This window comes from Panulirus ornatus, chromosome 29, assembly GCF_036320965.1.
Source record: "Panulirus ornatus isolate Po-2019 chromosome 29, ASM3632096v1, whole genome shotgun sequence".
NCBI classification, from domain to species: domain Eukaryota; kingdom Metazoa; phylum Arthropoda; class Malacostraca; order Decapoda; family Palinuridae; genus Panulirus; species Panulirus ornatus.
In genome coordinates this window covers 15323127-15444022 of record NC_092252.1, presented here as the reverse complement: position 1 = coordinate 15444022, position 120896 = coordinate 15323127, and the positions used below count along the sequence as shown (strand labels likewise).

At 39.5% G+C, this 120896-nt stretch overlaps 1 protein-coding gene and 1 long non-coding RNA gene across 4 annotated transcripts; one reads left to right on the top strand and one right to left on the bottom strand.

Moving 5' to 3' along the window:
* Positions 1-13568: 13568 nt before the first annotated feature.
* Positions 13569-55743, top strand: LOC139758143 (uncharacterized). The gene is made up of 3 exons (XR_011714771.1): positions 13569-13785; positions 14252-14452; positions 55343-55743. It is a non-coding gene; the product is annotated as an uncharacterized lncRNA (long non-coding RNA).
* LOC139758142 (putative helicase mov-10-B.1) lies at positions 26547-120287 on the bottom strand. Of its 3 annotated transcripts, XR_011714770.1 has the most exons (24): positions 120144-120287; positions 113154-113210; positions 111807-111862; positions 111474-111565; positions 103930-104039; positions 102801-102953; positions 97659-97780; positions 96064-96188; positions 95723-95860; positions 91089-91263; positions 87862-88004; positions 85417-85587; positions 83766-83913; positions 78632-78768; positions 71726-71848; positions 65779-65993; positions 64639-64796; positions 60162-60302; positions 57182-57289; positions 53506-53676; positions 49389-49465; positions 41255-41376; positions 34762-34975; positions 26547-34297 (listed from the first exon to the last, which is right to left on the bottom strand). XR_011714770.1 is itself a non-coding variant. In XM_071679292.1 (23 exons), exons 2-23 carry the CDS (start codon positions 113155-113157, stop codon positions 34905-34907), a joined length of 2760 nt encoding a protein of 919 aa, XP_071535393.1. In that variant the 5' UTR covers positions 113158-113210; positions 120144-120287; the 3' UTR covers positions 26547-34904. The 3 variants fall into 3 exon arrangements, 2 of the variants coding, with proteins under 2 accessions (XP_071535393.1, XP_071535394.1); XM_071679292.1 differs by having other exon boundaries at positions 26547-34975; XM_071679293.1 differs by lacking the exon at positions 120144-120287 and adding an exon at positions 113570-113726 and having other exon boundaries at positions 26547-34975.
* Positions 120288-120896: the final 609 nt, after the last annotated feature.

The window sequence follows — 120896 nt, the reverse complement described above, 5'->3', positions numbered from 1 at the left end:
CCGTCCTGCTGTGATGGGAGGGGTCTCCGTCCTGCTGTGATGAGAGGGGTCTCCGTCCTGCTGTGATGGGAGAGGTTCCCGTCCTGCTGTGATGGAAGAGGTTGAGTGTAAGTCAACTTTATATATGTCACCATCATATACAGGAACTCTGGCCACCCGGGCCTCACTGTGGGAACCTGGGCTGGCCACCCGGGCCTCACTGTGGCTCCACAACATTACAGGGGAATAAAGTTTCAAGCTCCTGCTCCTGATGTGTCCCCTATTCAGGACTCTCTCTCTCTCTCTCTCTCTCTCTCTCTCTCTCTCTCTCTCTCTCTCTCTCTCTCTCTCTCTGTATATATATATATATATATATATATATATATATATATATATATATATATATATATATATATATATTTATATATATATATATATGTATATATATATATATATATATATATATATATATATATATATATATATATATATATATATATATATATATATATATATATATATATATATATATATATATATATATATTCCAATTAAATGGCCTAATCAAACAGTACTTGGCCTTTGAGTGCTCAACACCTGAATTTCAAATTCACTTGTAACTCTAAAATTCAGAACAAGTCTTCAATTTCATGACACTGAGTGTCGGTGGGGAGAATCATAGTCTGACAACATCTGTGTCCACAAACCCAACAGTTAAATATGATTTAATCCCACCACCTGCACGTAAGGGACATTCCTACCACCTATACGTAAGTGACAACTGATTCCAACTGTCATCTGAAAGTGTTTAGCATAATTTAGCATGCTACTTTTTGTTGGATCAAGAGATTACAACTTTTTTTTTCAAGATTCAAAACTTAGAATTTTCAAAGTGAAATTTGTATCGCAGAGATGGTAACATATTTCACAAATTTGTGAATCAAAATCTTCATTGAGCAAGAAAAATGGGGTAGGAAGTGAATAATGAATGAGGAAGCTGACCATACTGCGATGAAATGGTTTGGACATATGAAGAGGATGAGTGAAGAGAGACGACAAAGAGAATATAGATGTCAGGAGTAGAGGGAACTTAGGGCTGGAGGAAGAAACCTGGAATGAGTGAAACTTTGAGGTACTGACGCTTGGGCATTAAGGATGGTGTGAGACATGCATGGGAAAGAAGACATTACAGCGATATGGTATACTGGGGACGACATGCTATACTGGGTTGAACCAGAGCATATGAGGCAGAGAAGAAAAACCACAGAAAGTCTTGGGGCCTGGTTGTACATGAGGGGACCTGAGGTGGATGTGACCTATGGCCCCACATATGAACTGTGATCTATGGCCCAATATGAACTGTGACCTATGGCTCCATGCATGAAGTGTGACCTATGACCCAACATATGAGCTATGACCCTTATTGGCCCAACATATAAACTGTCACCTATGGCCCCATGTATGAACTGTGACCTATGGCCCCCATATATGAACTATAAGCCATGGCCCCTCATACATTTCTCTTCACTTGCCTCCTCTAATGTCCATTTCCCCAACTTTGATTTATTTCCCCGATACTTAAACGATCCAGGTTCTCATTAATCACCCTTAATGGGCTCCAGGCCCTGTTCAATCACGTACATCACTCAGTTACGATCCACAGATTACTGTAGCAAATATTGGATGGAAAACGTGAGTGATATACGTCTCATGATCTCACCTTTGACCTAAGTATTGGATGATTAGCTCAGGTAGGGCCATCGGAGTGGAGTTAGGAATACCATTGAACTGACTTGTGAGGCTTGAGGCATCGAGTCTGTCGTTTAGCCTCATCTTCACCTGTCACCTACCCTCACCTTTTACGTGAATGGGATGGTTATAGAAGAAGGGGAAGATGAGTTGTGAGATGAGAGAGGGCGTTTAAGAGTAAGGTACAAATGCGAAGGCGTTGTTACACACACATATATATATATATATATATATATATATATATATATATATATATATATATATATATATATATATATATATATATATATATATATATATATATATATATATATATATATATATATATATATATATATATATAGTACAGGTGTTGTGGAGTGTGTAGCAAGGTTTTCTGGACACGAATACTCTCTCATTCCTTACTGATATCCAGCCACGCCTCCACCGCCCATCCCTCCGTCCCCAGCAGACTTGGGTGGTGTGTATGTGTCGATGTTTGTTCCTCACAAGTTGAGGGCAGTGACAAGTGGCCGAGCCGCCTGTAAGGTAATCACTGTTCACTGTGGGCACATCGATGATTGGCTGGGGGTTCCCTTGAGCCTCGGTGGGAAATGAGGATCTGTACTCAGCGTCCCATTACGTCACTCCCTTCCCAAATCATCCTACCCTTCCATCACGTTCGCCTCCCATCATCCTCCCATTCCATCACCTTCCCCTCCCATCATCCTCCCATTCCATCACCTTCCCCCTCCCATCATCCTCCCATTCCATCGTCCTCCTTATCCATCTCCTTTCCTTCCCATCACTTCCCCCACCTATCACCACCTACCCTTCCCGTTACTCCTCCCCTTCCATCACCCCTCCCTCTCTCTTCCCCTCCCATCCACTAGCCAGCGTTACCAGGTCATAATCAAGAGAGACAGCATCGGAGTTTTCTCTTGGAATGAACCCCAAACCCGCCAGGAAATCATGGCTCTTTTAGGGAGAAAAATTTTGATGTCATGTGTCGCTAATGACAGAAAATGACAGAGGGAAAAAAAGAAAAGAACTGACGTTCATTTGTGGCGAAGGAAGGGACTGTTTTCTTGTCTTACTTCCGCAAACATAATTGGGGAAACTTTCTTCAGATGATTCGGGTTCAAAGGGTAAAAATGTGGAGACACTCGATTCTTTCCCTCTTGCCTTCGCTATTACCTGATGACTTCTACTGAAGCAGCTGTTTTGTGGAGTCGACAGGATATTTGATGATGGGCCGTCGACTACAGTGCTGCTCATGGTTCATGGTTGCTTCATGGTTCATCGTTGGTTCATTTGTCATAGTTCGTGGTTTTTATGATTCATGGTTCGTAGCTGGTTCATTTTTCATGGTTCGTGGTTTTTATGATTCATGGTTCGTAGTTGGTTCACTTTTCATAGTTCGTGGTTTTTATGATTCATGGTGCGTGGCTGGTTCATTTTCCATGGTTCGTGGTTTTTATGATTCATAGTTCATAGCTGGTCCATTTTTCATGGTTCGTGGATTCTATGATTCATGGTTCGTAGCTGGTTCGTGGTTTGGTCATGGTTCATAGTTCGTTCATCGTTCTTGGTTCATTGTGTGTTTAGTCCAGCAGCTGAGGCAGGTGCAGGTCCTGTGAAAGGGAGGAAGGGAGAGAGAGAGAAAGAGGAAGAAAGAAAAAAAATGATTTGAGAGAGAGAGAGAGAGAGAGAGAGAGAGAGAGAGAGAGAGAGAGAGAGAGAGAGAGAGAGAGAGAGAGAGAGAGAGAGAGAAGGAGAGAGGGAGAATATAGACTAAGAGATACAAACAGACGGTCAGACAAAGACAGACCGAAACAGACAGAACAGGCGTCTAACTAGGGAGAGAAGAGGGAGAGAAGGAAAGAAATACAGGAACAGAATGGGGACAAAGACATCGGAAGACAATAGATATCGGATTTATGAGACGCTGATATAAACCAGACTGGGATATCCCTTCGTGCAGACATGGCCTCCCATACACAGATGGTTCACGATAACACTTCAACTTGCCTCCTGTGGGTCGTCCCATCGTCTCCAAGGGTCGTATCGTCGTGTTCGAGCATCGTGCCACCATGCCCCAAGGGTCGTAGAGCCGTGTTCAAGTGATCTGTCATCAGGGATCATCTATCTACCCACATCCCTGACGTCTTTCCCTGCTGAACACAAGGCTGACTGCATGATATGCTGACCCCACATCCTCAGGGAACTTCCTCCTTCCCACCTTTCGAAAAGTCAACTCATCCTTCTTGGGCCGCAGCATTCCAGCACTCCATCTTCATACCCCCCTCCAGCAATTGCATAGAAGACAATCTTTTTTTTTTTTTTTTGAGATGGGCCACGATATTTACTGACCTACAAAACTATGAATATGTCTGTGTTTAACAGTGGCCCGCCACACACTCTCCACCAAGCTCCTCCAGGAGGGAACTGAGTAAATATTCTAACATGGGTGAGTAAGGTATTCAGGGAGGGAGAGGTTCCCTTTGGTCTTCCCGACTCCAATAAATGCTTGGAGAAGTCCCGCCACCTCTGTTGATGTAAGGTAATTGCTTCCTTGTTTCCCATTACCTCACAAAATTACATAATTCCATTTCTAATGTCTGTGGGGGGGCTGGAGGGATCTTCTTTATTCCCTCTTCACTCGATTTTAGTTTTGTTTTTATTTTCCCCGAGAGTGGAACCATCGCAGCTGCGGAAACAATACACGAATTCGTGTGTCCCGCTGCTTGGAAATGGCACCAGATTGGTCGAAGAGCCGTGCTTTATGACGTGTCGAATCATAGTTGGATGACCGCATTATGACGAAGTGTATGGTAATTGGCTGATGGACACAGGATCAGTATGGACACACTATGACGAAGTTACTAGTGATTGGCTGGTGGACAGAGCTCGCACTAGACGCGTCATGATTCACATAACCCACGCTGCAAGACGTATCAGGATCAAGTTGAGAGTAAGTGAAGGAAGCGGACGATGTCTGGAGTAAAGGTAATGGAGTGTACCAAGTTATAGCCTTGATGGCAGAGGGGGAGGCAAGGGAGGGTGTTATCTTGACCTCCTGTGGATCAAGGAGGACGTAACCATCATAATAAATGTGTTTTGGCCCGAGCACACCCCCACTGACCCTCACCACCACCACCACCACCTCTCTCTCTCTCTCTCTCTCTCTCTCTCTCTCTCTCTCTCTCTCTCTCTCTCTCTCTCTCTCTCTCTCTCTGATGTAGAATCACAACCTAACTACCAGCAGAGGCACACAAGACAACAGGCCAGAGGCCACCATCCCACTGTGTTACCAACTTCAAAGTGTATTTCATCATCGTCTGTGTTAACCTCTCTCAGCCCAGTAGAGCTGCTGGTCTTGCGTCTGGCGAGCGGGTCTGGCCCCAACACATCACCCCGGAGCAACTGGAAATCGCGTGGCTTTTGAGCTTTATCCTTCTGAAATATACCCAGCTGTTGGAGTGGTTAGAAACCTTTGAGGCAACCCCAAAGATGATCTACCAGAAGAAGGACTTCTCATACTCAGTACAGCGAGAGGAGGGAGGCACATTTCCAAGTGTCCAAGACTTCACTGCATTGTGTCGGATTCGATATGCAAAACCCTACTTATTAATGCTAACCAAAACACACACACACACACACACACACACACACACACACACACACACACACACACACAACGAAAGAAGTGACTGACTGAAGCAAAGCATATCAAGGAATTCAGACACTGAATGAGTCAACACGAAAGAAAAGAAAGAAACAAATTCAAGTGTGTGGTGACGCGACCCGTGGGTTAGGACTCTGGTGTCTGTGGCTCCCGGGCGAGACGAGAACCATTACTGAAAGATGGGAAACGAGAGCACGAACCATTTGGCTCTGACATGCCCTTTACTCTCTCATGGTTGTGGTGGTGTTCCCGTAGCCATCGTACACCACCCGAAGAATTCTCGTGTATGTGTGTGTGTGTGTGTGTGTGTGTGTGTGTGTGTGTGTGTGTGTGTGTGTGTAGACTTGCAAGGACCAAGGCCTCTTGTCGGTGACAGCAGCCCGTTCTCAGGTCGGCCATTATTGGCACAGGTGTAGTGCGTGTGTCACGGTGTAGAGATAGCATTACCCCGGATATGTGTGTCGCATGTATCTAAGTGAGCTGCTGAACACTTAAGGCTGGTGTGTGTGGGTACTTGGGAGAGGATGAAGTGCAGGTTATTATAGCAATAGCATAAATATTGGTAGCGCCTCAGGAGTCGATTTCTCCTCGAGAAATTGCCCCAAGAAGAGAGCTGGATACAGGGAAGAGATCCGAAGACATTCCGTCTAATTTCTTTTCTTTGAAGAAATGTATATTAAGATCTTTCAACATACTGAACATATTTTTGCCTTGTATTTCACTAAATACACTCTGCATGATCATACTAACAGGTATATGTTTTACACAGTACTATATGTTCTTGTAGCAATTTTTTACCAGTGTAATCGTAGAATAAGATAGTTATACTAAACAATTTTCTTTAGTTCTAATGATTAGTACACGTTCTCTTTGATGTATGAATTTTCATTTCTTTGATAATTAATTTAAGCATATCTCTTCTGAAACTTCTGTGGTATGAGAAAAGTCCTCATGTACGACCTACACTCAAAGCACTTCTATTTTCAGTATGTAGACATTACATTATCAATAACAAGCGTTAGGTGGGAGATATATTTGAGTACATTCCGTGAATATCAATTCAAAAACTAAAGTACCATCACAACTCTGGCGACGTAGGTAAACAAATGGACCCTCGGAGGCTTGTCATATACCTCGGATCTCAAGAAATTCATATGAAGATGGAATTACTTAACTTCAAGTCCCGACGTGCTTCCTTCTGAACCAGAGAACAAGATTAAACAAAAGTAAGCTTAAATGATTTAAGTACTCGAGACATGTCGAGAAGTTTATCGTACTGGACGAGTCGACATCTGTCTTAATCCCTCCAGCAGAATGGTACGACCATTGAACACGACGGTATGACCGTTGAAAACGACGACACGACTCCTGGATATGATGACCTGGCCTTTGAACCTGACCTTCAAGGAATCAGGTCTAAAGTTAAAACATCGTACCGTCGTACACAAGGAATGGACCGTCGTATTCAAGGATCGTACCGTCGTCCTCAAGGGATTCTTGTGCGTCTTTGCACATAGATAACTTCCTTGTCAGACCGTAGATGTACTTGTGGTGTCTTTGCAACGCAACAAAAGCATTCATGAATCACCATAAGTAATGCTGCATTTCCATTACCGAACAGAGGACCAATTTACGAAAGTATTTCGACATTCATCCGAACTAGAAGCTTTAGTTGTGTTAAACGCATTTTTTAGGACTAACCAAACTGTTACTGATGGTGTGTAAAAAAAAAGTAAATATATACATGAGGGTTAATGTGGATATTCATGAGTACGATTCCTTGTGAGTATGTAGGTAAATGTGGTTCCTTGTGAGCGAATATTTACATGCGTAAAGTGCATTTACTTATGTCTGTTTCCAAGTGTAGGAACTTTGTGATATTTACATCCATAAACATATCAAGAACGTATGTCTTTAAACATGATTTATGACTCTACATCTTTATATGTATATGTTTATAAGCGAGATTTATGTTTGTATGCATCTTAAGTGTGAGCGTTATATAAGAAAGAGCTGAGGAGCGTAAGAGAGGACATGGGTGTCGTGGACTTGTGAAGCACCTCTCTCCTCCTCACAAGTCCCTCGCCAAGTTGTGTAAGTCTCGCCACAAGTACCTCGTAATCACCCAAACTCCACAAGAACTAAAACTTGGCCCACTTGTCAATATAATTCTCTTGTTTCCCACGCCTAGCTTGCCTCCTACCAGCTTACAATGGAAATCTGAAGGGATATATATATATATATATATATATATATATATATATATATATATATATATATATATATATATATATGTAAACAGACGAAGGAAGGCCGCAACCGCTTGCTGATAGAACACGGCTGTGGTAGCAGACTCATGTGACCAACTCTAGAAGGTGGTTGATGAGTATGGGAGAACGTGTAAAATGAGGAAGTTGAGAAGTGATGTGAAAAGATAAGGTTATTTAGGATAGCAGTGGAGAGAGAGAGACAGGATGACTGGAGTGTGAGTTTAAACGGAGAAAAACGTTCAAACTCTGGCTTTTGAGAATATTGCAAAATTTTAAAGTAAAACTGGGATTATATTTTGCATGATGATCTGTTGGCCCTAATCAAATTCAACAGCGAATCATCAGTCTAAATTGATGCAGCAAAAAAGACTGCAGGACTAGTATGCAAATATGTATTTAAAGTCAAATGAATTCATTGCTGTAATGACTTGGTTGCCAACGAGCTTTTGAACAGAAGAAAATGTAGAGGATACGTGGCCAATGTCACTCTGTATCCTCGGAATATGATCATAGGTGTTCTGCCATGTATCCCCAGGTCTTTCTCAAGGCTAGTTTGACGTCCACCCTACAGGGGTATGTGTCCAAGGTCTCCTTAACTGTGCCTTCAGATCCCCTACAGCATGATCCCATGTCTCTTATAATGCGTCCCCAGGTTCCATACAGTATGACCCCGTGTTTCCTACAGTGTGTCCCCAGGTCCCATACAGATCCCCATAATGTCTTTACACTCTCCCCACAATGTCTCCCCAGACCCCTATAGCGTCAGACCCGAACCTGTGCGTCGCAAGACTTCCACAGCGTCCCCCCGCCCCCAGAGCCCCACAGTGTGTCTCTAGACCCCACAGTACCTCACATCTCCCACAGCATGATGGGATGTCTGAACATGCTGTTTCGAGGGACGTTATCGAGCACCTTGTTTATGTCAGTCCTCTCCCCACCTGAGGGACCATTGCTCTCCAAGGCCCTCCCACTCCCACGCACCGTTCTCTCTCTCTCTCTCTCTCTCTCTCTCTCTCTCTCTCTCTCTCTCTCTCTCTCTCTCTCTCTCTCTCTCTCTCTCTCTCTCTCTCTCTCTCTCTCCTGGATTCCTCTGGGGACCCTAGAGAGTACAGTTGTTTTTTTCTTGGGGTATGTAGAGTGGTATAGCATTCACTGCCACACCCTCTCATGTTGAGTGGTGTGTGTACAGGTTCTGGGCTGTGCTGAATTCCCTGGTCTGGTTGACGACTTGAGTTGTCTATGGTGACTGCTGATTTGAGTTCCCTGTTGTTGTACCCCCGTCCATCAACAGGGGAACTCCTCGCCCCGCTCCACTTGTTACCGTTCTTCGTCCAGCTGAAGAAGATAACATCTAGAGTCTGTTATCATCATCATCATCACTTATATCTCACGCCTCAATTTCAGTTTTACAACGCGCTCTCTCAAAACTGTCCGCCAGCCCTACGTAACACGGGAAACCAAAATAACATTCCATCTACTATGAAGATATCCCGTTGAGACAAACCTTACAATCTTGTTATCACATTCTTAGGAAGACGCAACACAAGAAACAGAAGTTGAGGAAGAGGTTGTGTTCTAGCAACACACACGACCTTCCCCCGTCCTGCTCTGAAAATCAATTTTTCACCGAGAATATTAAGAATACATGGCCACCAGCTCTTCTGGCAATCTGGCCAGGCTCGACTGTGAGCGACAGGCTCACAATATCTTCCCTCTCATAACTTTACCGGAATTAATTATAAAGTTGTCGGTTCTGGCAGTGTACACGGAGTGGTTGGATACAGGTGAGGGAGGATACAGGTGATGGGGGATACAGGTGAAGAGAGATGACATGGCATAGGAGGTACAAGTAAGGTAGTGGTGGGGTCAGTAATGGACCTAGAACAGATAGTGCGAGACACGCCAGGAAGCAGGGGGAGGCCCTCACCAGTTATCACTGATCATATGGTAATTTGGACCTCCTGCATCATTTAAGGAAACTCATCAGTTATGAGGAAACTATGATAACTTCTTAACTGTTTCTACCACCAACACCACCACACTAGAACCTATGGGGATAACCCTCTCTTGCCTGCTATATCATTCCTTGTTCCTTCATCATCTCCTCCTTCCTTGTTACAATCGTACTGTGACGTCGCATACGCTCCATCATTTCATTCAAAAGAGATCTGTCATGAAGCGTTAGATAAAAAAAAAAAAAAAGGAGGCATAAACAAAGCTACATTGAGGGATGGTTCACTTCTGTCAGTAGAAGTACACACAATCCTTTGAGATAACTGTACTTCAGGACATGTAAAGCATGGGATTGTTTCACTGTTTTTTTGACGATTTCAATCGTGTGTACAGCCATGGGAAAGGTGTTGGTCTCTGTAATGTATGACAACTGCTAGCATAGACAGCTGTTATTGTCTCTCCGATTGCCAGGTACTTTCAGAACACAGAAAAAAGTTTGCTGACGATTTAAACTCGTGTTCCAGGAGAGGTTATATCATTTTCTGATGATTCCTCCATTGTGTGTATGAACTCGACCTCAGCAGGTGCCAGGAAAGATAATGTTATGTTCTCTGTACAGTGTACAGGCTACAGTACACTGTCCGGGATACAGTACACTGTACCGGATACATTATACTGGACGGGATACAGTGCTCCTCCTCAACACGGACTTCGAAGCCCGAGTTCGTCGCCCTTGCCTGGGAGGGTCCTGAGGCAGGTACTCAAAAGGAAGATAAATGGGTCCTGAAGAAGATGGTTGTGTGATATCCGTTGTGGACGGGGAAAGAAGGATCCTCATCTCAGGGGTTTCATGAGACAGAAAGTGTTATCATTGCGATGAGGATTGTGTGGCATTGTATGACGGGCTCTTATACGGCATCCTAAGTCCCGCAACACACGTCATCCCGACGAGACATCTGCTTCACGACGTGTGCATGAGTGATGCAGGTGCTTCCAGCCATGGAGTACATGGTGAAACCTCCGTGGACGTCACCGTGAAACACGTACACACACAATTATGTATATATATATATATATATATATATATATATATATATATATATATATATATATATATACTGTACACAAGGAATAATTACTACAGTTAGAGAAATGCCATCATGACGTGTTTTTTGATAAGGTATACATGAATGTGTTTGTACCCTACGTGTGTAGTAATTATTTTCATTTACAGTGCGTATGCGTAATTGAAGTTATTGATTAATAATACCGCGGCAGCTAAAAGTCATGGACGCAGCTAAATCAATAGATAATGAAAGGAATTGCAACTGTACCTCGAAATAGTGACAAATTCACGGCAACATTGACTCCATGAATGATGAAAAGACCCGACCGGACCAGCTCCCAGAGTTGCCAACTGAGCGAAGTTTTTTTTCTTTGCTAGATTTATTAGCGAGTTTTCGTATTCAGCGCCTTAGCGCGTTTTTCGGCGCTTTTCTTTTTTTTACGCCAAACTTGGTGTTATTTCTATATATGAGGGAATTCAAACATTAGTTAAAATTTGTTAATATGATTTAGGAAGTTTAATCGAAACCTATTAGAATAACAAGTAAAACAATACAAATATTGCACGTAATTCATTTTCACCGAAATGAACATGTTCGAAATAGATTTGAACAGGTTCAGTCGGGTGTATTCCGCGTTCTCTCCCTCCTCAAGTCCCCTGTTCAGTTCAGGTTCAGTGGGACTCTCGGTGGTGCCATGAACATTGCTAGTTTTGTGTGTGTGTGTGTGTGTGTGTGTGTGTGTGCAGGTCATTACATTTAACGAACACAACAATGAATAAGAAATATACTCAACATCACAAAGCAGAGTGGCTGAAAGATCCCAAATATGAAAAATGGCTCAGAAAAGTAGAGAGGAATGACACTAACTGTTTTTGCAAGTACTGCCAGTGCCATTGTCAAACTTAGTGACATTGAGAGACACAGCAAAACAGCTAAACACAAGAAAGCTGAAGAGCCCATTCAGTGCTCGAACACAAATCACAACTCCGTTCGAAAAAAGTGAGTGGTGACGCACGGGAGACTGAAGGAAATCTGTCACTATTCATTGCAGAACACTGTTCATTACGTGCTGTTGATCATCTCATTGAGTTGTGCAAAGCACGACTTGCAGACAGTAAAGGATGCGAGAATTTCAAGTTAAAAAGGTCGAAGTGCGGTGTAGTTATGTGCAACAGTGATTTGAAAAGTGATATAGACAATCAGAAGTGTAGCATCATAATTGATGAGAGTAATGGCATTACGGTGACGAAACTATTGGGTATGGCTATCCGGTTCTATTCTGAAAGTACGAAGAAGATTGTAGTGACTTTCTTGGACCTTATTGAGCTGACTGACTGTAATGCTAATGGGATATGTGATGCCATCAAGAAGTCCTTGAAAAATGATGGGTTGGAGCTACAAGACCTTGTTGCAATTGGCACCGACAATGCTTCTGTGATGACAGGTGTTGATAGTGGAGTGTTTGCTATACTCAGTAGAGAAGTTCCTCATTTGATCCTGATCAGTGTGTGTGTGTGTGTGTGTCATTCTGTACAGACAGCTATGTCTCATGCTGCAGCTGTCTCCTTAGGAATCTGGATTGAATAATCAGACAGATCTATAATCATATTTGGTTCTTTCACTGACATTCGCCTTTTCTTTGATCAATGATGGTCATGCTCCATTGAAATTAATACAGCTAAGCCAAACTCGATGGTTGTCTATGGAATCGGCAATTGTCAGAATACTGCAGCAATGGGTCGAACTTATGACTCACTTTGAAATGGCTAGGAATGTTGAAAGGTGTTACACAGCTCAGATCCTCTATGACATATTTGTTACAAGAAAAACTACGCTTTCCTGATATTCCTGAATCATATTCATGGAGAGTTTCAGCACGTAAATGAGAAACTTGAAGCGGAGGTACAGGATCCAACCAAACTGCAAAGTGACCATATTCAACTTATTGATTCCACAAGTTCTAAGGTCCTCATCCCAGGCAGAAAATTTAAAGGAGTTTCAATAGAGAACTACTTAGACCGACATGCGTACTTGAGGTACGAGTTTGAAAAAGAGATGGCACAATGCAAGCTTCCTGATGAAAAGGATATTCGAGGAAGATGCAAACAGTTTGTCGTAGAGTGGGTGAAACAGCTTCGTTAACGTTTGCCAGACAATGTCCAAGTGTTACAGTTAATGTCATCACTGAGTTCAAGTATATTCCTGCATTCCATAAAGCCTGGAATACTAAAATTAGCAAAGATGTTTACTGATAACGAAGAAATTTTTCACACGCATTGAGTTCCCGTGGAGGTAGCTTTATCGTGTATTGTGGAAATGGGACACTGGCGGCACCATAGCACTCTGGGCTGAAATAGCCTCGCACAAGGATGCAACAGGAGAACATCCCCTGCAGTGATCTCTCTGAGTTGGCTTTGACTGTGGTGACATTGCCTCCCTCCAACGCTGATGTACAGCTTATCTTTAGTCATACAAACATCGTGAAGTAAAAGCTTAAATGCAATACTATCAAGTATGGACTAAGAAGAAATGGAAACCGCTGTTATGAATATATACTTCTTCCTAACACTGGGTCATTGAAACCATACGAGTTATCGTAACTGCAACCCGGACCCTCACGTAGACCACCACAACCCTAGGACACCGACGACGAAAAGATTGCTGATTGGGAATTAGCAGATCTGGAATAATGGTGAGTGTTTTAGTGTTAAAGCAGTCAGTCGTATCTGTTATCAATAATATGGCACGTCAAAGAGCAGAAATAATTCGAAGAGCATTTTTTTTATCTCTGTCATTTTAGTAAGTTTAGCGCTTTTCGGGAATGAGTCTAGCGCCGTCTGAAATTTTGAGTTGGCAACTCTGCTTGCTAGCAGCTGCTCCAGTCCTGCCACGCAAGACACATTACCTCGGGTTACCATCGGATGGCCATCGTTAAACGAATCAATGTGGGTTTGTTTACAAGTAGTGCAGCTAGCGCGCGAGCCTCACCTGGGCTCCAGGCCCATTTAACCGCCGTTATTGCTCTTCAGGAAGGCATGGGAGGAGGGTGCAGGTGTCTGTCCGTAATTTTTTGCCTCCCAACAACGTTTTCAAAATATAGGTGAGCATTCTACTGTCATATATTGATGCTTTTAGTGACACCCATGAAGTATTGGTGACTGTTGAGGGTGTATTAGATATGATTATTGATTGCTAGACAGTTATTAAAGCTAGAATTTTTACCATACGTCATCAACCCCTTTGACGTCATAGACGATTATTGCAACCATCGGAGTGCACTTGTTAGGCCAGCAGGTAGGCTGAATTTCAAGGGCTTAAACTTCTTTTAGTTATAGGTTCTTTGATACACACGTAAGATATAATGTATCAGGATCATCAGAATATTCGACCTCCCCTTCCCCACAACCTTTTTCTTAGGATATGATAGGTTAGGTTAACTTAGTTTTATGTAGATTAGGTAAGGATGCTAACAGTTCTAACCAAATATATGCCAGCCATGTAATCAATATGTATGTAACGAGTAGACGCAAAGAATATTTTAATTGATCCCTCTTTTACCTCCACAGGTTTCTGTGTAATGAAAGTGGCAACTCGATCGTTTCTTCAGATAGTAAACGTAGCTCTGGATGTGGTTGGGCGTTCAAGTTTACTATTACGCTTTAACTCCTATGATAGACTGGAGTTTGTGCAGGCTGTGTTGTCTGGACAAACAGTTTGGCCCTACAAATACGCGAGCTTGCTAACGTGCGGAAACGTAGAACACACAGGTGAGTGTACGATTGTTACGCTATCAGCATAGTCTATTGTCCGGGTATGCAGGATACAGTCAGTCCCACTTGAAAGCCATCATGTAAGTTCCACCATCTAGCATAATGTTTCTTGCTGGATACCGTTACAATCATATGTACCGACTGTTAATGTAGGTTTCAACCGGAAATAGAGCGTTGCTGCGAGTGCGTACGACATCGTTCGGCTGGTCTCGTTCAGTTGAGAATGCATTTGATTAGGCAGTTAAGTTTCGCAGGACACTTGAGCTGTCCTACAGCAGAGTCATTATTATCATAGACGATAGACAGACTGTTGCATCTCCAGACTCCTGAGGAGCCCTACTGAATTTCTATTTTTTTTACTTTTTTTTTCACGCGAGATGGACTTGACTTGGGCGTTTTCACGTGTTATATCGGTCATTGTTAAAAGAAAGCAAAATTATTCATGGGATTCAATCATTTTACGAACATGAGAGAGCTAGCCAGATTTGCGGATCTCAGGACAGCCTAAATAGCATCCTGTTGTAATAGTTCGTACTGTTGTACATACGTAGTTGTACCTACAGCCTCCAGTCTCTCTATATAGGAATTAATAACGTCAATATGTGTAAGGGATTTGCCATTGATGACGAATCTACAGCCTGGTTAAAGTGTTGTATTTCAGAGTGAATCGAGCTTCGAATGCTCATATCTCAACTGGAACACGTTTCAGAGACAATACACGGTTTCTTTACCCTCTGAACATTTATGTAATTGCCTGTGTTATAGGCGCACGTTTGATTGATCATTGTTCTGGTTTAACGGCAGTGAATTGTACTTTGGGCTGAGGTTAAATCAAGAACTAGATTTAACTGATATTTGCGTTTCCTGGGATTTTATGTTTAGCCGGAACTCGCGTCTTTAAAGAGACTCTGGCTTAACTAGAACTCGGATGGTAATGGGTTTGTCATTGATGTTTTGTCATTGTGATGTTTTGGATATATTTTTCCCCCTCGAATTTCTCCAACTGTATGCAGGTCTTGCTCTCCACTAAGCTAGGGAACTGTCCTTTAACTTTACCCTTGATTAAGAATCAGCTTAAAGGCCAAACCATCATACCAAAGCTTGTATATATGTTCAAGAACAGTATGGTCATGCTTAGAGAAATAAGGTGTTGTCCATCAGTAGGTGTGTGTGCGTGTGTTCACAAGTGGTGGGTAGAAACACGCACCATTCCTTGTTATGTGAGCCTTATTATGTAACATTAGACATGTTCTGAGCCTTGTTATGCAACGTTAGGTATGTTCGAATCCGTGTTCTGTAACAGTGGACGTTTTCTGAGCCATCTGTGCAACACTGCAAGTGTTCTGAGCTTTGTTATGTAACATTAGACATGCTCTTGGTTTCGTTATGTGACATCGGAAATGTTTAAGCCTTTTTATAAAACGCTAGACATGTTCTAATCCGCGTCACATTATTAGACGTGTTCTGAGCTTTACTGTGGAACATTATACATGTTCTGAGCTTTGATAAGTAATATGAGACTAGTTCTGCACCACGTTATGTAACGTTAGACATTTAACTAGCCTTGTTATGAAACGCTAGACGTGATGTGAGCCTCGTGTAACGACGTGTTCTGAGCCTTGTTATGCAGCTTAAGACATGTTCTTGGCCTTGCTGTGTAGCATTAGACAAGTCTTGATCCTTGTTATATTGCAGTAGATGTATTCTCAGCCTTCTGTGTAAAGTACTTGTTCTGTTAACGTCATTATGTAAACTCTGGGTTGTTCTGTCACTGTGGATTGGTCGTGTTAATTTCTGTCGTCCTGTCATTAGGGAGATGAAATTATCCATACAAATCATTTGTACAGATTTTTTTTTCTATCGTCCTTGAGTTGATGTGCATGATATAGATTCTTCCATTGTCCTCGAGTCCATGATTCACCCATATATTGTATTACTGACAAGTTCCACTATTTACCTGTTACGGTTTCGTACCCAATGGGCCTCGTTCACCCCCACATGTTCGACCATCGACCTACGTAAGACGCCACTGGGGGAAATGCCCCGGTAAAATTCCTTGGGCTGACACTTGTTCATTATGCGGGATTGGTCTGGGGGTGGAGGAGCCTGGTTCTCTGATGGATTATGATAACGATGAGTTAGGAGCCTTCCATAATGTGAGCTCCCTTTGGCAGGCGCTCAGTCAATGTCGTCTTGTTCTCAAAGTCTTTAATAACAATCTTATTACTTTCCTCGGAGCCCTAACCTCCACAAAAAAGGTATACAAGGATTTATTGGAGTTTTTGGAGTTTGATGAGAGGGATATCTCGCACTCCACATGGGCCACGCACACCATGAGTGTATGTGGTCTTAGAATTATGTTTTAACATCTGAAGAAAATGTTAGATTGTTAATTTATCTATTTATTTATTTTTTTTTTATTTTTTTTTTTTTTTGGGGGGGTGGGTTGGTAGTAGGGGGTTGACGATGACGGCCCGTAATGACCCTTGTTGTTGATAGGCTTAAAGCTCGAACAGCCTTGCTATCTCGAGCGTCAGTAACATTTTGAGGTTATGTGATTGACCCCTAAAAGCACGACCCTTGACCACGACGCACGGTCTTTAGGCAAGACGTGTAACCCTTGAGCAGAACAGTACGACCCTTGACCACGACAGGACGACCTTGAAGCGTTAATGTACGACCGCTGTGTAAGATAAGCTGACATTTAACTGAAGGGTTGTATCATCGTCTTCAAACTTTAAGCAGATATGCAAATGATATGCAGGATACAGGTGTACTGGGTCATTGTAACTGCCTCGTTACTCAGAAACTAATACTTGGTTACGTTGCCCAAGAACAGAAAGTAATACAATACTTTCCTAGATTTGAATTTTTTTTTCTTTTTGGCTAATTTCGTACCAAAATGATACCTAGACGCAATCCTGATACCAATGTTCATTTGTCTGAGATCGACCGAGGTTTGTTCGTACTTATAACCGAAGTGCATTTAATAATAGAAGATTCAACGATATTGGTAATAGGTAGTTTATAACTGAGATGGCATTACTCCAGTCAATACAATGATCATAGCTTTTAACGTGATTAAACAAGGCATTTGATTCTTGTCCCGTTCTTATACTATATTTATGTTGCTTAAGTCTAACAGAAAGATCCTTATCAGTCTGACCAACATAAAATTTATCACAATTTCCACAAGGCACTTTACAGATGCATCCAAGAGAATTTTCTGGTGAATTCCTGATTAAGATGTGTGTGTGTGTGTGTGTGTGTGTGTGTGTGTGTGTGTCCGAAACTTGGGGATTGTGAAAGTAATGATTTCGAGAGTGTATCGCAGGTTTAGTGAAGAATGGCTTGTCTTGTAAAGTGAAATATTAAGTAGGATAATCAGTATTCAGCATTCATATCCATAATAGGGAAAATGAGGCGGTTTAAGAATAATGCCAGCTGTCGTTATCATAGCGTTAATATTACGCAGGTTGGTTATGGCGTTATGTATGTTATCTTTCATACTCCTAGATCTTATGGGTTGACAAACAGTTCGTGTCATACAGTAAGACGGTTTTAGTTCATTCAACACCACGAAGATAGAATAAGGAGGGGTAACACTTGCTCTTTTTTTTTTTTTTTTCTATATATCGTCGAGAGCTTCAGCGGCATCGTACGGAAGGTGATCCAACTAATTTAACAATCATAGAAAACGTTAATATTTCTCGTTAAAGAAAATAGGCTTCTTGATAGGGATAACTTGCGCATAATGTACTTTATCGACGTGGGAGTTCGGAGGATTTATGATTAAACGAGTTGGAGTTTTCAGCATATATTTTCCAGCCAGCGTATGTAGTTTACAGCAGTTTCGTTTACAATTATTTCAGTAGATTTATTGTATTGATTTACCTAAGAATTTTGAAAATAATGTACACGCCTTTTAAGTGGTGTTTTTGCTTATTCCAACATCAGCTCACCAGTTGCATGCCTTAAGGACCTTGAGTCTCCAAACCTTGACGTTATGTGGCTAAGGTCTGTCTTTGTACTTCCACACTTTTCCTCTTTTTCGCCTATTGCTCATTTATATCTACAAACTCTATAACCTCTCACCCACAAGCCGAAATCCTCTTATCTCCGGGACTTCAACGTTCACCGTAGAGAATGGTTGAATTACTCCCATACGGATGGTGGAGGGATTGAAGCACTCACGTTCTTCATTCCGCTATCCGTAAGGCGAAGCGTTCTTTTACTGAAAGGAAGTGTGATAACCTCCCTTCGTCATCCACTGATGGTTCTTTCTGGTCTTTAGCTAAGAGCATCTCTAACAACTTCTGTCGCTCCACCTTCTCTTCACTTTTCCACTCTGACGGTGCTATAGCTGCCTCTCCTGTAGACAAAGCAACTCTCTTTGGTTCCCGTTGCTCCTCTAACTCTACCTTGGATGACTCTTAACATTCCTTCGCCCCTTGATGCTCCTCTTACTAATCATATGCCTCTCCTCAATCTCTTTTTGTACTGTATTAAAAGCGCTTCTTTCTCTGGACACTAGCAAGGCTTGTGATTCTGATGGCATCCATCCCCGTGTACTAAGATTGTGCCTCTGAACTTGCGCCTGTGCTTGCTTGCCTGTTCCGTATCTGTTTAAAAAACAAAACTTTTCCTTCTCATTAGAAGCATACATTGATCAATCCCATCCCTTAAGAATGGTCACCGTTCTGACCCCCTTTAACTATCGTCCTATTGCTTTGACATCTACCATTTCCAAAGTCTTTGAATCCCTCCTCGACTCCTATATCCTTAAACACCTCGAAAATCACAAGTCTTCCCTCTGATCACCAGTATGGCTTCCGTAAAGTGAGATGCACTGGTGATATTCTTTCCTCTTACTAATGTCTGGTCATCATCCCTGAAAGATCTGGGGAAGTCAAGTGTAGTTACCCTTGACATATCTTAGGCTTTTGACAGGGTGTGGCATCGGGGTCTCATCTCTTAAGTTCCCCTCTTTTGGCTTCCCTCCCTCACTTTGCACCTTCATATCATTCCTCTCCGGTGGATCAGCCTCCCCGCTTTTCTCCATCACCAGCGGTGTCCCTCAAGGTTGTGTCTTATCCCCTACACTTTTTCTCCTTTTCAACGATTTCCTCACCTCTACAAATAATCCAGTGCACTCATACGGTGAAGACTCAACATTGCATTCATCCACATCCCTCAGTTCTGCTCCCTCTTCTCTTACTTTATCTGTGTACACAAAATCTTAAGTTTAATTCCTTCAAGACCCAGTCTCCACCTATCTCTTTGTCGGAAACTCCTCACAACCCTCTTCTCTCCTTTTACGTATCTGTAATTCCACCTCTTTACTCAACGAACATTACTGTAACATCCACTCTTTCTTGGAAACCCCACTTTACAGGAATAGCTAAGTCTGCAGGGAATCCAATTAGCTGGAGTCGTAGAAAACGTTAAGAATTTTCGTCAAAGAAAACAGTGATGATGATAGGGATAACTACATTAATTACTCAACTTTATCCTTGCTTAGGAGCTCGTTGGATTTATAACTTAACAAGTTGGAGATTTACTCTTATCTTTTCTGCCCAGAGTATATAGTTAATATTAGTTTGGTATACTATAATTTTTAGTTTATTTATTCTATTAAAGTCAAAAATTTAAAGAATAATCCACACGCTTTATATTTGGTACTTTTTAAAAAGTGTTTCATCACCTTTCATTTTTATATTCCTTGCCATATTCATTGTTCTCAATTTTCATTTACATACTCAGTCTTTTGAGTCTGGAGGAAAAGTGAAAAATTTGCATGTGCACCGTTTTATTTGAATAACCAGTACAACATATCTAGTAATAAATTTACGCATTACAGGTCTGTACGTGCACAGTTTGTCACTGACAGCAAATTATATGTAGTTTTATAATTAGTTATTGATGTACACGGTTTTCTGTACCATTTAGCGGGTTGTTACATATATCATTTACTTTGCACACACATGAAGAAGACGGTTATCCATAGGCAAACATACAGACATGGAATTTTATTTTCCTGACACATTGTATTTAGTCATCTGTTTCATCCCCTGTTGTTTCCAGTATGTTGATGCGAGTGAAACAGTATTACAGGACTTGCCTACTGCGATTGTGTTCTGGGAACCGATGGCATGTCAGGTGTTTAATGAGTTTTCCTTTTAACATGATACATCGTCTTGAATACTTTATGCGTTGTACTTACCCTTCACAGCGCCTTACAGCTGCTAGTTGCTTGCGCCACTTACACTTTGGGCACTGTATGCCTCCAAGCGGCACGTGCACAGTAGAGTGGCTGATGAGACCAAGGTGTAACGTCTTATTCCTGAATCTACACTGTTCTTGCCCATGCTGATGCTCCGAGCGCGTCACTACCCTCTGTTGAATCACACCGCTATCTCGTACACCCTGCCCAGGTACACTCGACAAATATGTACCTCTGCAAGTTGAACATTCCGTTTTGTCCCACTTTCACTTTATGCAGTGGAACTAAACAGGCTCCCCGCCAGTCCTCGGACGCCTCACCATAACGTATACATGCATCAAACATCCTAACTAACCAACAACGCAATCAGTACCTAAGAGATTCATCTGCAATCTCGTCCTCCCTAGCGACTTTCGTCACACTTCATCTAACACAAAATCTCACCACCTTTTTCTTTTCATCAAAACACTTGCCAAGACTCTCTCTCTCTCTCTCTCTCTCTCTCTCTCTCTCTCTCTCTCTCTCTCTCTCTCTCTCTCTCTCTCTCCATGCTTAACATGCAACATCTGCCACCTTTTTATCGTCAAAAACATTCAACAGTCCTTCAAAATATTCAGCTACATATCTGCCTGTTATCACTTCATCTTCCACCTTCACTGATGCTACCCTTTTGTTCTCCCCGTAATATTAAAGACCTTTCAAAACATTTTCTGAATTTCCCTTAAGTTATGCTAACAATTGCTTATCCCAACTTTCATTTGCCCTTTCTCATTCCCTGCATGCTCCTCTTGATCTCCTGCTGCTTCCTCTTGCAAAACTCCGGTAATACAAATTTCCCAATCATTCAATCTCCTTCACAAGTAACTACCATAACTTTCTCATTGCACTACTCGCTACTCTTTCTGACATACCCACCTTCCACATGCCGTACACTTCTCCCTAAATACCTCCTTTTTCTTGCCTATTCCCTAATTCTACTCACTTTAACCATTTGACATTCATCACACAATCTCCTGGTGTCTTTTCACATAAGCCTTCTTTTCCAAGCTCATTCACTTTTACTTCCTTTTTTCCATCTGTGTTATTTCCTCTTTTACTGGAGTCTCTACAAATTCTCATCCTCGCCTACACCAGGTAGCGACCTCCAGATTCTACCCTAAGCTAGTGGATCCTGACCTTTAAAAGCAATAGGTGTTCTCTTTGGCTTCAATGTAAGGCATTACATGCTCTCAGCTGTGATTCATTTTTCTATTAGAAGAGTTATGTTAATTCTAATTCTATTGATGAATCTTGCTAAGATAATATAGCTTTGAGCTCGCCTTATGTGCTGAAGTGAAACGGGCCAATGATCGTATCTCTTTGCATTTTAAAATGTTACTCGCAGACCCCCTGATGACGCTTCTCATACCCTTTAGTATGGTTGGGAACCACTGCTGTAAGCATACTCTCACCCAGTAAAATATCTCTCGCATGGCCATCAATTGGTTCATCATCCAGTAATGCCTGTTCACCATCTTTCCCACGCACCTACTGTACTTATGCGTGTTCCTCCTTTTAAATCGGGTATTCCCTCCCAATTACCAGTCCTTTTTCAGCACAAAATTTCACATGTTCACCATTTTCATTCCAACCACTGTGTATCCCCAGTTCACTCTAGTTATACCCTCAACCACCACATCACCCACTGTCGCACTCAAAACACCCTTCAACTCATACTTGATCGCTCGCATCAAAATTGCAGACTTGCTCACTCAGTTCCTCCCACAACACTCACGTATATCTCTCTCCACCCCTTTCTCTTCCAATTGCACAAGTACTAAAAGTCTCCCACCTCACAGAATCCAATTTCACTTTTTGCCATCACCAGGCTGGGGCCCACTTCCTTTCACGTTACCCCTTCCTTGGCTATCGCCCTCATGGTAACCCTTTGACTTTTCCCTAGGACATACCTAAACTATTCTTACCCTTCCTCTAGACCTTAGTTTCACTTCTGACATACATCCTATGCCTCCCTTCCCTTAACATACAACCTATGTCTCTTCTCATTCTGCTTACATCCATGCACATGCAAACAACCAAGCCCGAGCCTTGAAGTAGCATTTATGGATCTGGAGAAGGCATATGATAGGGTTGATAGAGATGCTTTGTGGATGGTATTAAGAGTATATGGTGTGGGAGGTAAGTTGCTAGGAGCAGTGAAAAGTTTTTACCAAAGATGTAAGGCATGTGTACGCGTAGGGAGAGAGGAAAGAGATTGGTTCCCAGTGAATGTCTGTTTGCGGCAGGGGTGCGTAATGTCTCCATGGTTGTTTGTTTATGGATGGGGTGGTTAGGGAGGTGAATGCAAGAGTTTTGGAGAGAGGGGCAAGTATGCAGTCTATTGTGGATGAGAGGGCTTGGGAAATGAGTCAGTTGTTTGCTGATGATACACTGCTGGTGGCTGATCCGGGTGAGAAACTGCAGAGGTTGGCGAGTTTGGTAAAGTGTGTGAAAGAAGAAAGCTGAGAGTAAATGCGAATAAGAGCAAGGTTATTAGGTACAGTAGGGTTGAGGGACAACTCAACTGGGAGGTAAGTTTGAATTGCGAAAATCTGGAGGAAGTGAAGTGTTTTAGATATCTGGGAGTGGATTTGGCAGCAGATGGAACCATGGAAGCGGAAGTGAATCATAGTGTGAGGGAGGGGGCAAAAGTTCTGGGAGCGTTGAAGAATGTGTGGAAGTCTAGAACATTATCTCGGAAAGCAAAAATGGGTGTTTTAAGGAATAGTGGTTCCAACAATGTTATATGGTTGCGAGGCGTGGGCTATGGATAGAGTTGTGCAGAGGAGGGTGGATGTGCTGGAAATGAGATGTTTGAGGACAATATGTGGTGTGAGATGGTTTGATCGAGTAAGTAATAATAGGGTATGAGAGATGTGTGGTAATAAAAAGAGTGTGGTTGAGAGAGCAGAAGAGGGTGTTTTGAAATGGTTTGGTCACATGGAGAGAATGAGTGAGGAAAGATTGACCAAGAGGATATATGTGTCAGAGGTGGAGGGAACGAGGAGAAGTGGGAGCCCCAATTGGAGGTGGAAAGATGGAGTGAAAAAGATTTCAAGTGATTGGGGCCTGAACATGCAGGAGGGTGAAAGGAGTGCAAGGAATAGAGTGAATTGGAACGATGTGGTATACTGGGGTCGACGTGCTGTCAATGGATTGAACCAGGGCATGTGAAGCATCTGGGGTAAACCATGGAAAGTTCTGTAGGGCCTGGATGTGGAAAGGGAGCTGTGGTTTTGGTGCACTATTACATGACAGCTAGAGACTGAGTGTGAACGAATGTGGCCTTTGTTGTCTTTTCCTAGCGCTACCTCGTGCACATGAGGGGGGAGGGGGTTGTTATTTCATGTGTGGCGGGGTGGCGATGGGAATGAATAAAGGCAGACAGTATGAATTATGTACACATGTATATATGTATATGTCTGTGTGGGTATATATATGTATACGTTGAGATGTATAGGTATGTATATTTTTGTGTGTGGACATGTATGTGTATACATGTGTATGTGGGTGGGTTAGTCCATTTTCTTTCGTCTGTTTCCTTGCGCTACCTTGCTAACGCGGGAGACAGCGACAAAGCAAAATAAAATAAATAATAAAATATATATAAATATACTAAAAGGGAACATATGTAACATGCAGGAGGAACAAGGAGGGAAACTGAGGAGATGGAAGGATGGAGTGAAAGAAGCTTCATCTGGGGAATGAACTTGACAGGAGGGTGTGAGGCATGCATGGAACTGAGAAATTTGGAGCAGTGTGGAATACAGGGAACAACATAACAAAGCAGAGTATATGAAGCACTTGGTGTAAACCACAGAAAGGAGTGTTGGGCCTGGTTGTAGGTAAATGGCTTGGGATTTCATGCATTATACATGACGGCTGGATTGAATATAAGCAACTGAGGCTGTATTTTCATTGTTCCGGGTGTTACATCACTTGTGTGGGAATTAGCAAATGGCAAACAAGTAGGAATGAAAAAGATCTTACTTTAATTTTTTTCATAGATATTCAACATTTTCCATATTAGAGAAGTAGCATCAACAGGGAAAAATCCTCACGTGGCCCCCATCTCCGTTCCTTCTCTTTGTAGAGCAAATCAGGAAAAGATGATTCCCAGCCTTCTGCTCCCACCCCTTTTATTCACCTTCTAAGACATGCGGGGAATATGTGGTCAGAATTCTTTTCCCCATATCCCCACGAGTACCATAATATCATGTATAATTTTCTGTTCATTCATTCGCTTATCTATGCACACATTTTCACCAAATCGTGTGAAGCTCTGTAGCATCAATTATACCTCTGTTGAGGCCATGCCAATGGCTAATGTAAAAAATTCTGAATAGTCACAGCATTACCTGTCATTGATGCTAGAAAATATGTTAAGTGGTGAAGAGTAGGGCTGTTCACAGTATTCTGTATGTCCATGGCAAGTGTCTCTATAACTGTTGGACTCGTGTTCCTTCATAGCCTGTAGTGCTTTACCCTTAACAGGCCATTGGCAGAAGGCAACTTTATAGCATATTGTTTGCAGAGGCTCCTACCGACTACTTTTACCTAATGTGTCTGCCTAATGTTCCTGCCTGATGTTCCAACCTAATAATTTATGCTCCCACCTAGTATTCCTACTACTACTACAACCTATTATCCTATCATTTTGCCAAAGGGCAGGGCTAGCACAAAGTGTTAACTACAGGAAAATATAGTTATGAAGAATGACCAGTCTGAGTTAAGTATTGTCAAGTGTTTTGTGTGACAAATGGAGAGTGTATGTTTGTGACCGGAATGCCAATAGTTCATTTATGGGTGAGGATGAAAGAAAAGGCAGCTACTAGGGTCAGGAGTGCATCTTGACAACCACTTCAGTGCTGGCTCACTAAGCAGTTGTTGCTAACCCTCCTGATAAGCACTGGTAATGCCTGGCAGTTTACAATAGTGGTCTGACTGTTTACCTTGGTGATGTTTAGTACTATTTACATTAGGGATGATGTCTGGCATTGTTTACCTGTGGGAATATCTGAAATATAGTGATATCTAGAATTACAGTGATGTTTGACAGTCATCTGGAGACTTGCTGTACATTCTGGTAAAGTGGTTACATAGAACTGTATGCTGTAGTGGCATCTGCTTACAGTAGTGGATGCTGTGCTAGTGGCATACAACATTAAACTTGGGGGCAGCCTTGAGTGACATTTTTCTTTTTCATTAAACCAAAACTGCTAAAACAACATACCCACACAGAACTAATCACATGATCTTCACAACCATGACACTCGGCTCAATTGTCCACTCTTCACAACCGCACATATGACCATCTAACCTTAACAAACATCAAGGCAGTACAACCAATACACACCCAGCCTTCTAACCTGTACTTCCACTTAATACAAAGCTTCATACCAGCATATCTCTTATACCATAACAGGCACCAAACATTCAGAAGAGAGTTCTACCATTCCAGTCAAAGGACCACACTAACACTGGCATCTTACAACTCCACATCACAGCTGCCAAACTAACAAACCCATGACAGGCAGCATGCCAGTACAACCACCACAGGGACAGCACACCAACACAACCATTAAATAACATGAGACCAGACAAGATATCACACAAGCACATTACCTTTCCTATAAAATGAATAAACCAGCCAAGTCACACCAACACAAACAACATATGCTTCATATGCCCTGGTTCACATACCTGTGCAAGCATAACTTTTTTCATATCATACATGTGACACTTCATTTAATGGTGAAAGAGGGTACATTTACATCTCAGATCATGCCTGTTAGGTTGTATGGCTAAAATTATATTAAAAAACTTACACTGAATAAGATCGCCTTTATTAGAAATGAAGTTCCAAGAACACTTTCAAGAAATGGGATTTTAAAAAGAAAACATTAAGATCATACATTTGCACCAAATACAGTAATTTAAATTAATACTATTTCATGCCCAGGATATTTATTTAAAAAACAGCTGTTCACAGCTAAAGATCTTGTGCTTTAAAAATAAAGGGAGCTTTTTAAACATACATTGCATTTCTGAGCTGTATTCATACAAAAAATAGACTATCAAAGAAAATACAAGCCCACTTTGGAATCAATTCAACAGCATTTTAAGTCTTGCAAATGGCAAGAAAAATGCTGTTAATGCAAATCACAGTATACACCAAATACGAAAAGTACACCTTGAAACCAAAACGTTTCTAAAGTGTAAGGCACAGTGGCATGAATTACAATCTCTCCTGCCACAAATTGCTATACATACAAGAGTAACTTGCATTGTCTATCACTGCCTTTTACATAGGATATTGGCAAACCTTTCTGTTCATTCCTTTTTACTGCTATACTGGCATTATTTTGTAATTATAATACTAGTCAAGGCAGTGACTGATAATGCTGTTTCACAGGTACATGATAAATATTATTTTATGCAAGCCCGAGATCCAAAACCAGGTACATCATAGTGTATTGTTCTTATTAATTTTTAAGTTATTCACTTGTATGATTCATATATACTTATCTCAAAAGTGAGGTGATGAGATGCATTGTAGTCCAGGACCATAACAGCTATGATGAGATTAGCCCACATCCTGGCAAACCATGTGCGCATTAAACAACAAAGTCCACCACAACGGCCAAAAGTTGTCTCAGATATAAGATACAGGAGCACAGGTGGATTTCTTGTTTATTCTCAAAGCATATGACAGGCACAGCTTATCAAATTGCTTCACACATGTAATTAAGACTTCATACTATATTTTGCACAATCTTAAAAAAAAATCTATCTTGCCATTTTTTTTTTTTTTTTCAAATTAAAGTCTCCTGTACAGTAAACTTACAGGAGAGAAGAATTTGAAGTGAATTTTGAACTATCCACTACTGTCTTGAGTTTTGGCACAGCTTTGTTTTTTCTGAGTGCCAAACCATCACACTTTAGTAAACAGATTTTGAGGGATTAAATCTGAACAAGTATGATATACATGCAATACTCTGGCCACCAAGATGATGGTTAGTAGGATCAGCTTGCATAAGAAATAGACAGTATTGGCAAAAAATATAAAAACATTTAGTTTACTATTTCTCCATTTCATGCTCCACCTATAAACTGGCAAAGACTGTGACTTAATATGTGATTAAAAAGTTTAAAAAAAATTGGTATAGTTCCTCAAAGACCTAAAACATCTTAAAACAAGATAAAATTTCAATGAAAATATTGACATATAACAAGAAAATTCCCAATATGGAAAAAGAAAACTAGTCTCTGACATCAAGAAAATATGGACTCGAGAGCAAACACAAATTTATTACATATATGTTAATTCATAATACAGAAGACATTAACATATGTAAGAAAAAAAAAATTAAATTAAACCTATTCATATTCTGAATAGGAGTCTCATACAAGAAAAATTAATATACTCATAAAATTTAATTCTAGGTCCCCCCCCAAAAAAATCAAAAATACAATATTACGAATATATGTGTAACTAAAAGGCATATAAATATTTAATTACAGATAACGTCATTAATAGTGATAATACCTCTCAGGTCCTCTTAAGATATGGTTTAGTAGACCCTGTGATTTAATTTCATTTATAAAAACACCTGTTCATAAAATACAATTCAACTACATCTCCCAAATCCCTCCACGTGTGCTGCATATACTAAAAGATCCATACATTACAGTATGTGCATTATGTAAATATTAAAATTATATGTTCACTAAATGTTTTAAAGTGAAGTAAACTATAATTTACACGTGCCACCCTGCAATAACTATAGGAAGAGGAATGCTTGAGAACTTCTGGTTGGTATCAATGACCCTAAAATTTCTTTTACAAAAAAATGTTCATGTGAAATATGGGGCCGATTCATGCCTACAAGGAATGTAAAGAAAACAAAAAGCCTCTTACCTCTACCAAGAATGAAAATGAAAGTTCATTATATTGTGACAGTCCACTATTAACCCTGCAGTGAGGTAACCAATAATTTTTCTTGCAAATTGGTGGCAAATTCTAAAAAAGTTACTTATGACCAACAATGAAATTTTTTTTATTCATTTATGATTATCACAAGGTTCCTCTCAAGTAAGGGTTCTGGTATTACCTAAAACCCCTTTCCATAAACTTCTGCAGCTCCAAGGGAGCACTATATCCAGTAGCACGGAAATGATGGATTCTTTTGAAATGAGAAGTTCTATGACAAGACTGTACTCCCAATGATAAAGCCTCACCAATATAATTCTTGACACTCGGTACAACTTTGTGCAAACAAAATCTGACAACACCTAATTTTCTGATTGAACTGATGTAGAGCTATAACCTATTAAATCACTGTTTACAAGTGCCATATGCTTTTAACTAAGACTATCAGAATGAAGAACTCCAAGAATATTTCCACAGCATATCAAGCAAACTATTTTTTTTTCAAATAAAAATAATAATGGTTTATTTCTGCGGTTTCTCACTCGAATCAGCCACCAGTGCTATATCATCAGCGAAAAAACAACTGACTCTCTTCCCAGGCCCCCTCATCCCCAACAGACTACATATTCACCCCTTTCCAAGACTTAAATTTACTATATATGTATACTTTTTTTCCATACTTATTTGCCATTTCCCACATTAGCGAGGTAGTGTTACATATAGATGACTGAGCCTTGGAGGGAATATCCACATTTGGCTCCTTTCTCTGTTCCTTTGGAAAAGTAAAAACTGGAGTGGAGTATTTCCAGCCCACTGCTCCCTTCCTATTAGTTACCTTCTAAGATATGTAGGGAATACATGGGAAGTATTCATTCTCCCTCATCCCCAGGATAAGTGGTGATTGTTGCACATATATATATTCTTTTTATATTCGCCATTTCCTGCATTTGCGGGGTAGCGTTAAGAACAAAGGACTGAGCCTTAGAGGGAATATCCTCACTTGGTCCTGCTCTCTGTTCCTTGTTTTTTTTTGGGGGGGGAGTAAAAAAAAAAAAACAGGAAGGAAGGATTTCCAGCTCCCCTGCTTCCTCCCCTTTAAAGTCGCCTTTTACAACACGCAGGAATACGTGGGAAGTATTCTTTCTCCCCTATCCCAGGGATAATATATATACATATTATATATGAATAATAATTTTACTTTACTTCCCATGTTGCTTAAATCCTTTAATGTAAATGTTGCCTTCAGCAACAATAATACTATAAGGAATATCTTAATCAGGAACTCGCCAGAAAATTCTCCTGGGTGCATCCATAAAATGCCATGTAGAAATTGTGATAATTTTCATGTTGGGCAGACTGGTAAGGACCTTTCTGTTAGACTTGAGCAACATAAATATAGTATAAGAACAGGACAAGAATCAAATGCCTTGTTTAATCACGTAAAAACTATGATCATTGTATTGACTGGAGCAATGCCATCTTGGTTATTAACTCTAACTCCAATACCACGAGAAATATCACTGAATCTTCTATTATTAAATACACAAAGAATTATATCCTTAATATTAGTGAAGGTCTATACAAATTGAATAGCTTTATTGTATAAAAAAATTGTAAATAGTTCCCATTCTTGTCCACATAAGTTTATGATACGCCTGTTGTCTGTCTAGGACAATCATGTTTTTACCAAATGGCGTCCTAGCTACATCTCTTCATTGTATATCAGCTGACTTGTATTTCTTTCTTGTATCACCCCTGATGATGTGATTATTACATGAAAGTGCACTTGGGAACTTATCGTGTATAATTTTCTCCATGGACTCATAAGATAGGAATATATATATATATATATATATATATATATATACAGATATTGATTCATTATTTATTTATTGTCGCTGTCTCCCACGTTAGCGAGGTAGTGCAAGGAAACAGAATATATATACATATATTGATTCATTATTTATTTATTGCCGCTGTCTCCCGCGTTAGCGAGGTAGTGCAAGGAAACAGACGAAAGAATGGCCCAACCCACCCACATACACACGTATATACATACACTTCCACACATGCACATATACATAACTATACATCTCAACATATTCATATATATACACGCACAGACATATACATATATACACATGTACATAATTCATAGTCTCCCTTTATTCATTCCCGTCGCCACCCCGCCACACATGAAACGACAACAATCTCCCCCACATGTGCATGAGGTAGCACAACGAAAAGACAACAAAGGCCACATTCGTTCACACTCAATCTCTAGCTATCATGTATAATGCACTGGAACCACAGCTCCCTTTCCACATCCAGGCCCCACAAAACTTTCCATGGTTTACTTCAGACGCTTCACATGCCCTGGTTCAATCCATTGACAGCACGTCGACCCCCGGTATATTTTTTTTTTTTCATTAAAAAAAATATTATATATATATATTTTTTTATACTATTCACCATCTCCCACATTAGTAAGGTAGGGTTAAGAACAGGACTGAGCCTTTGAGGAAAATCCTCACTTGGCCCCCTTCTCTGTTCCTTCTTTTGGAAAATTAAAAATGAGGGGAAGATTTCCAGCCTCCTCCACATATACATACCTACACACTTCAAAATATAAATACATATACATACACAAACATATACACATGTACATATTCATAAATACTGCCTTCATCCATTCCTGCCACATATTAAATGGCACCCTCCTCCCCCTGTATGCATGCAAGGTAGCACTAGGAAAAGACAACAAAGCCCACATTCGTTCACACTCAGTCTTTAGCTGTCATGTGTAATGCACCCAAACCACAGCTCCCTTTCCACATCCAGGCCCCATAAAACTTTCCATGGTTTACTCCAGATGCTTCACATGCCATGATTCAATCCATGATGCTCTGTACATACCTTTACCCTCTCAATCAATACCCTCCCATATAATTTACCAGGAATACTAAACAAACTTGTACCTCTGTAATTTGAACACTCACCTTTATCCCCTTTACCTTTGTACAATGGCACTATGCATGCATTCCACCTATCCTCAGGCACTTCACCATGAGCCATACATACACTGAATATCCTCACCAACCAGTCGGCAACACAGTCACCCCCTTTTTTAATAAACCCCCCTGTAATACCATCCAAACCTGCCGTCTTGCTGCCACTTTCATCTTCTGCAAAGCTTTCACTACCTCTTCTCTTTACCAAACCATTCTCCCTGACCCCTCTCACTTCGTACAACACCTCGAGTAACACACCCTATATCTGTCACTCTTATCATGAAACACATTCAACAAACCTTCAAAATTCTCGCTCCATCTCCTCGTGAGAACTTCACCACTACTTATTAGCTTCCCAGTAGTCCCCTTCACTGATTTGTTCTCTTATGTTATGCACTTTATTTACCTCCTTCCAGTATCTTTTTTATTCTCCCTAAATTTGATGATTCTTTCTCGCCCCAACTCTCATTTGCCCTCTTTTTCCCCTCTTGCACCTTTCTCTTGACCTCCTGCCTCTTTCTTTTATACATCTCCTAGTCATCTGCACTATTTCCCTGCAAAAATCATCCAAATGCCTCTCTCTTCTTTCACTAACAATATATTTACAATATATTGTCTGGGGTAAACCATGGAAAGGTCTGTGGGGCCTAGATGTGGCTGGCGCTGCCTCACTGAAGCAAGGGATAGCGATGCTGTTTTACTGTGGGGTGGGTTAGCAAGTATAAATATGTACATGTGTACATATGTAATATCTGCATATGTGTATATATATGTTGATATGTATATGTGCGTATGTATGTGCTTAAGTATATATATGTTTATATGAGTGGATGGGCCATTCTTCGTCTGTTTCCTGGCGCTATCTCCTTGATGAAGGAAACGGCAATTATGTATAATAATGATAATATAATAACAAATACATTTTTCATACATGTTCCCCATGTCCCACTTTAGCAAGGCGACGTCAAAAACAGAGGACTGTCGGAGTCTTAAAGGGGAAAATTCTCACTTGGACCCTTTCTCTGTTCCCTCTTTTGGAAAAGTAAAAACTGGATGGGAGGATTTCCAGCTTCCCACTCCCTCCCCTTTTATTTATCTTCTACAACAAAGAGAATACGCGAGTATTCATTCTCTCCTATCCCAGGGATACATAATAAACATATATTTATTTATTATACTTAATTGCAGTTTCTTGCATCAGCGAGGCAGCGCCAGGAAGCAGACAAAGAATGGCCCATCCACTCATTTTCACACATATACATATCAGCATATACATAGCATATATATACACAGACATGTATACACATGTATGTATTCATATTTACCTACCTTCATCCATTCTTGTAGCTAAGAGAGGTATCATTAAAACAGTGTGGTTTAGAGAGATGAAGAGGGTGTGCTGAAATAGTTTGGACATAAGGAGAAAATGAGATTGGAAAGGTTGATAAAGAGGATACAAGTGTCAGAAGAGGAAAAAAACGAATGGGAAGACCAAGCTGGAGATGGAGGGATCAAGTGAAAAAGATTATGAACAAAAGGGGCCTGAACATGCAGGAGGGTGAAAGAATTGCAAGGGATATAGACTAAACTGGAACAATGTAGAATACTGGGGTCAACATGCTGTCACTGTACTGAACCTGGGTACGTGAAGCACCCTGGGTAAACCATGGATAGGTTTATGGGGTCTGGTTGTGGATAGAGAATTGTGATTTCAGTGCAATGCACATGAGATACAGAAAGGATGAGAGGATACAGCTTTTCTTTATCTGTTCCTGGCGCTACCTCACTAATGCGGGAAACAACAATTAAGTATTAAAAATATATATTTTCATACATATTCGCCATTTCCCACATTTGCTAGATAGTGTTAAGAACAGGGGACTGAGCCTAGGAGGGAATATCCTCACATGGCCCTGCTTTCTGTTCCTGTCTTTAAAAAAGTAGAAAATGGGAGGGGAGGATTTCCAGCCCCCCACTCCCTCCCCTTTTAGTTGCTTTCTATGACATGCAGGGAATAAGTGGGAAGTATTCTTTCTCCCCTATCCCTTACACATATATGCATGGAAGGTAGCAGCCGAGAGGCAGCCACCAACAAGGGAGGTATATTACTGGTGCTACCCTCTGGGTATTGAGAGGGTTAGTGACAAATGTGTAGTAAGTTAACACTTCAGAAGTTAAGTTACACTCCTCTGACCTATATAGCTGTCTTTTCTTTCTGCTTCACCTACAAATGTATCTGGCATTCTGTCCACAAACAGATAATTCTTCCTTGTCACACAAAAACACTGGACAACACTTAACTCGCACAACTCATTCTTTGTAACAAGATTTTTCTGCAGCTAACACTATGCACTAACCCTAGACCTACCTTTTTGACAAAATGGCAGGAATATATATAATTGACAGATGTAGGTGGAAACATTATACAGGAGCATTACATAGAAAAAAATATATATAAGTAGTTGGTAGAAGTACTAGGTTGGAACATTAGGCATACACAGTTGGTAGGAACACAGCACTACAGTTGCCCTCTCCCAGTAGCCTTTTAAGGGTGAGGCACAAAGCCTATGACACAGCACTGGCTTTTCACCAGTTACGGATACTCTCTTGCCGAGGTCATCCCCTTAAGGGTGTTCCTGGAAGGAACGGGCATCAGGGATAGACTGGTATACACAAAAGTTTTACAAGATAATAAAGAAACAATTTCCCCTCCTGAAGTCTTATCAACCGACAATTAATATGCAGAAGTAAGGAGTGAATTTGATATTAATCCATGCACTGTAAAAAAACAATGTAACTTCAAGCCTGGTTAACAAACTATCCTGAACCGGTTCATATTCATAACTCAGCTGAATGGGGCATGTCTGATATAACACAAGTTATATCAGACATGTATATGGAGACACTGCTGCTGCAGGATCCATGAACCAAGGACTTTTGATATCCAGGCTAGTGTTTTAAGCCCTTGGTGTTTGTCTTTAAGCATCACTTTATGAAAAAGCAATCAAAGAAATTTCATTACAAAAACTAAAGCTCAATAATCAATTTATCAAAGTCAAATATTCAGATCTGATGATGCTTGTGGATGAGCACAACTTACTGTTTATGTAGTCTATTCAGCACACACTGGGTAAGCCTAATATAACTGTCCATACAATTCAACATTATGATTGTCATGTTGGTTGGATCATGACTTGTGCAAGGCCTCTAGCATGAACCAAAGTAGGATATCTGCATCAATACCTAGTACTCGACACGCCATTCTGGGGCTTCTGCTAATTCCCGAGCACTCACATCTTCTCCAAGTACAGGACCTTAAAAAAATAAAACATGAGAAGAGAATGAAAGTAAATCCACTTAACAGTATGTCAGGACAACTAGAACAAATGTAACAGCTTATTCCTACAAGAACACCTCTTAGTAATTATGAACCTATACACGCACAAACCAAAATCCCCACGATATTTCATTATTACGTGTATAAAAAGTCCGCAAAAAATTATGATAATTTCGGTTTGCGGCAGGGGTGTGTGATGTCTCCATGGCTGTTTAATTTGTTTATGGATGGGGTTGTTAGGGAGGTGAATGCAAGAGTTTTAGAGGGGCAAGTATATAGTCAGTTGTGGACGAGAGTGCTTGGGAAGTGACTCGGTTGTTGTTCGCTTTTGATACAACTCTGGTGGCTGATTTGGGTGAGAAACTGCAAAAGTTGGTGACTGAGTTTGGTAAAGTGTGAGAAAGAAGAAAGCTGAGAGTAAATGTGAATAAGACCAAGGTTATTAGGTTCAGTATGGTTGAAGGACAAGTAAATTGGGAGGTAAGTTTGAATAGAAAAAAACTGGAGGAAGCGAGGTGTTTTAGATATCTGGGAGTGGATTTGGCAGCGGATGGAACCATAGAAGTGGAAGCGAGTCACACGGTGGAGGAGTGGGCAAAGGTTCTGGTAGCGTTGAAGAATGTTTGGAAGGCGAGAACATTATCTCGGAGAGCAAAAATGGGTATGTTTGAAGGAATAGTGGGAGTGGATTTGGCAGCGGATGGAACCATAAAAGTGGAAGTGAGTCACACGGTGGAGGAGTGGGCAAAGGTTCTGGTAGCGTTGAAGAATGTTTGGAAGGCGAGAACATTATCTCAGAGAGCAAAAATGGGTATGTTTGAAGGAATAGTGGTTCCAACAATTTTATATGGTTGTGAGGCATGGGCTATAGATTGGGTTGTGCAAAGGAGGGTGGATATGTTGGAAATGAGATGTTTGAGGACAATATGTGGTGTGAGGTGGTTTGATTGAGTAGGTAATGAAGGGTAAGAGAGATTATTTATTTATATTTATAATACTTTGTCGCTGTCTCCCGCATTAGCGAGGTAGCGCAAGGAAACAGATGAAAGAATGGACCAACCCAACCTGCCGCAAACCAACATTCACTGAGAACCAATCACTTTCCTCTCTTCCTACTCGTACACATGCCTTACATCCTCGATAAAAACTTTTCACTGCTTCTAACAACTTGCCTCCCATACCATATATTCTTAATACCTTCCATAGAGCATTTCTATCAACTCTTATCATATGCCTTCTCCAGATCCATAAATGCTACATACAAATCCATTTGCTTTTCTAAGTATTTCTCGCATACATTCTTCAAAGCAAACACCTGATCCATACATCCTCTACCACTTCTGAAACAACACTGCTCTTCCCCAATCTGATGCTCTGTACATGCCTTCACCCTCTCAATCAATACCCTCCCATATAATTTCCCAGGAATACTCAACAAACTTATACCCTGTAATTTGAGCACTCGCTTTTATCCCCTTTGCCTCTGTACAATGGCACTATGCACACATTCTGCCAATCCTCAGGCACCTTACCATGAGTCATACATACATTAAATAACCTTACCAACCAGTCAACAATACAGTCACCCCCTTTTTTAAGGGGTAATAAAAAGTGTGTGGTTGAGAGAGAAGAAGAGGGTGTACTGAAATGGTTTGGTCACATGGAGAGAATGAGCGAGGAAAGAAGATATATGTGTCAGAGGTGGAGGGAATGAGGAGAAGTGGGAGACCTCAGAGACCAAACTGGAGGTGGAAGGATGAAGTGAATAAGATTTTAAGTGATTGGGGCCTGAACATACAGGAGAGTGAAAGGCGTGCAAGGAATAGAGTGAACTGGACTGATGTGGTATACCGGGGTTGACATGCTGTCGATGGATTGAACCAGGGCATGTGAAGCATCTGGGGTAATCCATGGAAAGTTTTGTGGGGCCTGGATGTAGAAAGGGAGCTGTGATGTGGGTGAATTACACATGACAGCTAGAGAATAAGTGTGAACCAATGTGGCCTTTGTTGTCTTTTCCTAACGCTACCTCGTGTGCACGCAGGGGGAAGGGATGCCATTTCATGTGTGGCGGGGTGGCGGCAGGAATGGATGAAGGCAGCATGTATGAATATGCACTTGTATATATGTATATGTCTGTGTATGTATATGTATGTATACATTGAAATGTATAGGTATGTATATGTGTGTGTGTGTGGACATTTATGTATATACATGTGTATGTGGGTGGGTTGGACATTCTTTCATCTGTTTCCTTGCACTACCTCGCTAATGTGGGAGACAGCAACAAAGTACAATAGAATAGATAGAATAATGATTGGTCTGTAAAGAGACGAGTGATTGGTTCACAAAGAAGGATGGTCTGCAACAGGGGCGTGTGATGCCACAATGAATTACAGGTTGAGCCTCTTTCACTTGGCAACCTTGGGACCTGGCCATTGCCAGACCACAGAAAACACAGGAAAACAGAACTTGACCACTAAGGGAACCCCCTAAGTAAACACATGATGCCATACAATTTTCAAGGAATACTCAACAAACTTATGCCTCTGTAGTTTGAACATTCACCTTTATCCCCTTTGCCTTTGCACAATGGCACTATACATGCATTCCGCCATCCTCAGGCACTTCAACATGATCCATACATACATTGAATATCCTTACCAACCAATCAACAACATAGTCATCCCCTTAATAAATTCAACTGCAATACCATCCAAACCTGCCGCCTTGCTGGATTTCATCTGCAAGGCTTTCACCACCTCTTTTCTCTTAACCAAACCATTCTCCCTGACCCTCTCACTTCACACACCACCCCAACCCAAACACTTTACATCTGCCACTCTATCATCAAACACATTAAACAAACCTTCAAAATACTCGCTCCACTTCTTCCTCACTACCTGTCATCACTTCCCACATTTCCTCCACATGTCGTAGAAGGCAACTAAAGGGGGCAGAAATGGGAGGCTCAAAACTCTCCCCTTCTTATGCTTCAATTTCTAAAAGAGGAAACTGAGTCAAGTAGGGAGTGCTCATCCTCCTTGAAGGCTCAGATGAGGGTGTTTGTGTGTGGATGTAACCAAGATGAGAAGAAAGAAGAGATAGGTATATGTTTGAGGAAAGAAACCTGGATGTTCTGGCTCTGAGTGAAATTAAGCTCGTTCATGGGTTAAGGGGAAAAGTGGTCTGGAAAAGTCTTCGGAGTAAAGTCAGGGGTTGGTAAGAGGACAAGAGCAAAGGTAGGAGTAGCACTACTCCTAAAGCAGTTGTGGGAGTGAGTGATAGAGTGTAAGGAAGTAAATACTAGACAGATGTGGGTTAAACTGAAAATGGATGAGGAGAGATGGGTGATTATTATTATTGATGCTTATGCACCTGATCACGTGAAGAATCATCTTGAAGGTAAGTGTTTTGGGAGCAGCAGTGAGTGTGTCAGCAGTTTTGGTGCACAAGACCAGGCATTAATGATGGGTTATTTAAATGCAAAGGTGAGTAATGAGGCAGTTGAGGGTATAATTGGTGTACATGGGGTATTCAGTGTTGTGAATGGAAATAGTGAAGAGATTGTGGATTTGTGCTGAAAAAAGACTGGTGATAGGGAATACCTGGTTTAAAAAGAAAGATGGACACAAGTATATGTATGTGAATAGAAGAGGTCAAAGGGCATTATTAGATTACATGTTAACTGATAGGCATGTAAAAGAAAGACTTTTGGATGTAATGTGCTGAGAGGGGCAACTGATCACTATCCTGTGGACGCAAAGAAGTGAGTGTGAGAGTAAGTGAGCTTGGAAAAAAGACTTGTGTGAGGAAGTACCAGGAGGGTTTGAGATTAGAATGGCAGAACGTGAGAGCAAATGAAATGAGGGGAGTGGGTGAGGAATAGGATATAACTAAGGAAGCAGTGAAGGCATGTCCAAGAGATGCAGGTGGCATGAGAAAGGTGGGAGGTGGGTAGATTAGAAAGGGTAGCGAGTGGTGGGATGAAGAAGTAAAGTTAAGCAAAAGAGAAAAGTTTTGACGATACTTGCATGGAAGGAGTGCAAATGACTGATAGATGTATAAGACAAAGCAACAGGAGGTCAAGGAAAGTGCAGGAGTTGAAAAAGAGGGCAAATGAGAGTTGGGATGAGAGTATCATTAAACTTTAGGGAGAATAAAAAGTGTTTTGGAAAGAGGTCAGGAACGTGCATAAGATGAGAAAAAATGGGAAAGTGTATTTTTTTCATACATAATATCCATTTCCCGCCTTAATGAGGAAGAGTTAAGAACAGAGGACTGAGCCAAAGAGGGAAAATCCTCACTTGGCCCCCTTCCCTGTTCCCTCTTTTGGAAAAGTAAAAACTGGAGTGGAGGATTTCCAGCCCCATGCTCCATCCCCTTTTAGTCACCTTCTACGACACACGAATACAGATGCTCCTTGACTTACGACGGTTACATTCCAATAAACCCATTGCAAGTTGAAAATACATTTAATATTACGCATCTAACTTACCAAGCATCATAGCTTAGCCTAGCCTATGTTAAACATTTTCATAACACTTACATTAGCCTACAAATGGACAAAATCATCCAACACAAAGCCTATTTTAAAAATCCAAAATTCAAAGTTCAGTTTCTACTGAATGCGTATCACTATCACACCATCGTGAAGTCTAAAAATCTGAAGTTGAACCATACCAGGGTCGATATGCTGCCAATGGACTGAACCAGGGCATGTGAAACATCTGAGGTAAACCATGGAAAGGTTTGTGGGGCCTGTATGTGAATAGGGAGCTGTGGTTTCAGTGCATTACACATGACAGCTAGAGACTGTGAACAAATGTGGCCTTTTCTGCCTGTTCTGCTCACACTACCTCTGGCTCAGGGTGGTGATGCTGTTTCCTGTGAGGTGGGGTGGTGCCAGGAATGGATGAAGGTAAGTATGAAAATGTGCATGTATATATATGTATATTATTTATTTGCTTTGTCGCTGTCTCCCGCATTTGCGAGGTAACGCAAGGAAACAGACGAAAGAAATGGCCCAACCCACCCCCATACACATGTATATACATACACGTCCACACACGCAAATATACATACCCATACATCTCAATGTACACATATATATACACATGTACATAATTCACACTGTCTGCCTTTATTCATTCCCATCGCCACCTCGCCACACATGGAATAACATCCCCCTCCCCCCTCATGTGTGCGAGGTAGCACTAGGAAAAGACAACAAAGGCCCCATTCGTTCACACTCAGTCTCCAGCTGTCATGCAATAAATGCCCGAAACCACAGCCTCCATTTCCACATCCAGGCCCCACAGAACTTTCCATGGTTTACCCCAGACACTTCACATGCCGATTCAATCCATAGACAGCACGTCGAACCCGGTATACCACATTGATCCAATTCACTCTATTCCTTGCCCGCCTTTCACCCTCCTGCATGTTCAGGCCCCGATCACTCAAAATCTTTTTCACTCCATCTTTCCACCTCCGATTTGGTCTCCCACTTCTCCTCGTTCCCTCCACCTCCGACACATATATCCTCTTGGTCAATCTTTCCTCACTCATTCTCTCCATGTGCCCAAACCATTTCAAAACACCCTCTTCTGCTCTCTCAACCACGCTCTTTTTATTTCCACACATCTCTCTTACCCTTACATTACTTACTCGATCAAACCACCTCACACCACATATTGTCCTCAAACATCTCATTTCCAGCACATCCACCCTCCTGCGCACAACTCTATATGTCTGTGTATTTATATGTATAAGTATGTATGTGATGAAATGTATATGTCCATGTATGTGCGTCTGAGTGGATGGATCGTTCTTCATCTGTTTCCTGCGCTACCTCATTTACATGGGAAACGGTGACCATGTATGATAACTGAAAAAAAATGAAAAGAATATAGTGTCATCTTTCTCCCCTAATCTAGCATTCCTTGAAAGACAATATAATACAGATAAATACAATATAGTGAAAAATTTATGAAATTGAAGAATATGATAATGAAGTTTAAAAGGGTGAGTTAGGGAAAAAATCAACTTTAATCTTTTCAAAACATATTCTGGAGGGAAAACAATTACAACTAAATTTGCATCTATAAACTATGGTAAATGTTTAATACTAGCTCATAACCATGTTTTATAATATGTTACTTATTGTATGAAGAGCAAATAAGGATAAAGAAAAAGATGTTTAATACTGCAGATCACCTAGTAAATCCATAAAACCACTCTGAAAAATACTTACGTAGGCCAAGATTATCAAATCGTGTCAGAATATCCTCCAAGTCATCCAAACTACCACGTGTAAATGGACGACCACAGTAGCCACCATTCTGCTGTATGAAATCAAGTAACTTGCCCCAGTGCCTGTAAAAAAAAAAAAATTCTAAGTGAAGATTGTTTCAATTTATTCATATTTTCTAATTCCTAAACCCCTACTTTTAAATTCTCTTACTAATAATCTCGCATGCCAGCTTCATTTTGTCTTATTTTTGTCTTAAGCATTCTGCCCAAAAAGCTCGTTACAGACACAGGTCCACACTGATGCAAGCCTTGTGTGAAAATGAAAAAGCATGAAAAAAAGAAAACTTTTCAAAGAGCAAAACTTGACTTTTAAAAGAAGTAAGGTTGTAAACATGAGAAGGTACAAGTTACCAAGCCTGGTAGTGTAGGGTAAAAAACACATCATGACAGCATATCCTGAGCTATCGATGGTCATATTGTAATTATAAAATGCAGTGACTTGTCCAGTTCTATGCAGTCTGGAAACAGGGCTTTGGGATAAAAGTTCCACAATAACACAGTGCTGTTTTCCATCAGGTAGAGCCTAATCAAAGATGGCTTCTCTCTAGTGGTACTACCCATTGCAGGCAGAGTCAGTGAATACCAGTCTAGTTGATGGCTGTGGTATACAGGCAACCAATTCTCATGAGCAAAATCTGAAGTACAGTAACACTTACAAAATGCAAAGTTAGATAAAAACATAGGAAAGCTGCTCAAGAACTGAGGTCAACATGGGAAAGCTGATAAGGCTGCTTTAAACTCGACTCTGCCATGTAAAATGTTATAATAGAGACGCATCATATATAGGAGTACTGCTCAGTACCAGGATGAATCGATCTTTCACAAAATCCTAGCTACTGCTTGAGAGAATCATCTGCATCTGTACAAGACTCCCAAGTTTTACAGGGGTAGACTACACCATTTGTGTAACAGGGAGCTTCTAAGATATATTAATTGTTAATGAAACTAAGCGTTCATTCTTTAAGTGGTGCAAATACATATCCATTTGATACAAGATCATGAGAAGTCACAATAGAGAAACTGGATTAAATCTGGTTTTAATGGTAACCCACATCATTTAATTTGTCTATCACTTGCACATCTCACATCCTTCATTGTATGTTCAGGCCCTAAACCTTTCTCCCCATCCTTCCACCTCATCCTTAGTTTTCCCCCATTTCTTTGTTCCTTACACTTCTGATACATATACCCTTTTAGTCATCTTACTGATCCTTTCTACATGTCCAAACCTTTTCAGCAGACCCTCTTCAGTTCTCTTATACATACTACTACTCTTATTACCACATCCATTCCATATCCCATCATATATTATTCAATCAATACTCCTCTTACAACCACATCCATTCCTTATTCAATCAACCCTCCACACACCAAGTATTATCCTCACATTTAATTTCCAACACAGTTACCCTCTTGTATACCTTTTTGTCAAAGGCCCATGCCTTGCATCCATACAACAATGAGAGGACTACTGTACCATCAAACATGCCTATCTTTGCCTTAGGAGACAATGACCTTTTTACACATTCATCAATGCACCCAGGACCTTTGCACCCTCACCCACCCCATAACTCGCTTCAACTCCCATGGTTTATTTACTGCTACATCCACTTTCAAGTATCTAAAAGGTTCCAATTCCTCCAAATTCTTTCCATTCAAACACATTCCAAATAACATCTCTCCACAGCAAATCAAATAATATTACTCTTATTCACATATACTTTCAACATTCTAATTTCACACACACTTCCAAACTCTCAGACTCCAGCTTGTGCAATTTTTCACTTGAATCTACCAACAGCACTGTCATCATTGCACTACAGCTAACTCACCTCCTAGGACCCTAAATTCCCAAGAGAATGCATACCCTTGCATTCATCTCCACCTCCCTATTGTAATGTAGCCTCCAACTCCTTGCTTTAAAGGGTATATAATCATCCCATAGGCCCATTAAAACAGAACTCTGAAATAATGGCTCCTGTAAACAAGATTTGGGCTTGGAATGGATCCCCTTGCCATCTGGCTAACATTTCCTGACAGCTGATGCACCTGGGCATGAGAAGAAAGATCATAAGAGGCAAGTGTTTTGGGAGCAGCTGAGTGAGTGTGTTAGTAGTTTTGATGCACGAGACCAAGTTATAGTGATGGATGATTTGAATGCAAAGGTGAGTAATGTGGCAGTTGAGGGAATAAGTGGTTTACATGGGGTGCTCAGTGTTGTATATGGAAATGGTGATGAGCTTGTAGATATATGTGCTGAAAAAGGACTGGTGATTGGGAATACCTGGTTTAAAAAGAGATATACACAAGTATACATATGTAAGTAGGAGAGATGGCCAGAGAGTGTTATTGGATTACATGTTAATTGACAGGTGCGCGAGAGAGACTTTTGGACGTTAATGTGCTGAGAGGTGCAACTGGAGGGATGTCTAATCATTATCTTATTGATTTGTAGAGGTTTTCAGAAAAGGAGAGAGAATGTTGGGGTGAAAAGAGTAGTGAGAGTGAGCGAGCTTGGGAAGGAGGCTTGTGTAAGGAAGTACCAGGAGAGACTGAGTACAGAATAGAAAAAGATGGGAACAGAAGAGGTAAGGGGAGTGAGGGAGGAATGGGATGTATTGAGGGAAGCAGTGATGGCTTGCGCACAAGATGCTTGTGGAATGAGAAGCGGGGGAGGTGGGCAGATTAGAAAGGGTAGTGTGTTGGGATGAAGAAGTAAGATCATTAGTGAAAGAGAAGAGAGAGGCATTTGGATGATTTTTGCAGGGAAATAATACAAATGAGTGGGAGATGTATAAAAGAAAGAGGCAGGAGGTCAAGAGAAAGGTGCAAGAGGTGAAAAAGAGGGCAAATGAGAGTTGGGGTGTGAGAGTATCATTAAATTTTAGGGAGAATAAAAAGATGTTTTGGAAGGAGGTAAATAAAGTGCATAAGACACTGGAACAAATAGGAACTTCAGTGAAGGGGGCTAATGGGGAGGTGATAACAAGTAGTGGTGATGTGAGAAGATGGAGTGAGTATTTTGAAGATGTGTTGAATGTGTTTGATGATAGAGTGGCAGATATAGGGTGTTTTGGTCGAGGTGGTGTGCAAAGTGAGAGGGCTAGGGAGAATGATTTGGTAAACAGAGAAGAGGTAGTAAAAGCTTTGCGGAGGATGAAAGCTGGCAAGGCGGCAGGTTTGGATGGTACTGCAGTGACTGTGTTGCTGACTGGTTGGTAAGGTTATTCAATGTATGTATGACTCATGGTGAAGTGCCTGAGGATTGGCGAGAATGCCTGCATAGTGCCATTGTGCAAAGGCAAAAGGGATGAAAGCGAGTGCTCAAATTACAGAGGTATAAGTTTGTTGAGTATTTCTGGGAAATTATATGGGAGGGTATTGATTGAGAGGGTGAAGGCATGTACAGAGCATCAGATTGGGGAAGAGCAGTGTGGTAGTGGATGTGTGGATCAGGTGTTTGCTTTGAAGAATGTATGTGAGAAATACTTAGAAAAGCAAATGGATTTGTATGTAGCATTTATGGATCTGGAGAAGGCATATGATAGAGTTGATAGAGATGCTCTGTGGAAGTTAAGAATATATGGTGTGGGAGGCAAGTTGTTGGAAGCGGTGAAAAGTGATTGGTTCTCAGTGAATGCAGGTTTGTGGCAGGGGTGTGTAATGTCTCCATCGTTGTTTAATTTGTTTATGGATGGGGTTGTTAGGGAGGTAAATGCAAGAGTTTTGGAAAAAGAGGCAAGTATGCAGTCTGTTGTGGATGAGAGAGCTTGGGAAGCGAGTCAGTTGTTGTTCGCTGGTGATACAGCACTGGTGGCTGATTCGGGTGAGAAACTGCAGAAGCTGGTGACTGAGTTTGGTAAAGTGTGTGAAAGAAGAAAGCTGAGAGTTATTGTGAATAACAGCAAGGTTATTAGGTACAGTAGGGTTGAGGGACAAGTCAATTGGGAGGTAAGTTTGAATGGAGAAAAACTGGAGGCAGTGAAGTGTTTTGGATATCTGGGAGTGGATTTGGCAGCAGATGGAACCATGGAAGCAGAAGTGAATCAAAGGGTGGGGGAGGGGGCAAAAGTTCTGGGAGCATTGAAAAATGTATGGAAGTCGAGAACATTATCTTGGAAAGTAAAACTGGGTATGTTTGAAGGAATAGTGGTTCCAACAATGTTATATGGTCGCGAGGCGTGGGCTATAGATAGAGCTGTATGGAGGAGGGTGGATGTGCTGGAAATGAGATGTTTGAGGACAATATGTGGTGTGAGGTGGTTTGATCAAGTAAGTAATGAAAGGGTAAGATATATGTGTGGTAATAAAAAGAATGTGGTTGAGAGAGGAGAAGAGGGTGTTTTGAAATGGTTTGGTCACATGGAGAGAATGAGTGAGGAAAGCTTGACCAAGAGGATATACGTGTCAGAGGTGGAGGGAACAAGGAGAAGTGGGAGACCAAATTGGAGGTGGAAAGATGGAGTGAAAAAGATTTTGAGTGACTCGGGCCTGAACACGCACGAGGGTGAAAGGCGTGCAAGGAATAGAGTGAATTGGAACGATGTGGTATACCGGGGTCGACGTGCGTCAATGGATTGAACCAGGGCATGTGAAGTGTCTTGGGTAAACCATGGAAAGTTTTGTGGGGCCTGGATGTGGAAAGGGAGCTATGGTTTTGGTGCATTATACATGACACCTTGAGACTTGAGTGTGAATGAATGTGGCCTTTGTTGTCTTTTCCTAGCACTACCTCGTGCACATGCGGGGGGAGGGGTTTTCATTTCATGTGTGGCAACAATAATGAATAAGGGCAGACAGTATGAATTATGTACATGTGTATATATGTATATGTCTGTGTGTGTATATATATGTATACGTTGAGATGTATAGGTATGTGTATATGTGCATGTGTGGACGTGTGTGTATATACATGTGTATGTGGGTGGGTTGGGCCATTCTTTCGTCTGTTTCCTTGTGCTACCTCCCTAATGCAGGAGACAGTGACAAAGTATAATAAAATAATTTTTTTTTTTTTTTCTCCCGCGTTTGCGAGGTAGCGCAAGGAAACAGACGAAAGAAATGGCCCAACCCACCCCCATACACATGTATATACATACATCCACACACGCAAATATACATACCTACACAGATTTCCATGGTTTACCCCAGACGCTTCACATGCCCTGATTCAATCCACTGACAGCACGTCAACCACGGTATACCACATCGATCCAATTCACTCTATTCCTTGCCCTCCTTTCACCCTCCTGCATGTTCAGGCCCCGATCACACAAAATCTTTTTCACTCCATCTTTCCACCTCCAATTTGGTCTCCCACTTCTCGTTCCCTCCACCTCCAACACATATATCCTCTTGGTCAATCTTTCCTCACTCATTCTCTCCATGTGCCCAAATCATTTCAAAACACCCTCTTCTGCTCTCTCAACCACGCTCTTTTTATTTCCACACATCTCTCTTACCCTTATGTTACTTACTCGATCCAACCACCTCACACCACACATTGTCCTCAAACATCTCATTTCCAGCACATCCATCCTCCTGCGCACAACTCTATCCATAGCCCACGCCTCGTAACCATACAACATTGTTGGAACCACTATTCCTTCAAACATACCCATTTTTGCTTTCCGAGATAATGTCCTTGACTTCCACACATTCTTCAAGGCTCCCAGGATTTTTGCCCCCTCCCCCACCCTATGATCCACTTCCGCTTCCATGGTTCCATCCGCTACCAGATCCACTCCCAGATATCTAAAACACTTTACTTCCTCCAGTTTTTCTCCATTCAAACTTACCTCCCAATTGACTTGACCCTCAACCCTACTGTACCTAATTACCTTGCTTTTATTCACATTTACTCTTAACTTCCTTCTTTCACACACTTTACCACACTGTCACCAGCTTCTGCAGGTTCTCACATGAATCGGCCACCAGCGCTGTATCATCAGCGAACAACAACTGACTCACTTCCCAAGATCTCCTCTCTCATCCCCAACAGACTTCATACATGCCCCTCTTTCCAAAACTCTTGCATTCACCTCCCCAACAACCCCATCCATAAACAAATTAAACAACCATGGAGACATCACACACCCCTGCCGCAAACCTATATTCACTGAGAACCAATCACTTTCCTCTCTTCCTACACGTACACATGCCTTACATCCTCAATAAAAACTTTTCACTGCTTCTAACAACTTGCCTCCCACACCATATAGTCTTAATACCTTCCAAAGAGCATCTCTATCAACTCTATCATATGCCTTCTCCAGATCCATAAATGCTACATACAAATCCATTTGCTTTTCTAAGTATTTCTCACATACATTCTTCAAAGCAAACACCTGATCCACACATCCTCTACCACTTCTGAAACCACACTGCTCTTCCCCAATCTGATGCTCTGTACATGCCTTCACCCTCTCAATCAATACCCTCCAATTTAATTTACCAGGAATACTCAACAAACTTATACCTCTGTAATTTGAGCACTCACTCTTATCCCCTTTGCCTTTGTACAATGGCACTATGCACGCATTCCGCCAATCCTCAGGCACTTCACTATGAGTCATACATACATTAAATAACCTTACCAACCAGTCAATAATACAGTCACCCCCTTTTTTAATTAATTCCACTGCAATACCATCCAAACCTGCTGCCTTGCCGGCTTTCATCTTCCGCAAAGCTTTTACTACCTCTTCTCTGTTTACCAAATCATTTTCCCTAACCCTCTCACTCTGCATACCACCTCGACCAAAACACCCTATATCTGCCACTCTATCATCAAACACATTCAACAAACCTTCAAAATACTCACTCCATCTCCTTCTCACATCACCACTACTTGTTATCACCTCCCCATTTGCGCCCTTCACTAAAGTTCCCATTTGCTCCCTTGTCTTACGCACTTTATTTACCTCCTTCCAGAACATCTTTTTATTCTCCCTAAAATTTAATGATACTCTCTCACCCCAACTCTCATTTGCCCTCTTTTTCACCTCTTGCACCTTTCTCTTGACCTCCTGTCTCGTTCTTTTATACATCTCCCACTCAATTGCATTTTTTCCCTGCAAAAATTGTCCAAATGCCTCTCTTCTCTTTCACTAATAATCTTACTTCTTCATCCCACCACTCACTACCCTTTCTAATCAACCCACTCTTCTCATGCCACAAGCATATATAATAATAACTGAATTATTAATAAAGAAGGGAGATAACTGTACCACTATCCATACATTAATTTAACAGCAATGGTGACATTGCACACCCCTGCTGCAGAAATCTTCACCTGAAACCACTCAGCACCTCCTCTCTTCTAACTCGTACTAAAGCCTCGCTATGTATCTCTAATGCCTGTTCCCAACTCGAACTCCCTCAAGGGGGTGGCCACAGCAATAAAGTCTTCATAACTAGTGAACTCCAGTGACACTTAACCTTTAGTGCCACAACCTTAACAGGCCCTGGCAGAGGGTAACTCTAGGGCAGCAGTTGCAGAGGCTCCTACCTAAATGTTCCTACTGATTACTTCTACCAAATGCTCTGACCTAATGTTACTAACTACTACCTTACTCTCTTGATAAAAACTCTGCTACTTCAAGCAGCTGTTCTCCTAAGCCATATATTTACAACGCTTTCTAAAAAGCATTTCTATCACCCCTATCATACACTTTCTCCACATCCATGAAAGCCATATGCAAGTCCTTGTTTCTATGTATTTATACATTCTTCAAGCCAAACTCCTGACCCACACATCCACAACCATTTCATAAGCCACACTGTCCCTCCCTAGTCTGAAACTCTGAGCATGCCATGGGGAAAACAGCACTAAGAGGATACAATCCTCTTTCATACTCTGTGAAACTAGGAACGTGTCAAAGGATCCCCATGTACCTCGAGAGAAAGAAATATAACGAAACAAATAAGCACATAGAAACCCATATGCCACTTACTATATATATATATATATATTAATGGAGGTACTAAAAATACTTACCAGAATGTAATCACTCAAAATAGTACACTTTTACTGTGAGGCTAAAAAGTTCTGTGCAGATTAAAAATAAACTTACTCATCCAGACATAGGATCTCGGGACAGCCCACTAAAATCAAGAGAGCCTTGGATCTTGTTACTGCTACATTGAATCTCTGAAAAATAAACAAAACAACAATCATGTTATCGCCTTTTTTCATGACGCTGTCTCACTAAAGATGGCAAAGGTGACTAGGTATATATATATATATATATATATTAAAAAAATAGGGCCTGAACATGCAGGAGGGTGAAAGGAGGGCAAGGAATAGAGTGAATTGGAGCGATGTGGTATACCGGGGTTGACGTGCTGTCAGTGGATTGAATCAAGGCATGTGAAGCGTCTGGGGTAAACCATGGAAAGCTGTGTAGGTATGTATATTTGCGTGTGTGGACGTATGTATATACATGTGTATGGGGGGGGGGGGTTGGGCCATTTCTTTCGTCTGTTTCCTTGCGCTACCTCGCAAACGCGGGAGACAGCGACAAAGTATAATAAAAAAAAAAAAAAATAGGCAAAAAAAAAAAGAGATGAAATGAGTATTTTGAGGGACATGAATGTGTTGGATGATAAAGTGATGAACAAAGTGAAGTTTAAGACATGGTGACCTACAGAGTGAATCATGACAACATGTAAGGTGAAAATACTGAATGCCTTCTGTAAGATAAGGCAATATAAGTGGATCAGATTACAGTTGACATCCTTAAACAAGGTAGTAAATATATTGGTTGGTTAATCAGCTTAATAAGCTTTTATATAGCCTAAGGTAAGGTGCATGAGAACTGGTAAAATGCATGTGCAGTGCCCTTCTATAAAGACATTTAGGATAAAAGTGAAAACTCAAATTTCAAACTGTCAAATATCTGGTAAGGTGTGTGGAAGAGAGCTAATTCAGAGGGTGGTGGCATCCACAAAACATGATGAATGATGAGAACTGCAGCTTCAGGAGAGGTGGAAAATGTGTAGCCATGGAAATTAAGCTGAGAATTGGTACAAGAAATACTTGAAGAGACTGTATTTATTCCCTAAAGAAGGAACAGAGGAAAGGGTCAATAGAGGATTTTTCTTCTAAGGCTCGGTCAGTCATCTTGACGCTACCTCACCTCACGGAAATACTAAAATCGCATATAAAGAAAAAGGTATATGTATCAGAAGATGTATGATAAGGTTGACAGAGAAGCACTATAGAATGTATGACATATATATGGGGTAAACAAAGTTAAAAAAAAAAAAAGGCAACAAGGAATTTTTTACAAGAAAAGTCAAATATGCGAGTAGGAAGGGAGAACAGTCAAAGATGGTGGGTTTACAACATGGATGGGTGATGTCACTGTGGTTATTTCATCTGCTTAAAGATGAAGTGGTGAGAAGGGTAACTAGAATGTTCTTAATGCAAGAGGCAAGTGTATTGTCTGGTGGGAATGGAGATAAATGAATGATGAAACAGTTGCTGTTTCTATATGAAACAACTCGGGAGAGAAACTCCAGAAGCTGATAGCAGAGTTTACGATGGAATATGAAAGGACAAACCTGATAGCTCATGGCAATACAGTAAGTGAGCACTGTGCCATCTATCCATCCAAGGCTGCCAGAAAAGCCATATCTTCACAAGGAGAGTAAGGCATGTTTGCAAACAGAAAGGGAGGTGAGTCAACAGTGAAGGATGGTCCAAGTCAAAGATGAGCAATGTCACCATGGTTGTTTAATCTGTTTACAGACTAGTTGATGAGAAAGTTAATGCATGGCTCTTTGAATAAGGAGTCAGTCTAAGGTGTGGCAGGGGCAGAGATTCATGAAAAGTGATTCGATGCTGTTTCTAAATGACACAGCTCTGATGCCAGACTCAAAAGCTGGTGACAGAGTTTGGGAAAAGTGTAATTGGAAAAACCTGAGAGTAAATGGTAACACAGTAAGCAAACACTGTGTCATCCGTCCATCCAATTGCCATGTCCATCAGTCTGCCATCCTATCATTTAACACATTCAATGGTCCTTAAAACCATTTACTTCATGTCTTCAACCCTTCTCTGCCTGTTACCACTTCCTATCTGCTTTCTTTATTGATGATCCAATTTATTCTTATTCTCCTTAAATTGTTCACCTTTCAAAACACATTTTCATTCTACCTAAAAATTGCCAATTCTCTCTCAATCCAACTTTCATTTGCCCTACACCATCCCCTTGAAATCTTGCCATTTTCTATTTTACATCTCTCAATCACTTGCAGTTCCTTACTACTGATAATGCCCATACACCTCTTTTCTCTTTCACTAAAAGTAAACTTCTCATCCCACAATCAACCCTTTCTCACTTACCTACATCCCACACTTCTCAAGTGAGAAACTGCAAAAACTGGTGTCTCAGTGGAAGTGTGTAAATGGAGATGTCAAGAGTTAATGTAAACAAAAGTAAGGTTATAAACTTAGGCATGGGAGAAAGACAGGTTGGATGAAGCATGAGTCTGAAAGAAGAGAACCTAGAGAAAGTAAGAACCTAGAGAACATAAAGACAATTTTAGATACTTGAGTGGACAGGGCAGCGGATGGGTGATGGGACTAAGGTCCTGGGTGCACAGAGGAGTGCGTGGAGAGAGATGGCTACGTTTTATGTTACAGTATCCCTGACAGTATTGTATGGATGTTAGGTATGGGCCACAGACGCAAAGAAAAAAATGTATGGAATAGGGTGGATATCCTGGTAAAGAAATGGTGTAAGGAGGGCTAATCATGAAGGAAAAGTTAGGATAATAAAAAAATGGTTCGGACACATGGAGAGGTTGACTATGAGGGTAAGTGCGTCAGAAGTGGAGGGGAAAGAAGAGGGAGACTGAAATCGACGTGGCAAAAAGGAGTAACAGCTGCTTTCAGTGACAGTCCTAAACATGCAGCAGGATGAGAGGCATGCAGGGTACACCTTGAATTGGAGCAATGCGGTACACGGGGTGACATATAGAGTAGCAGTCGGAGAAAATACAAAAATGTATTTGTGTCTTGGCTAAAGATAGGTTGCTCAGGTTTTGATACATTATAAATGACAGCTAAAGAGTGGCTGTGAGCCAATTAGACATTAGGCCACTCTTCATCTGTTTCTTGCCTTGCTACATGGAAAATGGCAATATACATGAAAAAATATTCATATAAGGTACTGTACAACAGCCTGGGAGGCATGGCTGTGGATAGGTATGAAAAGTAGTTGTGTATGAGAAAAAAAATTATGACCCCATGACCATTTTATAGGGCTCCTGCAGGTTCAAGGCTGCACACAAAACAGAAGCAAGGATATGACATGCTCTTCTGGAACTGGAGGGTCCTCAACAACGGTATACTGCTCTTCATCTAATGTCAGTGATATAGCCTTGTCATAGGTGGCTTCTTGCCCAGGAATACAAAATCAAATTAACACAGCACAAACTGTGTACCATCCAATTAAAAAATACAGATAAAACCATAATCTAAAGAACAGGTCCTGTCTTCTGCATGCTGACATGCCAAAAAAGTTACCAAACGCACTACTAACCCCAACACAGCTGCCAAAAATTCACCCATTTCCTTAACAGTTTAGAAACTGCCATCTGCTGGGGTGTTATGGCTATTATGTATTAGGAAAAAATTACATATTCAATACTATAGAAAGCCAGTCCTTTCTACCTTCAGTGTGTTGGAAGCCAAGGAAGCTGCTCCATGCACGACTAATACCCATACACAGTTGCCAATAATTCATCCACTTCCTAAGCAAGAATGATTTTACGGACTGTTTGGGTGACAGTCTTCACAAAAATATGTTGGAGCTGAATTGGATGGTTGAGCTGACAATATGGGAGGTATGAAAAAGGCAGAAGTGATCTATTATACCAATGAACAATGCCATGCTGCCTTTCTCCAATGAAACAACAGGGGTTTCTTATTGTTGGAACTCACTGCAAGTCCAAGTACAAAGGCCAGTGGTCAGTAGCACCTTAACCCTCTACATAACAAGCAAACAATGGTTTAGAGGGCCTGAATCAGCTGATATTCATGACAAGGTAAATATACAAATTTTTGGGTGTTGTATGTTAAGCTGTAGCAAGCCAACTTATTTCAACATGAAAAATAACTAGAACACTAGAAAACCAACATGCAAAAGTAAGCCAAATGAACTCCAAACTCTTTTGTAATACCTTTGGATTACGCAAGAATCCAAGCTTGAAGACTTGATCGTCAGCCAAACGATCAGCAGAGGCACGAACAGTGGAAATTATGATGACACGGCGTTCATCTCCCTGGAACTCCTCTGGTGATCCAACCTTCACATTTCCAGTGCCATTTACCTTTCTCAATTGTTTCCTGATCTATAAAACACATAAACATAAGGAAATCTGTATATGACATTGGTAGACTGCTTAATCAACAATTTCTATTATCCTGCTCACAATCAACAATTCTAAAAAATTTTACTCGCAACCAATTCTTCAATATGTCCTGCTTGCTTTAACCTTTTAATGTCTGTTTTCCTTTCCAATCCTTGAAATTTGCTTTTTCAAGTTAAGACATATATTGAAATTTACAATTTCAAACATAATCACATAATGAAAAACTCAGTATATTTCATCCACTACTGTCACTCTTATAATGTGTATAAGTTTCAGCAAAATGCACTGAAAAGCACAGGAGTAAATCCTGTGTGTCAAACAAGTTTCCACCATGCATGTTTAATCATTTACTTTAACCACACTGATGATTATCATTATTGTGTTTTATCTTATCTAATAATCTTTTTTTGTCATACAAGCTGAGTATCCCTTATCCGAAATGCCTGGAACCAGAAGTGTTTCGGATTTTTCATTTTTTCAGATTATGGAATATTTGCATATACATAATGAGGAATCTTAGGGCTGGGACCCAAGTCTAAACACAAAATCCACTTCTGTTTCATATACACGTTACACACATAAGTCTGAAGGTAATTCATACAATATCTTTAATAATTTTGGGCATGAAACAAAGTTTGTGTAAAAATGAACCATCAGAAAGCTTAGGTCACAACCTCAGCTGCCCCTGTGGACAATCTCTGATTGTTTGGCATCACCATTCCTGTCTGAATTTGTATGCTACTGATGTTACCATTTTCTTAAACTTATTCACACATCAGTACTTAACATTAAAAAAATATGAAATACCGTTAATACAATGTAAAAATAGTGTGTTTAGGTTAACTAAGCAGCATAAGCATCAGCAGAATACCAGTATTAGCTGTTAAACAATACCAACAAACAACTGCGGGTCTTGTTTCCACCTACGATGCTGTCTTTTGATTAAAAGGTTACAGTACACTACATTTTATTTTCTAGTTTTCCTTTGAGATATAAAAAAATATAAGCATTTAATTCACAGGAATGAAAACTGAGAAAAACTGGAACACAATTTTGCCTGTCATGTTATGCTCAAACATGGCATTCTAAGTGAAGATGAAATTCAGATTTCACATAAAAATAATGTTTTGCACTTACCAAAAAAAAAAACTTGATCTCTGCCTACAAAAGAAGATAAATGAAGCGACAAATACTAGAATTACATATAGCCTGAGAAACTTGAGGGGGAGGGTACATCACTGTTAACATAATGAAAAGGAATATCAAGTTGAGGGATCAGGAAGTGGGTCCCCTAGGGATGAGGAGCCTTTCTACTGGATGGTTTTTTTTTAAATGTTTCCTCCAGAGTCATCTGCCTCATTAACAATGGCTTTGTCTTTGAAGTCTCTCTATGATTTTATAAACTGACAAGATTTCTTGTTCTGAATGCACACTGCTCTAGTCCTTCAATACAATAAGTCCATCACAAATTTTCACCATGTCATCTATAGGCACTTTTTCTGCACTTTTAAAGTCAACTTTATCATCTCTATTATCATGATCACCTTGATTCAGAACCATTTCAGCTATTTCACAATCAGTTGATGAATGACAGATGAACTTTCATTGTCAACATTAAAACTTCTTCGATTTCCCCTTCTTCCAGCTTAATGATGGACTCTGGAGGCTTTTCTGACATTTTCAACAGTATCTTTGTACCAAAGAAGAGAGAATAAGCAAAAAGCAGAGTAATACATGTAGGTCTGGTGGAGAAAATGGTTTGTAACAAACCGGCACCAACAGAGCATCAGAGCCCAGCATGGACAAGTGAGGTCGTGTGTGGAATTTTCCACTTGTAATGTCATGTTGCTGCTCAAAAAGTTTCGGATTTGGAAACATTTCGGATTTTCAGATAGGGATGTTCAACCTGTGTATGTGATTCGTTGATAATTTTCAAAAAGGCAAAACTGTAAATGTTTGTAAAATTACCTGCCACATTACCTCACTTTTGTTTGGAAACCTTCTGCTTCATAAAATTACTTTCCAACTATCCAAAGACAGATCTAACATATTATTTGGGATCATCATCTATCTAATCCTCTAAATCTAGCTAAAAGCTGCTCAATTTCCTTCCCAGCAAACTTAGGGTATTATGCTCTCACTGGCATGGCAGGAGGATGAGTGACAGTGGGGAGAAATCATCTTGTGCTTTAACCTCAGCCACCACTAAGCAGCCTCAATATTAAGGTGCAAAACTCAGGGTAAACATCCATCCAGATGCTTCACTCAGCTCACGTAAATATCCACACTGAACCAGTGAAGGGATAAATAAACAAAAGCTTCCACACTAAAACAAGTTTTATCTATTCTTTGTGCACCAAAATGATAATCAAGTGAAACTAATATCTCCATTCATACCCCGACCCTTAAACAAAAAATGCCTCAAATGAACAGTCATTCCCATGGTAGCCTCATCTGAAAAACTTCTACCTCACAGCAATTTACTCTAAACTGCTTCATCTCTCATGGACAAGCACTTTCCCCATCACCTTTAACCATTATACTACAAAATTACTTCAATAAACTGACACGCCCAACATGGTCTTATTTTCTTTTCTTTCATACTCATCTGCTAATTCCCATGTTAATGAAATAGTGCTAGGAATATGGAAAGAAAAGACCTTATTTGCTCACAACCATTCTCTAGCTATCATGTGTAGTGCAACACATCAGCCCCCTATCCACAACAAGGCCTCCAAGACCATTCTGTGGTTTCCCCTGGCTGCTTCAGATGCCCTGGCTCAGTCCATGGACAGCACATCACACCCTGCATACCAAATTGCTCCAATTCACTCTATCCCATGATTGCCTTTCACCCTCCTGCATGCTCAAGCCTCAAGCACTTAAAATATTATTCACTTCCTTCCATTTCTGACACATGTATTCTCTGTATCAATCTATCCTTACTAATTCTCCCCATTGGGGCTAAACCACTTTAGCAAACCCTTTTCACTTTACCATCTCAAAAAGCTTTCAATCATGTGTCTTTCAAATGATTTTTTGACAAATCTTTCTTGCAAGAATTTAAAGAAAAGATAATCAAAGGTGACCAGAAATAAATAAACTAGAGCTGTCATATGTGAAACCTTTCTGTAAAACACAGGCAACTTGCACCACAATTAGATGCAAGTCAATCATGGGTCTTTAAAATTCAAACTAAAGAGCAACTTTATCCCAGATTATTTCAAATTTCTGGCATGGAGCTTGCCTACAATCACTCTGAAATCAATTTATTCTATTCACTCTGTACATAAAAGATCTTCATACAGTTACCATATCTCTCTTTAACTTTTCTCAAAAACACTTTTGTTGCATTTCTTTAGCATGGATATAAAGCCAGGACTGTTTGTTTACCAATGCTCATACCAACTACTTATCTTGTTCTAATTTACTTTCCCTTCACCAACTCCATTATCTTTCCATATGTATTACGCGAAAAACATACCTTCTCTACTTGTCGTCTGTAGGGAGTTATTATTCCAATCTCTTTAGCACGGATCTTTGGACTACGTGAGTTAAGGAGCTTCCTCACATAGTCAACAACTGTAGATACCTAGTAACAGAAAAATGCAATTAACACTGGAAAACTGCTGTGACTGTTAAAATAAAAATGAAATCAAATGAAATGTCTGCACAGAGAAAAAAAATCAAAACATTTGGTACCAAAATCAACAATGGAGTATTAGGGCAAAAGTATTCACATACTGTAAGGGTTGTAATTATCTATTCTAAGGCTAATGCAAAGAACACACGAGCATAAATAATAAAAAACATTCATACTGTCTACACTTTTGTGAACTGGCATCTTCCGAATCACACAAGGCTAACCAGTCCAAGTAAATGACACAGAATAATGCCTATACTAATGCACTCCAATACAATAGTGACGCATCAAAACAGCCTCATCCAAAATCTCTATGCACAAACCCCAGGTGCCTAAAACACTCCACTTACTCCCTATTCACTCATGCTCAAAGCATCCTGTTCTATACCCAGCAGCACCTAATTACCTTACCCTTATTCACATTCACTCCTAATTTCCTTTTTGTTGTTTGTATCCAGTCTGCCACCAGAATCGAGTCATCTGGCAACAGAAATGATTCACCTCCAATGCCCCCACCCTAATTATACCACAGACCTGATTCCCACTCTAAAACCCTTGCATACCTCCCCTATCATACCATCTACAAAAATATTGAATAACCATTGACATCACATGTCCTTGATGCAAACACAGTTTTACCAAGAACACCTGTTCTAGTTCCATTAAATGACTGTGGTGCTAATTTTCATCACTGACTTACCTGCTAATCTATTCAAAAGAGACATTTCCACCCCCAGATCACAAAAGAATACCCACAATCATTACAAAGATATATCATCCCTTGTACTGCATATTCTTTCTGAGAAGGTAATTTCCCTCTACCACTTCTGAAACCACACTGCTATTCCCATGTCTGATGCTCTGTACATGCCTTCACCCTCTCAATCACTACCTCCCCATATAATTTCCCAGGAATACTCCAGGTTTATGCCTCTGTAGTTTGAATACTTACCTTTAACCCCTTTGCCTTTGTACAATGGCACTATGCACGCATTCCGCCAATTCTCAGGTACTTCACCATGATCCATACATACAATGAATATCTTTACCAACCAATCAACAACACAGTCACCCCCCTCTCTTAATAAATTCAACTGTAATACCATCCAAACCCGCCACCTTTCCAGATTTCATCTTCCGCAAAGCTTTCGCTACCTCTTCTCTCTTAACCAAACCATCTCCCTGATCCTCCACTTCACACACCACCCTAACCAAAACATCCTACATCTGCCACTCTATCAATAAAAACATTCAACAAACCTTCAAAATACTCACTCCATCGCTACCTGTTACTACTTCCCTCTTTGCCCCTTCACCAGTGTCTTGTGTGCATTATCTACCTCCTTCCAAAACATCTTTTTATTCTCCCTAAAGTTTAATGATACTCTCTTAACCCACCTCTCATTTACCCTCTTTTTCAGCCCTTGCACCTTCCTCTTGACCTCAAACCACCTTCTTTTATACATCTCCCAGTCATTTGCACTCCTTCCTTGTAAGTATCGTCCAAATGCCTCTCTTTTCTCTTTCACAAACAAATTCACTTCTCCATCCCACCACTCACTACCATTTCTAATCTGCCCACCTCCCACCCTTCTCATGCCACATGCATCTTTTGCACATCATCACTGCCTCCCTAAATACATCCATTCCTCACCCACTCCCCTCACGTCATTTGCTCTCACCTTTTGCCATTCTGAACTCAATCTCTCCTGGTACTTCCTCATACAAGTCTCCTTTCCAAGCTCACTTACTCTCACCACTCTCTTCTCCCCAGCATTTTCCCTTCTTTTTTGAAAACCTCTACAAATCTTCACCTTCCCCTCTAAGCACATTAACATCCAAAAGTCTCTCTTTTACACACCTATCAATTAACACATAGCCCAATAATGCCCTTTGACCATCTCTCCTACTCACATACGTATACTTATGTATTTTTTTTTTTTTTTTTTTTTTTTTTTTTTTTTGTCTCCCGCGTTTGCGAGGTAGCGCAAGGAAACAGACGAAAGAAATGGCCCAACCCACCCCCGTACACATGTACATACATACACGTCTACAAGATCTTCATCACTTCCATTCACAACATTGAATATAAACAATATTATTTGATATATCGTTTCTCTTACTGGGAAGTTGTATATCATAGTTGCTCTATACATCAAACTTCTCAAGTGAGGAAGTGATGTAAGTTATGTTTTTCAGCTGTATGCTTGGGTTGTTAGTAACATTACCAACTACATTCACAAACATGCAGTTTGTCTGTTTACCTTTGTCTTTGTAATGACTTTGTCCAACATGAGGACAAGCTAGACACTTAATTATTCAAGAGTCAGGTCTACATACACTTGCACAGCTCCAATTAACTTCTTCATTCTTTTCCTCATACCCTATTTCCTTTTCATCCAAGATGGCCATGATTGGGGTATATTTTGGTTATGCCAATGTAAAAACTATAAAAAATATTGAAGAAAATAACACACAGAATAAACTGACAAAGTATTCCATGTTATTTTTCTTTTTTAAAATCTACTTACCTTTATCAGTAACAAAAAGGCAAAAACAGAAACCAAAGACATAACTAGCTACTTTTTCCATTCCAATCTTTGAAAAGTTATGATATAAAAGAGAAGGATTTCCAGACTCCAGCTAAATTCTGCCCCTTAATCACATTTTAAAAAGTGCAGGAGATACATGGGTAGTTAGTTTCTCCCCTATTACAAAGGATATAATTAAAAAAACTAAGAAAAATATATAAATACATCCAAGTATAACAATAATTATACAAAAGACAACACAAAACCTCTGAAGAAAGTTTATTACACACCTCAAGAGCATTGAAGAAACTAGGTGAGTTTCCTTCTCGTTCATCTTTCCCTTGCACCGCATGGAAGATAAGGGGGAAATTTTTCTTTGGTAAATATTCCCAGTTACATAGAGATGTCACTAAGGCACGGTCTGCACAAACCTGCAAACATGAGAAGTAAACCATTTCAACAACTGCTGACACTTCAACTTATGTACCAGTGCTTTGTAAGAACTCACATTATTTTACACAACCATATTAAAATGAGTTTTGAGCTTTTTGTTGTTCTTCTTTTGATGTGTGTGTCACATGTGGCAGGAACAACAAGAATGTTGTTGTTATTATTATCACTATTATACAAAACTGCTGTTTCCTGCATCAGCAAGGTAGTGCCAGGAAACAGACAAAGAATGGCCCATCCACTAATGTATCCACATCCAAGCCCCACAGACCTTTCCATGGTTTACCCCAGATGCTTCACATGCCCTGGTTCAGTTCACTGACAGCACATTGACCCCAGTATACCACATCATTCCAATTCACTCTTATTCCTTGCAAGCCTCTCCCCCTCTTGTATGTTTAGGCCTCAATCACTCAAAATCTTTTTCACTCTATCCTTCCAACTCCAATTTGGTCTCCCTTGTTCCCTCCATCTCTGACACATATATCCTCTTTGTCAATCTTTCCTCATTCATTCTCTCCATATGTCCAAACCATTCCAACACACCCTCTTTTGCTTTCTCAACCACACTCTTTTATTTTCACACATCTCTCTCCCCCTTTAATTACTTGCTCAATCAAACTACCTCACACCAAATACTGTTCTCAAACATTCATTTCCATCACATCCACCCATCTCTGCACAACCCTTTCTATAGCCCATGCCTTGCAACAACATAATATTGCTGGAACTACTAATCCTTCGCATATACCCCTCACTGCGCTCCAATATAACGTTCTCTCTTTCCACACATTCTTCATCACTCCCAGAACCTTCATCCCCTCCTCTACCCCATGACTCGCTTCCACTTTCATGGTTTCATTTGCTGCCAAGTCCCCACCCAAATATCTTAAACACCTGACTTCCTCCAATTTTATTCCATTCAAACTTACATTACAAATGATTACTGTGTGGCCATCAGCAACTCATGGGTGAGCCATTTTGATACCTGCTTCTATCACTACACATCAAAACTTGGGAACTCTCTACCCTCTCATGTCTTTCCCAGTAACTATAACCTGACACATTTCAAAAAACAGGTTTTATATTTTCTAAAAAATGAATAAATACTTTCCTTTATCTTTTCGACGTGCTGTCAATGGATTGAACCAGGGCATGTGAAGCGTCTGGGGTAAACCATGGAAAGTTCTGTGGGGCCTGAATGTGGAAAGGGAGCTGTGGTTTCAGTGCATTATACATAACAGCTAGAAACTGTGTGAACAAATGTGGCCTTTGTTGTCTTTTTCTAGCGCTACCTCGTGCACATGCGGGGGGAGGGGGTTGTTATTTCATGTGAAGCGGGCTGGCGATGGGAGTGAATAAAGGCAGACTATGAATTATGTACATATGAATAAGACAAGGGAGCAAATGGGAACTTCAGTGAAGGGCGCAAATGGGGAGGTGATAACAAGTAGTGGTGATATGAGAAGGAGATGGAGTGAGTATTTTGAAGGTTTGCTGAATGTGTTTGATGATAGAGTGGCAGGTATAGGGTGTTTTGGTCGAGGTGGTGTAGAAATGAGAGGGTTAGGGAGAATGATTTGGTAAACAGACAAGAGGTAGTAAAAGCTTTACGGAAGATGAAAGCCGGCAAGCAGCAGGTTTGGATGGTATTGCAGTGGAATTTATTAAAAAAGGGGGTGACTGTATTATTGACTGGTTGGTAAGGTTATTTAATGTATGTATGACTCATGGTGAGGTGCCTGAGGATTGGCGGAATGCGTGCATAGTGCCATTGTACAAAGGCAAAGGGGATAAGAGTGAGTGCTCAAATTACAGAGGTATAAGTTTGTTGAGTATTCCTGGTAAATTATATGGGAGGGTATTGATTGAGAGGGTGAAGGCATGTACAGAGCATCAGATTGGGGAAGAGCAGTGTGGTTTCAGAAGTGGTAGAGGATGTGTGGATCAGGTGTTTGCTTTGAAGAATGTATGTGAGAAATACTTAGAAAAGCAAATGGATTTGTATGTAGCATTTATGGATCTGGAGAAGGCATATGATAGAGTTGATAGAGATGCTCTGTGGAAGGTATTAAGAATATATGGTGTGGGAGGCAAGTTGTTAGAAGCAGTGAAAAGTTTTTACCGAGGATGTAAGGCATGTGTACGTGTAGGAAGAAAGGAAAGTGATTGGTTCTCAGTGAATGTAGGTTTGCAGCAGGGGTGTGTGATGTCTCCATGGTTGTTTAATTTGTTTATGGTTGGGGTTGTTAGGGAGGTGAATGCAAGAGTTTTGGAAAGAGGGGCAAGTATGAAGTCTGTTGGGAATGAGAGAGCTTGGGAAGTGAGTCAGTTGTTGTTCGCTGATGATACAGCGCTGGTGGCTGATTCATGTAAGAAACTGCAGAAGCTGGTGACTGAGTTTGGTAAAGTGTGTGAAAGAAGAAAGCTAAGAGTAAATGTGAATAAGAGCAAGGTTATTAGGTACAGTAGGGTTGAGGGTCAAGTCAATTGGGAGGTAAGTTTGAATGGAGAAAAACTGGAGGAAGTAAAGTGTTTTAGATATCTGGGAGTGGATCTGGCAGCGGATGGAACCATGGAAGCGGAAGTGGATCATAGGGTGGGGGAGGGGGCGAAAATCCTGGGAGCCTTGAAGAATGTGTGGAAGTCGAGAACATTATCTCGGAAAGCAAAAATGGGTATGTTTGAAGGAATAGTGGTTCCAACAATGTTGTATGGTTGCGAGGCGTGGGCTATGGATAGAGTTGTGCGCAGGAGGATGGATGTGCTGGAAATGAGATGTTTGAGGACAATGTGTGGTGTGAGGTGGTTGGATCGAGTAAGTAACGTAAGGGTAAGAGAGATGTGTGGAAATAAAAAGAGCATGGTTGAGAGAGCAGAAGAGGGTGTTTTGAAATGGTTTGGGCACATGGAGAGAATGAGTGAGGAAATATGTGTCGGAGGTGGAGGGAACGAGGAGAAGTGGGAGACCAAATTGGAGGTGGAAAGATGGAGTGAAAAAGATTTTGTGTGATTGGGGCCTGAACATGCAGGAGGGTGAAAGGAGGGCAAGGAATAGAGTGAATTGGATCAATGTGGTATACCGGGGTTGACGTGCTGTCAGTGGATTGAATCAGGGCATGTGAAGCGTCTGGGGTAAACCATGGAAAGCTGTGTAGGTATGTATATTTGCGTGTGTGGACGTATGTATATACATGTGTATGGGGGTGGGTTGGGCCATTTCTTTCGTCTGTTTCCTTGCGCTACCTCGCAAACGCGGGAGACAGCGACTAAGCAAAAAAAAAAAAAAAAAAAGAATATATTCATATGTGTGTGTGTGTATATATATGTATACATTGAGATGTATAGGTATGTATATTTGCGTGTGTGGGCATGTATGTACATACATGTGTATGTGGGTGGGTTGGGCCATTCTTTCGTCTGTTCCCTTGCGCTACCTCGCTAACGCAGGAGACAGCGACAAAGTAAATAATATATAAATATCAAAAACATGATCTGAAACAGTTCTTTAATCATAAAGCCAAAGTTCTGATGAAGTTCAACCTTCTTGAGAGCAGTGCTGATTGGAGGGCAAAGAGTATGGAATATAATCTTAAAAAAATAAGTTGGTGAATATGAGGAATTAAAAAAAATGGATTGAAACTGTACACCCAAAAACTGTTTTGGAAGGATACTGACAAATGAATACATAGACACGATTACAAGTGAAAGTAACACAAAATACAAGTAATAATACATAATAAGCAAAGGGGCAGGAGACAAGATGGGATAGTATTTTCATGGAAGACAGAAAGTAAAAAAAATACACTGAAAGTGTGTGACTATGATGTATAAAGGTAGCACCTGCTTTCTCCATCCTATTTCTCATGTATCTATCATTTAGTAGAAAGCTAAAAGCAATGAATGGTTTTCAATCAAAAATCTTAATACTGCATTTGGGTCTTGGACACTTCTGTCAGGCTTTCTCTATCCACTTGGTATTTGCATAATATTTAGGATGGGTCACATTGCTCTGAATGCATCAAAAATTACACTCAAAACACATGCATTGACTTTAAAAGTCAATTCTAACACTGATCTTCCAATTCAGAATTACTTACATTTTAACAATATATAAAAATAATTGCTGAAAATATTTTCAATATCTGGTCATCTACTGGTGATTGAAAATAATGAAACCAAAATTTTACTGAGCGGATTGAAAATAATGAAACCAAAATTTTACTGAGTGGAAGATGTAACAAGTGATCTCATTTTACAAATTTAAAAACTCTAGTCCCAAAAACTGACACTGATTTACAAACACACTACATTTACCTTTAACTCAGATTTGTAGAACATTTCGTTTGGCTCCTTAAGAATATCCTTATGTGATCGATAGTTATTCAGCAACTTTGTCACTACTCGATTATTGAAGCGTCCATTGATGGGCTGGTACATTTCCATTTCCATCAGCCTCTCCAAGTATGACTTGTCTGTCATGTATAGATACAAGAACATTTAAAAATATTCCCTCTTTCCTTTAAAATGCAATTTTACTATTCATTCAGCTAATACAATAATATGATTAGAAGTAAAAGTCTTACTCAACCATTCTACTTATGACAAGAGCACCTTTCCCGCAATAACAGTTGGATGGCACACACATTTTCATAAAATACTTTAGAAAACAGGGAAAACACTCTAGAGCAACAATTAAAGCACCTTGATAATTCTACATGACAATTTAGCTACCACACTAATGAGGTTGGCAAAATTCATCCACCCAGAGAAATAAGAACCTGTTATAACAAGTGACATCTAACTCGGCCAGAATGAAAAAAGTACAAAACATAAATACAGACATGGTACGGGGAAAAGACGAGTAAGGGGAAAATGAGAAGATATAACAGTTTGAAAAACAGAAATAGAAGCTAACTATCTATCTATCTTTTCTCTGATGCCTGTTCCCTTCTGGAACTCCCTTCAGGGGGTGGCCATGGCAATAGAGTCACCATAACTAGTGAACTCTACTACCACTTTTTAGCCTTTAGTGCCTCACCCTTAACAGGCCACTGGCAAAGGACAAATCTAGTAGAGTTTGTACTGGCTTCTACCTAATATTCCTTCTGACTACTTCTCCCTAACAATCCTGCCCATTATTCTTACCAACTACTTCTACCTTATGTTTCTACCTAATGCTCAGACCTAAATGTTCCTACCTACCTCTACCATTGCTCCTATGATTTTGCCAAAAGGCTGGGCTAGCACATAGGGCTCACCACAAGAAAATCAAGAATTACAAAGAATGAGCCGAGCGAATTAAGTGCTGTCAAATACTGGTTATATACCTCCCTGGTCGTTGGATTCTTCCATTGAAGTGATTTCTTTGTTAACCACAGTCAATCAGCCTGTTGCACTAGTACCAAAAATAAGATCATACCTAAGGCATACCACATAAAATGTGACAATACTAACCTAAACCATTATCAGAGAAGAGGTTGCCCGAGGAGAAACACTGAGAGTTTCTGATAACAGGCCCCAGCTGATGAGGATCTCCTGTCAGTACCACCTGGCAGGCTTTTGTCACTATGCCCGCTAAGGGAACTATGGCTTCAGGTTCCATAGCATGTCCACACTCGTCCAGGAAAATATGAGTTATGTGACCAGATGGAATGGAAGCTGTAACAATCCTAAAAATTAAAAAGAAAACAATTTTCAGAACTTGATATAGTTTTCAAGATAATTCATCCTAATAAAACATAAAGGTCACATTCATCTAGGCATCCATATCAACTGCCTTATTTGAGATGTATCAAGTTAAACTCTCAAACACTCCACCCTAGACTCTCAGGAATTCGGTTCAAATCTACGTAATAAATACAGTGAATATTTTGATATTTCCTGCTATCAAAACAGGCTTTTCAGTCATAATCCAAATACACTAAGGAAAAAAAACAGCAGTACAATCATTCAAAACACTAAATAGTACACAATATAAGCACAGTTTAGTTACTTCTCATAATGGTGTTTACAATTTTCATATCAATTTCTACCTTCAACTTACCTTTTTCTAACCTATCAATCTACAAACAGCTGACCTTCTGCTTCTCTATATGCAGCAATATAGGACCTATGTAAAACCTCCAAAACTTTATGTCCATGATGAATCTTCACTAATTCCTTCATACTTACTCTCCTTTGATACAAATCAACCCCACTTTTGTTCTACTATCTTGCATCCTACTTAAATAGACTTAAAAGATGTCTTCATAAATCCAAGCTGCAATCCTTCCTGAGAGGATTGTTCCTTACTTCATCTCATCTACTGACTTTATATAAAACTCTATAATACCAATGTATTTCAGTTCCAAAAATGATCAATCACCTCTTGGATTACACTTTCATGTTATCCATTTTTCTGCTTAAGGATAAGTTACATAAAAGACCAAACAAAGCATCCTGGTTTCCTCAGTTTCAAATCCATCATTAATTATCCTCTCTCACCTCCCTACTGAATGTGGCCAGCTTCCTGTGCAAAGCAAAATCCCCACAGGAGATCCAGAGACAAGTGGGCAAAGGTAAAAGTTCAAGTGTACCCTTTACATGACTCTGATATAGAAAGATAAAAAAGTTCTGGTAATTCCAAAGAATTATGTCATACACAATAGCTGTACCTATGAGATCAAAATTAAAAAAATCTGAATCATGAGTATATCAACTTCAATAAGACAAGATCTAACATGGGTACACAATATCTTCAAATTCATATACATGATTTACTCATTTATCATACTTAATCGCTGTCTTTAGCGTTAGCGAGGTAGCTAAGGAAACAGACGAAAGAATGACTCAACCCACCCAAATACACATGTATATGCATAAAAGCCCACACACGCATATACATATACCTATACATTTCAACATATACATAGATATACATTTTTTAAATTTATATTTTCACTATACTTTGTCACTGTCTCCTGTGTTAGTGAGAGAGCGTAAGGAAACAGATGAAAGAACGGCCAAACCCACCCACATACACATGTTTATCCATACATGCCCATGCACGCACATATACATGCCTATACATTTCAACATATACATATATATACATGTGAGAAACTGCAGAAGCTGGTGACTGAGTTTGGTAAAGTGTGTGAAAGAAGAAAGTTAAGAGTAAATGTGAATAAGAGCAAGGTAATTAGGTACAGTAGGGTTGAGGGTCAAGTCAACTGGGAGGTAAGTTTGAATGGAGAAAAACTGGAGGAAGTAAAGTGTTTTAGATATCTGGGAGTGGATCTGGCAGCGGACGGAACCATGGAAGTGGATCATGGGGGGGGGGATCCTGGGAGCCTTGAAGAATGTATGGAAGTCAAGAACATTATCTCGGAAAGCAAAAATGGGTATGTTTGAAGGAATAGTGGTTCCAACAATGTTGTATGGTTGCGAGGCGTGGGCTATGGATAGAGTTGTGCGCAGGAGGATGGATGTGCTGGAAATGAGATGTTTGAGGACAATGTGTGGTGTGAGGTGGTTGGATCGAGTAAGTAACGTAAGGGTAAGAGAGATGTGTGGAAATAAAAAGAGCGTGGTTGAGAGAGTAGAAGAAGGTGTTTTGAAATGGTTTGGGCACATGGAGAGAATGAGTGAGGAAAGATTGACCAAGAGGATATATGTGTCGGAGGTGGAGGGAACGAGGAGAAGTGGGAGACCAAATTGGAGGTGGAAAGATGGAGTGAAAAAGATTTTGTGTGATCGGGGCCTGAACATATAGGAGGGTGAAAGGAGGGCAAGGAAGAGAGTGAATTGGATCGATGTGGTATACCGGGGTTGACGTGCTGTCAGTGGATTGAATCAGGGCATGTGAAGCGTCTGGGGTAAACCATGGAAAGCTGTGTAGGTATGTAAATTTGCGTGTGTGGACGTATGTATATACATGTGTATGGGGGTGGGTTGGGCCATTTCTTTCGTCTGTTTCCTTTGCGCTACCTCGCAAACGCGGGAGACAGCGAAAAAAAAAAAAAAAAAAAAAACATATACAAGCATATACATATATACACATGAACATATTCATACTTGCTGCCTTTAATCATTCCCGACACCACCCCGCCACACATGAAATAGCATCCCCCCCTCCCCCCGCAAGGTAGCGCTAGGAAAAGACAAAAGGCCACATTCGTTCACACTCAGTCTCTAGCTGTCATGTGTAATGCACTGAAACTACAGCTCCCTTTCCACATCCAGGCCCCACAAAACTTTCCATGGTTTACCCTAAATGCTTCACATGCCCTGGTTTAATCCACTGACAGCAAGTTGACCCCAGTATACAATATCGTTCCAATTCCCTCTCTGTTCATTGCACGCCTTTCATCCTCCTGTATGTTCAGGCCCGATCACTCAAAATCTTTTTCACTCCATCCTTCTACCTCCAATTTGGTCTCCTGCTTCTCCTCATTCCCTCCACCTCTGACACACATATCCTCTCTGTCAATTTTTCCTCAATCATTCTCTCCATGTGACCAAACCATTTCAATACACCCTCTTCTGCTCTCTTAACCACACTCTTTTTATTACCACACACCTCTCTTACTCTTTCATTACTTACTCGATCATACACCTCACACCACATATTGCCCTCAAACATTTCATTTCCAAAACATCCACCCTCTTCCATATAACCCTAGATTTCATTTCCAAAACATCCACCCTCCTCCGCATAACCCTATCTACAGCCCATGCCTCGTGACCAAAGAACATTGCTGGAACCACTATTCCTTCAAACATACCCATTTTTGCTCTCTGAGATAAAGTTCTCGCCTTCCACACATTCTTCAACGCTCCCAGAACCTTCGCCCTCCACCCACCCTGTGACTCACTTCCGCTTCCATGGTTCCATCCACTAATAAATCCACTCTCAGATATCTAAAACACTTCACTTCCTCTAGTTTTTCTCCACTCAAACTTACCTCCCAATTAACTTGTCCCTCAACCCTACTGAACCTAATTACCTTGCTCATATTCACATTCACTCTTAGCTTTCTTCTTTCACACACTTTACCAAACTCAGTCACCAACTTCGGCAGCTTCTCACACGAATCAGCCACCAGCACTGTATCATCAGCGAAACAACGATAACAATGGGAATGGCATGATAAAAATCTATGAAAACATTCCAAAGATTGTGGAAACAATACGATCTCTGTTCTTGACAAAAAATTCAGTTCACAGCTCACTTGAGAATGCAAATACGAAAACAAACTAAATTCAATTAAGTATATTACACCAAACAGTGTTTAACACCCTGGCCCGCTTATAAATAAAAACTGACTCATTTCTTCACCATGACTGTCTCTGGATTTATTCAGAGGTCTTTAAGTCAATCTAAAATCCTTATATATACAAGGAAGTCAAGTAAGCTTTATATCTATTACTTAAACTATGACACCTCAGAATCCAACAAAGATCATGCAAAAGTTAGAGCCAACAATGAATGACTTTTTGAAGTCTCTGAGATTACCACAGTCTGGTTTAACTCATTTGGTGTTTCATTAAATTTTTCATCTTATCTTCTGGGTGCAAAAAATATAAATATCCCCTTCTCCAATTCAAGAACAGGTGCAATGAAAAATAAATACTTTTTCTTAAGAATTAACAAAACCAATCCTTGTTTAGGAATTACACATTGACTGGACTGGCTCATCCTATGTATGAAAGTTTACATTCACGTACTCTTAATAATTTTTTTATTTCTATTATAAGGCAGAGAAAAATATCAAAATCAATTATTTCTTTCCTTATCAATTAAGAGTTAATCAACTGTAGTTTAGGAAAACACTTTAGTTTCCAAACAAGCCAATCTTTTAAGTACCAGTTGCAAGGACACAGTTGAGGTGAGGCATAGTCTAGTGGGAAAAAGATGAATTGTTTTTATAAAATGTTGAAGAATTGTTTCTCTTGTCCAAACTTGATATCAAGTAGTATTCTACAGGCATTAGTTTATGCAATGCCTTTGTGTTCATGTGCTAAGTAACTATGGTTTTAGAAATCCAAACAATGTTAGAAAACAAATTCTAATAATCGTTTTTGTGCTGTCATAAACAATTTAAATATTGTGGCCTTTAGGTTACTGGGAGGAAAAACTCTTATAATATTAAGGTTGCAGGCACAGAGAGTTGTGGACACCAAGACAAGTCCCCATAGAAGTGTGCAACTGCTCACCATAGTCACTCAAAGGTTAGTGAGCCTCTAAATGGTTTCAATTACTAATCCTTTGTTAAGGGTGCCATCTATGGCAGTAAATAGTCTAAAATGCATGCAGAATTCAACCTGAGATGGGAAATTACTTGTGCTCATTGATGCTATTAGCACCCTACTACATGGGCAATCATTAACCCCAATAGCAACAAAATGGTTAAAATCTCTTTTAAGACCAGAGTTTTCAAGAGCACCATGAGAAACAGTCTTTGAAACAAAAAGCATATTTTCTGCCCTAAATGCTCTGAAAAAAAGACAGCATTAGTAATCCAGTGTTTGGCATTCAATAACTGTAGAATTACCACCACCTACATAAATATAAAGCCTTTTTGAGCCTATCTTACAAAAACATTTACAGGAGACAAAGATCACTGCATCAACAGCTAATATATTACATGAAGCTATTCATTCAAAGTGAGTGTTACAATCAGTTCCATTAATGATATCCAGCAAACTCTCTTTTCCCTTTGGGAAGTATATTTTTTCTTCTATACTTGCTCACTTCTACCATCTTAATAAGACAGTGTCAGGAATAAAAACTGAGCTGTCAAAGAAAAAAAAATTCTTGCTTGGCTCGTACTTCTGCTCCTTCTTTTAAGTAGTAGTAACTCTGCAAATACTGCACCTCAGTTGCCCTATGCCTGTACTGCATTAAAGGGTGAGGCACTACAAGCTAAGAAGCAGTATAGGTGTTCATTAGTTATGGAGACTCTACTGCCATGGCCAATCCCTTGAGGAAGTTCTAGCTAGGAACAGATATCAGAGATATAGACAGATATATGTATATATCGATACAGGTAAGGGTAACTTCCAGCACCCTAACTCACAACCCTCTCAATTTCTGTCTACCACATACAGAGTTATGTGCATAGGATTCTTTCTCCCCTATTCCTAAGGAAAATTTTGATATCACAATAACTATCAAAATGGATAAATGCATAGCTATTAATGGAATATTAATTCAGCAAAAAACTTCCAACAAATTTCAATTACCTTCTACCAATGATCCATTGTGATGTGCCTTTTTTCCATGGCAGAAAGGGTAAAAGACCAAAGTACACTGTCTGTTGAAAAAAAAAATTCTATAAACATTTATAAAGGAATGAAAAGCACTCAAACAACTTTCCAGTACTATCACTGTAAATGTAAGATTCTGAGTTACACGTACTTGCTAGCAGCTGCCATTGTGCAAACAATGATCTTGAACTCCATCAGTTTGCCCATTGTAGGGAAATACACATCGTTGCCACTCAAATTGGATACCTCACGAAGGTGGTCAGGAATACTTGAGCTGTAAAGAAGGGAAAATTCATTTTCGTACAATTTACACTAAAAAACAAAAAAGGTGGAGTAAAAATGTGTGAGGAAACCCCATGTTTAATTATATCAAATCTGGATGTACAGGCAGATGAACTCTACAAATATTAAATGCGTTTGCTTTATCCTTCTTTTTTATACGTTTGCCATATCCCACTTCAGCAAGGTAGTGTCAGAAACAAAGAAATGGCCTCATTCATTCTCATACACTCTCAAGTTGTAATGTATAAAGCACCAAAACCAGAGAACTCTATTCACATCCACTTCATATGCCCTGTTCCAGCCCAATGGCAACATATCATCCCCAATATATCATTTTGCTCTAATTCGTTCTATCCCTCGTCATACTTCACACCCCCTTGAATGTTCAGAACCCGAACCTTCAAGCATCTTTCACTCCATCCTTCCATCTCCTCCTTCATATACTCCTTTTCCTTGTTAACTCCACTCCAGATGTGTTTTCCCTCTTAGTTAACCTTTATTCACTCCTCCTCTCCAAATCCTTTCATAACACTTCCTTCAGTTCCCTCATACATACTCTCCTTACTAGCACACCTCTCTCTTATCCTATCATTTCTTATCCAATCAACCTTCTCCTAAAATTTCATTTCTAACACATCTACCCTCTTCTTTACATTTCTGTCTTAGGCCCACACACCCTCTTCTTTTCATTTTTGTCAAAGACACACAATACGCATCCATACAGTACCAATGGGACTACTATACCATCAAATATCCCTATCTTTGACCTTAAAAGACATCACTCTCTCTTTCTGCGCAGTTTTTAGTGAGTCCAACATCTATGCCCACTCACCTGCCCTATGGATACCTTCAGCTCCCTGGTTCAATCTGCTGCCATATTCACTTCCAGACATCTAAATAACTACACTTCTTCCAAGTTGTTCTCATTCAAACACTCTTCTCACTGCTAAACCTAATAACTTTGCTTTTATTCACATTTCTATCTATCTACATCTCTGATGCCTGTTCCAACTGGAACTCCCTAAAGGGGGTGACCATGGCAATCTATATCTCTGATGCCTGTACCAACTGGAACTACCTCAATGGGGTGGCTATGGAAATAGAGTTCAAATTACTAGTGAACTCCAGAGCCACTTCTTAGACTTCAGTGCCTCACTCTTAATAGACCATTGGCAGAGGGCAACTCTAGCAGAGTGTTTGCTGAGGCTCCTACCTAATGTTCTCACTGACTACTACCTAATGCTCCTGCCTAAATGTTCCTACCTACTACTTCTATCTATTGTTCCAACCATTTTGCCTAAAGGCTGGGTTAGTGCACAGTGCTCACCGCAGGAAAATCTAGAACTGAAGAATGAGCTGTGTGAGTTAAGTTTTGTCAAGTGTTATGTGTAACAAGGAAAGACTATGTTTGTGGACAGAATGCCAGTAGTCCATATGTCGGTAAGGCAGAAAGGAAAGACAACTACCTGGGTTGGAGGAGACCAACTTGGCAACCAGTGAAGTGCTGGCTCACTGCGCAACTGTCATTAACCCTCCCGATACCCAGGCGGGTAGTACTGGTAATATACCTCCCTGGTCATTGGCTCCCTCAGGTTTTATGATAGGGGTGAAAGAATACTTCCCACGCATTCCTCGCGTGTCGTAGAAGGCGACTAGAGGGGACGGGAGCGGGGGGCCAGAAATCCTCCCCTCCTTGTATTTTTTAACTTTCTAAAATGGGAAACAGAGGAAGGAGTCACGCGGGGAGTGCTCATCCTCCTCGAATATATATATATATATATATATATATATATATATATATATATATATATATATATTTTTCTTATTTAGCTTTGTCGCTGTACATGCACATATACATACATGTACATACCAACATACATGCACATACAAACATATACATATATACACATGTACATATTCATGCTTGCCTTCATCCATTCCTGGTGCTACCCTGCCCCACAGGAAACAGCACTGCTACCCCGTTTCAGCAAGGCAGTGCCAGAAAAACAGACAAAAAAGGCTACATTCATTCACACTACATCTCTAGCTGTCATGCGTAATGCACCAAACCCAGAGCTCCCTATCCGCATCCAGGCCCAACAGCACTTTCGATGGTGTACCCCAGATGTTCCCACCCCAGTATACCACTGGGGTGGATCTATACTACATCATTCCAATCCAATCCTTGCATGCCTCTCACCCTCATGTATGTTCAGGCCCCAATCACTCACAATATCTTATATTCCATCCTTCCCCTTCCAATTTGGTCTCCTGCTTCTTGTTCCCTTTACCTCTGACACATATATCCTCCTTGTCAATCTTTCCTCACTCATGCTCTCCAGATGTCCACTCCATTTCAACACACCCTCTTCTGCTCTCTCCACCACACTCTATATTTCCACACATTTCTCTTACACTTTCATTACTTACTTGATCAAACCACCTCACACCACCTATTGTCCTCAAACATTTCATTTCCAACACATCCACCCCTCTCCGTACAACTCTATCTGTAGCCCATGCCTCGCAACCATATAATATAGCTGGAACTCCTATTCCTTCAAATATAACCATTTTGCTCTCCAATATAACAATCTCTCTTTCCACACATTCTTCTTCATTCCCAGAACCTTCGTTCCCTACCCCACCCTGTGACTCACCTCTGCTTCAATGGTTCCATTCGCTGCTAAGTCCACTCCCAGATATCTAAAACTCTTCACTTCCCCCAATTTTCCTCCATTCAAACTTCCATCACAATTAATTTGTCCCTCAACCCTAATGAACCTAATAACCTTGCTCTTATTCACATTTACTCTCAACTTTCTCCTTTCACAAACTTTTCCAAGCTCAGTCACTAACTTCTGCAATTTCTCACTCGAATCAGCCACCAGAGCTGTATCACTGGCGAATAAGAACTGACACTTTCCAGGCCCTCTCATCCCTAACAGATTGTATACTCACCCTTCTCTCCAAAACTCTTTCATTCACCTTCGAAACCACCCCATCCATACACAAATTAAACAACCATGGTGACATCACACACCCCTGCTGCAGACCAACCTTCACTGGGAAACAATCACTCTCCTCTCTCCCTACTTGCACACATGCCTTACATCCTTGGTAAAAACATTTCACTGCTTCCAGAAACTTACCTCCCACACCATATTCTCTTACGACCCTCAACAAGGAATCCCTATCAACCCTGTCATATGCCGTCTCCAGATCCATAAACACTACATACAAGTCCATCTGTTTTTCTAAGTATTTCTCACACACATTCTTCAAAGCAAACACCTGATCCACATCCTCTACCACCTCTGAAATCACTCTGCTCTTACACAATCTGATGCTCTGTATATACCTTCACCCTCTCAATCAATACCTTCCCATATAATTTCCCAGGAATACTCATTAAACTTATGCCTCTGTAGTTTGAATACTCACCTTCATCCCCTTTGCCTTTGTACAATGGCACTATGCATGCATTCTGCCAATCCTAAGGCACTTCACCATGATCCACACATACACTGAATATCCTTACCAACCAATCAACAACCATCACCCCCTTTCTTAACAATTTCTACTTTAATAAATACAATCCAAATCCACAGCCTTGCCAGATTCCATCTTCTGCAAAACTTTCACTACCTCTTCTCTCTTAACGAAACCATTCTCCCTGACCCTCTCACTTGGCACACCACCCCGACCAAAACACCCTACATCTGCCACTCTTTCATCAAACACATTCAAGAAACCTTCAAAATACTCACTACATCTCACTTCATCACTACCTTCTATTACTTCCCCCCTTGCCCCATTCACCAATGTTCCCATTTCTTCTTTCGTCTTTTTTTTTTTTTTTTTATACTTGGTCGCTGTCTCCCGCGTTTGCGAGGTAGCGCAAGGAAACAGACGAAAGAAATGGCCCAACCCCCCCCCCATACACATGTATATACATATGTCCACACACGCAAATATATATACCTACACAGCTTTCCATGGTTTACCCCAGACGCTTCACATGCCTTGATTCAATCCACTGACAGCACGTCAACCCCGGTATACCACATCGCTCCAATTCACTCTATTCCTTGCCCTCCTTTCACCCTCCTGCATGTTCAGGCCCCGATCACACAAAATCTTTTTCACTCCATCTTTCCACCTCCAATTTGGTCTCCCTCTTCTCCTTGCTCCCTCCACCTCCAACACATATATCCTCTTGGTCAATCTTTCCTCACTCATCCTCTCCATGTGCCCAAACCACTTCAAAACACCCTCTTCTGCTCTCTCAACCACGCTCTTTTTATTTCCACACATCTCTCTTACCCTTACGTTACTCACTCGATCAAACCACCTCACACCACACATTGTCCTCAAACATCTCATTTCCAGCACATCCATCCTCCTGCGCACAACTCTATCCATAGCCCACGCCTCGCAACCATACAACATTGTTGGAACCACTATTCCTTCAAACATACCCATTTTTGCTTTCCGAGATAATGTTCTCGACTTCCACACATTCTTCAAGGCCCCCAGAATTTTCGCCCCCTCCCCCACCCTATGATCCACTTCCGCTTCCATGGTTCCATCCGCTGCCAGATCCACTCCCAGATATCTAAAACACTTCACTTCCTCCAGTTTTTCTCCATTCAAACTCACCTCCCAATTGACTTGACCCTCAACCCTACTGTACCTAATAACCTTGCTCTTATTCACATTTACTCTTAACTTTCTTCTTCCACACTCTTTACCAAACTCAGTCACCAGCTTCTGCAGTTTCTCACATTATTACGCACATTATTTATCTCCTTCCAAAACATGTTTTTATTCTCCTTGAAGTTTAAAGATACTCTCCCACCCCAACTCTCATTTGCCCTCTTTTTCAACCCTTGCACCTTTCTCTTGACCTCCTGCCACTTTCTTTTATACATCTCGCAAGTCACTGGCACTCTTTCCTTTTAAGTATTGTCCAAACTTCTCTCTTTTCTCTTTCACTAACAACTTTACTCCATCCCACCACTCACTATCCTTTCTAATCTGCCCATCTACCTCCTTACTCATGCCACAAGCATCTTTTGCACATGCCATCAGTGTTCCTCTAAATACATCCCATTCTTCACCCACTCCCCTCCTGTCATATGCTCTCACCTTTCGCTATTCTACAATCAATTTCTTCAGGCACTTCCTCACACAAGTGTCCTTTCCAAGCTCACTTACTCTCACCACTCTCTTCTCCCCAACAGTCTCTCTTCTTTTTTGAAGAGCTTCTGCTATTCTACACTCAATTTCTCACGGTAATTCCTCACACGAACTGTCCTTTCCAAGCACACTTACTCTCACTACTCTCTTCTTTTTGGAAAACCTCTATAAATCTTCACCTCTACAAGATAGTGATCAGACATCCCTCCAACTGCCCCTTTCAGTACATTAACATCCACAAGTCTCTCTTTTACATGCCTATCAATTAACATGTAATCCAATAATGCCCTTTGACCATCTCTCCTACTCACATATGTACAGTTATGTATATCTGTCTTTTTAAACCAGGTATTCCCAATCACCAGTCTTTTTTCAGAACACAAATCAACAAGCTCTTCACCATTTCCATTCACAACACTGAATACCCCATCTACACCAAATATACCCTCAACTGCCGAATTATTTGCATTCGCATCTAAATCACCCATCACTAATGCCCAGTCTAGTGCATCAAAGCCGCTGATACACTCACTTAGCTGCTCCCAAAACACTTGCCTCACATGATCTTTTTTCTCATGACCAAGTGCATAAGCACCAATAATCACCCGTCTCTCTCCATCCACTTTCAGTTTTACTCACATCAATCTAGAATTTACATTCTTACACTCAATCACACACTCCTACAACTCCTGCTTCAAGAGTAGTGCTACTCTTTCATTAGCTCTTGACCTCTCACCAACCCCTGACTTTATTCTCAAGACTTTTCCAAACCACTCTTCCCCTTTTCCCTTGAGCTTTGTTTTACTCATAAGCCAATACATCCAGGTTTCTTTCCTCAACATACTACCCATCTCTCCTTTCTTCTCATCTTGGTTACATCCATACACATTCAGACACCCCAAGTTGAGCCTTCAAGGAGGATAAGCACTCCCTGCTTGACTCCTCCTCCTGTTTCCCCTTTTAGAAATTGAAATTGAAAAGGTTATGGATACAATTATAAAATAATGCTGCATTATCATAATATGGAAAGAAAGAAAATTTGGCCACTCTGTGTGTGTGTGTGTGTGTGTGTGTGTGTGTGTGTGTGTGTGTATGAGAGTGTGTGTAGGTGGGTGGGTGGGTGCTTACCATTCTGGAAAAACTTAAAACTGGCATATCATGAAAACAAAGAATGCAATTAATGAATATGGAAAATCAATGTAAAACAAATACAACAGAAAATGTCAGGAAATATCACATAAAAAAGCCATGACTGATATAAACAAGCCAAAAGAATATAAAGATGTAAAATATAACAAATTCAAACAAGCCAAAAGAAGGAAGACATACGTCAACTAGGGGGAGATGAAGAATATGCTCCAGAAACAATTAGAGAACAGGTAAGATAACACATCAGAAGCTGATTTTAAGATCAGTAAATACAAGTGAGATCATATAACTTTTTTCCAATAATAATAAAAAAATCACATTTCTTTCTATTTATTAAGGTTTTAGGACTAAAAGTGACAAAGCCAGTGTTTCCTAAATTTCAAAATAATTAAGTGTAAATTAACTGGCATTCCAAAATACATACCTCTGTCTTGACACAGCATGCATCCTTAGCATATGGTTCTTGGAAACATGCTCTAACAGCCGCTGAGTAATGAGATCTGCAGCAGCATTGGATGGGGCACAGGCTAACACTCGACTGTGTGGCTGCAACTTGTACACCTGAAACAGAATTACGCATAAAAGAAAAAACTGCAGTTATAAAATGCCTCATACTCTGTATCATCAACACAAAACAATATATAATAATGCATAAGGCCTCAAGAAATCAGATGAAATTTTGTGATACCTTCTGATAAATAGCAGTGACACTACAGATGTAAATATATAAAGATAATTAACGATACTCACCAACTATTCAGTTCGATAGAGACATGCAGCACACGAAATATGAAGATAAGTAAATATAATGACATTAATATTTCTTAGCAATAATGTGCATTAAATTCATAAAGTTAATCAGGAATACATTAATCCACTACAGCAGCTCAATAATTTCAGTAATGGTATAGTTAAAGATGCTATGTGTGATGGAACAAATAAAGCAGCTCATGAATAAACAAAAAGGATGCAAGAAAAGACAAAGCTGAATACAGAAGAAATGAAAACAAGAGATATGTGTGAAACTGATGTTGTGCTTATACTGTGCTTTTACTAGGAGGTGGAAAAGAATTATTGTGAAGACAATAGTAAAAAGTTTTGGAAACTTCACCAACAAATAACAGACAAATACCCTTTCCAAGTAATATCCACCACTTCCATGTCTCATATCATCATTATCAAGGAAATTGTGGTTAACACAACTCCTTGGGGTGCCCTAAACAAAGCCTCTTCTTTCTCAGATATGGTTCTGTTTGCTTCTAATCTGAACTTTCTGATCATTAGAAACTCTTCAATCAATCTTCCTATCTTGCACTTGATGTCTTGTCTGGCTTCTTTCTCAAACAAAATTCTGTGGTTTACTTTGTCAGATGCTTTTGCAAAATCAAGAAAAAGAATGTCATTCTCTTTCCTTGCATTATACTTTCACATATTGTAATGAGACAATAAGTGGGTTAGAAAACTTTCTCCCACTAAAAATCAATGTAAGCCTTCATTAATACAGCTGTTCTTGATTAAATGCTCTACTATATGTTCTTTAATCACTCTCTGAAAAATTTTCATTACACACAAAGTCAGGACTACTGGTTTGTACTGATCACGTATTAGCTTAGATCCTCTTTTATGTATTGGTGATACATATGCCATTTAGTGAATGTCTACAATTTTGTTTCCATCCAGACTTTGCCTCAACAATAACATTACTGGTTCTGACATTGAAGTATGTGTCTTCTTAAGGTGCTGAGATGAGACAACCAACTGCTCTGATTATAATACCATAGGATATCTAACTATCTATGGGTGCATTTTAATCGTGTTGGTTAAACAGTTCATGTAATTTCTCACGACATTCTGAGCTGACTATTTATTTGCATTGTTCAATTAATGTCCCACATGCCTCCTCAGGGTCAGTTTTGTACTTTTCTCCTATTTTAAATGACCCTATCTCTGATTTGTTTGCTGCTTTGTTCATGTATGTGAATACTGACTTTGGGTTCCTTGGAGTAGCTGTCTTTTTTTTTCTGCCTCACTAACATGTGGACTACTGGCAATCAGTCCACAAACATACAATCTCTCCCTGTCATTGTAACAGTTGACAACACTTAACTCACAGCTCATTCTTTGTAACTAGGTTTTCCTGTGGTGAACACTATGAGCTAGCCCTGCCTTTTAGCAAAATGGTAGGAACAGTAGGTAGTAGAGTATAGGAACATTCATGTCAGAGCGTTACAGAAGAAACATTAGGTAGAAGTAGTTGATAGGAGCATTGGATAGAATTAGTCATGAGGAATATTAAGTAGAAGCCTCTACAAACACTGCGCTAAACTTGCCTTCTGCCAGTGGCCTGTTAAGGGTGAGGCACTAAAGACTAAGAAGTGGCACTGAGTTCTTTAGTTATGGAGACTGTTGCTGTGGCGACCCCTTTGAGGGAGTTCTAATTGGAACAGGCATTAGAGATATAGATAGATAGACAGAAAGATAGTTCTACATAACTCTTGCTTCATTCATCTTCTGTTCACATCTATGGGATTTCATGATTTCTACATTTTTCATCAAATTGTTATTCTTGCCTCTTTCATCGCAATCCAAAGTTTATTCTTTTATTCTTATATTCATCCTGTTTTCTAACTCTTGATACCTTCATTTTGCATTCTTTTTCTTTTTCACCAATCACCTGTCACATCATCTCAAAGTCATTTTTGTTTTTGTTACTAGCTTCTGATAATCTCATTCAATGTTTATAAAGCTTTAAATGAATCAGTCTATGTTGTCCTCTGTTTCTGTATCACATTCACTTTCATTCATTTCCACATCAAATGCTGTTGTGATTTCTGTCATGTCATTAATAAAAACAAGATCAGTCATATTGTTCCCCTTCTCATTGGTCCATGGTTTACCTGCAAAAAAAAAAAATGATTCATATCAATCAATTAGTCTATGGAACTCTTATCTTTCACCTGCTGATTCATTTTCTTTTTCTTAAAAGATGTATCTACATCTGTAATCTATTACTTTTCCCGCCACTAAATAAAATGCTCCACATCTGGTTTCTCTTATCTCTTCAATATTTCTTCTATTTCCATTAAAAATCTTTAATTTAATCATCTTTGATTCTAGTGGTCTTCACGATACAAGGTTTACTGTGTTTATGACTGGGATAATCATTACAATTAATTTACACTTATTGTGACTCATTATTATCTGCCTTCCTTCTAGTTCAATATAAACATATAATGTTACATCCCCTTATGATTTACGTTTTAATAGCTCAGAATGTTCCAAATTGTTCTATGATTGCTTCATTTTTCCATCTTTTGTTATGCCAAGTTTCTGACAAGATGATTAGGACTGCATTGTTATCCCTCAGGCACTCATTGATGTACTTCGATTTTTAGATTTCAAAAGGTTATTTGAACGAGAAATGGGATCTCAACCACAATACAGTGAGGTTGCCTGCATTATGGTATTACCAACTACAACTGGTTAGGAGGAATATGTAGTTAGCCTAATTGAGCTTTAACAGGTAATTCACTTTGATTCTTGACTTCTCAGTTATCATACTTTATATTCATATATATGATCTAATGATTCTAACTTTCTTTACTCACCTTCAGCTAGTTATTGGTTGTGTACACTTACTGTTAATTTCTATTCTATGGCCATTCTTTGTCTGTCATGTTTGATTACACTGCTGTTCTATTCCCATTTCTATTTGGGTTTTTCTGTTTTGGTTCTCTAATAAAAGACTTCCACTGGTCTAGTCTAGGGTTTCTGTAGCAGTCATAACCCAGTCAACAGGAGTTCATTTTCTTTCCATTTCATTTGCCTATTTGATTTGTCCTTTATTATTCATATTCTTACCAACACCGATTCATGCTGTCATTCCCTTCTGCATCTCTGTTCAATGCTGATGTAAAATTTCTATCTTATTTTTTACTTTCTTGGTTCTGATTTTTTAATACATCTCCACTGATTTTCATTCTTATGTACCCATTTTCTAGACTATGTTTGCTTCGATATTTCCTCCTTAGACTTTCACTAACAAGTCTCCATCTCTATTCATATCTTCTTGTATGTCTATTTCCAGATATTTCCTCCTTAGGCTTTCACTAAAAGGTCTCCATCTCTATTCACATCTTCCAATATGTCTATTTCCATTATTGTAATGTTCATCTTTTCCTTTCTGTATTTTCATCAATCACTATTCTAACTCTTGTATTTTCCTCATACTCTTTTGTCACTGGCTTAAATCCACATTTCTTTTACTTACATTCTTAATCAGAGAAAGAGAGAAAAAGTATTTAGCTACAAGCACTTATGACATGATTTTGCTAAAAGGTGGGGCTTGTAAGTACTTGTGCTCACTGAAGGAAAATGTGAGTTATGAAGAACACATCATGTGAAGTATGTGTTGCAAAGTTTTATTGATAAGGGGAAATATTATGTTTGTATACTGAAAGTCAGCAGACTCTGTGTGGATGAGGTAGAAAGAAAAGACAGCTACCTGGACCAAACAAGTGACGTTTGACAGCTACTGAAGTGATGGCTCACCACACAGCTGTCACAAACCCTCCCAGATACTCAGGAAGGTGGTACCCATAACATATCTCCCAGGTTGATGACTGCCTACTATGTACTACCTATGCACAAACACACACACAAACAAAAAGACAGAATAGTTTTCAAGTTTACAGGAAATATTTAGCAAGCTGTTCACATCTTACATAAGGCTAGAGCTAGGATATGCTTCTCGAGTTTGATCCCTGCACTTTAAGCATATAATAGCTAATACAGAAGATCTAGAGGAGGGCAACAAAGAAAGTACCAGAATTAAGAGTGCTAACTGGAGATGGACAAACAGAGAGCTCAGGGCCTCTAGATGCAGGAGGGCAAAAGGAGTGCATGACATAAGAGTAAATTTGGGGATGAAGGACATGTCAAATGACTGAAGGAGATATGAAGCAACCTGAAGAAGACATAGAAAGGTCTGTGGTGTCTGGTTGTGGATTGGGGGCTGTGGTTTCAGAGCATTACATATGACAACCAGAGAATGGATGCAAGCAAATGAGGCCTTTCTTTGTCAAAGTATAAAAGAAAAAGTTACAAAGAAAGGCTAAAGGTTTTTAAATCTGCCTACCTTGGAAGGAAGGAGTGAGGGAGGGATGACCTGATCAAAACTTTTGTAATTTATCAAAACTGATGAAGCTGACAGTGAACAGTTCTTTGAGAACACAGGGATAGAGCAACTGAATGACAAGCAACATAAAGAAGTACTTTTACAATATAAGACAAGAGGATGAATGGAAAAGAATGACTTAAGTCATGGTTGATGGAGACAGCATACAAAAATTTATATATTTGTATGAGACTAAAGAATGTTCAAGTATAAAACTCCCTCCCCATACAAAGAAGTAATCACACACACACACACACACACAAAAAAAAAAAAAAAATCAGTGCAAAAATTCAGTGACAAACAAATTAGGAATATTTTGCTAGTCAACTTGCTGTGAATGCAATGATTTTATATTTCTACTATATATACATACAATATTTACCTGTTTAATGGCCTCAACAACAGTAACTGTTTTTCCTGTACCAGGAGGGCCAAAGATTATGTAGGGTGCAGGTTTTGATGATCCAGATACTATATTACACACTGCCTGCATCTGCTCTCTATTGTTCCGTAACTTGTAATTGTAGGGCCTGGAAAATAAAAAATTCAGATTATAAAAGACCAATTCATAACTGCCACACTGTGGTAGCAGATATGCTATTGTGGATCAGACTACAGTATGTGAGCCAAAGAACAAACATTACTTAGAACATAAGATATCTAAATAAATGGGTCCTTGAAGTGACATATGTTCAGAACTAAATCACATCATGCCAATGCCCATATTCATGGTGTTCCCACACAATGCATTTTAATTCTAAACATTTGCTATGAAGATCTTCACCACACAATCAACATTTGCTGTTGAACATCTTCACAATAAATCTTCAGCCTGAACATGGGAATGGAGAGGATCATGTGGATACCAAATACCCAGAAAACTTTACGTGCAGTCAGTCAGGCCCTAAACCAAATCTAAAACAAGACAATGTTGACAATCACTAGGTGATGAAATCAAGCAGGTTCCGCATGATTTAGAGTAAGGTGAACAAGATTATCCAAGAGTTACGAGGGATGGCTTGTATTCAAATATAGGGAAATTTACATTGAGGACAGAGACTCTTCAAGCATTAACTAAATATGCATGTGATGGCAATATGAGAGTATACCAGTAACCATTGATGTCACTAAGATTATAGAATGTCTTTTATAAATGGAGCACTGCAAGAGATGAAAGTGAGGTGCAGTGACTCTGATGTGATACTTTATTCAGAAAGTAAAGCAAATGAAAGTACGATAACTTTCAAAATGAAGGAAAAGTCATACTGCAAGATCAATTTACATGGTGAGAAAGTACCAGGTGTGGATGGGTTTAAACAAAAGGATAAAATTTAGTTATGATGGTGGTGGGATACCTGCAGCTGTAAAAGAAGAAAAATGGAGGATGCATTGAAACTTCTGGTAAATGGTCAATCCTAAGATATAGAATGTGAAAGAAGCTTGTACAAAGACTTATCCAAACACAGTTATATAACTGTGAAACCCAAGTCAGGATAGATATAGCAAAATAACCACACAGAAGGATACCTCGTATAAGATAGTTGGAATTAGGAGACAAAATAAGTCTTTTAAGAATGTATGATTATGCAGAATACAAAGCACATGATACAGTGGTCAAGAAGATATACAATACTACTAATACAATACTAAAGAAGAAGAGAGGGAGACTTCAGATGAAAAGGGCAGATGTAGTGATAGAACAAAAAGGGGTAAGGATACTGCAGATGAAGATAACAAAGGTATGACATGGGACAGAGTGCGAAAGAGACAATGCTATCACTAGATTTGCAATGAAAAAGTCAGAAGCACTTTTATTAGAAGAGTGGAAGTTCAATTTTCCTTTTAACAGAACATGGGAAGAGTATGTCTGTGAATATTAACCAAAACATTTTATTGTAAAGGGAGTACTGGTACATATAGGTAGATGAAATTACAAAAACACATAAATACACCTTCTGCAAAACTGTTAGTCCAAATCATAAGAAAACAGAAATAACAAGAAATTCCCAAGTACTCAACTTCTTTATACTCACACAATATTCTGGATTAGAGCTACATTCCCAGATGGAGGAGATGGAAACAAAAGGTGATTCAATTTTCTTTGACGGCTCAGAATCAAAGCTCGGTGACTCACTCTAAGTGTGTGGCGGTTAAATTCAAACTCTACATTTACTTTCATTTTGTCGATGAAAGTATCAGTGAACCTGTAAAATTAAATAAAGTATGATTCAAAGGACTGGTGTGAGAGGGACACCACCTATGACATGAGGAAAAAAGAGTGGAAAGTACTAGAGGGAGAAATGTGGTGGAATATGTGAAATTGTCTACAAGTGAGGAGGCATGTAAGGATGGGGATAAGGGGAGACTCTTTTGCAGTGACTACTCTCTTGATAGGAGTTCCAGGAGGGAAAAGGCATCGAAGATATATATAGACAGACAGATAAATGGAAAGATACATAGAAGGACAAACAGACAGATATTTAGAGATAACAGAAAATATCTTTTGAAAGAGTACTCAAACTCAAGAGCCTACATCTAAAATGGGCATGAGTGTTAAAAACATCATTGGTGCTTCTCTTGCACTTAATATACATCCCATCATCCAGGCCTAAGCACAGGCTGGCAGTACTGCTGGTATCAGTAAGTCAGAACAGTAAAAATATACACTAATTTTGGTGACAAAAGGAAGAATTTTCAAGCAGGGTGATATGTATCCCAAGACTTCAATTCTAACGAATAATGCATAGGTCTATTACAATGCCTATAATTCACTAAAAACCTTATAAACAAAAAAATCACTATCTGCAATACACCACAATTAATTGCAGAATCCTTGCATTATAATTCTTTGCTTTTCACAGACTATCCATTTAATATGTTCCAGTATTATTACACTAATTTGGCATACTACTCCATCACAACTCTTTGCACTATTTTGCCTCATCATACACCAGGGCGGACGGCTGCTGCCCACATGTGGATGTGCCACCATTCTACTCTACCCACACCAAGGGTAGACGGCTGCTGCCTGACTTCGTGTGAATGTGGCACCATGTACTCTACCTACATCAGGCTACAATTCATGTGGACACCATAAATAAACAATGAAAAAGATGGAGCAGAATGTGATGCACCCACCCTCAGGTGAATCTGAATACATACTGAAGCTACCAAAGTGGAAAAATTCTAGACAGGCAGGAACCATACACACAGTTCATTATGCCACATGCCCAGGTGAAATTTACACAGTGACACCTACCCATGGTTAATGGCATACCTACAACAAAAAAACTGAATAACTGCATGTCAAGGGGCTGTTCATTATAATCATGACATATTGAAATGGAATATCAAACTTCCACGCCTTTTCATTCACAGCTTTATATACTGACCTTTTAACCAATAAAGACTGTTTAAACTTAATGCAAGTATGCAAGGGTTCCCCTTCTCCCCATTAGAACCAATAAGCTTAACAAGAAATAATCTGAAAAATGAGTTTCAAAGAATGAAAAATATTATCTCTATGGAGAAGTGGTCTGCAAGCTGAGAGATCTCTTAATCCCCAGGGAACAGAATCATCTTACTCAAAGTCTTTGCTAACTAACCATTCAATGGATGTGACCTAGCCATAACAGGTCTGCCCCCTAGCAATCAGCAAACACTACAGGATAATGATGACATCTTCTTGCTGGCCATAAGCTGGATAGAAAGTGAGTCAGTTACTGTTACTTATAACTCAGAGATAGAAGTTAATTCATGAAAGAAACTGCATTTATCATGTGAGCATAATCATCATTCGTGCTATTACCAGAATGAAAAAAATACATAAATAAAAAATAAAAAAACAAAATTCTATATCACTTAGAGCCATGTTATATGTGCACTGTTCAGCACTCTCTGACCTGGAATCCTTCCTGAGTGCTAGTAAAATTCTGTTTGTCTGTATAAATACAGTCCCCACAGAAAAAGAATCTGATTTCCATTTAAAATAAGGCTTTCACGCCTCACACTTCATCTATGGAACAAATCTTATTACTTGTTTATGGTGGCAATGGTAAAGTCTTTAAGGTCAGCTGAACATAATTCGTTCCCTCAGTTACAACACTATCAAGCATACAGATGCAACTTTTGCACACTGCCTTTGTGTTTAGTTATATCTTCACTATTTCTGCTCCAGGTGACATTCCTCCTCTATCAGTAACTAAAATTGGGTCTTTAAGTTGTTCCATGAGGAAAAAGTCCACATACTTGCTCTGAAGCAAAAAATGGGTCTGCAAGAAAACTTTCATGACACTTTTCCCATCCAGGATTTGAACCCATGCACATCTGAGCCAAGGAGGCCCTATGCAAGCATCATAGTTGGTAATGCTAAACAATACACAATGAAGGCCTATATATCTAAGAGGTTTAGAGATGGGACCCTGTGTGTGTAAAATACCCGAATAATAAAGATAATTTCACATACACATAACTCTTACCTTTCATCAAAAGCTAGATAAACTGATTTATCATTGACCTTATGGACACAGCCAGCATAAACAGGTTTCCTTTTTCCTGCAAGCGTGATATACACATTATCACCATGCAAGATCGAGGGACGGTTTTCAGCCAATCCAACAACCTACAAGAGAAAATACACTGGAAGTCTTTCCTAATTAAGATATATTAAAATATGGAATCACTTTAATCATGTATATACAGGAAGATTAATTACAAAGTAAATTAACTTTTAACACGCAACACAGAAGTACAACATGTGTCAAAGAATTTATCAGGTGGCTGAGGGACATGGGGAAAAAAAGAGGAATCAAATATATATGTGCTTTCATACCTGTTTAAAATGAAAATATACCAAATCCCTTGGTGAAATAAATGTACTCGTAAACTAGGGAGCCTACAGAGAAAATATTCAATTCCTTTTAGAACTAAGTATTCTTCTACAATCAAGATGCATTTTCTACAAGTAACCAACTCTATAGAAAAGAACTAAATTTTTTTCTTTTTCACATTGAAGATTCCAGTCACAGACAAAAGTCCACATCGAGGCCAGGCCTAAACTGAAATACTGAAAGAACAATGAAAGGGAAAAAGAAAAAAGGGAAAGTACTTACAAATTCTGGAGGAAGTGAAAAACCTCTCAAAATGAGCCAGGTCATAGTTATTGGGAAAGACATGAAAAGGTAAAGAGCTCCAAAGCTTTAACATGTAGGGAAAGAAGCAGTTATCAAAACAGCCCACCCTTGTGATGCTAATTGTTACACAGTAATCATGTGACAAAGAAGCTTGCCAAGTATTGCGTGGTCTCCCCAGTGGTGGGGGGCACACAAGCAGCCAGTTGTCAGGAGTAAATACCCCAAGTAATACCTAATGAAGAGGGAAAGTGAACCAACACTGCACAGTAGGACAAGAGCGTCAAGTTTGGAAGTTAGCTTGGGACAGTTTGCAAATCTTACTGCTTGTCTCACCCCTGTCAAGTAAGGATGCTGAGCTAGAACGCCCCAGCTGCAAAAGCAGTACTCCATACATGGACAGATCAATCCTTTGTATAAACAGAAAAACTGTTCAGAAGAAAAGGAGTTTCGACATCTAAACATGACACCCAGGTTTTTAGAGGCAGACTTAGCTATTCCCATGATATGGGGTTTCCAAAAAAAAAAAAAAAAAAAAAAGTGGATGTTACAGTGTTACCAAGCATGTACTGAGTCAAGGGGTGGAATTATACAGTTGTCAATGGAGAGACAAGAGTTGTGAAGAGTTTTCAATTAAGACATGGATAGAAACTGGGTCTTGGAGGCATTAAACTTAACTAGATTTCATCTACCCCACTGAGATATCCTGACCAAATCTGAGTTTACAGAGGAAGTTGTGTAAAGACGTGACACAGATTGAGTGAGAGAAGGAGCAGAATTGAAGGAAGTCTATGAATAAAATGCTGAGTCATCAGTGTATGAGTCCATTTGATTATTTGTGGAGGAGAGGAAATTGTTGCAAAAAGGAGAAAAAGCACAGGGAACCAGACAGAGCCTTGAAAGACACAATTGTTGGAGAAAAGGGGAGGCTGATCCATCAACAACCACAGAGACAGACTGGCCAGCAAGGAAGCTAGATATGAAGAAGCAAATTGAAGAAAGGAAGCCTAAAGGGAGCTTAGTGATAAGACCCTAATTCCACACCCTGTCAAAAGCTTTGGGTATGCCAAGGGCAACTACAGATGTCTCCCCAAAACCTTTCAGGGACGATGACCAGACATTAATAAGATAGGAAACAATATCATCAGTGTATCTCGCCTTACTTAAGCCAAGCTGGAGATCAGAAAGAAGACTGATTTTCGAGATGTCTAAGGAGGGAGGATTCACAAAGTTTGGTCATTGTAGATGTCAAAGGAATAGGACAATAGTTAGAGGGGTCTGAACAGTCACCCTTCATAGGAATGGAATGTGTCAATGCATGTTTCCAAGGAGAAGGAAAAATTTTGGTTTTTATACTTCACAGGTGCAAGTTCAGTGGAACAATCTTTCAGTACACAGGGATGGATGGCATCAGGACAGTCCAAAAAGAGATTACGGGGATGGACATACAATTAGTGTGAGGAGCATCAGGGGGTGATGGAATGTTAGAGTCATCCAAGGTGGAGTTAGCGGAGATATGGGAACCAAAGAGAGTTGCTCTGTTTATTGGAAACACCGTGATAATACCATCAGAATGGAAAAGTGAGGGAAAGGCAGAGTGACGGAAGCTGATAGAGATGCCCTTAGCTAAAGACCAAAAAGACCTGTCAGTGGATGACGAGATGAGGTTATAATACTTCCTTTGCCTCACATATAACGTGCTTGCAGTGACTACTGGCAGTGATAAAAGCTGAATGGGAGCCAGAGATACGAGAGTTTTTCCTAGCCTGATATGCCTGATCCCTTGCCAGAATGGCCTCAGAACAGGAACAGTTGAACCGAAGGTTAAATGATGAAGCTGTCTTGGAGGAAGAGGGGATAAGTGCTTTTACATTCACAAGAATAACCTCTGCTATGCATTCAGCGAGGACAGAAGCATCACCACATAAGAGAGTAATTTACCCAAGGAAAGTTAGACAGAAGTAATTCCAGTCAGCTTTATTGAGGTGCCAGTATCTATGCATAGAGAGGGGTTGCTGGAGGGAAAGGTGCCCTTAGAAAAGTTGCATTTATGAAGGTGTGATCAGATGAATCAATCTGAGGCAAGATTGTGTAATTACTGCAGGATGGACTAGAGGTGAAAAACAAATCCATAATGTTAATAAGAGTGGTCACGGCAGTCAGGAATATGGGTAGGGTGGGAGATAATTTGCTCTAAATCATTGAGAATGGAGAACATGAGGGCTTCAATCCCTCCACCATATACTTTTCTCAACAAAGGGATGAAAAACAATGTTAAAAAAATCTATCTGATAATATCATCATTAAACTTAATCGCCATCTCCCATGTTAGCGAGGTAGCACAAGGAAACAGACAAGGAATGGCCCAACCCATCCATATACACATGTATATACGTAACACCAACAAAAGCACATATACATACATATACATTTCAATGTATACGTACATAGACATATACATATATACACATGTACATATTCATACTTGCTGCCTTCATCCAGTCCCGTCGCCACCCTGCCACACATGCTATTTCATGATAATATCAATTCATCATATTACCCCAAATATTATGTACCTCAAGTTCCACACAGCTTGCCCCTGAGTACTCTGAAGGGAGAACCTGCTTTAGCTGGACCTCAGACATGCTGTAGTATCTTATGTCTATCTCCATCTGCATTTCTTCAACCCAAAGCATAGTTTGAAACCATTCAACGTAATTTAATGCTCCCAAACCATCTTCCATTACTTCCCTGAAAAATAAGCATACATTTATACTCCATACAATGCAAAGGAGTTCGAGTTGCTGTGAGGGTTAGCAATAGATGGTAGGTGCTTGTTTCAAAGAAACTTTAAGGAACAGTTTTAAGGTTTATGTGTGCAAATAAAGTCACTGTTCATTTGTTCCTGGCAATTAGACTGTTTAGGAAAAAAGCAATATAAAGCACAATGTCCTCCATCTGATTATCAAATTAATTCTATTTGCTCTATGGTAACTCCATAAAATGAAATGGAGTTCAAGTTGCTATGAGGCTTAGCAATAGGTGGTAGGTGCTTGTTTCAAAGAAACCTACAGAACAGTTTTAAGGTTTTTTTTTTTTTGCCGCTGTCTCCCGCGTTTGCGAGGTAGCGCAAGGAAACAGACGAAAGAAATGGCCCAACCCACCCCCATACTCATGTATATACATACGTCCACACACGCAAATATACATACCTACACAGCTTTCCATGGTTTACCCCAGACGCTTCACATGCCCTGATTCAATCCACTGACAGCACGTCAACCCCGGTATACCACATCGCTCCAATTCACTCTATTCCTTGCCCTCCTTTCACCCTCCTGCATGTTCAGGCCCCGATCACAAAAAATCTTTTTCACTCCATCTTTCCACCTCCAATTTGGTCTCCCTCTTCTCCTCGTTCCCTCCACCTCCGACACATATATCCTCTTGGTCAATCTTTCCTCACTCATTCTCTCCATGTGCCCAAACCATTTCAAAACACCCTCTTCTGCTCTCTCAACCACGCTCTTTTTATTTCCACACATCTCTCTTACCCTTACGTTACTTACTCGATCAAACCACCTCACACCACACATTGTCCTCAAACATCTCATTTCCAGCACATCCATCCTCCTGCGCACAACTCTATCCATAGCCCACGCCTCGCAACCATACAACATTGTTGGAACCACTATTCCTTCAAACATACCCATTTTTGCTTTCCGAGATAATGTTCTCGACTTCCACACATTCTTCAAGGCTCCCAGAATTTTCGCCCCTCCCCCACCCTATGATCCACTTCCGCTTCCATGGTTCCATCCGCTGCCAGATCCACTCCCAGATATCTAAAACACTTCACTTCCTCCAGTTTTTCTCCATTCAAACTCACCTCCCAATTGACTTGACCCTCAACCCTACTGTACCTAATAACCTTGCTCTTATTCACATTTACTCTTAACTTTCTTCTTTCACACACTTTACCAAACTCAGTCACCAGCTTCTGCAGTTTCTCACATGAATCAGCCACCAGCGCTGTATCATCAGCGAACAACAACTGACTCACTTCCCAAGCTCTCTCATCCCCAACAGGTTTATGTGTGCAAATAAAGCCACTGTTCATTTGTTCCTGGCAATTAGATTATTTAGGAAAAAGCAATATAAAGCACAATGTCCTTCATCTGATTATCAAATTAATTCTGTTTGCTATATGGTAACCAAGAGAGCACGAGTAAAAACGTAACCAAATCATGGACATCTTACATGAGAAAAAATGGTGGATGAGAAAAAGAATTTAATTTCAGCTCCTAAGGTATTTGTTGACCTGATTCTTAAGTGTAAAAAGTTTAGAAGAAAATTCCAAAGCTTTACTGTTCAAGAAGAGTATAAAAATGGTCAATCCTCCAGTGGATAGTCTCCATACAAAAACTATGGGTAGCATTAGCATTAGCACAAAGTACTGGGCCAAATGCTTGCAGCTCACAAGAGAAGTGGGCAAAATAGTACCGGTAGAACATGGAGGGCAGCAATGTCTTATTGTAAACACAAAGGGATGGAGAGAAGTAACACCTGGGGGACTTGTTCTCATTCAAGAAATGACCCTAAGGTGCAGCACCTGAAGGTGACAAACCCATTAATGTTTACAAACAAATTCAATTTGTGACTTCTTTTGGTCCTTCATAATTCGTTTTCAAGGAACTGTTCATATACAGTTGTTCAATAATAGTATATACCAGGGCTACTCAATTACCATGAGTGAAGGTCCAGTCACAGAAAATTCCTAAGTGATAAAGGTCCTGATGCAAGGTTTCATTTAAAATAAAATAATAAAAGATAAAAAACAATATGTGTTACAATTTCTTACTGGCTGATGCATACTTATTCATCTATCAATCTATTTATATATCTGATGCCCATTCCCTTAGGGAACTCCCATCAAGGGGGAAGCCACAGAAAGCTTCTTAACTATCCCTGTGCTCCCATGCCTCCCTCCAGTCCATGCATTCTTCCCCCATCTCCCTCTCCCCAGCAATCTTCCACTCTGTTTCCCCATGTCACAGGTGGTCTTCCTATCACACCAACTCCTACACCAGGCTGAAGTGGGCTCTCAAAATAACTGGAAAAATTATTCAAAGTAAATACAAGAGACACTTTTATGAAATGTTAACAATTACAGACATACTGCAAAAGAAAACCTTCCTAATATTTTCTATTTCTTACGAGTATGTTACTGTGTTGAGAGGTTGAGGTCCACACCAAAGCTCGCTGTGGTCAGGATCTAGACTGTGATCAACTGAGTAGCCCTGCTACATACTATACACTAAATCTAATATAACCATCATCAATACCAAATACATTTGTAGAGTGCTATGATAAATACTCTTAATTATTTCTCATTTATCATCTGATTTCTGGCCATATGTTTGAAGGTATAGTAGTCCCTATACTGTTGAATGTATATGGGTATGTACATGAGGAGATGAATGTGTTGAAAATGAATTAAAAATATGTGGTGAGAGGAGGGTTGATCATTTAAGTAATGAAAGTATAAGAGAAAGGTGTGGTACTTAGAAGAGTTTGGTTGACAGCTGAAAATGGTGTTCTAAAATGGTTTGGGCATATGGAAAGTATGAGTAAGAAGAAACAGACAAAGGATATATGTATCAGAAATGGAGGGAGACAGAGAGAAGAGGGAGACCAAACTGGAGTTGAAAGGATGGAGTGAACATGATTTTAAGTGCTTAGGGCTTGAACATGCAGGAATGTAAATGGCATGCAAAGGATACAGTGAACTGGGGTGATGTGGCATACAGGGGACAATGTGTTGCCAATGGACTGAACCTAGGAACATGAAGCAGCCTTGGAAAACCACAGAAAGGTCTGCGAGTCCTGGGTGAGGATACATGGAAGTAGTGTTGGTGCATTACACATGACAGCTAGACAGTGGATGTGAGCAAATGAAGCCTATTCTTCGTCTGTTCCTAGCACTACCTCGCCAATGTAGGCAACAGTGAACATGCATGAAAATAATATTTTTTTCATACTTGATGGCCATTTTCTGTGTTAGCATGGTAGTGCCAGGAAACAGACAAAAATGAAATATCCATTCACATACACAAATTTACACATACACACATGCATGTACATATTCATATATCTATTTTTATAATTTATTGTACTTGATCACTATTTACCACATTAGCAAGGTAGCACCAGGAAACAGATGAAGAGAGGCCACATCCATTCTCTAGCTGTCATGTGTAAGGCATTGGAACCACACCTCCCTAACCACATCCAGGCCCTACAGACCTCTCTATGGTTTACCTCAAATGTTTCACATGCCCTGGTTCAGTCCATTGATGGCATGTCGACCCCAGTATACCACATTTGCAATCACCAGTCTATGCATGCCTCTCACTCTCCAGCATGTTCAGGCCCCAATTGCTCAAAATATTTTTCACTCCATCCTTCCACCTCCAATTTGGTCTCCCACTTCTCCTTGTTCCCTCTATTTCTGATACATATATCCTCTCTGTCAACCTTTCCTCACTCATTCTCTTCATATGTCCAAACCATTTCAACACACTCCTTTCTGCTCTCTCATCCACACACTTTTTATTACCACACTTCTCTCTTACCCTTTCATTACTTACTCAGTCAAACCACCTCACACTACATACTGTCCTTAACCATTTCATTTCCAAAATATCCACCCTCCTAAGCACAGCCCTATCTACAGCTCATGCCACACAACCATATAATATTGTTGGAATTGCTATTCCCTAAAATATATACAGTCTTAATCGCTCCCAGAAACTTCACCCCCTCCTCAACCCTATGACTCACTTCCACTTCCATTCGCTGCCAAGTCCACGCCCAGATATCTAAAACACTTCACTGAATGAGTGATCCTGAAAACCTTGCTAAAAAGAAGTTAATTAGTATGGAGAACCAGCCAATTGTATGATAAGAAAAACTAACCCATATCAAAATACAATGAAGTGACCAAGTCCATCCTGTCCCTGTTGAGTAGAAAGCAACCTCAAGCAACAGGAGTCCCATAATAAGGGTTCTGGATCTGTATAATAATAACATTCTATCATGAAACAAAATTCAATTCAGAAATGCTATAAGGAACTTCATTACAATTCAGCCGCTACCACTAAATGGAGAACCACTGTGCAAGATAATGGGAAAAACTTCAAGTACTTACTTTAATTTCTTTGTTTCTTGTATAAGATGAGTTGGAACCTTCTTAGGATTGAAGTTTTTTGCAGCTATATAATGCAAGCTTGTTTTGTAATAATACTCTTTCAGCGGAATAACCTTTGGTAAATCATCCTTCACGTTTCTGGACATAAAACAAAATACATTCAAAATCAAATACATATATCTAATGAATAAAAATCTAAGTCAAAACAACAAGATTCAATCATTTAGATTTCCTAATTCTTATTTCTGATGCAAAAAAGAGACAGAATGCACTCCTACATCATATTAGATTTTGTTTCACTTAATGCATAGTAAATTACTTAGATTTTTCAAAAAACTCACGCTTGTAGAGGGATTCCAGGAATATATGACCCATACTCATGACGGAGAGGATTACTCAAGTTTGATCTCTGATATGGGGATTCTCCAGCACAATCCTCTGCAACACTGTCTACGACATTCACTTGCTGATTGAAAAGAATTAAAAAGAATTCTATTTTTCTTCTTTTTTTGCACGGGCTACTGAGGCCCTAATTAAGCCTATCTCATTCACGTTACATTACATACATACATACATACATATTTTTTTTTATACTTTATCGCTGTCTCCCGCGTTAGCAAGGCAGTGCAAGGAAACAGATGAAAGAATGGCCCAACCCACCCACATGCACATGTATATACATACACGCCCACACACGCACATATACATACCTATACAATTCAACATACACATACATATACATACACACATATATACATATGTACATCCATTCCCGTAGCCACCCCGCCACACATGAAATGGCACCCCCCTCCCCCCCGTGCGCACGAGGTAATGCTGGGAAAGGACAACAAAGGCCACATTCGTTCACACTCAGTCTCTAGCTGTCATGTGTAACGCACCGAAACCACAGCTCCCTTTCCACATCCAGGCCCCACAAAACTTTCCATGGTTTGTCCCCAGATGCTTCACATGCCTTGGTTCAATCCACTGACAGCATGTCGACTCCGATACACCATAATGTTCCAATTCACTCTATTTCTTGCATGCCTTTCACCCTCCTGTATGTTCAGGCCCCAATCGCTCACAATCTTTTTCATTCCATCCTTCCACCTCCACTTTGGTCTCCTGCTTTTCATTGTTCCCTTTACCTTTGACACATATATCCTCTTTGTCAATCTTTCCTCGCTCATTCTCACTGAAGACAATTCTCACTCAAGACAATTTGCTGAAATAGTTTGGAAATAAGGATAGAATGAGAGAAAAGGTTGAGGGTGTGCTGAAATGGTTTGGAAATAAGGACTGAATGAGAAAGAAAGTTGACAAGGAGGATATATGTTCATAAGTGGAGGGGAGGAGATTGGAGAGACCAAACTGGAGATGGAAAGATGTAGTGAAAAAGGTTTCAAGCAATAGGGGCCTGAACATGCAGGACTGTGAAAGATGTACATGTGGGGCCTGAACATGCACGACGATAAAAGGCGTACATGGGACAGAGTGAATTGGAACAATATGATACAGGGATTGACATCATGCATGACAAGATTGACATGATGCATGAAAAGCATCTGGGGTAAACAAACCAAGGAAAGGTTTGCAGGGCCTGGTGGTAGATAGGGAGCTGTGGTTTCGGAGCATTACACATATGGATGTCAGTGAACATGGCCTTTCTCCATTTGTTCCTAGCACTACCTCATTATCATGGGAAATGGCAATAAAATATAAAAAAACAAAAATACAAGCATTTATACTGACAAATACATAGGAGTCCCAGACTCTCCTTTATCAGGTTGAACCACAAGTGAAAATTCACATTTGGTAAGGTTGTACCTTTGTCAACTGACAAAAAAAAAAAAAAAGCACTGCCTTGCAGCTGCAGATAGGCACTGAGATAGGCTTCCTAGGATTATACATTACTACTAGATGAAAAAGGCCTTACCACAGTTCTGGTTATAAAAAAGAGCTCATCAGAATATTCAGGTTTAAACTGAAAAGCAACTGGCGCTTGGCCTACTCCTAAGGATCCTGCTTGTGTGTGACAGTCCACAGCATACTCCACATCTGAATGGGATATAAAAAATCTAGTTACAAAACTTAATCACTCATAATTATTTGCCTTACTAATACCTTAATCTCCAAATTTTTCCACCTCTTTTTTTCCTGCATTGGTTACTTTCCATAATTTCTCTTATTCTTAAACCTTTCTTATCATATTTTCCCATTTTCAATCTCCCAATTTCTCTCTTTCCTTACATCTTTTTCCTTATCTTCAATTTTCTCCCTACCACTAACTTAATTTCTGTCTCTAATCTACCGTCTCCCTTCTTCTATATTATCTAAATTTCACTTTGATATACAAAAGTTAAATATAGGAAAAATATAATATAAAGAGGAAAAATATTTCAAAAGTTTTGGAGAAAGTGGAAGTATTCCAAAGCTTCACAGTATCAGTAAGGAAATGGATCTCACACAGCTCACCAGTTAGTTTCCAATGGCCACATAGTAGTCATGTGATGAAGTCTGCCAGTATTACACAATGTAGTTAATATCAGGGACACAGCAGAATAGTATCATTTAAAGAAGAGTTCGCCAGCACCATGGTATTGGGAAAGTGTGCCAAGTTTTGAGGTCAGATTGGATGAGCTGTTAAGGGAAAGATTCAGCAGTCTGTGTAAGAATGAGTATCCACAATAGGTTCAACATAGCAAGAATGTTTGTTTACTGAGTTGTGCAGGAGAATTACACATCCAACAAAGATGGGAAGGTTGTGAGGGATTTTAGAAAGAAACAGGCAGATCTATCTTCTCTTCATACCCTATCCTAATATTTCATCACATCTTCCATTCTCCTTCATTTCCTAAATTCCCTTTTTTTTTTCAAACATCTACAGTCTCCCTAAATCCAGTCTTCAAAGTTTTACTTAAATTATGTCTTGACTATCCAAATTTCATATCACGGCAACTCCTACTCTGTATATCCATAACATGCAACTGAAAGTCCACTAATTCTTATTCTTGAAAGTACTTATCTTGTGACCTATCACATTTACTGCATTTTCTCTAAACTCTATTCATTATCACCCATTGTGACATTATCCTAAACATTTTGACTAAATACAAATACTCTTACGCACTGGACTCTACAACTAACCTACTTAAACCTTTCTCTCTTTCCTCCCTTAACTGTAGAACCCTTAATAAGTGACTGTAGGGTCAAAAAGAGTCCTATATTTCACTTCAAATAACAAGATTTCATACTTACATCAACAATGTCATCACACCTTAAATATTTCTGTATTCTTAACATTTTCCATAACATATTGAGGACAATTCTGGTCAATAAATGAAGTGGGATCAACTACAATTCAGTCACATTCAGTGCAAAATAAAGTGGCTTATCTCCTCTTTTCATGTGTCTGGAATACCTCCAACTCTGGCTAACTCAAGGATACCAAACAGTGACAGTCAGTCTGGTAAATGAGCCAAGACCATATGATCCAATATGTAATAAAATCTATCTATCTAATCCATCATCTACTCCAATCCCATCACTGGGTGGATCAGGTACATACAACCTTCCCATCATTCACCCTCCTTTTTCTTTCTACATCTACCCATTTGGTGTGCTGAAGTGAAACATAAACTTCTATCCTTACAAAAGCTCTTCTTGCTTTTTCACTTTCAACATTTATTAAGTCCAGTGTCTATGTTCATAAAATGATTTCACTGCACTCAATCCCCTAGAACTCCTCAAACATCATCTGAAATATCTCTTGCCTTGATCAAATTTCTCACTACATACATCCATCTCTTGAGGTCCATCTCTCATCTGGGTAATCATTTACTGTATTAAAAAATATTCTACATTGTATAACAAACAATCAACACATACAAAAATATTACTTGCCTTCACTGAAATTTCCCAATACTTTCATTTTTTCTTAAAATTCAATTACAATCAAAACTTATAAATGAGGATATAAAAAACTGCTTTGCTTCTTTTGCTACTTAAATTGTCTAAATATCTACCTATTCAATTAAGATTTTCCCCACTATCAAACACAGTGATCCACAGTGACTACTGACCAATTTCCCCAAACTAGTAACACAACCAGTAGTCAGGAGCATTTAAACCTTTGGGTATGGAATGCTTGTATGGGCATTTTTTCCTTCTGCAAAAAAAACAGATTCCAGAAAAAAAAAATTTATGTTGACCCCTTATTCTCTGCCATTCACAATCAATTTTTTGAAAAACATGAAAAAGAGAGAAAAATCTGCAACTCTCCCCTACTGGCTACTGAGATTGGCTAGTGCCTATCAACCAGAGTACATAGGGGTTAACAAGAAAGCAGGTTTGAAAGAATGGGTTAACAAATGCAGGACAAGAGAATGAAAAAAAATATCCAACTGCTACACAATGCCTAACGCCAGTAAGTGAGGCCCTAATGCTTCACCTGGTATATGAAGGTTGCCTATTACACAAAATTTTATCCAAATTCTTTATCAGCCTGATCTCAGTAAATACTATAAGCTTCTAATGGTTCTAGACCTGTGTGAATGACCACCAAGCTTGTGATCTGTGTGGGTAGACGAGTGATATTATGTTCATTAATGGGTAAAGGGAGGGAATGTGTGAATCATCTCATTCATCTTTGGAAAAGATGTGAAATTAAAAAGTTTTAGAAACACTGCCCCAGACTGACCACATCCTTATGAGGTACAATAAACTTCCACCATATCATAATTTATCATCTTGAAAAACAAAAATTTTCAAAAGCAGCAGGAAATTTAAGTACCTGCTGAATAGGTTTAAGTTCAAGGCCAACAGTACAAGAGGGAACCACATTAGATTCAAAAGTAACATGTGCATGGTATCTACTCACAGCTGAATCAAGTGGGAAGGCAATTTCTGATGTAGACATGAGCAGGACTTGAAATAACAAACTCAAATTTTAAAGTCAGGCACCCTATCACCTCAGCTGACGCATACCTATGTCAATTTTTAAAAATCTATTTCTACTACCAGTACTAATCCTGTTGTAACACAACTATAAACATATATCTTTAAAAATAATAGTCGTGTAAACTAAGCCTTTCAAAAAATTCATTTTCTTACCCCTGTTCTCTCTTTAGAAAGCCAAAGACTTTTCTTTTACTAAACTCACTGATATCTCAGCAGCCATTCCTCTACTTAAACCAAATGATTAACTCAACAAAAGTTCTTTGGCAAGTCTATCAAGTGCAAACTCTTTAACCCCTGAAAATAGAATTTTTTTTTTTTTTTTTTTTTTTTTTTTTTTTATACTTTGTCGCTGTCTCCCGCGTTTGCGAGGTAGCGCAAGGAAACAGACGAAAGAAATGGCCCCCCCCCCCATACACATGTACATACACACGTCCACACACGCAAATATACATACCTACACAGCTTTCCATGGTTTACCCCAGACGCTTCACATGCCTTGCTTCAATCCACTGACAGCACGTCAACCCCTGTATACCACATGACTCCAATTCACTCTATTTCTTGCCCTCCTTTCACCCTCCTGCATGTTCAGGCCCCGATCACACAAAATCTTTTTCACTCCATCTTTCCACCTCCAATTTGGTCTCCCTCTTCTCCTCGTTCCCTCCACCTCCGACACATATATCCTCTTGGTCAATCTCTCCTCACTCATTCTCTCCATGTGCCCAAACCATTTCAAAACACCCTCTTCTGCTCTCTCAACCACGCTCTTTTTATTTCCACACATCTCTCTTACCCTTACGTTACTTACTCGCTCAAACCACCTCACACCACACATTGTCCTCAAACATCTCATTTCCAGCACATCCATCCTCCTGCGCACATCTCTATCCATAGCCCACGCCTCGCAACCATACAGCATTGTTGGTACCACTATTCCCTCAAACATACCCATTTTTGCTTTCCGAGATAATGTTCTCGACTTCCACACATTTTTCAAGGCTCCCAAAATTTTCGCCCCCTCCCCCACCCTATGATCCACTTCCGCTTCCATGGTTCCATCCGCTGACAGATCCACTCCCAGATATCTAAAACACTTCACTTCCTCCAGTTTTTCTCCATTCAAACTCACCTCCCAATTGACTTGACCCTCACCCCTACTGTACCTAATAACCTTGCTCTTATTCACATTTACTCTCAACTTTCTTCTTCCACACACTTTACCAAACTCAGTCACCAGCTTCTGCAGTTTCTCACATGAATCAGCCACCAGCGCTGTATCATCAGCGAACAACATAGAATTTATGAAAAATTATACATACAAGCACATAAACATACATATAATACTTATTTATTCTTTATTTATTTTATGTATTTTGCTTTGTCGCTGTCTCCCACGTTAGCAAAGTAGCGCAAGGAAACAGACGAAAGAATGGCCCAACCCACCCAACATACACATGTATATACATACATGTCCACACACGCAAATATACATACCAATACATCTCAATGTATACATACATATACACACACAGACATATACATATGTACACATGTACATAATTCATACTGTCTGCCTTTATTAATTCCCATCGCCACCTCAACACACATGGAATAACAACCCCCTCCTCCCTCATGTGTGCGTGGGAGCGCTAGGAAAGACAACAAAGCCCCATCGTTCACATTCAGTCTCTAGCTGTCATGAAATAATGCACTGAAGCTCCCTTTCCACATCCAGGCCCCACAGAACTTTCCATGGTTTACCCCAGACGCTTCACATGCCCTGGTTCAATCCATTGCCAGCACGTCGATCCCAATATACCACATCGTTCCAATTCACTCTATTCCCTGCATGCCTTTCATCCTCCTGTATTTTCAGGCCCCAATCACTCAAAATCTTTTTCACTCCATTCTTCCACCTCCAATTTGGTCTCCTGCTTCTCCTCATTCCCTCCACCTGACAAATATATCCTCTTTGTCAACCTTTCACACTCATTCTCTCCATATGTCCAAACCATTTCGACACACCCTCTCCTGCTCTCTCAACCACACTCTTTTAATTACCACACATCTACAAAAATATCAGAAGTCAAAAATCACTGTAAAATGTAAAATTCACCTGAGAGAACCCTGACAAATCTTTCACCACGAGTAACACCATAGTCATCATTGAGTGTGAAGAGATGGCAGTCATGCAGCATTTCTATATGGCGCAAGATCACTGGATCATTTCCAGTATTCTTAATAAGGAGGCGGAATGACTTCTGTTCACCTAAAAAAAAAAGAAATTAGATAACTGGTTTTCTTCAACAAAACTTCTAGAAATAACAGGATATAATAATGAAATAAAAGAGACCATTAAACTCAACACGATACACCAATGGTTGAGAAAATGACAAACACAAATACTTAAATCGAGTAATTGGGCAGGGATGAATGAATGAACTTGTCAGTATCATTATGTATATACTGTACCATAAGTAAAGAAGAAGAGAATCATAAAAAATTATTATCTAGTATTCTTGCATAATTATAGGTATAGCAAAGCAATGTACAAGAAAACAAAAGCAAATGTAAAACAATGGCACTTGCTTCTAGGTGTACTTGTAACTCTATTTTGGTGGTATCCAACATGTTCTGTTGTCCAGGCATCTTATTGTTACTGGAAATTCCTCCCTGCCTTATTTCTAATCGATATATATCTTACAGGACAAGCATAATTCCAATTGCAAAAACAGTTGTTATGTGCCAAGCAAGTTCATTCATAGCGTGACAAAAATAATTTTCTTGTGGTAATGTATGCAACTCAACTTTCACTTTAAATTAGCAAACATAATATGAATATGCATTTCAATACAGGATTTCTATACATATTGACATATACCTTAGAGCACAAACATAATTCCAAATGTGAAGTCAGCTGTTATTATGTGCTGAACAAGATTCACTTAATGTGACAAAAATAATTTTCTTTTGCTAATTTTTGCAACTCAACTTTCACTTTACATTAACAAACGTAATGTCAATCTGCATTTCAATACAGAATTTCAAATTCTATGAGATTATCAAGAGCAATTATGAAAAAAAAGTGAGGTAATAATGAACAGGTGGGAAACATAACCCAACATTCAATTTACAATGTTTTAGGTGAAGGCAGTAACATTTACAGCCATATAATTAATGATCCTACTATCACCAACTTACAATAAAATAACCCACCATTACAAAAACTAAAGACAACTCCATACCTGGATGTAGTAAAACTGTCACTATCCCACTCCTTTCCTCAAAGGTAACCTTCTCCTGCTTACTCTGTGGACATATCACAACTCCATTCTTGTTCTGAGCAAGCAGAAGTCTGAAGTAAAAGACAAGTATTTAATGGCCATTTAATGGTGAGAATATAAAGTGAAAGAAAAACTAATTAGTTTAAATGTGTAAAAAGATATAAAACTGATATTCTCACAAATCAAGCTAATAAAACTGAAGCATATGCCTAAGTAACAGAAAAAAAGACCAAAGAAATGCTTTTCTTAGAAGGCCTACTATGCCAAAGTTAAGAAGTAGAAAAAAAGACATGATTATATAAATGTAGTCTTTGAAGTACCAAATAAAACAATTTATTGCCTAAGGTGGGATATTGGCGAGGTGGTGCAACTGTCAACGAATAAGAAGAAGTACAGTCTCATCAAGGAACTTTTCACTCCATAGAGTCCATCATTTCCCTTTTAATGATTGTAGCACAAACCTTGAAGCTGCAACAGCCCCATTAAAAAGGATACTGGATTGTATTAAAATAGTGATAATATAAAAAAGGGGGTGACTGTGTTGTTGATTGGTTGGTAAGGATATTCAATTATGTATGGACCATGGTGAAGTGCCTGAGGATTGGCAAAATGCATGCATAGTGTCATTGTACAAAGGCAAAGGAAATAGAGGTGAGTGTTCAACTATAAAGGCATAAGTTTCATGAGTATTCCTGAGAAATTATATGGGAGGGTATTGATTGAGAGGGTGAAGGCATGCACAGAGCATCAGAATGGGGAAGAGCAGTGGGGTTTCAGAAGTGGTAGAGGATGTATGGATCAGGTATTTGCTCTGAAGAATGTGTGAGAAATACTTAGAAAAACAGATGGATTTGTAGAAAGCATATGATAGGGTTGATAGAGATGCTTTGTGGAAGGTCTTAAGAGTATATGGAGTGGAAGGTAAGTTGCTAGAAGCAGAGACAAGTTTTTACCAAGGATGTAAGGCATGTGAACAAGTAGGAAGAGAGGAGGGTCATTGGTTCCCAGTGAAGGTCAGTCTGTGGCAGGGGTGTGTGATGTCGCTATGGTTGTTTACTTTGTTTATGGATGGGGTGGTTAGGGAGGTAAATGCAAGAGTTTTGGAGAGAGAGGTGGGTATGGAGTCTGTTGGGGATGAGAGAACCTGGGAAGTAAGTCGGTTGTTGTTCACCAATGATACAACTCTGGTGGCTGATTCGAGTAAGAAACTGCAAAAGTTGGTGACCAAGTTTGGAAAAGTGTGTGAATGGAAAAAGTTGAGAGTAAATGTGAACAAGATCAAGGTTATTAGGTCAGTAGGGGTGACGGACAAGTTTATTGTGATGTAAGTTTGAATCGGGAAAAATTGGAGGAAGTGAAGTGTTTTAGATATCTGGGAGTGGACTTAGCAGCGAATGGAACCATGGGAGTGGAAGTGAGCCGCAGGGTGGGGGGGGGAGAGGTTTTGGGAGTGATGAAGAATGCGTGGAAGGATAGAACTTTATCTGGGAGAGCAAAAATGGGTATGTTTGAAGGGAATAGTAGTTCCAACAATATTGTATGGTTGCAAGGAATAGGTTATAGATAGGTTTGTATGGAGGGTGGATGTGTTGGAAATGAAATGTTTGAGGGCAATATGTGGTGTGAGGTAGTTTGATCAAGTAACTAATGAAAGGGTATGAGAGATGTGTGGAAATAAAATGAGTGTGGTTGAGAGAGCTGAAGAGGGTGTGTTGAAATGGTTTGAACATATAGAGAGAATGAGTGAGGAGAGATTGACAAAGAGGATATATGAGTCAGAGGTGGAGGGAACAGGGAGAAGTGGGAGACCAAACTGGAGGTGGAAGGATGGAGTCAGAAAGATTTTGAGCGACAGGGGCCTGAACATACAGGAGGGTAAGAGGCATGCAGGGAAGAGTGAATTGGAACGATGTGGTATACTGGGGTCAACGTGCTGTTAATGGACTGAAGCAGAGCATGTAAAGTGTCTGGGGTAAACCATGCAAAGGTCTACCCTTCTCCATACAACCCTATCTATAGCCCATGCCTCGTAACCATATAATATTGTTGGAACTACTATTCCTTCAAACATAACCATTTTTGCTCTCCAAGATAACATCCTCTCCTTCCACACATTCTTCATCACTTCCATATGTGTGTGTGTGTGTGTGTGTATATGAGTGGATGAGCCATTCTTCGTCTGTTCCCTGCAGCTACCTCGCTAAGACAGGAAAGAGTGATCAAGTATAAGTATGATAAAATAATTTTTATACATATTCACCTTATCCCGCGTTAGCAAGGTGGCGTTAAGAACAGCAAAGTGAGTCGTAAAGGGTATATCCTCACGTGGCCCACCTCTTCATTCCTTCTTTTGGAAAATTATAAACGGGAGGGGAGGATTTCCAGCCCCCCCCCCCCTCCCCCTTTAGTCACCTTCAACGACACACAAGAAATACGCGGGAAGTATTCTTTCTCCCCTATCCCTATAACAATAATAATAAAACTTTCCATGGTTTACCCCAGACGCTTCACATGCCCTGGTTCAATCCACTGACAGCACGTCAACCCCGGTATACCACATCGTTCCAATTCACTCTATTCCTCGCACGCCTTTCACCCTCCTGCATGTTCAGGCCCCGATCACTCAAAATCTATTTCACTCCATCTTTCCACCTCCAATTTGGTCTCCCACTTCTCCTCGTTCCCTCCACCTATGACACATATATCCTCTTTGTCAATCTTTCCTCACTCATTCTCTCCATGTGACCAAACCATTTCAAAACACCCTCTTCTGCTCTCTCAACCACACTAATTTTATTACCACACATCTCTCTTATCCTTTCATTACTTACTCGATCAAACCACCTCACACCACATATTGTCCTCAAACACCTCATTTCCAACACATCCACCCTCCTCGACACAACTCTATCTACAGCCCATGCGTTGCAACCATATAACATTGTTGGAACCACTATTCCTTCAAACATACTCATTTTTGCTTTCTGATATAATGTTCTCACCTTTCCCAGATATCTAAAACTCTTCAGTTCCTCCAGTTTTTCTCCATTCAAACGTACCTACCAATTAACTTGTGCCTCAACCCTACTGTACCTAATAACCTTGCTCTTATTCACATTTACTCTCAGCTTTCTTCTTTCACACACTTTACCAAACTCAGTCACCAGTTTCTGCAGTTTCTCACCTGAATCAGCCACCAGCGCTGTATCATCAGCAAACAACAACTGACTCACTTCCCAAGCTCTCTCATCCACAACAGACTGCATATTTGCCCTCTCTCCAAAACTCTTGCATTCACCTCTCTAACAACCCCATCCATAAACAAATTAAACAACCATAGAGACATCGCGCACCCCTGCCACAAACCAACATTCACTGAGAACTAATCACTTTCTTCTCTTCCTACTTGTACACATGCCTTACATCTTCGATAAAAACTTTTCACTGCTTCTAACAACTTCCCTTCCACACCATATATTCTTAATACCTTTCACAGAGCATTTCTATCAACTCTATCATATGCCTTCTCCAGATCCATAAATGCTACATACAAATCCATTTGCTTTTCTAAATCCATTTGCTTTTCTAAGTATTTCTCACATACATTCTTGAAAGCAAACACCTGATCCACACATCCTCTACCACTTCTGGATTGAACCAGGGCATGTGATGCATCTGGGGTAAACCATGGAAAGTTTTGTGGGGCCTGGATGTGGAAAGGGAGCTGTAGTTCCAGGGCATTACACATGACAGCTTGAGACCGAGTGTGAACGAATGTGGCCTTTTTTTGTCTTTTCCTAGTGCTACCTCACTGGAGTGGGGGGAATGCTATCTCGTGTGGTGGGTTGGCAACAGGAGTGGATGACACCAGCAAGTATGAATATGTACATGTGTATATATGTATATGTCTGTGTATGTATATGTATGTATGTTGAAATATATAGGTATGTATAAGTGCGTATGTGGGTATTTATGTACATACATATATACTGCGTATGAGAGTGGGTTGGGCCATTCTTTCATCTGTTTCCTTGCGCTACCTCGCTAACGCAGGAGACAGCGATTAAGTATAATATATAAACAAATAAAATAATATTAATAATAATAAATAATCAATCCTGGGGTAAGTGAGAAAACATTCTACATCTTTATTCCCTGCATGTTATAGAAGGAAACTAAAGGGGTCATGGATGGGGGCTGGAAACCCTACCCTTCTTGTATATAAACTTCTAAAAAACGGCACATAAGAGAGTCAAGCATGGAGTGCTCATCTTCCTCAAGGACTCAAGCTGGAGTATCTAATTAAGTGTAAATGTAACCTGGATGAGAAGAGAAGAGAGACAGGTAGTATGTTTGAGGAAAGAAACCTGAATGTTTTAGCTATGAGTGAAACAAAGTTCAAGGGTAAAGGGGAAGAATGACTTGGAAATGTCTCTGGAGTAAAGTCATGGGCTGATGAGAGGATAATGGGTAAGGAAGGAGAAGCACTACTCCTGTAAGGAAGTCAATTCTAAACTGATGGGGTAAAAATGAAAGTGGATGGCAAGAGAGAGATGATTATGAGTGTTTACGCACCTGGCCATGAGAAGAAAGTATTTCAGGAGCAGATGAGTCAATGTGTAAGCAATTTTGATGCAAGAGACTATGTATTAATGATTAGAGATCTGAATGTGAAAGTAAATAATGTGGCAGCTGAGGATATGATTGGAAGGCATGGGGTACTCATTATGAATGGAAACTGTGAACAGCTTGTAGAGTTGTGTGTTGTGTGTTAAAAGTATTAGTGATCGGGAATACCTGTTTTAAAAAACGGGAAATACATAAGTATACCTATGTGAGAAGGAAAGATGGTCAACATGCATTACTGGACTGCAATCTTTTTTCCTTCTTACAGTGAAGGTTCCACTCATGGGCAAAGGTCCACATCAACGTCAGGCCAAATTTGAAACACATGAGAGGTTCAAGAAAGGAAAAAGAGGCAAATGAAAGTATTTACAAATAGTGAAGGAAGTGAAAAACCTCATAAAATGTGCTAGGTCATGTTGTTAGGAAGAACACGAGAGGGGATAGAATTCCAAAGATTTGAGGTGTATGGAAAGAAACAGTTATCAAAATGGCCCCCCTTAAGTTGCCAATGGTCACATAGTAATCATATGATGCAGCACCTTACTGAGTACTGTGTGGTCTACCTAGTGGTGGGACCACACAAGCAGCCAGCTCTATAAAGCAAAACCCAAAGTAATACATTTTGAAGAGGGGAAAATATCTTGGGCATGTAAAAGAAAGACTTTTGGATGTAAATGTGCTGAGAGGGACAGTTGGTAGGTGGTTGGATCATAGTGAGGTGCCTTAGGACTGACACAATGTGTGCAGTGCCAATGTATAAAGACAGAGGAATAAAAGTGAGTGTTCCAACAACAAAGGTATAAGTTTGTTGACTATACCTGGTAAGTTTTATGGGAGGGTTGTGGGTAAGTTTTATGGAAGAGTAGTTTTTCACATTTGAATTCAGTCTGCTGTCAAAGTATGTTCTGCATTACTATAATAACTGAAAAGAAACTTAAGGTGAACTGTTATGTTTCTAATAAGAAATGTTAAACTTTGATCAGGGTGTAGGCATGTACAAAGCATCAGACTGGGGAAGAGCACTACAGTTTCAGAAGTCACAGATGTGTGAATGAGGCGTTTGCTTTAAAGAATGTGTGTAAGAAATACTTAGAAAAAAAATTCATTTGTATCAGGCATTCATGAGTATGGAGAAAGCATATGATAAGGTTGAAAGAGATGCCTTGTGGAAAGTCATAAGAATATATGGTGGGGGGGGGGGGAGCTGCTAGAAGCAGAGAAGTTTTAATTAAGGATGTAAAGCATGTGTAAGAACAGGAAGAGAGGGAAGTGAATGATTTCATGTGAAGTTGGTCTGCAGCAGGGGTCTGTGATGTCACCATGGACGTCTAATTTGTTATGGATGGGGTGGTGGGCAAGGCAAATGTGAGTCTTGGAGAGAAGTGTAAACATGCAGTCTGTTGGGGAAATGAGGACCTGGAAATCGAGTCATTTGTTGTTTGCTAATGATAGAGCACTAATGGTAGATTTTAAGTGAGAAACTAAAGAAGTACATGTCTGAGTCTGAATGCGTTATGAAGAAAGTTGTGAGTAAATCTGAAAAGAAAGATTATTGGGGTTTAACAGGGTTAAGGGACAAATGAGCTGGGGTGAGAGTTTGAACAGAGAAAATTCAAAGTGAGGTGTTATAGATACTTGGGAATGGACATGGCAGTGAATGGAACCTTGGAAGCAAAAGTGTCATAGGGTAGGTGACATGGCAAAGGATCTGGGAGTGCTGAAAAATATGTAAAGTGAGAGATCATTATCTAGAAGAGCAAAAATGGGTATGTTTGAAGGTATAGTAGTCCCCACAATACCATAAGGATGTAAGGCATGGGTTATAGATAGCAATGTTCAGAGGAGGGTGGATGTATTGGAAATGAAATGTTTGAAGACAATAAGTGGTGTGAGGCAGTTTGACTAAGTCATGAAGGGGTAAGAGAGAGGTGTGTGTGGTGAAAAAGTGTGGTTTGGACATAAAAAGTGAAGAAAAGTTGACAAAGATGATATATGTGTAAGAAACACGTGTAGGGAATGAGGAGAACGGGGCGACTATTTCAAATAGCAGATGAAAGGATGGAGTGAAAGAGATCTTGAGCAATCAGGGCCTGAACAAGCAGGAGGATGAAAGGTGTGCACGGGATAGAGCATACTGGAACAATGTGGTATACTTGGGTCAACATACTGTGGATGGACTGAACCAGGGAATGTGAAGCATCCTTGGTGATTACTTGATATGGGGCAATTCAAAGAACATGTAACACTTCACGGATATTTAGGATATTTACCAAGTTTCCTCACCTAAAAAATAAATAACACAAAGCATGAAGCATCAGACAGCACAATCTTAAAGCACTCAATAATTTTGATACATTATACTATAGTCAAATAGACATCCTAAATTATCTGATCCAACAAATTCAGCTAAATCACTTACAAGAGACTTTATATATCCCTTCGAAACCCTAGGTTAATAATTACCATTCTAGAAGATTTTCAAGCATTTCCATAGCATACAAAGTGTTCTAAAATTTGTTTCACTCGCTCATAAACTTTTTCAAGGCAACAAAAGAGCCATACACCTTTTTAACTACTCTTCATTATTTCTTAATAAGCATTCCCTCACTAACAGACAACTTAGAATTATTGCCTTTTATGACTAATGACTTATTTCTCAAAACACATTATCTCCACAACTGAAAATTCAGTGCACATTTTCATTCTTTACTCTGACATGTCATAAATAAAAACTTGCATCGCTGAGATAAACTGTCCATATTCAAAGAACATCAGCATATCAGAAATACCATAGGACAATGTTATCTTAATCAGTCTATCAAAACAAGGGAACCACAATATAAACTGCATACCACTAATAAAGGACACAGTATACATGCCTGTTGCTCTGATACCAGTGTTTAAGCCACTTTATTCGGTGCTCTGGTGATGATTTGTGCTCCTCAAACTCTTCCCTTGTACCAAACCTTTTCTGCAAGTAGAAAATGTAATGAAAACAATTGTGGCATTAAACTATGTAATATATTTTAATTTCAATGGCTGCTTACTAATCCTACCCAAAAAAAAGTGTTTTCAAAATTATTAAATTTACAATAATTACTAACATATGCAACTATAAACAAATGTACAAGTTGCTCTAGAAGCAAAGCCGTAAATCGTAAAGTTACTTCTTTATGAAATGAATGCTTAAATGTACATTTGCTGCTACTCACAGAGCATATTGGGCAATGTTGCCTGAAGCCATTACCAAAATTGCTGTTCGATCCAACTGGAAAATAGTAGGAGAGAATGATGATACACTAATATTCAAACTCAAAACATTTATCAATGATCCACTAAAGCTACAAGGATTCTTCCCTTCACATGTTTAAAAAAGACAACATCTATTCATTCAACTCCCAAAATCTAATACAAGTCTTCCACTCATGGATCAACAGCCAGCAACTGATGCACCATCAGCAAGTTGTACCCACTGATACAGTAATATACTATATGGTCGACATCAGCCATTCCTCACCGTCCTCCCCTTACTCATAACATACCAACCTGACATACAACAAATACAATAAAATCTAAAATATTAATTATATTGTCATCATATCAGAGCCATATATATCACTGTCATCATATTAGAGCCATATATATCAATCTAAATACATGTAATCACAGTACCATTACAACACTAGTTCAAGGTATCTATACTGGATATTACAGTACCAAAAGAATGTTGATGAAAACCAAAAGCTCATGTCATTATTCAGCCCTCTTCATTTCAAATAAAAGACATATACTGTATGCAACTTTAAGGCAATGAAATTATGGACTCCTTTAAAATGAAAAATTCCTCAACCAGACATGTTCTTTTGTCAACTCACTATGACATACACTCCAAGAAGATTCACTCACGGTGTGACTTCATGCAAGCAGACTGGTAAGACACAAATATGTATGTATAGTTACTTGCTTACTTCCTGCCCAGGAGTTTTCTACCTTTATTGGGCTCTTTCATAAGAACAGCAATGTGTGTATCTATGTTGGGAACCTGTGAGAGACAACTGAGCCATAAGTGTTTGGTGTCTTCACTAAGGTAGTTGCATCACGGAAATCACGGGTCTTGTACTGAAAAGGTGTTTGTAGTGTTGGTATGGCTGATGTCCACAGTGTAGATGGGAAGTGTGATATGTTTGTTTGGGGAGTGTGGTTTCAATTGGGTTTATGTCTGGAAGGGCGGTGCATGAAGCACCTGTGTGTGTGAAAGCACTCCTGCTAATTTGGACTACAATACACATACATGGGAGAGGTATGTTCAAAACTACCAGTTGAAATCATGAGGGGGTACATTTTCTCACATAGTTTCTGTCAAGTAGAAATTTTGAAAATAACACAAACAAAAATTCTTCAATAAAGGAGAGGGAAAAAGGGAAACTAAACTGTGAATTACAAGGCAGGTGTATGTGGCTGAGAGGAGTGTGTTAGATCACATGTAGAGTTGTGCAAGAAACTGTGTAGAAGGTAAGCAGGTTTGGGGAAATTACAAGAATACCATCAATTATACTTACCCATGTTCTAATTGCAGTAAAAATTTTTAACCTCTGCACTTCAGCTTGCTAACAGCCCTGGAACAATGAAATTCAACAAACATAATTAAAATCATGCATTTGCTCAGTAATCAAAATCATGCATTTACTCAAGACAATTTCTTGTATAAAGTGTCTTGAGAACATTTCCAAATCTTCTATATTCTATAACACATGACAAAACAACTTCTCAAGACAGTTTCCAACTTACTTTTCTATATGCAAATTCTAAGTCCTAAAAGCTGTTACCTCATTTCCAATACTTGAAGAAATTTCTCCATTAACAAACAGCAAGTGTGAAGGAGTACACACAAAATATATGATTAACATAATCTCAAACCTTTCCTTGACACAAGAGCAGGACTACACACAAAATATACGATTAACAAAACTCACACCTTTCCTTGCCACGAGTTCAGCTGAACACCATGTGTAACGACATGTACATGTACATGACTTGGACGTGTACCGCTAAGTCCGCTAACTACAGCGACGATTGCAGGTATACGTCACCACACGAAGAACGTATCGTACGGCCTGATAACCCCGCCTCATTCCCAAAACACCTTAACTCACACTTTCCTTGCTGCATTTTTCGTGAGCAAACGAAGGAAAACTATAAACTACAGAAATACAGCGAAACTAAAATTACACACACGCATTATATATATATATATATATATATATATATATATATATATATATATATATATATACACACACACGAACAATGCATAGGAACGCGCACATTCATAGAACACTCAAACCTTCAACAGCCAGGATCGAACCAGGACCCCCTGTGCTACAGGTGGGAACGCAACCGCTGAGCTAAGGGCCTGGCAACGGAATTAATATTCGAATACTGTGGACTCGAATACCCTTCGTCTCACGTTGGTGAGCAACGGGGTCTACACCGGTCATTTCCCAACAGGCGCACATAGCATTTTCCCGAACCTGACTGTACAACTCAAGAGGCATATGAAAACGAACAAAGTGCATAGGAACGCGCACCTTCATAGAACATACAAACCTTCAACAGCCAGGATCGAACCCGGGACCCCTGGGACGAAGGGTATTCGAGTACATAGTATTCGAATACATTTAACATAATAGCTAGACTCATAGCCTAGCGGTACCATCCCCCCCTATGGTACAAGCGTCCCAGATTCGATCCTGACTGTTGAAAGTTTGTATATATGTATGTAAGCATATAATTCCCAAAGCACTGTTCAGAGATAATCGTCCCTCCTGCACAGTTGCTAAAACGCTGTCCACCATCATGTACTCTAATTATGCGATCTTAGTCTGTGTATGTTGTAGATATGACTGCATGACTCCCATAAAGCGAGTTAAGAGAAAATGAAAATCCTGTTGAAAACTGTAGCTGTAATGCAGACACTTCGTCGTATTAAGAACAAGGTCCCTTTTCTCTTATGAGTATATTCTTTATATCAGACTCAGAAGTACGCCCAACACACGCAAACACAAAAGCTAAAGTAATCAGGCTGTTTATACCAAAAAAAAAAAATATATATATATATATATATATATATATATATATATATATATATATATATATAATTAATACCACAAAAGGGATGAACTGGCACGCTAACTACAATAGCCATGACTCCTTTCTCCTTAGAAAGAATGATAGTATACTAAAACAGGAATGTTCCACACTTCTATAGTATTTTATAACAGCCTAAATAACTATTAGTATCATCATATTTCTAATACTTTGATCTACATTATCGTGTGACGTGATTATCGAAGGGAACCGTATAGTAACATGAATAACACAAAAAGTAAAATACGGTGCCAATAATGCTACTTCCTACGATGACGTAGGCCAGACGACCATAAGGAACAAGTTGTGGCGGATATACAAAACATGATTTCTTTAGGATATACAAAACGTGATTTCTTTAGTATGAGAAAATCATTAAAACAAATTCATAAAGCGGATTCCCAGAGGGAAAAGAGGAAGAATGGGAAGGGTGAAGGATGTCATGCAGACTAGATTATAATGTTGGTATGGCACCAAACCCTATATCAAAGGATGAATTTCTGAATTAAAACATTTCGATAACGGCTCTGACTCAACTCCCACCCAGTTACAACAATAAGTACTAATGTGAACTTATCAGCAGCAGTCCCTTGTTTATCAGATAACGTGTCAAATAATTCCTGGATATGATACCTGCAAACGCTTATGCAAACTAGCAATACATCCGGCGCACAGTCAAATCATTCTGTTCACTTTTCATAACCAATAAATCAACAGAAATGCAAAGTTCATCCATCCTTTTCCAGTCCATTAACTGTATAACATGATAAAAAAAACTGCAACGTAATAATTTGAGGTACTGTGTTGCTAAAGGGATGTAATTCAAAATCCGGATCATGTAATCGGATATGATAAACCCCCACTTCCTAGAACTACCCCCTGGGAATGAGACATCTTGTGACTATTACTGTTCTCAGTGGCACACCTTGACAATGCCATAACTCATACACCATGATAATCAACCCACATCTACTAGTATATTACTCAAAATACAGTCTGTTACTCCCAAACCGTAGTATACTGTACAGCGAAACTAAAGTATACTAATGCATCCTTTTGGCTAATCCTACTAATGCACTCCCAAATTCATTGGTAGATGAAGCAGTGAAACTGAGGGGGCGTGCAGCATCTAATTTCAATATCTCTTCATTTATTCTCATAATTATTTAGTTTTAGTTCCAACCATATTTCTTGCATTATTGGTTCTGACTCTTTTTAAATTATTCCAAATTAGGTAAAGCTTTTTTGCAGATCACATACCTTTAAGAGGAAATTATATGCAGCTGCAGTGTTTTTCGAGACTCCACTATGAACACACCTCTTCTATACTTCCACAGCTAGTATCTATTCCCAAGCAGTCTCTCCTAAAGCTTTCATCTAGAGCTTTGATATATCAAAAATTTCTGCATTGTCAGGGGGTGTGGTATACATTTCTTCCCTTATGTCTTCAACACATTCTGACATTCCAGATACAAGATAACTTGTCAGGACACATTTTCTCCACTACTTTCCCTATACACCTCTTCACAAACTTCCCATCAATGAAAGGCCTTCCACTCTCAAAAATGTATTTAGTCAAATGATAAACAGCCAACACAGCAGAATAACTTTTCATCACAAATATGCTCTGTAAATACATTATGCTGCAAGAAATGTCTTTAAATGAATACCTTATTCATGTGCACCGCCCATTGAAAACAGTACTCCTCCTCCTTGAAAAGAATACATCTCCAAGAAAAGAGCAGTTCTTCTTAAAAAGAGTAGTCCTTCTTGAAAAAAGGAGACTTTCTCCCCAGAAAGATAATCCTTCTACTTGAACAAATTTTTCTCCTCAAAAAGTGTAGTCTTTATGATGAGATTCATAGCACATCTTAACAATACTCATCTTCAAAGCAGACACATGGCAAAATATGCAAGCATAAAATGAAAAAATAATCATTTGTCCACTATCACTGAACACATGACATCTATTTTCAGTTCTTCGATACAGCATTTTTGTTGTAAAAATCTCTTTTCCAGAGGGTTTTGTTGTATGCATTTTCTTTAAAAGGGTTTAGTCACAGACATATCTTTAATGAGTATTTGTTGCAAACATCTGTCACAAATATTTTCAAAAGAGGGTTTTTAAAGTGGGTATTGTTGCACACATTATTTTTAAGACAGCCTGAAGAGAAAAAAATTTCTATACTTCTATGAAGAGATTACAATGTAAACTTTAATCTGTCAGTCTATTGATAATTCTCCAGTCTTGCAAAAAGTAATGTAGGCTTTCGTTTACTGAACTGTAACTGAAATATGGGACTGACTACATTTCAAATGTTTTGAAAAAAAAAATATTAATCTCTGGACACATCAGTTAGATTTGCATCTTTTTACTAAAGATTGGTGACATTTTGCAGCATTATACACTCTAAATAACCATAAATATGGCCAAAACTTTCCATGAAAAACTAAATTGGGCCCATATTCCACTATGTGGACTTTATATTTTGACACAAAATATGCTACAAAGTTTTATTTCAATAACAAAATTCTTTTGTAAATGTCTCTGTGACACTTTCCTTACTTTATCACATTTATGTACTTTTATGAATAAAAACCTCAGCCTTAAATCGGTTGGCTCAATAACCACATAAAAGCTGCCTTGAAGGCATCTGAAACACTATGATCAGCTAATCTAATCCATAATTAATCAATATTTATCAATGTAATATCAGTATCAAATAAAAATATACTAACAGCTGAAAAAGATAACACAACGTCTACAATATCAAAAAGGAATATTGTAATACTACATACTACAGTGTTAATATCAGGACCATACCTGCATGTGGTTATAACATAAATGAAAAGTCATCATCTGAGAGGCTGCATCATTATCAATGGACAAACAAAAAGTCTCTCCAAGAAACTTCTTGCTCTAAGGGATTCTGCAGCACCCATTAATTCCCAACTAGCTCTTCCATCCACACAGTACAATCATTCTTATAATCTTGAAATTGGAGAATGCCCAATGAGTTTATCAGATGAAAAAAAAAAATCTATTATTTTTTTCTGATGAAGGGGGTGAAGTCAAAATACACAATCTCAGCATGAGGAGGGTGCATTTACAAGAACATAAGGGTCCTACATAGCACCAGCAGCATCAAAAATAATTTCTAAGGGGCTTGTGAAGTTAGAAGGCAGTTATGACAGGCCCAAAACATGTCCTAAGGTTGCACTAAAGACCTGCCACCCTTTCCAATGAAAGTATATTTTTATAGAAGTAACAATCACTACTGCCTCAGACAAACTATTCCAATTATTTACTATACTGAAAGCAAAACTGTACTGGTTTGTGTTTTAGTGCAACTTTTATTAAGAGATTTCTTGAATAGCTTTAGAATGCTTCAGGTAGTATTTTTAGTGAACTGTTAATGTAAAATAATGTTTCATAAACCTGTTGTTATCCTAACATCTCACTTTCTTACCTCTTCCTACTAAATTCATATTTACCTTTTCAAGTTCTGAATGGGACACTTTTTTCTATACATTTCTAATCTCTCTCTCCTCTAAGAAATGTCAAAGTTTCTGGATAATATCAAATGTGGTCTTACGCAGGTTACACACAATATCTCAAAGAAGCCCTTTGTCCAACTTATACAAATATGTTTCAATAGACCTAATTTTCTTGGTTACATACTTTTCAGTAGAAGGAACTATAAATATGCAGTAGAAGCATACTCTACTAAGATTGCTAATGTAGAATATAGTGGAAAATGGCAAACTGTAAATAGAAACTGTAAACATCATGCACTGAAAGTATCTTTAAAGGCACAGTCCCTATACATTATATAGTACAGATTTTCTGATTTAACAAACGATGTCCATCATTCAAGTGTAAAAACTAATGTTACAATGTGAAATTCATAACAGGATATCTGAAGGAGATATGTGTTGGAAATACCAAACAATAGCCGTAAACAAAACAAGGAATACTATCACCAGCTGTTTAAGTGTCTGTTAATGATCCAGAAGGGGTTCTGCCTAATTCTGAACTGAGGGTAAAAGAATAACGGCGAACGAAACCTTATTATCGCTGAGGAGATTTTTTCATAAACTGAAAATGCTAAATGATGATTTGCAATAGATATGAATGAGGTGCACCCTAAAATTTTGAGTGAATGTGCAGAGGACTTAACAAATCCACTGACTAGGCTGTACAGCATGTACTGGAAGAAGGTGAAGTTCTTATTGTTTTGAAGAGAGCCAAGGTGTGCCCTACTTTCAATAATGGAAGTTGAACAACTATCAAAAAATTAAAAGCCAATAAGCCTGACAGCTCAGAAGTGTAAAAATTTAGAATCTATAGTAAGGGACAACATTATGGTATATTTGCATTTAAATATCTTGACATGTGAAAAGCAACAAAGCTTTTACAAAAATCCTGCTGACCAAAGATCAAAGAAACATCATAGGAATGGTCAAAAGCATTGCATAATCAACAGAACAAAGACTGCATGTAGTCTGATTATAAGGATGCATTTGATACATAGCCACATCAAAGTATCACAAAGAAATTGGAGAGAGAGAGTAATGCAAATCACTAATTTTTGTGATTTCTCCCACCAAAATCCCTAATCCCACTGGAGGGTCCCATTACAGTTGGATAAAGGGTTGTGGATATCTAAAATGGTAGTGGTTTGTGGCTGAAAAACTGGTGGATGCCCGAGAGGGTAATTCTACCATTCTTTCGACGACTTTCATCGACATGTACCTCTATATATCCTGTAGCATTAAACTTCAATAACCAAGTGACCATATACTTAACAAACCTTTCTTCTAATCCTTGTGCACAGTCTAAAAAATAATGTTATCACTTACTTAAACCATTCATTATCAAGAATAATACTGGTTTTATGAATGTCCCTAGATATACCCTAGATGTTAAACTCATTCCAAACACCAATGTTTAACTTATCGTTATGAACTACTACTTACTTGTACGTACAGTGGCACCATCTTCATGCCATACATACACCAAAAAGAGTCATCCTGAGGCATGTCATGGCCCTATATACATGGAATACAATCCTAACTATAAAGAAAACAGCCCTGGGATGTGCAGGGGCTTCGTGATTCTGCATTACAAATACCTAGACCAAACCTACCTGGAAAATGTCAAGGCCGAAAACCCATGCACGTCAAAGACACATACAAAAAAACAGTATTTTTGGGCTAAGTCAAGGCTCCATATCCATGCTCTATTGGGAGAATAACCATCCAATAATGACCAAGTCGGGGATCACCTTTGCCCGCGCACTACAAACACCATGAACTGTTACTCATAACAAAGGACACATCTCAAGAATTTCATGGTTTGGTATGCTTACACCTCCCTGAGTAATGACAACAGGACTTACCGACTGACACTGCTTAGAGCTGCCGTTATCAAGCTGCTACCCTAGTTGTATCATTAGCCCTGGACCACTAAACAAATACTGCGGATGCGGGACTGGATCAAGGCTCTTGTGCGTGGACCTGGACAAGACCGTTCTACACCAATCCGGATTCATAAAGTAATAATTATTGTAAAACTAACAAATTCCTCAGTATATTTTCATTACCCAGGACATTTCATGGATTTTAATAAACGAAACACTGTAGGTGAATATATATTAATAATAGTACGAAAGGGTATATCGTGTACTATACCCTTGACTCTAAATTCATGTCACGACTTAAAGGAAAATTCTCCTTTGCCACATCTAAACTATGAATCGTATATATAGGATCTAATACATAAGAAATGTGCGAATTAATCTGCTCAGTTTGAAGATTAACTTACGATGTCATTTCAGTTCAGTAATGTCAACCAGGAGTACAAGAAAAGAAAGACGCAATCATCAGTCACCCTTCTTGACGTCCTCTCTCTCTCTCTCTCTCTCTCTCTCTCTCTCTCTCTCTCTCTCTCTCTCTCTCTCTCTCTCTCTCTCTCTCTCTCTCTCGTATTAAACGAGCTTTCACAAAATATATTGAAATGTTTCATTTAACGTCATAGGAATATATATATATATATATATATATATATATATATATATATATATATATATATATATATATATATATATATATATATACTAGAAAGGATCACAATTTTGCGCGTGATCAAGATA

Bases quoted from the DNA above. Each gene is read 5' to 3' on its own strand.
- LOC139758142 (XM_071679292.1), bottom strand. The intron at 64,797-65,778 runs GTTAGTATTGTC...TATACATGACAG, and splicing joins CTTCTCTGATAATGGTTTAG to ACAAGTCATACTTGGAGAGG. The intron at 57,290-60,161 runs GTGTGTAATAAA...TTCTGTTACTAG, and splicing joins GTTTCTTCAATGCTCTTGAG to GTATCTACAGTTGTTGACTA.